At 42.3% G+C, this 144179-nt stretch overlaps 2 protein-coding genes across 2 annotated transcripts; both read left to right on the forward strand.

The window, feature by feature from the left end:
- The first annotated feature begins 6436 nt into the window (after window positions 1-6436).
- clmna (calmin a) lies at window positions 6437-49906 on the forward strand. The gene is made up of 13 exons (XM_085767206.1): window positions 6437-6565; window positions 33686-33747; window positions 36810-36905; window positions 37023-37106; window positions 37851-37943; window positions 38977-39173; window positions 39750-39943; window positions 40463-40545; window positions 40636-42795; window positions 44970-45148; window positions 46961-47054; window positions 47168-47229; window positions 47974-49906. The coding sequence occupies exons 1-13, from the start codon at window positions 6481-6483 to the stop codon at window positions 48095-48097; spliced, it is 3513 nt and encodes a 1170-aa protein (XP_085623332.1). The 5' UTR covers window positions 6437-6480; the 3' UTR covers window positions 48098-49906.
- Window positions 49907-54798: 4892 nt separating this feature from the next.
- dicer1 (dicer 1, ribonuclease type III) lies at window positions 54799-83957 on the forward strand. The gene is made up of 30 exons (XM_085768336.1): window positions 54799-55011; window positions 59724-59771; window positions 59923-60030; window positions 60899-61101; window positions 61213-61375; window positions 61473-61603; window positions 62084-62218; window positions 62335-62495; window positions 63292-63460; window positions 64625-65097; window positions 65191-65323; window positions 65423-65665; window positions 66582-66736; window positions 66837-66969; window positions 67132-67207; window positions 67299-67438; window positions 67980-68159; window positions 68260-68473; window positions 69026-69179; window positions 69282-69464; window positions 69778-69883; window positions 70237-70412; window positions 72140-72908; window positions 73855-74007; window positions 75845-76486; window positions 78012-78273; window positions 79965-80233; window positions 81386-81548; window positions 81718-81793; window positions 83281-83957. Exons 4-30 carry the CDS (start codon window positions 60988-60990, stop codon window positions 83444-83446), a joined length of 5739 nt encoding a protein of 1912 aa, XP_085624462.1. The 5' UTR covers window positions 54799-55011; window positions 59724-59771; window positions 59923-60030; window positions 60899-60987; the 3' UTR covers window positions 83447-83957.
- Window positions 83958-144179: the final 60222 nt, after the last annotated feature.

Consider the following 144179-nt stretch of genomic DNA (forward strand, 5'->3'; position numbering starts at 1 on the left):
GGCCGATGCACTTAACAGATAAAAGCCACACACACACCAACTGACTGACATGTGTATGAGATTACACATTAACCACATAAGCATCCACATCACAGACATGCAGAACCATCTTTAGCGCTGTCACCGGTTGAGATATGTGGTGTGGTAACCGTCTGACAGTAATTATAAGAAATAGATTGTTGTGATGGAAGTATTTTGCTTGTGTGATTTGATTATTTGTTGAGGACAGCTGGGGGCTGTGAGATGTGCCAGATGGCTTTTAAACAGATTACTCCAGATGATGTGCGCCGGCCGTTTGCTGATTTTAGCTCAGCCAAGATCAGGATCAACTTTAAAGTTGATACATTCACTTTAGGAAAAAAAAAAGGATCCTGTTTATGTCAGGAGGAGGAGGAGGAGGAGGATCACTTTGGTTATATAACATTTGCTTCTGGTTTGTACTGTGTGGGCTGGGGTACATGGACTCTGTTTAAACGACAGCATCCGACAGGGAGAAAATAACCTGGGTTGCATGTGGGTCAGTATGCAAATGTCTCTCTCTCTCTCTCTCTTTCGCTCATCTGTGTTTATTTATAGAAATCCCACTTTGTGTTAGCTTGTGTGGGCTTCACCACAAGAGATTAAATATACAGTATGTGCTGTAGGAAGTGGAACCGGACTTCAGTTCTTAGCCCCATTCAAAGGTATAAATGGTAATTTTAGAAGTAGCTACACATTCTCTTTTCCAGGTTGAGGCAAGAAGATCACATCAGTGGTTAGCTTAAATAGTATAGAGCATGAAAACAGACATGAATTACCATTTCTGTGTAGGTGTGAAGAAAAGTATAGACACAACATGTCAATCAGCATCTTCAGATGTGTTGATATGGATGTAACTGATTGGACACAGCTCCAGTAGCCCATGTATGCTAATCTACAGCCCATCATTAACACAGACTGACTTATATCATTCATCTCTTAAATTACACATTTCTTTTGTATGTGTTCCTACTATTCTCCATTTAGCAATCTGTATCAGCAGATTTTTGAGGCCTGTAAAGGCACACAGACCTCCATGAAAACTATGTGGCAACTGTAAACCTCAGATAAAATTGTTATATTGGCTAACAGAAAAATGATGATCATTAGTATTTTACTTTAAAGCCCCAGTATGTAACTTATTTGGCTTTTTATTAGCAAAAATCAAATATTGCTTTCATAAATACGTATTTCACTGAAGTCAAATCACACCCGCATACAAATGAAAGCTTTCTCGTACCTTAGAATGAGCTGTTACAAATATACAAGGGGATGGGGGTGGGGGCACCGAACCAAGGCTGCCATGTTGCATCGCCATTTTTTACGTTCAGTGGCAGCGTGACCATAGGTAACCATAGAAACTCACTGTCGGCTCGGGGAGAAAGTTTTCCAGGTAGCGCCTGTTAAAACTGTCACCACTGTGTAGTGTGAGTTTGCCAGCTGGATGTCATTTTACTCGATGAGAGAAAGACGTTAAAACATGGGTCAGGTAAACAATGCATCACCATGACAACATATTGTCACGCCTGTATTGTTTTGCCTTGTGCTGGCGGACCACTTGTTTACATAGACGCTTGTTAATCCTGTTCCATGCAGCGTCTGTTGTCTGTCTGACTTCTGCCCGATTTTACGTGAACGCAACATCAAGAATACGTTCCGATACGCAACCGCACCGCTAGATGGGGGGAATTTCTTCATACTGGGGCTTTAATGCAGGAAAAATGTGGCAGAGTATATAAGTTAAATTTTCACCACTGGACAGAACTGCATCTTGCATTAGAAAAGATGATACCAAAATTAGATTGAGATATGAGCCACAGACAGAGACACTGAGGCTGGAAACAAGGAGTAAAAGAAAAAAGGAAAATACAGTAGGTATGTGATACTGATGGTTTGAAGACATGTCTTGAACATGTATATCGTACTCATCAGGTAGCCTACAGCTGCCTCTGACAAGTCTGATCTTGGTGGTGCGTTTAACCCTCTGACATATTTTTTGAGTCCAGCACCTGCCTTACTGGATGTGCGCGGCTGCTCTGCCTTTAACCATCTGACATAATATAATGAAATTAATAATGAGTAATTGTAGCCTTCACTGTATGTATAGGAGACAAGCTTGAACTGGTTTTGTATCGCCTTTTGAGGATCTATCAAAAAAAAAAGGAATTTGAAATTGACATGAAAAGGTTTTCAGTTCAGTGTCGGTCCGTCTCCACCTGCAGCTCTGAAGCCTTGTAGCTCAACTGTGAACTGAAATATGACTGTGTGCCTGAGGGGTATAAACACACTGCACTAATATGATCCTCATTTCCTGTGGTGACAGTGTACAGAGAGCAGACACAGCTTCAGCCTGGACCTAATGATCACAGCACAGACAGAAACACATTTATTCACTGTGAAGCCTCAAAAGCTCAGCTCAAAGTACAAATTCAATGAGAAGAAATACTAAAACAGTGTGTTACACAAAATAATGACTCACTTTCACAACACAACTCACATGAAAAACACAGAACTCATTTATCTTACATAAACAAGATACTAAAACTTAAAATGAAGTTTTTTGGTGTTATTTTTTACCCCTCTTTTCTTCATTACAGACTGTGACAACTGTGTGAAAGGCTGATATTACAGCAGTACATTATAAGTATTAATCAGTGAGCAAAAAAACAAAAACAAAAAAAAGTTGAATACATAATACATCTGATCTGGCAGTTCAGAGAGACACTAACACCACAGCCACTGCCAGTTACAAAAAACTAAATAAATAAAAGATGCTAACTGTTAATTGTTCTGATGTGTCTACTAGTCTCTGGTTCTGGTCTCAGAAGACTCCTCCTCTGAGTCTGAATCTGAGACTCTGATGTTTCCTCTGACCATCTTGATGCTCTGCTCTCTCATCTGGAGGTGGTGTTGGGCGCCGGCTGGGCCACAAAGTCCTGATCCAGGTGTCTCAACCAGGATCAGGCCTTCAGGTTTACACACATACAGTAAGACTTTCATTTTCTGTGTATAAATCATTTTAAACAACATAATCCTTTCAGATGATGTTAACTGTGTGACATGTTTTCTAGTCTTTGTTCCTATGTCTTGCAGTCACTTCCTCTTTTATTTTGTAGTCATGACCCTTATGTAATTTGTCTAAAGTTACTTCCTGTTGGTTCCCGCCAGTTTTGTTCCCACACACCTGTACCTTGTTACTTGATTAGTCTTGACCTATTTATTCCATGTGTTCTCTGCCGGATTCTCACCGGTGCCCTTGTGTGTACATGCTCGCTTTATTTTTGCACTTTTTCCCTGATTGGATTTAGTTGCTTTCTTTGCCTGTCTACCTGTGTATGCCTTCGGACTGGACAAGTACAAACCATTTTAGTGTTTCCTGTGTTTTTTTTCTCTGCATCAGAGTCTAAGTTTTATGCACAAGTGTTACGAACTGTATAGTTAGAGAGGAGCATGAATCCTTATGCAGATGTACGGTCACAAATCAGCTGGTTGAAAAACACAAGATAAAGGTGGAATTTTAGTGACTTGAATAGATGCTGTGCAGGTGGAGGACCATCCATTTTGCAGTGCACCACTGAATCTGCATGACCAAACTTTCCTCTGCACCTCTTCTCTTCTCTCCTGTTCTCCAGTAGCCTCGCATCACCAGGCTCTTCAGACAAGCGAAGAGCCTGGTGTCCGTTACCTCGAATTTCGTCTGCATTCTGGTTCCTGTCTGTAGCGGAAACCAAAATCACCAAATTCACCAAAATAAAAGTGTTCACCAACATAAAACTTATAAAATAAACATTAACTTGTGATAGAATAAAAGCAAAATGTTAACTTGGTGGCTCGGGGACTTTCTTGTAAATTATATTCCTTAAATTAAAGAGTTTTACCGCATTTTATTAGCTCGGTGCTTTTATTTTGACGGAAAGGCCTGTCTCTCTCACCCTGGATCTGTTTCCTACCAAAACAGCGAGTCAACGGCCCCAGACTAGTTCTCCAGCACTCACTACAAATGACTGCACTTGATTTTAAGTAGGTTGTCTTTCTTTTTTTTTAAATTCTATTTTGTTTTTATCCTAACAAATGCCAGCAGCAATAGGTTAGATTCCAACCTACTGCTGCTGGCATGTGTTATTTCTTGTCCACTTGTCTGTGTGTACTGTAGTTCTATGTGGGGGAGCCAAACACAAATTTCCACTTAGGTGGACAATAAAGATAAACTTAACTCGACTCCCACATTATGTAAAGCCACCAAGATTCCCGACAGACACGGTTAATGGGAGAATCACAGTTCTGTGCAGGAAATCTCCAGCTCCCTGGGGAACTGCTGCATTTCACAGCAGTCACATCTGCGCTTCCTGATTTGAATAAACCTCCCACCTGTTTCCTCTCCTCTCCCACCTGTGCACCGTGTGTCAGGCGCCACCACACAGATGGACCGAGTGAGTTTCAAGGTCAGGAAAACACCAAACTGTGAGAGAGCTAGGTTGCCCTGGTTGCTGTGCCCCGACACTAACAGCACTCTTGATGCCCTGCTGAGTATCTGGGCCAGTAAGAACATACAGTACATGTGGGACCGAGCCACATGAACCATGTAAACATGTGTGTTCATGCTTCTGAAGGAATAAGTCTGTGAAGATTCCCAGTCATCCGGGTCATGGTTGAATCATGAGGGACTGGATTCACCCTGTGCCATAGTGTGACTTATAAACTCAAAGTTTCCTGAGCTTTTGCCTATATCTTCATCAGTGGATGTTATCACTGACTGTTTCATTCTGCAGGTTCAATACTTCACCATTGTGGAGTTTCAGAAACGGCATCAGCAAAGGCAGGGCTTATCATCTCCCCATTCATAAAACTGTCTCTTGTCCCATGACAGAAGATCACATGTGATAAGAAATGAGCTATCTCCATGACAACTAACAGACTCCATCCGTTAGAGGCTGTCGACACTCCAGAAAAGTCATTAGTTTTTTGTCAGTCTACAGTTTCCAAGGCCAAGAACTGATATCCACTCTCCCCTGCAGTAACATGCAAGTCCACGTTCTTTCATTCAACACAGTTCAGTTGTAGTTGGGTCAGTGCAGTTTTTGTGTATCCACTTCAGGCACGCCATCTCATCACAGACATGCACGGTGGAGGAGCTGAGGACGTGGGCTGACAGTGTGGATGGGGCTCAGACCTCTGCATCTATAATGAATGACTGTTACATAATCTGCTGAAGACAGGAACAAACCAAACAGACCTCTACCACCTCCAGCTAACACTGGAAATCTTTTAATCTGCCTTTACATCAGCGCCTGGTTCACAGGTTTGACAGCAGAAGCAATGATGAACCAAGTGATATCAGTGGCCTTGATAAATGAAGATGTGACCTGTTTCCTGTTGGTGTGGTTCAGCTCATCAATCCAGATAAAAATCAATACGCTCTATGCAGAAGGCTATTTCTTAATGATGTTGTTCAACCTACTCAGACAGGTCTATTGCCCAAAATCCATGGCCGATATAGCCTATCAACATCTGGGTACAGTCCAGCTGTTATCCTTCACTATACTGACTGATAGCCAGAAAAATGTGTGCATAGCTACACCAGAACTGGTCCAGCAGATGTGGAACCAGACTGGACAAAAACCAGCAGTGGTCAAACCATAGACTGTAGTATATAAAAAGGGTCAAGCATAGGCTATTTTTATTCTGGCTGCAAGAGAGCAGAGGTTTAACTTGTTTGATGTCTCTGGTTTAATGAAATGGGCTACATGTAGATATTTTGTAGAAAATGGAGCTGCAACTGACTATTAAATTATTCCAGACACAACCACAACTCAAAGATAATCAGTGTAGGCTACAATGTAAAACAGAGAAAATATTAACTTTGAAGCTGCAGAAAAGCTCCTCACTCTATAGCCTATTTATGGCGGAAAAGATTTAAATGAAACTGATAAACGTTTGCAAGTAATTTACAAAAAATGTGAGGTTCATGGGAAAATAACATTGCTGGTGACTGGTGGTGTGTTTTTTCTCTGCTGTTTACTAGTGTTGTCCGTGTGTGTGTTTGTGTGTGTGTGTGTGAGTGAGCGAGGAAGAGAGAGAGAGGTGGGCGGGCTCTGGATCAGCTCCATCCCACCTCGGAAATACCAACCAGGTGCTGCGGCTCCTTCCTCCCCTGCTCTCCACTCATCTCTCCGGGCTTCAGTCACAGAGCTGCTCCGGGAAGAAGAAAGCCGCCGCAGTGAAACATCAGCGATGTCCGGTCACTGACTCCCAAAACCCACTCCCGTTCTTCTCACCCTGAGTTGCCCCGGCTTGCATGGCCCCTGGTCGGCCGCCCGGACAATAGGCAGCCCGCTGCAGCAGCAGCAGCAGCAGCAGCAGCAGCAGCTTCTCCCCTGCAGCCGGGGGAGCAGCTCTCCTCTCCTCTCCTCTCCTCTCCGTGCTCCTGCCCAGGATCCTGCAGCAGTTCTCCCGCGGCTCCAGATGGCCGGACACGAGTGGGAGGACTGGTTCGAGCGGGAGGAATTTATCGGACAGATCAGTGACATCCGAGTGCAGAACCTGCAAGGTAAGAGCAGCATCCCGACCACATTGTTGCTTATTAGTGTTTAGTGACACAGTGAGTGGGACTGTGCGGGGCTCGCCGTGGCCTGGCCACGCATGCACAACTTCACTGCAAACTGTGTGCGCGCTGCGGCGGACTTTCACAGTAGATGTTTTGGTTTTTGGGGAACTTTTGATAGTGTTTTTTTCTTTCTTTCTGCGCCCCAGCCTCCGGGGCTGCTGCACATTGAGGCTCTGAGGGTCTTTGTTGAAGTCAGAGCTGCAGATCTCAAGTGTAGTAAAATCCATGAAGCGCACAGACTGTGAGGAACAGAGAGGGGCTCTCCCCGGAGGGAACTCTCTGTAAGGTGCCGTTTCAACACAGCAGCTCAAAGTTAATGTGGAAACACAAAACTCCCAGTCTGTGCTCAACATGTTCTCTGTGGAGCTGATAACCAGTTTTCTGTTTGATTGGTGAACTGAGCAAATTTACAACTATTAACTTTAACGATGTTGATTGCTGATTAGCCTGCTTCTCTGAGTGAAAGACTCGGTGTGATCCCTGAGGAGCTGCTGCTGCTGCTGCTGCTTTGTTTTCTCATGATGGTGAAGAGAGCCTGCAGCTCTCTGTCAGTCTCTCGCCTCCTCTCTTTGATTCTGGGCTGATGATCCATGGATTTCTAATGCTCCTCAACACCTCTGTCACAAACACTATGAGTCAGTGTTATGTCTACAGGTTTTCAATTGCTTCTGTTATGTAGCCTATCATTGTCATCCTGTGCTTTGAAAACAACTTTAATGGCCTTGCTGACTGTGCAATAGGCTACTTCTGTTCAGATGATGATTGGAACCAAAGTAATTTTTCAGCATCATTGGCACTGATAGGTGATCAGTCTCAGATATCTGACTGAACATCATTGGTTTATATGTCGGTATTATAATAACTTTATTTATATAGCACCTTCCAAAAAAGGTATTGGCTATCTACAGCTAAGTGTAGCCTCAGTTCCCAGAATTCCTCTTGAGAAATCCCAGGCTGATTTGGGGGTGATCCTTTTGCTTGTACTTACAAGTGGATCAAAGCAGGAAGTGTGAGAGAACCGAGTCAGTTGGTGATCCAACATCCAGGTCCAGCTCCTGTGGGTGTAGATGTCGTTCTGATTCTCCTCCACTGAATTGATTCCTGTGTGACTTTAAGAGCAGGTTAAACTTTTTTAAATTCCATGGACTAACTCCAGGATTCTGCTCAGTGTTGTGACATGGTTTCAGATATCAAACTCCTGTAGCCCCTGGACACGTTTCCTCTTGTTTTCACCAATAAGAGCCAAGCATGACAGCATGAACCCTGAGAAGCAAGTTACTTCATCTGAGCATGGGGTGTTGTGGGGGTGCGGGGTATACGAGATCAAGAACCACAAATCTGTGATAACATACCCTGAACTTTGAAATGTGTAGAGTTCACAGTGGACTTTAAGCCTGCATGAACTCTTTTGGAAAAGATTTGCAGCTCTTATCACATAAACTGCACAATCTTGCAATCTTAAATCCATCCATCCATCCATCCATCCATCCATCCATCCATCCATCCATCCATCTCCTTGGGCTAATCCAGGCATCTTTTTCCAGCTCCTCCAGATGTTCCCAGCCCAGATGAGGTGTGTTGTTCAGCAGGTTCTGGGTGGAGACTCCTACCAGTTTCAACTTAAAGGACAATTCCAGGCGAATTCAACTCGGGGGTGTATTTTCCTATCATTTTAGGTCTAAAAGAATGAATCTGAAGATTTTCAGTTTAATCGCTCCTGTTTTGCGGTAGTTGCGTCTGTCCCCGCCCCACGAGACTCCGGGAGACTTTGAATTAGATCTAGTTTTACAAACATGTCGGCTTGCTTGAAGTAAGTAAACTTCTCGGTGCATGTTTGAGTAGCCATCTGACGCTGTCTCTGGAAAAAAATTGCGGCTTTGAGGGCTGTAAACAGCCTAAACAGCGGAATTTACATCCACTCCCATTCATTGCTGCCGTGGCGATGCGGGGACAGACGCAACTACCGCAAAACAGGAGCGATTAAACTGAAAATCTTCAGATTCATTCATTTAGACCTAAAATGATAGGAAAATACACCCCCGAGTTGAATTCGCCTGGAATTGTCCTTTAAGTGCCTGTAAAGCTACTTGTAATGAACACCCCCCAGGAATCGCTCTGATCCAACCTCTGCGGCTGACACCTTTTGACCAGAAGGAGCTGTGACTCAGGCCACTCCCTTAGAAATAAAGTAGTATAGTCAAAAGCTACATTATGAGAGACACTGCAGAGCACGCCGAAGCACACAACCCTTAACTTATACGGGTCAACGACACAGTAATTACATCACATATACTGTAAGATACAATGCAGATTGTCCCAGTGTACCATGCTTTTTAATTGGTCTGGTGTTATTGCGTATCGACAGCACTCTCTGCTCTGCTTTTTGAACTGCGGTGAACCTGTGGGAACATCTAATACACTGTAAGAATTGCCAGTTGCCAAACAGGGCTTTACAAAGATTAGAGGGACAGACCAACAACAATTGCTCTTTAAAGTGGAAGTAATTGATTTAATGAGTGTGGTGAGAAAGGGGGCTTTGTTGAGCTCTAACCCAATTCATCCCACAGACTGTAACAGGCAAGAATAGACATATCCTTATGCATTCAGAGCATCACTGTATATAATATGTTGGCACAGAACACTAAGACTAGTCTGTTTAACAGCATAGAGAGGACACATTCATGTCTCAGCCATCCTCAGTATCAGTAATCCAGCATCAGTTTCAGTAAGAAAAATATTAGTTTGCACTTTTCACACTGAAGTAACATCAGGAGTATTTGTTGTTTTTGGACCTTGCGCAACTCTAAATGGATTGTGTAAAACCGTGGCACTGGTGTTTGATTATTCAGTAGTTGTTACTGTAAAGCTGCATTATTCAGAAACCCTATGACAAATTCAAAGATCACACACATGATGAGCAACACTGTGAGTAACTGCTGCTGCAAAAACACAACTGTGACTGTCAGAATGTGTTGGAGTCACAGCTGCTAATGACAAACTTTCACTGTTTCTGAGATTAAAGCAAAGAACAAATGAGCAATGATTTTAAAACAGGGAATCATGGGCAGCTCTTTATCTCATCCAGCAGCTGAACTCACTGATTTTCTATAGTGGAAATTGAATATGGAGAACCTCAGGATCTTCTGTCCAATCCAGCTGGTCTTCATTGTGTGTCTGGTTCTGTCTTCATGTTCTGTCTGCTGCTGTAGGATGAAGCCTTAAGCGTTCAGACTGTCCTCCTCTCTAACTCCTCTCTTTCCCTCCACCCTGACAGCAGAACTCACTCAGTCCTGTCCTGGACCATTGATGATGTATCAGAAGGTGTAGAGAGACAGTTTGTACAGACAGAGAATTTAACCTTCTGCTTAGAAAGTGTAAGCCGCGAGGCTGTTGTTTGATGCCTGAACATTTTATAAAGCTGAAATTCACATTACCTTCATCTTTATATTGTGTTAGGTGGTAATTGCATAACTTTGTGTCACGGACATTTGTTCAATAGACCGTTGGAATTTCAATCAGATCTTTGGGTGTTGTAAAAGTCACAGTAGTAATTTAGTTTGCTCTTTTTCTGTACAAATCCAGGGTTTGATTGAACTGAGGAGGTTATAGAGAGGAAAAACTGAATGGGATAATTCTCTGTTGTAACAATTATTTTCATAGATAACTCTTTTTCTCTCGGCACATGAGTTTCTCACAGGACAGTGTTGTCAAAATCAATAATATTAATACATTAGAATGACTCATAATTATTAAAGTTGTTACATTATGTTTTTTCATGTGTGTCATTTTCAGATTCAGTCTAGACAGAGACAGTTATTATAAGAGGTGTCAGTTTTATGTTGCTATGATGTCATTGTGACATCAGCAGGTATCTCATGCAGCCAGTTTTTCCGCTCCAACCGGTTAACGCATTAGTCAAAATGAAAATCAGGATGTTCCACAGCTGCCACACACGCACATCCAGTTTGTTTTAGGCCCTATACATTTACTAAGATGCCTTTATCCAAAATATAATGTACAAGTGAGGGACGTCAACTCTTCTTCTTCAGTGCAGAAGGAGACTTTGGAGAAAGTGCTCATTACTAGACATGGAAGACATGCACCAAGAGATGTTGGAAAAGGAGATGCTATCTGAAGACTTCAACAGATTCTTAACTCATTGAGTGCCAGCCCTTTTATAAAATGGTCAGTGCCATGTGCCAGCGTTTCGGGGCATTTTGAGTAATATTTCAAGACCCATAGAATATTTTGTACTATGACTCTAAAAACACCAAACAGCTCAAAGGAAAGAGGAGACTCTCTATTTAACTAGGGGAAAAACCATTTGTTTGTACCTTGTTCCATTCTTGATATATCTTAAGTTGAATAGAGCCTGGTTGCACCAAAAAGACCACTTTTTTTCTAGAAAGCTGAGAAAAATGCATTTTTGTGAATGAGAGTCTCTCAAGAAAAACAGTGATTTATCAGTTTTAATTTTGGCTTCAAAAACATGTAAGACATCTGAAAATTTCATTTCACATGTTTTTTCATTGTACAAAAAAAACTACTAAAATACAACAAGTAGGAGTCCTACTCTGCAGAGTGATGCCTGCTATCCTACTTCAGTTGCTGCCCCCTCAGCCTCTCCTACCCAGGAGCCACAGGGCAGAACAGTCTGGACTGCGATTGCCTTGTGCAGGTTGTGATGGGTGATGGTGATGGTGATGGCAGACCACCTTCACTGGAGGAACAGCACTGGAGCTCAAACAGACCCAGAAGTCTCTCATGGCAGCATTACTGCATCTGATTTGGGTGGCCAGTGTAGGTCAGCGAGTAGCCGAGGGACATGCTCTTTTGTGCTGATCAAAGACAAGACGGGCCGCTGCATTCTTTAATGAAACTGTAGACCCATGAAAGTATTTCTACAGGATGCACTGGACTGGACAAAGGCAGGGTGATATGCATCTAAAAAGAATGTGCTAATCATCCCACCTCAGCCCCACAACCTGCTCTTATGTGCACTAATGAGCAGGTTGCATGTTCTTAAGCGCACGTCAGCCGCGTCAGGGTTTTCAGCTTCACCGGACTAAAACCAGAGCTTCTCCTGTGAACTTGGACTTTTTCCAGCCTCCTTGAAGCAAATCCGAAGTTCAGCGTCTTTTGTCCGTTTTTCTCACAAATGAGTCGGAGCCATCTGATGAGTGGCTGCGATTCTCCGCATGAAAGCTGGAAGAGCTTTGAAACAACGGCCTGGAGGCTGTTACATAACACACGATGAGACGAGGAAGGAGGGAGAGCGGTTCCCTCTGCTGCACAGAGTCCCTGAACATTCCCACATCCCACACAGCTCTCTCTCTCTCTCTCTCTCTCTTTCTCTCTCTATCTCTCTCTCACTCCCTCATACCCACACAACCACATGCTGCCACCCACCTCTTTGTTATGCAGGTTTCTCTCTGAGTGCAGTTAAGATAACTGGTATGAGATCAATCCCAGCACTGGTACGGCTTGTTTAAATAGCTGTTATATCACAGTATAAAACTGGATTCTGATTGGGTTGAATAACGTTTTATTTTCAGATAACAACGCAGATGACATCATCCGAATTATGTCAGTTTAAGATTTTATACTTCAGAGGTCTAACAGAAAGTCTGCGTTAGGCTACAAACAACAGGCAGAGCTGTAGAGGTGTGTAAAAAACACATTAGAATTGCAATTCTGTTTCCAACACTTTTCTCCAGTACAGCTTCACAAGTAATAAAATGAATTCAAAGCACAAACTACCTGTTCCTTCACCTGCTGCTTAAAACTGATTACAACCTGATGAAACAGTTTGTAACATCAGCCTAACTCCTGATCATGTGATCACAGCCGACCAGTCAAACTTGTCACCATAGGAACAGTGGTTACATAACCTTAGAAAATGAGCCACAAATAGTGCCTTGGACCTGTCATAGGTGAGCTCCAGCAGTATGACCACTGTATGAAATAAATGCTGTCTTATACTGAATTGTCTATTAAAGGGGACATATGATGGAAATATCACTTTTTGAAGGCTCTTTAACATACATTTGGGTGTTTGTCTTGCCTTCCGGCCCCCAAAATGCGAGAATTGACAAAAAAATCTGTAATGTGCAGACTCCTTAGGTTGAAATCCATGTGGTTTTACGAGCTGTTCCCTTAGATGTCTTCCAGTGATGTAACTAGCTTTTGAATTTGCATAACCCCACCCCTACCTGGTACCAGTAGAAGGGGTGGGGCGAGCAGTGGCTGATTTGCGTTTAAAGGGATAGGCACTGAAAACAGTCATTCTGAACAGGGCTGTTTCGAGAGGATAAAAAGAGCTGTGATGTTTGATCCTTGGGGCATTTTAACCAAAGCATATCACAGACATGTCTTTAAGACACATGGGAACTATTTAAATTGGTGGAAAAGTGGCATCATATGTCTCCTTTAAGTTCATTTTAAAATTGGGCATTGATTTTTTTTGGGGGTGCAAGCAAGACCCTGTATCCGAATGGGTCATCCCCCCTCACAAACCCCCCCCCCCCCGCCAAAAAAACAACCAGAATTCTGTAGTTCAGTGTTGGGTTCTGCTTCTGCGTTGAGAAAAGCAGCAGGTCAGTTGCAGAGTGAGAAGCTCCAGCCGCTGTGAGGAGCAGTTTGGAGTTAGAGTGACCTGATAACGATGGTAAGAAAGTGGAGGAGGAAACTACGACTGTGCAAACACTGAGCCTTGTTGTTCATGCTGTAACAACACGTCTCTATGTTGGCTCATCTACAGAGTGAAGAACATGCACCAAGGTTCCTATAGCTGCAGGGTTCCTGTGTGTGATGCCCTGTGCCATGAAGTAAAACAATAGCCCGAGGATCGTAATTACAGAGTTGGTGCAATAAAACCTTTGCACATAAAAATCCCAAACTTCATGAAAAACCTGTTCAACCTGCAGAGATTTGAACGTACAGAAGGAACTACCTTTAATGATGACAGATCACAGAGATGCTGCTGCTTCATCCCTCTCAATGCAGGGTTTAACTAGTCTAATATTACAGAGATGCATGACCATCTTTATCTTAAATAGAATGAAATAAATAGAAGGACAGCCTAGCAACATATATCTATCTGGATTTATTTAAACCTAATGCTGTATTTCTGGAAAAAAAGTCCTTAAAGTCTGAAATATAGCAAAATATAGCAAAAACTAACTCCTGTGTGCTTCTTTAAATTCAGCCTTTATTGGAGACATTAAATACACAAGGATGTGGAATCAGAAGAAGAAAAGACAGAAAATGAATCCTCATAAAAGTGAACAGGACCTGAGAGCAGCAGAGATGTGAAACTGTGTAGGATCGTCTGTTGTGGTTGTTACCAAGCTGCAGCCTCTCGCAGTGAAGTAACATTAGTGCATTTGATGAAAACGCTGCCGACGCAAAGTTACTATTTAAAGAGGGTTCTGGCTCTGATATGAGGCAAAGCTCCTCTAATCTGTGGAAAGTAGTCAGGTGTTCATTTCTGTCTGTCCCGGCCTTGACCTCTTCCTCCAGATGCCTCTGGTGAACACGGCGTACGTAACTGAAAACGCACATTCAGGTGTTTTTCTGCCCACAGTGTCCACCTGCCTCCTCCCTCTGTGATATGAAACAGATATTATCAACCTGCTCTTTAAGGCAGAGTCATGTGTTTTTGCCCCTGGCCACACAGTGTGTTTATGTCAATGTACTGTTCACTCTGTTATGGGGAAGTTTTCTAAATGTAAACTGTCCTGACAACTTATTTGTCAGTCTGTTACAGTGGCTGGCAGTGTGACAACAACTGTAGTATGTGGTTTGGAAAAACACCTTATTTTTTTCTAATCAATACGATCTCAATAAGCCATAATTAGCCTTTCAGTGCTTTCTACAAACTCTTCTGGCAGCAGTTTCAGTTTCAAGTCTTCGCAAGTCTTCACAAGCTACAAACACCTGGAATTGGGACAGCATTCTTCCTGGCCGATCCTCTCAGTGTGTGTAAAGTAGGTTTTCTTCAAGGTCTTTGTATTTCTGACCATTCTCCTCCCTGACCAAAGACCCTTCTTACCTGGTCACCCACTTTGTTCTGTCGACCAACTCTACAGGAGTCCTGGTGTTTCTACCCCAGTTTCACAGTAATCGAGGCCACTGCTCTTCAGGGAACACTCAGAGCATAAGAAATGGTTTTGTACCTTTGACACAATTTCCTCTTGGCGATGGTCAAGGAGTTTCCTGGACTTCATGGTTTTGTACTGATGTGCAGTATGAATGATGAATTATACATATGTGACAACTGTATCAATGTAAAATGAATTCTAGCTCAGTAAGGTGACCAGAAAGTTTCTGAAGTCGAGCAGATATAACAATATTACTGAGAGTGGATGGTTATTTGTCTTTATGTATCAGACCTGTCCAGGGTGGACGCCCACCCTCAGCCAATGTCAAGTGGGTGGCATGGTGATACAGCTGGGACCTCTCTGTGTGCAGTTTGCATGTTCTTATGGGGAAAAGCTGGAAAACAAGTAGTAATAAAGTAGAATTATCCCATTATAAAACCTCCAGTTTAACCCAATTAGATCCTGGGTTTGGATATAAAAAGAATTTACTACGACTATTACAAGTTTTTTATTGAAGTACAAAGAAAAATACAAAGCAATGAAACAAGCTGCTCAGTGTACAAAATGAAGAATAATGTCAATTTCAGTTTAAAAAAAAAACTTCAGGCATTCAACAACCTACAACAGTGAATAGATGACTCTGTTTGCTTGTTTGACTGTCAGCTTTGTGATGGACCAGTGACCTCTCCGGGATTTATCCTGCCCCTGCCCTAATGTCAGCAGGGATTGCTCCAGCTGCCATGACCCTAAACTGGATAAACAACCGACACAAATGTTGCCTGACAAGTAACAAATCTGCACAACGTGAACACAAAAACATCTTTACACTAATTTAGATATATTATTTGTCGCAAAAACTGTCACAAGATGTGTTGCTATGTTTCTGATAATATCATAATGATAGAAAATCTGGTGAGGTGTTGACTGCAGCATTTGTGTTTGTGTGTCTGTGTGTTGCACACAAATAAGTGTGTGTTTTCAGTCTTCTCTTTGTCTTGTCACCTAAATGATTCTGAACTTTAAAAAACCTGCTCTGTGATTATAGTTATTTGCATATTTGCACCTCTTATAGCGCACACATACATGACATACCCATCATACCTGCGGAGCCTCTCTAGTCACGTGTGTGTGTGTGTGTGTGCTCTCTTAGACGGTCTCTGTACGTGTGCAGTCTCGCTCAGTGGAGATGTAGGACATAGGACCCCAGCCCCCCCCCTCCTCCTTCTCCCACAACCCAATAAGCCAGTGAGTCAGTAAGAGTTCACACAGGCCAAACAAAGCTCTGCGCTCTGTTGACTCTCCTCTGTCTGCAAACAGCAGTGAGAACACAGCTCACACTGGACTGTCCCCCCTCCAACCCCGGGGTGGGGGTGGGGGGTGGGGGCAACAAAGGTCCCCTCTCTTCCGTGCATCCCCTCATTCTTTGTGAATCTTCTTGCAGCAGGGCTTTTATAAACTGTCTCAGATGTTTGTTTCACTGCAAATCAGCTTTTCTGTGCGCAGCCCCCGGGCCGATCTCTGGCGAGGAGCAGCGGCAGCATGACAGTCGACCGGAACACCTGCATTGTGCTGCAAATTTAAATAGCATTGCTCATGCTCCCAGATTGCTCTCGAATACAGCGCTGTGGGACCTCTGGTACCCGGTCTGTGCTCACAGAACATCCTAATTATTAAAGGAGCTCCCACCTGCCTCGCTAACACTCCTACGTCTTGTAATTCAAAGTGTTTCAGAGCTCAGACTTGAAGTTAGAGGATGTGAGTCACTGTGACCAGCAGCACCATCAGTGATACGCCGCAGGTAATCAGCACCATGATGCTTGTGTGATGGAAAAATATAAAAATGAACATTAAAGAGACCCCGAGGAGTTTGCCTTTTGGTTACAAAATAGTCTCATATTAATGTGGATGAATCTACATTACACACACTACATCGTTTTGTCTTTATAGTTATTTTGTTATTATTATTTAGTGGTCGACTCTCCCGGCATTTCCTGGTTTCAGTTTCCCGGATGCTGCCCGGCGGGTCGTGGGAATAACGCCGCCTGACCGCTAGTCGGCAACGTTTATGGTTACCTTACGTTTACGAAGGTATCTGATCGTCTTTGAACCTCCAACTTTTGTTCTTGATTAATGAAAACATTCTCGGCAAATGCTTTAGTTTTTGTCCGTCTTGCGCCAGTCCAAGAATTTCACCATTTCATGGGAAATGTAGTGTGAAAACACTTTGCTTTCCAAAAGTCCTCGTAGTCCCTTTAAGATGTGAATTGGAGTTTACATCCACACACTTTTCCAAAGCTCTCTGTTATGCACCTGTTGTCCTTTATTCTCAAACATTTAATTATTCCGCTACAGTACCCAGACTCCTCTACCTCCACTTCTTTGGTGGCCCACAATGTTTCTGGCTTAATTACACTGATGATATAATAAACTAATTGGCTGATGACAACAACCTATTTAGAATTCTGATTAGGTAACAAACCCATTACATCATCATTTTGAAATATGCTGCCACCCCCACCTCTTAAAAAGTGCACTGTCATTTCTTCCTCCACAGAGAAAAAAATCAGATGGTTTCATGCAAAACACAGTTTTCCTTTCACTTTCACGATTTGCATGTTGTCCTCATTTGTGTAGATAAAGCAGCTGCGGTATCTCTCTGGGTTTGTGTCTGTGATGCTGATCTCTATAGCTCAGTCAGTAGACAACTGAGGTCAAAACAACAGAGGATCCAGCTCCTGGACTCATTTTATACCAGTGGTTTTTAATTCATTAAGCAACTTTGAAGATGTAACTTTCATGTAATGACTAAAGGCTACAGTATAATCCTTTCTCAGAGACACTCTCTCATTCCCACAGGCTTTAATTCATTAATCTGGAGTACCAGGGTGAAATAGGCAAAAGAGTAAGCAACGGATAAGAAGGAGGTCTAGAGTTGTGCCAAAAATGATATCTGTAATTAATGATTATCAGAACAATGACTGATAGTTCATGACAGTCTCCATTGTCTTGGTCAGAGGGTAATGTTATGTTACCTAACCCCCAGGTTTATTTGGCCCCGCCCCCATCTCCACTCATTGACAGGACTGGTTCCTTAGGTTTGTGACATACGAAACTCTGTCTGAATCAGGGTTTATGAGTCTGTCATTGGTTCACTGCAGTTCGAGGTGGAAAATCTCAGTCATGGTGCTGATGATTATTTCCCCACTTTTACTAAAGGCTGACACTACTCACTTCTCATTGGAGGGGCCTTTTGATATTTTAAAAACAGCGAGTGATGAAACAGAAACAGGGACAGTGTGAGATACTTCACTGTTTCTGAGTGTAGGTGTGTTGAAGTGTGGGCTGATGGGCCTGGTGATGAGCAGCAGAGCAGATGATGAGTAAGCACCTGGCTTCTGTAGAGGAGGTGATGAGAGATCAGTGATGTCACCCACCTGGAGGAGACGGCTCTGAAGTCAGAGAAACCTGATCTTCCAACAGATCTTTAGCTCAGTGTGCCTCTGTCTGACTGACTGAGCAGTGACTGGATGGATGAATGACACGCACGTGAGCTTGTGTTGATAAGATGTTGACAAAGGACAGAGAGGCCGTGTCAGTGTCCTGCAGGTGTCCTCCCTCTAAGAGGATGCAGAGCAGGGAGCACATCTGTCAGATTACATAACTTCAGCAAACAACTGGAAGCTCTTTGTGGCTTCCTCAGTGACTGGTTTTCATTTATGTCACAACTGAATACAGAGAGTGACAGGGTGGGACAGTGTATGTATATCAAACGTACACAGACTCCACAACCTAAGTGATGTTTGATCAAGGAGAGCTGCACTGAGCTGGAGAAGGTCCAAATTATATTCTCCCAACAGCTGCAGCCTGAATATGAAGCAAATCCAGCACTGAGCTGGTCAACATCTGGATCACTTAACTCTGGGCTGTCCTGTCCAAGCTTTTGATTATAGTTGGAATAAAGGAGAATACTAGATAAGAGAAGAAAAATTCTATAGATCAATACACTGTTAACAAATACATGCATTATTATTAAAGCAGAAGTAAGCGATCCGGTCGTTTGGGCTAATGCTGCGTTCCAGGCAGGCTTTTGAAACCGTAAGTTACAGCTTCAAGTCACGACTTTGTAGCGTTCCAGGCAACCTGCAACTCTTGTTTTTCCGACCTGTTGCACCTGTTTTACCTGTGAAAGTGCACTACTGTATAACGGCCACTCGTAACTTCCGACCCGTGAACTCGTACCAGATCGAACTGGTACGACTTCACAAGTCGGAAAAACACGAGTTACAGGTTGCCTTGAACGCACCATAACTTCTTGTCAGCCGATGGAGTTAGCAGCCCCCGCCCTCGTCATGGATCTATTGGTCCTTGTCCCTACGTCACCACATTCACGCGCATCCCTTGGCTGCACACACAGCCCTTTATGCCGTTCTCTCTCCTCATTGGATAAAACTTGTAGGATACAAGAAAAGTTTTCTCCTTGGCTTAAAGCAGAGCAGAGTGACTGACAGACCCGTGTTTCAGACCAAACACTCTATGTAAGTGATTGCTGTCGGAAGATATAACTATTTAAGACTTATATTAACACAAAAATATTGCTTACTTCTGCTTGAAGGGAATATTCATGCATATATTTTTGCATGTGATTTGATTGGTTAGAAATTTGACTGTTGGATCATCTCTGATCTTCTGAGGTGAGTTACAGCATCAGTTACCAAAACAAATAAACCACTGTCACTCAGATTTGTGGAGGAACGCGCTTGGTGCATTTCAGGTACTGAATGGTTAAAATTGGTCACACTTTGTCATTTTTCAAAGGAATATTTTTGGGTGTAACAAACAACAAGCAAACACCAGTGCAATGTTCATGGATACTAGTGATGTCACGTCGATGAGACCGCTGCCATATTTGTGTCCGATTTGACAGTTTCCTCAAATGCCAGCATGCAAACCGCAGGATGGAAGTGACAGTTCTTGACAAATGACAGGGTTTCATACATCCTGAAGGGGTTTATTTCTCCATAACAACAGACTAACTCTACATTATCCCGCTTATTACACGGCTAACGAGTGAAATAATTAATTTAAAGACGTAATGTAGATAAAATCCGAAATCCGGTCACTTTTCCGCTGTTTTGCTAACCCTCCTCCCAGTCGTGTGCATTTGTTTTCAACGAAGCCTTTGATAATCAATCAGTAGAGTGATGGATTAGGCTACATGTTACGATGCATGTATTTGTGTAGTCTTATCTGTCATAAACAAGAGATTACGGTTCTCGTTAGGGGTGCAGACTCGAGTCGCGGTGCCACAGAGATGAGAGCTGTGACAGTGGGTCAGAGGCTCTGATCAGCAGGTTTGGTTTCCAGCCACAATGTGGAAGGAGCCTCCACTCTCCCTGTAACAAGTTTCAAGTCATTTATCTACAATACCATCACAAAAATTAAACATGGTAAACAATATCCTGCATAGTTCTTCTGCTCTGTGTCCCCTGATCAGAGCGACAGATAGACGGCCTGTTGCAAGTCGGTCCTAAAGATGGCGCCGCGACTGCTGGCTATTCATAGATATCTTGTGTGACACTGACATCACAAGGTATCCATGAATAGGGTGTAAGAAAGGGAAAGCAGGTGGCCAACAGTGCAGTGCATGGTTAAATAGTATGAATTAAATAATAAATGCCAAGTGCACGGCCCAAACCTAGCCTACAGCACACCTGGACCTTTCATCCACCTTTGCAGGATTTGGTTTGTGTTTGCCTGAAATCTGTTTTCTGCAACAGTCAGCCAATAGGAGAAGAAGAAACATTCATTCATATGCAATGATGTGCTCAGTGTGTGTGTGTGTGTGTATTTATATCATAGAGTACATATGATATGTATTAAAGTGTAATTGGGAGAATGTGACTCTAAAAATGAACCCAATGTCACACTCAATCTTTGGCCGAGCACAGATTTGATTACAGATAAATTAAATTTCCTTCTGTCATTGAGTTACTCACCATTCGGCGCCATTTGTCATTTCAAACAGTGGAAGTGATAGATAAAAATGTGCTGCCACCACTTAAGTGTTTAGTTTTGTAGACTCATGTTTGCTCATATGAAGGAGACGAAGACAAAGAGTCAGGATGCAGCAGGTTTGTCAGGGTCGGAGCAGCTTTCTCATTCAGTCGCTGATTTTTTTTCTGTTCGATTCAGTGGATTCAAACAGAAATTCCTCTGACTCGCTCCCTTGGCTAAACATTCACCTGTTAACCCACTGCATCAGTAAGAAAAAGGTCTGGAAAGTGCTTCTCTTGTAAAAAAAAAAACAACCCAATTCCCCCTCTAAAAATACCTCTGTTCTTTTTAAAAGGTCACTGGTTATATTGTGAGATAAACCTCCACGGCGAGGTGACGTAATTCTGGGTCGGCTCGCTCTTTGTCTCCAGTCTGTGTTTGGTCTGGTGGAAGGCTTGGTTTTTTTTACGAGGCACACCGGCAGAAATGGTCTGGAACTAATGTAGACGCTGAAGCAGAGCTGCTGCTTTCAAAGGGTTAACAGCAGCGATGACAGAGCGGCGTGCCTCGCCACAGCGTTTCTAAGAGACGAGCTCTCAGGTTGACCCTGTGGCCCTCGGGGGTGTTCACTGTGCAGGTATCAGCACTCCAAAAAAAGAAAAAAAAAAAAAACACACCCACCCACCAGGGATGGCTTTTCAGTTTACCAGTGATTCAGCCTCCTGTATGTCCTGATGTTTCCCCTCGCAGACAGAAAAGTTGAAAACAATTAAGTGAAAGCCTGTTTTTTTATGAATGTATGTATTTAGCTTTGATTTCTGGTTAAAAAACTGAAGCATCTCTGGGTTGCGTTTATCTCTGAACTCGTTTGTAATGTGCTGGTATGTGGAAGACGTTTGGTACAAAGTGTATTGTTCCCATTTGAGTCACTGAAATAATTCAGACAGGAGCCCTGTCAAAAGGAAATCACCTTGATTGTATCTGAAGATCAAAAAGCCACTATGGCTGTGTTGTCTGTTGCTGAGTCTTGAGTCAGGTAGAAGAAGCTCCAGGGAAACGTATCAAGGTTGTATCACTCCTCAAGTTTTCTTTTATTTGCTTTCAACTATAGATGAGTAAATCCTGATAAAGAGTTTCCTCTCTTCTTAAGTAGCTACCTGATGATTCGGCGTCTGTCTGCACCAGAGGTCTTATCTCTGATGAGGGAATGTAACGTGTGATGATTTGCTTGTGTTTGTTTTTCCCATTTTACTGAAGAGGATGAAACAGTTTTTGGACACACTGACTGGACACAAACAGCTTCTAATCCTTCAGCTTCTGAGTGGGTGTTTCCCACGGCATCTGATGAGTCACAGTTAAGTGCTGGTGTTGCTAGGAGATGTGCTGTCAGCTCTTGTGGCGCACTGACTAAAGAATATCCAACTGTACATTATTCGACAAAGACGTTTTTCTTTCCCCGCCTTTATATTAGTGATTTGAATAAATCCAACCCATATTTGGGCTATTGGCCTGTTTTGTACCCCCCCCGGTCCACAGCCCAAATCTAGCTTATATACAGAGTGATTGTCAGATGCTGCTGCCTCCACATCTGGACCAATTCTGGCGCTCTGGAAAATCTCCCAGCTGTTCAGATGCAGGCCGGGGACCCAGGCACATGTGGGGCCAGAAGTCTCATTTTGCCATCTGTCCCTTTACAACAATTTGGACGACCGTCCAGTTTAAATTGTGTTTCACTCAGAAAATAGAATTTAATTAACCTAGCTTGCTAATGTTAAGCTATCACTTGTTACTAGGCATTTCCATAGTGGAAACTGCAGTGTTTCATGGCTGATGAATATAAGGAAGGATTAAACCTTAAATCCTCTCTTCCCAGGGTTGTTACTCTGATACACTTGAGCTAAACATTTATTCTCTCGGAGCAGGACACCGTCTTTGTATCATAAGGCTACAACAAATCCTCCACCCTAAAAAAAATGGACAAAGACGGTGGTGTGTGGAGTTGGGACTGATTTATGCCGATTTAATAACTGTGGCCAGCATACATTCTCTTTAATTAGCATCATTAGCACACTTCAAGACTAATTTGCTGACAAATTCACTAGTGAACAAGCTAATTTTTGATGAGCACAAATATTGCTATCTGCTAATTAGTGCTAACGTCAAGTACGACTAGAATCACGCCTTTCTTTATGTTTTGCACGAGTCAAATTTGTGGTATTTGTCGAAGAAAAACCTTCAGGAGGCAAAAACATGTGGAGTCGGTGTTCAGTGACTCGAATGAACTGAGGTGACACTGCACACAGCTGGTGCTTGGTCACCGAGTGGCTAACTAAATGTGACAGCACCCACCTGCCACTCTTAAGTGGCCCCACCTACCATCAATTATGTATAACTGTAAGCCTTAATAAGATGTACAGGTGAGTTACATAAGAACTCACCCCTGTACAGTCATCATGAAGGAAGACACTTCAATTGTGATTTCTCTAGTTTGGCCATTAATTGAACTGCAGTTTTTGCAACTCAAATGTTGATGATGTTGGTTTCATTTTTTGCTATAGTGCTTGGTGCCAAATCACTCAGCTGTGTACCTGCTTTGTGTAGCTAGAAAATGACTTGGCCTCATGGGGCATTGACTACTGCAATGGCAACATCCTTAAATACCTTGTAGCTAAAGTAAAGCATTAGAAAGTATGATAGTGTTTCTGTAGGGGATGATCTTATCAGTATTACATTACTGTCTCATCAAACCTAATGTGTCACTCTGCCATAACTGTAGCATTTACCTCATGTTAAACCATTCGTTGTGCAGATAGGCTATCATCAGACATTTGGTCAAGGTAATAACATGTAAGCGAATGAACACTTGGTTTGAAGAATTTTAATTGAATCATTTATCATCCTGCTCCAGGACACTGCAGACATCACTTTGCCTCGCTAATGCTTTTTAAATGGTGACTGAAGAGAACATGACAGTGGTGAAAGTGTGCTGAGAATGCAGCGTGCAGTCAAGGGACAGTGACAGAATGAGAAGCATGCACCTCCCCCCCGAACGTGCCGAGTGGATTACAGGGACGGATCATGTTTCTGTTGTGCAGTGGTAAAGAGATGATTCGGATGAAGGAAGGTTGTGATTACGCTGTGGTATTCTACCTTTTCTGAGACATAACTGATACTCACTGGTCCAGCTCCAGAGGACACAGACTAAAAACAGCTCACTGTGCAAGAAACACAAGCTGCTACATCGATGTTTAAGGTATCACAAGGCGAGGAGGAAAGCTCCAGAGTCCAGTTTGACTAATAGGTCCACTCTTCTTACAGTGAAAGGGAACAGCAATGGGCACTTACTGTACATAGCGTTATTACAGGGGTCAACGAGTATGTTTTCTTTGTAATCCATTAGACAGCGGCCAGAGCATAATTAAAAGCCAATTTATTAATAAAAATGAAACTCTGATTTACTCTGTTATGATTTAATCATAGAAAATAAATCATTCTTGCACAGACCTGTTACTGCCAAGACTCTGAGTATCTGTACCTGATATGGAAACTAAAAGCAAGAAATGAAAAAGATTGTTCCTTTAACACAGTTACCACTGTAATCCAGGAGGGTAGTGTTGATCCAGTGTGTATTATCACTGCAGCACTCTGGAAGTGTGATACCTGCTCATTATCCAGCACCAAAGTAACACAGAGCAAAAAAAACCTCCACAGTCTGTGTTTCTGTCGTCTGTGTTTGGTTTTCTTTCCCCATGACTGATTAACCCTTTCCAACTTTGTCAGTAACTTTGCACAGATCCTGATTGGTTCCTGTCTTGTTTTTCAGTTCCATCCAATCATTCGTTACTTTGTCTACTTCTTTATTAGTTAACGGATGTCAGGTGACCATGGTGTTAGTCAGGTGACAACTGTCGTGATCACTGTGCTAACAATGACACTGAGACAGTAAAACACCAGTGATTTGAATACAGTTTTGTGAGATTCAATTTCCATGTTATTATCTACTCTTATTTTGATGGTCATATTGCTACTTATAGGCTACATTCATGTCACATCACTACAGCATTTTCATAGTTCAGCTTGTTCTGAAAAATATTAACTTACCTCTGGTTATACAAGAATTATTACATAAAGAGCAAAAAAGGAAAAGATAATTTAGACCTGAGCAGGTTAATAATTAATATACAGTGTTGTAAAGAGTGGTTCAATAAATAAGTATAGATAAATGAATAGGAATCGAATAGAGCCAGTGATCAGTGATTCATATACAATACTATTTCCAGTCATTCCAAAGCACCTTGTTGGTCACAGACAAAATAACCTGATCAAACTATGAAAGGTGGGTATATAGGTGAACACTGATGAGTGAGGGAGACATGGGGACTGTGTGTGTGAGTGCAAGTGACTGATTAACTCCCCAGAGTCACTGCCACAGCCTCATTGTTTCTGCCTCCTGGCTTGCTCTCGCTCTTCTTCCTGAGTTTGATTACGTAATAACGCTCTGTCACATCAACCATCTGTTCTCGACATGTTGCTCGGTCGCTCCGTCTGCTCCGCATCTAGAGGAACACTGCTGACAACTGTTGATCAAAGAGTTGGTATATAGACAGCTGCTGTCTCCAAGAGGATATTATTGACTATGACTGTGTTAGTGTTTATACTTAAGTAAATTAAACAACAGTTTCATCAGTTTGGGTAGTTTGAGTTGAATGATCTCAGTTTGAGGATGCTTAAAGGGATAGTTCAACATTTTGGCAAATTGGCCCATTGCCATAATCCCTATAGTCATAGCAGTAGGTTTGTTACCTTTATTTGTCGGTGTAAGCTATTTTTTGAACGGCGGAGCAGAGCCGCGAGCTGCTCAGCTAAGATATGGAGGCTAATGGGATTTCTTGGTTTCCCTCATCAAACTCATCAAATACACAATCCAACAACTCCAAAACACTCTGGTGGAGAAGTTGTGACCTGCACATTCACCACGCTATGAGATAATAACGGAACGTTACGAGACAGAGTTGTTTTCTAGGCAAATACAGAGACTGCTTGCCGAAAAACTGCCCCTGAAGGGAACGCGCATCAGCTGTTTTACATGAATTTACCTTGAAAACAACTCTGTCTCGTAACATTCTGTTATTATCTCATAGCATGGTGAATGTGCAGGTCACAACTTGTCCACAAAAGCGTTTTGGAGTTGTTGGATTGTGTATTTGATGAGTTTGATGAGGAAAACCAATAAATCCCATTAGCCTCCGTAACGTAGGTCGTTCTAAAAATACCTCGCACTGACAATTAAAGGTAACGAACCTACTGCTATGACTATAGGGATTATGGAAATGGGCCAATTTGCCAAAATGTTGAACTGTCCCTTTAATCTGTTTCTTTAAAATAGTGAGGGTGATACACAAATGTGAGGTGTACAGGTGAGAGATAGAGACACACAGGAGTGACAGTGACATACACAGATCTGAAATATACAGGAGTGACATATGTAGGTATATACACCACAGTAGGCGTGAAGCAGTGACATTAAACAGGTAGGAGCGAGAGCTGAGGGGGAGGAGGGGGAGCCTCTCTATGAACTCAGTTATGTAACATCTGGATGGTGCTGCACTGCAGTCTGAAGGGAAGCCCCTGTGAGAGCTGTGAGATGAATATTTCAATAGAAGAGACCTCCTTTAGGTTTTTTTCTTCATTTTTTCATAGCACTGAGGCTACAGTCAGACATGAAGTGAGCACAGTGATATTCAGTTTATTGTGATATTCGGTAGCAAACACCAGGGCTCAGACACACATCAAACCCTGACTCATTAGACTCTCCCAGGGAACATCATCCTCACGGCGTCTTGTCTGTCGTCTCCTGCCTCTGCGTTCAAAGTGAATGTGGGATTTTTTTGCGGAGGTGGTTCCAGAACATCTGCCGTTTTTATCAGAGGGAGAAGAAGAAGTCGTCTCTGTGGCTCTAACTCGGAGCTGCTCGCCCTCATCTCATCTTAACACTGTGCTATGAAAAGAGTGTCCTCCTGCTGCCAGTCATTATATTTAAACAGAGCACTGAAAGCAGAAATAAAAAAAATAAAAAAAACCTTTTCACATGGAATTCAGGCTCCTACGATGAAAGATTTTGTCACGACTCTAAACTGACTCAGATTATACCCACCCATCTGGTAAAACCTGTGCTGTGAGACGTTTAATACAGAAAGTATTGTGTTTAAATACAGAGAAGGATGGATCTCTGGGTCCTCCATGATTAACGTTTTTTTATACCAAAGCCACAGCACAGTACTGCAATACACTGTCATAAATATGATATCTCATAACTGCCTTGAAAAAAGAAAACCTTTCAAATTTGGCATAATCATTAACAAGGGTCAAAGGTCAATATCTTGTCAATATATCTGGTTTTGGTGAATGCAACATATTGGCAACACCAGAGAAAATTTCCCATTTTTACATCCATCACACTGTGACCTCACCAAATATAATTTTTTGCTGTAAATTGACAAACTAATTATGACAGAATTTAAATTGAATGTCTGTAGTGGTTGATATTATCCAAACAGTTATAGATCAACTTCAATGTTCTGCAAAAACACTTGTGGTCATTATTCAGTGCTGTAACTCAGGGAGAGAGTTCACTCTGACCGCACTTCCTGCAGCTTGACTGGAAACGACCACGAGGTGCTGATTATACTTTTATATGAGCTGTGAATTTGGCAGACATCCATTAACTTTTTACAGAGTCTAGTCTTGTGAGGTTGTTACAGACTGTCTCTTTTGTTTGTTTGTTTTTTTTGTCTCTCAGTCGCTTGAAAATAACCGTAAAAAAAACTTTACACTGAGGCCTGTGGGTCCTGTCTTCCTCCATTCATGCACCTTTGTTAAAATGTCTGTCTGTTAATAAACTCATCCATCTATCCATTAGCTGCACCGCTTATCCATGCAGGAATGTGGGGGTCCCAGAGCCTATCACAGCAGGCGTATAGGGTCAGGGTGGGTTACTGTACACCTGGACAGGTCTACTCTGAACTGATCCAGGAGCAGAGAAATGACTGCTTTAAAGAGCCGGGGTGGTGAAAACATCTCAGTCATTATTGTGCCGGTAAACGTCTGTCCTGAACTCTTGTACAGTGGGTGGTGACTCTGGCAGACCACTGGCTGGTGTAATATTTACATGGTGTGTAGTGGTTACCATAGCTGCCATTGTATTTATTCCCCATGCAGTCATCTGGCTGTGTGTATGTATGTGTGTGTGTGTGTGTGTGTGTGTTTCTGAATGGTTTTGATACAGCAGGCGAGCTCAGGTGTCCAGGCTCCTCACCTGCTGGTTTGTGCACACGCCGTGAGACATGAACGACTCTTTGTTTCACCGGCACTGATGTTAAAAGAGCTGCGGTGGATAAGATGCATGCTGCGTAATAACCACCATCTCTGTGAAAGGTTGATGTATTTATCCATTAATCCTCCCCTCTGACAGTGAAGTTGAGACATAAAGCAAAGAGAGAGACTGACGCCACAGACGTCAACGGGGAAAAATCCCTCTTTGCCTGTCAAGCTAATTGCCACTTAATTATATTTGCCTGCCTCTGTACCCTCCCCTCCACCTCCTAAGCTGAGAGAAATGCAGCGAGGCACAACATTCAGGTTTCAGTCAAAAGGCGGCTGCACTCAGCTGGAGCTCTTGTGTTTGCATGGCAAGCAAATGAAACCACGCCGAGCCCTCAGAAGTTTTATCTTTAGTCAAACTCAAACGTGAAGGAAAGGCAGGTAAAGAAAAACACCCATGTTTGGTAACAAGCTTAAATCACTCTTTACACAAGTGTTACATTACCCAGATTTGTTTAGGCTCAGGAAATGTGTGTTACAGTACACATGCTCAGGACACACAGCGGCCTGGATGATGTGCACCTGTTCCTCGAGTGTGTCATTTGAGAAGCTCAGAGCAAACTGTGGAGCTTGTGAAACCATGATGTGCATTGTGTTGACAAGCACATGCAGGGGGTTGTACAGTACAAATAGTGTACAAATGTTGTACAAAAGACAGCACTGGAGTCAGCTCTTTGCCTGTCGAGACCTAAACCCTGGAGAACTGAAGATGGCAGTTCACAGGCACTTCTTATACTCTTTGACCGAGCCTCAGAGGAGCTGTCAGGAGGGAAAAGATAAACTGGCTGAATCCAGATGTGCAAGAGGCTGAAGCCTGCAGCTCAGGCCATAGGGGCTTCACAAAGACCTGAACTAAAGGTCTAATAAATAAAGGTATGCTTATGTTAAAGCTTCATACTGTCTAAAGGTAGATGTCCATTATAAAGCAGCTTTATTAATTTTCTTTATTAATACTGTGAAATTATCAAAGCCTCAGTTCACAGAGCAATGCACACAGCCTGTATTCAGAAACTGAGCTTTAAAACAAGCGGTCAGGACTTCTGTGACTTTGTGATGTCACAACCAAGCAGTCACCAACCCAACCTGCTATCCACTGTCAAATTTAGCAGAATTTGGAGTGTTTTACATTTTTATTGGATCACTCTGGATACAGGCTCAGAGCCTCCTCTCTTCTGATTGGCTGACACCGACCTGAGAGAAGCTGAGAGAGGAGATGTAAAAATTCCACTGAGGTTGTTATTGGTTCTTCTCATCGAGACTTCAAATGAAACACAGGGAAAGTGTTAAATATGGAATTTGAAAGGGTAGAGTTTTTAAATTTTTAATAATTTCAAACAAAAAAAATCATATTGCAGTATTTTTTTGACAGATGTGAGCCACGGTAATTGTTGGATTGGTCATTTGTGCATCTCACTGTAACTGGAAAAAACCCCACAAAGGATGAAGTGATTTTTATTCAGTCTTGTACCAAACAAAACCAAATGATTATGTCTAAAGGATGATTTAAAGACCAGAGGGCATGGCCACTAAAACACTTCATTTATTTTACCGTCATCAGAAAATTGCAGCTCTTGTAATGCAGCTCTAATGGATATGGGACTTGGGCCACATTGAGTCTTATATTTTGATTTATTGCTCAGTTCTAATTTTACCCATTAACAATTGAATTTAAAGCCGGGGAGGAAGTGAGCCCGTTGTAAACAAAGCATCTAACTAATGAGGTTGAGGTGGTACATACAGAGGTCTCATTAGGACTCTCTCCTTCATGTTGCTGTGCCACAAATGAATGCATCTTCTTTAACTGCAGTGTTGATCACAGATTCATGTGAGCACTTTTTATGTGTTTTTGCAAAGCCGTCTTTTTTCCGTATTCAATGAATGTCCACATTTAGTTGCATAATTAGTCACAGTGGGGAAACATGCAGTAAGATAATAAAACCAGCAGTGACTTTAAAAGAAGCCCATTATGTGCAGTGAGAGCAGTGTGTCCTCAGCTGATGTAATGTTTCCAGGTGTGTTATCCACAGCAGAGCTCTGAGGACAAACAGCAGCTTCGGTCTATTTGACGTTTTTATGACGGATGAGGTCACAGTATCCGTAAGAGCTCACGTACCTCAGCGTCTCTTTATGAATGGACTGCATTATAAACTGTGCTGATTTATTTCATGCAAGTTGGCTGAGAGTGCGGTCCTCTCACGTAGTCACTTGTTGGCTGCTCCGGGTCTCACAGAGTCTCTCTTCACACTGTGCCGTTGGTTTTTAAAATCAGGTTCGATTTCTCAGGTTTGAAATGATGAAAGACGCAGCAACGCGTGATGATCTTCACCATCCTGCTGTTTTCATTGTGTGGTTGTTTTTCTAAGGTGGGAGGAAAGGCCAGTGTTGTTGCAATGTTTTCTGCATAGGGAGAGACATTTTGGATGAAACAGGCTCCAGAACCAGCCTGAATATGGGAGATCATGCACCTCACTCACTCAGCCTGAGTCTACAGTTTGTGTCATCATTCAGAAAGTCTGAAGCTTGTACTAATGGAACTGAGGCCAGGAGGATCCCCCCCCCCCTTTTTTCATTTTGGTGCAGTGTTTGTTTCATCATTGTTCTTTTTCATGTCTTCCTCCTCTCTCCCCTCAGGCTCCGTCTCTCACTCCCGCTCCATCATCTCCTCTTCTTGTCATCCTCTTTCTCTCTGCTTCCTTCCTTTCTTCCTTCTCTGCCACCTCCCTGTGTCTGCTCTGACAAAGATTCATGCATTAAAGCCTCAGCTACGCCTCCTGAATACCAACTCCAGCATTCTCTGCGAACAGAGGGCAAATTCTCTGTGTTTGAGGCGTTTCCCCGTGACTCAGGACGGATGGAGCTCGGTGACAATGAGTGGCTCACGGCTCCACCCTGATGGAGAGAGATAATTCCTCCTCCTGTACCTGTGTCTATTTCTTTCCAAGTCTTTCCCATCAGGCCTCAGTGACGTGGTTGTGTGTGGTCCCACTGGAGGAGGAAACGATCAATATCACTACAGCAGCCAGCGCTGGCCCCTTCGCCTCCAGTGAGCCATACTGGACATAAAGATGAATAACAGCTGACTTTGCTACCATGGCAACCCCTCCAGAGCTCCTCCCACCCTCTCTCTGTGGTTAACCATTCCCCCCCATATGTGTGCCTTGTGTACTGTGGTGCAGCAGAACCAATCTGAGAAGAGCAAGACCTCAGCTCCTTCAGGGAGAAGAGATCCACTGAATGTCAACAGGCTGCAGCTCCTCCTTTATTCCTACCTGCCCTTGTAAAAACTGACAACAACATACGATATAAACTTTGTTGATAAGTTATTTGCTAAGTATCCAGGGTCACTTCATATCATATCAGCATCTTGGAAAAACACGCCATAGTTGATACCATGGCATGGTGGAAAATTACAAAAATAAATAAATAAAGGGGACTAGGGATGTAAACAAGTAGGCTAATCGACTATCGATTGATTGTCGGTAAGAATTTAATCGATTAAATTAAATTAATTGCAGTTAATCAATCCTTTTCAATGGGAGTTTTTCTGTGAAATGTAACATCAGTGACAACACTGTGTCTCAGTTCAGGGTCCACATCTGCAGTGGCTGCATTTGAAGATGAATGTGGCACAGCAATGGGACCAAGCCATCCCATTTTGAGTGCTAGGTAGCCTACTTCAGTGCAGCCAAGAGTCTAGCCCAACTAGAGTTATATGGCGCTGTGATGGTGCCGGTGGAGAAAATGTAAATTAAAATAATTCTCATAACATTTTCTATCTCCTTGTCCCTTGTGTTTTATTTCAAATGGTCTGTAAATGCGTTGGGCTAGTCAGCAAAGAGTTCCCATTGAACAATCAGCTGAATGAGCTGCAGCTGTTAACGTTGCTAAGTAACACGAGCCACGCTTTGGGTAGGCCCCGGCAACACAGCAGGAGCTCCTCTCCAGGCTGGACCATCTCTTTTACCAGTGATCTGTTCCAGTCCATGTGGTCCATGGGGGACAAAGTCTTCATAGACCACGTCCATGTCCATTACCATGATTGAGACACTGCTTTTCTCTGGTCGTTGGCCTCGTTTGAAAAATAGAAAAATCACTTTGGAGTCGAACTCTTCACAAAGACCCTTCAGCAGCAGCAGCAGCAAAGTAAAGTTAGTTAGATGCGGCTCAGTGTCATGAACGTCAACGAGTGTTAGCTACATGTGTTTAACTGCTACCAAGCAGAGGGGCTGTGTGAAGCTGTCTGTTAACTGGATTAAGTGAAGATGATGATGTTTGTATCAATATTGTTGCAAATTATTATCAAATCTAAAACTATTTTTTAGTCTTGATTCCTTAATTAGTTGTGATTTTTGTTTTAACGTGTAACACTGCAGTACCACAAACTGCAGTTCCTCTATTGGCCACTAGAGTAGCTATGTCTCCAACAGTGAGTCAGTCTCCACAGCCTCCCATGTCAAAATGTCTTTACAGTTGAAATTAACGTGTGTACAGCCTCATACCAAAGCAGTTGTGGTTTTTTCAACTAATTCACTCCTTTATTACAAAACCTACCTATTTAAAATGTATTAAAGCTTAACATTTGGGTGGGTGGGGCCTCTTTTGATCAGTGTGGGAGGTGGGGGAGCGCGTGCTTTGCCACAAACCAGCATGCACTGAAGTCTCGGCTCCACCTCTGACCATGTGTTGATTATCTGGGAGTTGGGCAGAGTCAGAGCCTGAACAGATGGCGATGGTGTAGTAGCAGATCACTGTGAGCTTCAGTGCACCTGTGGGTGACGTCACAGAGGTTATGTCCAGGTTACATTTGTTTACAGTCTGTGGTCCAGCTCCTCTGTCATCTTGAGGAATCTGAATATAGCCTACATATAAATGAGTGGAATTGCGTTAAATTAACACCATTGTCATCAACATCCAATTCAACATTCTTTCTAAATATGTCAATGGAAATCAGTGTTGAGATATTGATGAGAAGTATTTTTACAGAAAGCTGTCATACCATTTTTGTTAGTGTGGTGTTATTTGCCAGCTTCAAAGTTGGATTTGGATTTGCACCCACCATGCTGGACTGACGTCTTCCTCATGGCACTGTCAGGTGGAAATTTACTTCCACCTCACAGAGCAGGAATAATATTTGCTCTTCTCCTTCCTGTAGAGACAATGCACTCTGACACCTGACCTTTGTTATCGATCTTATTTCAAACTAGAAATGAGCAGAACCTTTACTGCTCCCCTGCTTTTGGCCACACCATGAGTGAATTTAGCCAAGTGGATTCAGCTTCAGTGTGCGCACTGTAGTGTAAGAGGAGTAAGTGGAAACACCTGTGAGGGTGTACAGGGTGTACTTTTGCTAAAAATACCAAAGCACAGTGTTGAGATTTGCTCTTTTTTTGCTTTAATTATCCTAAAACCTGATCATTTATGTGTGAGACTGTGAGACTGCATCATTCTGTCACAATGTTTAATCTCAGATGGAGTCTGTGTGTGTTTGTGTGTATATGTGTGTGTGTTTTATACTGTATGTCCTCAGGCCCTGGCTCAGTTTCCTGTTGACTACAGCCTTTCTTCTTCTTTTCTCTCTGTGTTGCAGTTGAAAGAGAAGTTGTCCAGAAGAGGACCTTCACACGATGGATGAACCTACATCTAGAGAAGGTTTGTTGATGCCTTCATGAAACACACAGTCACTCAGGAGAAACAGTAATCATGGTCTCCACACTCAGTTATTACAGAGCTGCTTCCTGAGCCTCCATTCTCTGAGCCGGCCGGGTGGAACAAAACAATTTCTTTTATCGGCCTCTCCTCCTCAAAGCACAAAGTAGCTCCATTATGAACCCCCCTCCCCTCCCCTCCCCTCCTCTCTGTTGGGGTTCTACTCAGCTGCTCACATGTGATGTAAGCTACATAACAACAGTCGCAGCCTCTCTAAATTATACATGTGGTTGTGTGGTGCTGCATTAAAGTTTCATACACTGTAAAGAGTTCATCTGAGAGAACAGTGGTGATGTTACGTGTCCACACCACCCAGCTAGCTGCTGCCATGTGGAAACCATGACAACCCTGTCAGTGAATGGGACGGGTATGGAGGCCCAAGGGGGACACACAGAGGGATAAATAAATATATAAATGTGACTTTGTTGTCAACTACAGTACACAGCTGTAGAGCTGCTCACAAGGAGAAAACAATCCAGCACAGTGCAGGCGTTTGCTTCAAGTGTTACTGTCCATGCAGCATCTTAACTGTTCAACTGAGATTTTAAATAAATGGAGTTCAGGGTTTCTGGTCAGCGCTTGTCCTGTTAGGTACGGTAGGGTCTTAACAACAAAGTGCTGCCGCCTAAACTAGGACGCATTAATCAGTGGTGGAGGTGGGGCAGACCCCCCCCCCCCACCCCCGTCGGACGATCGGGTGATTCATGTTTGTTCATAGGGGGGAGTAAGAGCGCATGCATAGGGGCGAGACGCGTGGTGAAAGCGAAACTTAATCTGGGGCGAATACCCCCCCCCCCGGGTGAGATCGATCCGCTTGCACCCCCCCCCCCCCCCGTCGACAGGACAGACACCACCTTAACTAACAAATTTTTGGGTCGAATTAGGAGTCCAGTCGGTGGGAGTCTGGATCATTTAGGAGTAGGGGTGGGAGAAAAAATCGATTCACATAAATATTGCGATATCTTTTTTGACGATTTTTAAATCGATTTAAAAAAAAAAATAATAATAATTTTTTAAAATATTGTGCAATGTGCATTTTGTTAGCCTTTTTTTTTTACATACATAGAGTACAGGTTTTGAAAAGGGTTTAAGTTCACTTTATAATGGAGTATGTTAATTTATAGGCTCCTACAGTAGTTGTGTGCAGATAAATGTAAAAAATGCAGACTTAAAATCGAGAGAATCGGCAATATCGTAGAATCGCAATTTAAATCGAATCGCCATCCAAAAAATCGAATCAGGAGAAAAGCATATCGTCCCAGCCCTATTTAGGAGTCTGATCAGGTGGGAGTCATGGTGGGTGGAGTTTGTTTAGGTGGGAGTGAAGTCTAATCTGGGGTGAGACAGGGTGAGTTAGGGCAAGTTAGGAGTCCAATGGGGGAGTCAGGGTGAGTGGAGTTTGTTTAGGGGGGAGACCGGGTGAGCCGGAGTGAGTTGGAGCGAGTTAGGAGTCCGATGGGGGGAGTCAGGGTGAGTGGAGTTTGTTTAAGGGGGAATGAAGTCTGTTTAAGGGGGAGACAGCGTGAGTTGAGGCGAGTTAGGAGTCCGATGGATGAGGAGTCGAGCTGAGTGGAGTCTGTTCAGGGGGGAGACAGGGTGAGTTAGGAGTCTGATCTGGGGGGAGACAGGGTGAGTCGGGGTGAGTGGAGTCTGATAAGGGGTGAGTCAGGGTGGGTGGCGTCTTGTGTTTTCTCTCACACAATGAGCCTCTTCTCTTACACTGACTGGCCCTGCATCAAATCTCTGACCCAGTAACAGACAATCACACATTGTGTTCTGTCATCTTGGAAAGTTACAGTGGCTCTAACCTCGTCTGCAGCTCCTCACCCCCCCTCTCCCCCCTCCTCCTGCCACCATTCAGACAGGCTCACTAATGTCTGTGTTGGTAATGACTTGTTGTCATAACAGGCGTCACACACAGTGGGTGACTGATGGATGTTTAAAGATAAACCGAGTGTTGAGTCTCACTCCAGTTCCACAGGACGAACCAAATGTCATTAGTGTGTAGCAGTTTGTATCTGCTGACGATGCTGCAACGTTTCCTGAGGGAATTTCTCCAGAATGTGATTTTCTAATTGACTGGCAAAGGTCAAAGGCCAAAGGTCAAGATCACTGTAGTCACAAAGATGCACACCATCATTTTGCTGCTCATGATTCAGATTTGGGTTTCAGTCTAACCCATCAATGATGAAGATTTTTTTTGAAATTATATCTCTACTTGCAAGTGTTTTCTCAAGCTGCATCGTGTTGAGCTCTCATGGCTTTTACTCTCAAAGGTCACAGGTCAAAGCCATGGTGACCTCACTGAACACTGTTTGACTTTGTCAGCATGATGGCTCCATAACATCCTGATGGGACTTCATTAAAACTGATAATGAAGGATAAACTGATTAGTTAATTTTGCTGGTCAAAGGTCATGCTGACCTCACACAGCATTTGTAGCCATTGCCTTATTAGACTTCACATAGCAGCAATGACAAAACACTGGGTTTTTATATTTCATATGACTGGATAAACAGCAATGTGAGCTGAGACTAGTCTGAGTGGTGGCAAACAAACAGGGGGAGGAATGGAAGTCAAGTCTGTGGCCTCATTTAAACACACACACATTGTGGGTTTTTCTTGTCTACTCCCCTGAAGCTGTTTGGTTACTGTAAAAAAAAACACTGGAGGAAGAATAACTCGTACACTTTGACTGTTTAGTTGTGACACAGAGAGTTTATCTGAAACACATGCATGTATGGTGTTTGAAGGCTCTGAGCTCTCATAGCTACACAAATCATTCCACCTGATCAGAAATCAGTTTATTACCATCTGGTTTTAATGTAGTTGGACTTGAGTCTGTGTCTGATGTTTCTTATACTCAGCTTGTAATATTCAGTGTGTAAATGGGGTCAAGGACAAAATACATCCCTTTTACAGTATGATATCCTGTTTCCTATTCTTACCTTTCTTCTCTCCTGCCATCCTTCCCTCTCTCTCTCTTTCACTCACTCCATCCTCAGTGTGACCCACCCATCGAGGTCCAGGATCTTTTCCAGGACATCCAGGATGGACGCATCCTCATGGCGCTGCTGGAGGAGCTCTCCGGCTGCAAGCTGGTCAGACTCTTTACACTTTGTTTCCCAGCAGCACCACATACAAAAACCACAACATCTTATTGACAGCAGCAGTAATTTATCTTGATTTCATGATTATATGTTTCATGTATCTTCCAGCTTCATGGATTCAAGAAGTCCTCCCACCGTATCTTCAGACTCAACAACATCGCCAAGGTCCTGTCTTTCCTGGAGGAGAGAAACGTAAGTACCACAGCCAATCGGCAGCTCTGTCCTACAATGGAAGAAAGGGTTAACTCCTCAGAGTGCAGTTCTTAGAAAAATTTGTTTAAAGTATTTTTGTTGTCCAGTCAACTGTATTGAATTTAGGATTCAGAAAATTGGTCAAATCCTTGCTTTTGCGAGTAGTAGTTTAGCTGTGTAAAAAATATTTAACTCAAACTTAAAATTTTACCCTTATTTCAGAGTTACCACCTTTGTGCATTGAGACAAAATGTAAGCTGGCCGTACAACGCAAGAAAGGGGAAACTCCCATTGGTTGGTAGAATGGTAGTAGCCTGTTGTACAGTAGGGCGTGTTGAACATTCTATACACAGGAAGAAAAGGATAACTCATCATAAAAAATAATAAAAAATATAAGTATCAAAAAAAGAAAAGGGTAACTCATGTTACTTTGTTCTCGCGTTGTTTCCCCACAGCTTTGGGTAGTTCTATACACAGAGAGAAAAAGGTAACTCTAGTTACTGTGTTCTCGATCTTGTTTCACCACAGTTTTTGGGAGTTACTGTGAAAACCACCCGCAAATATATCCCAAATAAGAAAACGTTGAGTCAAGATATTTATCCACATGATGTAGCAGACCTTTAATGTCCCAAATATGACAAAATCTCATTTTTGACAAAAAATGAGTCACCCCCTTCTTGAGTTGTAGGCTGTGCGATGACTGGCTGCCCTGTTCACACCAGTTCAACATGTGTGTGTCCTCAGGTGAAGCTGGTCAGTATCGATGCAGCAGATGTTGCCGATGGAAACTCCTCCATCATCCTGGGTCTCATCTGGAACATCATCCTCTTCTTCCAGGTAGTCTAATTTCCTCCTTCATCTTTTAAAAGCCCTTCATATCCCCCTCGCCTGCACTCAGAGTTTCTACCTCCTGTCTTTTCCTTTGCTTCTTTGCACTTAGAATGAGGTCAAGTGTCAGAATAAAGTGTCTGCTTCACAGCCTGTGCACTTTCCATTCATAAAGGCCCTATCAAGGTGCAGCTTGCTGGGTAGTTTATGTAATCCACTCTGTGGTTCACTGCCTTGGACAGGCACCATGTGGAAACGCTGTCCTGTCACTCCGCGGTTTGAAGCTGAAGCTGCGAACGCTGCCAGCTCTCTGCTGGGATGAGTGGTGATGATCGGCGAGATGTACCGAATTTTTACAGAGCCAAGAACCAACCACAGAACCCTGTGTTTTTCTGTCTCGTTATATTGTCTCACTCTTGTCAGACCCGCTGCAGATCTTGCATACAGAACCCACGATCTTGATAAAAAGATATGAATATAAAAAATTCAGAAGCAGCACAAAAAGGCTTAGTATTACATAACATTTTAGCTGCATATCAGATATAATCTTCATACATACAGCAGGCCTCAAAACACATCCAGCTGCACATAAACTGTACTTGTGGTGTAAACAGGAAGCAGACTGTCTGTCCATTGAATAGTTGCAGAACTTAAATGAACAACAAGAGCAAAGACAGCAAAGTCAGTCATGCTTGTAATTCATCATCCATGTTGTATTGACCACTGGTAGTCGAGGCTGATCAGACCCAATCAGGGAGTGGCCGGGGGTGTGTGTGTGGGCATTACAGACATAACTGTGTTGGTCGTCTGCTGAAATGTTTCCATCATGTGTCATGGTTGCTGTGGGAAGCATTATGTAACAAATCTTGTTTTTTTTGTTTGTTGTCCCTTCTCAGATCTGTGAACCAGAGCAAATTTGTTTTTCCACCTTTAATAGTTTCCGAGACAACATTTGCCTTACACTGATCTTTTTTTTATCAATATTCAGCAAATGTTTACTCGTGTGATCCAGAAATCCAATTGTCTGTCTCTCTCTCTCCAGATTAAAGAGCTGACTGGGAACATCAGGAGTCAGTTCCCATCCTGCTCCAGCCTGTCGTCCATCCCCACCAGCTCCGACTCCGACGCATCCCACTGCAGCACGCCATCGGATGAGAGACAGTCGGCCACCACGGCCATGAGAGAACACGGCAAGGCCATTAAGAAGCTGCTGCAGTGGGTGCAGAAGCGAACACGCAAGTGAGTCCCGTCTGACATTTTCAGTTCAATCTAAGAAGTCTGACAAATTGCAGCAATCTCTTCGTAATTGCTTTTTGTTTGTTTTATAATGGAATTGGGCCACAGCCATTTTGTGCCGTAGCATCCAAATGACACTTAAAGGGATAGTTCAACATTTTGTCCTAGGAGTAGGTTTGTTACCTTTAATTGTCGGTGCAAGCTATTTTTAGAACGGCGGAGCAGAGCCGCGAGCTGCTCAGCGCTACGCTACAGAGGCTAATGGGATTTCTTGGTTTCCCTCATCAAATACACAATCCAACAACTCCAAAACGCTCTGGTGGACAAGTTGTGACCTGCACATTCACCACACTATGATATAAGCCTCCATAGCGTAGCTCTGAGCAGCTCGCGGCTCTGTGCCGCCGTTCTAAAAATAGCTTGCATCGACAATTAAAGTTAACAAACCTACTCCTAAAACTATAGGGATTATGGCAATGGGCCAATTTTCCAAAATGTTGAACTATCCCTTTTACTTGCTGACCACACACTTACCAAACAACAGTGTGGGATGTGAACTCACCATACGTCCTGTCATAGGTATGGTGTCGCAGTTCAGGACTTTGGGAAGAGCTGGACAAGTGGTCTGGCCTTCCTGGCTGTCATCAAGTCCATCGACTCCAGCCTGGTAGACATGAGGAAGGCCCTGCTGAGGAACGCCAGGGAGAATCTGGAGGATGCCTTCAGGATAGCTCACTACAGCCTTGGTATCGCACGCCTCTTGGAGCCCGAAGGTAACAAGGAAATAACTCTTTTTAAATATTGACCTTATCTAGTTGCTGTCCACATCAAAGGATAAAACTATTGTAGGGACAACAAATGTTGTTTTCAGTTATTTTCCCCTAAAGTCCTTCAGTTAAAGGGGAGACAAATAACCAAAACTTATTGTTGTGTTGGCCTGTTTGACAACTTCTCAACAAAGGAAAAAGGTAAAAACACAATGTGCAGTTGATATCTGTCTCTGTGCTGATGTAATCCTTCTGTTAATGTCTTCAGATTGGACTTGTGCAATGTTGCAAGTGTTACAGAAATGAGCCATATCCAACCCAGACAGATTACTGTCATGGTTTTGACAGAGGAGAGACTCCTAGTTTCACTCAGACATGAGATGAGCGCTACATGTCATATTGCCAGCATATTAGTCTGATAAAACACAAGCCTGTACAGGTCTTATGACTGTTAGGAGAAAGCTTCCTTAGTGTGGGAGCCTTCATGTAAAACGTCAGTGTGATGATTGTTCTTTATTTGAACAGATGTGACTATCAACCCACCAGATGAACAATCCATCATGACGTACGTGTCACAGTTCTTGGAACACTTCCCTGGCATAGAGGAGGTAAGAGGTTCTTGATGAGCAATTTGTGTCTGACATCAGAATTAGATAAAACATATGCACTCACTGCCAACTTCTTTGTTTCTTACGCAGCCGGAGGAGCCATCCCAGGTGATCGAACGAAGCGTCTCTATGGGTAGACTCAACTTCCGCGACATCGACTCCAACCACATGAGGAACGGCGGCGCTCACCGAAGCAGAGTGAAAGAGCGGTCGTACTTGTTTCAGGGGGATTCTTCTGCCAAACCTGCGCCCAAAATCCTCATTTCCTCCGTGTCTGAGGACAGGAGTGCCACGTCACCCCCATTTAGAAAGGCTGCGGCTCGCTCGTGGTCCATTGAGGAGTTCCTTGCGGATTCCTCCCAGGTGCGAGACTCTGGAAGCGCGGTTAAAGATGCCAAGGACTCTGTCAGTGAGGTCGTAACCAACTCACCCTCTAACTCCCCGCAACTGTCTTACTCTCACTCACCCACTGACTCTTCTGTGCCCGAGTGTGGAAACACCGAGTCAGTGGTCGGCGACTCGGCGATCAGCTCACCGGACTCCTGGGTGGAGAGTGAGTTTGGGGTGACGCCAGAGAGGTTTTGTGAAAGCCGAAGTGACAGTTCTTTGTGTGACAGTGGGACAGCCTGGGAGGTGTACCGGGCCACCCCTGTGGAGGTTACTAATCTTGATGAAGGGTTTGTCCCATCCATAGAGGAGGATAGAGCACCTGATGAGCAATTGATTATTAAGTCATATAAGGATGAAGGGATTTACTCACTGGAGACAACACAGGAACAAACTCAGGAGCATTCTGAGCAAGCACAGAAAGAGAAAGAGGAGAACCTCGAGAGCAACAAACAGGACATGATACCAGAACAGACACTGGATCAGAGCAATGCTGGAGAAGAAGAGAAGAAACAGATGGATACAAATCTGCTTCTAAAAGAGCAAGAGCCTTCCTTTGATGAAGATATCCTGGCTGACTCTGTTGCTAATACTAATCAGGAAACCAATGAAACCAACAAGTCCCTGAGCTCCAACACTGAACCACCTCTCCCTGATCATTCTGAAGAACTTAAGAATCAAACCAGTGGTGCAGAGAGCATTGTAGAGGAATCAAAGGAAACGGTGGATGCACAGGACCACAACGGACAGAGTAATGGTCAAACTGAAAGTCCGTACGAGAGAAGCAATTCTGAGGAGGTTGCAGTGGAAACTCAGCGTCTGAAAACAGATTCTCCTGTAGAGGAGATAAGAGAGGACCCAGGAGATGAATCACTAACTGTGAATGAAAGGGGTGAAGGTGTTAAAGAAACGCACGATGAAACCAATGAAGGAGTTCTAAGAGACTATCCTGATCCTCAAGAAAGCATTAAACCTCCAACCAGCCAAGAGGGAGCACCAAGCATTCCTCTGATCTCTATCTCCAGTGAGCCAGAGGAGCATAATGAAGAGGGAACATATGACCCAGAAAGACAAACTCATGCTGTGGATAAGGAGGTGGACCAGCCAGAGGAAAGTGGATTTAATGGAAATGACAAAAATGTCAATAGCCCACAATATCCAGATGAAACGAGTTGTGACTCCAGTGACATTAATGACAAAAAACCTGCCGAGATTCCTTCCATTGTAATATCAGAGGATGTTAAAGAAGAGATAACAGACATTGAAAATGGGCATTTAGATGAAACGTATGAACAGGACATCAGAAAGTCTTCAGATACAGACACAAGTGATCCACACACAATGGATAACACCGGAATGATGGATAACAAGGAAATGAGTGAAGCCCAACAGGAACATGAGTCTCTTCACAAATCTCAGACAGATAACCCTGATGAGGACTTAATTGCTCAGACCTCTACAGATGATAAATTGCAACCTGTCAAACTGGTTGATGGTGAGATAACCGACACACAGCGGAGCACACTGGATTCAGTCAACTCAGACTTCAATGGTAAGATGGGGATTTCATGTCACGAACCAGCTAGTGCAGACATGGACTTCTTTTCAAACTTTGACCGAAGTTCTCCCACAGAAGATCTCGTTGGTGACCCTGTTGAACCCATGGATCTGTTCTACCCAGACAAAGAGGAGCCAATGTCAACAGACCCACCTGACACTGAAATGCAGAGTTGGCCTTCTGTTCTGAGCGTATCAGCTCTCCAGCCAGCACCAGCCTCAGAGAGTGGACCAGATGACCAACCATTTGACCTGCTGGGTGAGGACTTCAGAAATGGAATTGATTTGATGCAGGAGAATGACAAGGTAAATTTAAATGTATTCAGCAGTGCCTTTGTACAACCTTTGGTAACACTTAAAGCAGAAGTAAGTGATCCGGTCGTTCCTGTCAGCCGATGGAGTTAGCAGTCCCTGCCCTCGTCCCTACGTCACCACATTCACACGCATCCCTTGGCTGCACACACAGAGAGGACCGCCCCTTTATGCCGTTCTCTCTCCTCATTGGATAAAGGTTGTAGGATACAAGGAAAGTTTTCTCCTCGGCTTACAGCAGAGCAGAGTGACTGACAGACCCGTGTTTCAGACCAAACACTCTATGTAAGTGATTGCTGTCGGAAGATATAACTATTTAAGACTTATATTAACACAAACATTCCGCTTACTTCTGCTTTAAGGGTCCCTTAATTAACATTAGTTAGTACATTATTAAGCATTAATAGGCTATACTAAAGGTCTGTGTTAATTAATTCTGAGTAATGCATAATGATAACTAATTACGTTATTCAAATTTTAATTTATTAACTAACTTTGAGTAGTAAACATTAATTAACTGCTTACTAATAGGCTACATTAATTAATGTCTTTCTTAATCCTAAGTAATACATAATAATGATTGTTAATATATCTGGAAACAGTTAATTAATGCTTAATTATGTACTAACTAACGTTAATTAAGGGATCCTTATTGTAAAGTGTTACCCCTTTCACTGTCCATTTAGATTCATGTTTAACTACACTGATATTTCACTTTATTTTTATTGCAGTTATGTGTAGTTTCTGAACTTTGTTTGGTGAGTTTTCATTGGCCAAGCAAGTGACAGGGAGCTGGTCTGTTGGTTGATATACTGTACCATTTTGTAGCAGACTGAAATGGGAATGAGCCTTAAAACCAGCCGTCAGGACTTCTGTAACTTGTCACAAGAAAGCAGTCACCTTACTGGTTTAACCCTATGTTTATCAGAAGATCACTCAGAAAACAGTCGGCCAATCAGACGATGATCTGAGCCTCCTCTCCTCTGATTAGCTGACACTGACCTGTTGTTACTAGAGCTCCAGAGAGGAGATGAATTGCAAAATGTGGGACCTTTAATTCATCTGGGTTTGTTTCAGTAAGTGACATCATAGAAAACATTGCCTTCACTCCGACTGCTTGTGTGTGGGTGCTTGTGTGTGCGTGGGTGATGATCTAACTGTTCAAACAGAAACATGAAGCAAAGTGACACTTCACACCTCCACAATGTCACACCTAACAACCAGATGACCTGCTGATGTTCATTAACCACATTATTCTGTTCCACTGATGGTTCAGGGTGATGGTTCAGGCTGGGGTCAGCGGTTAGAGCCTTGTTGTTGTATTTTATTATAAAACATTTATTTGAAGAACAAGAAAGAGAGAAACAAGAAAGTTAGAGGCAAGTGTGAATACTGGGTGACAACTTCAGGGAACAGGAATAAACTCTTTCGTCTCTGTGTGTATGTGTGTTCAACTAGATTCAGGTCACACAACTGTAATGCGTCAGTGGTATTATAACATTATGCCTTCAATTTGTCTGCCCCATTCTGCTTTTTGTTAATGTGCTATCTCATTAACACCAGCGAAGTTAATCAGATCCAAGATGTTTTAGTCTTTTATTGGACAGATGACTCATCAAAGTCAACATAAAAATAAACAGAAGTATATAGGGCCTAGTTCAATAAAGAGTTTAAACTCCACCCGCTTTAATACCCCCTCAGTCAGGAGTGTGGTTGTCTGCCTGTGCCTCCTGTGCCAATGCTGGAGGAAAGGTTAAGAGTAGCAAAAGGATTCATGGCTTTTAATGAGATAGTTATTGAAAGGGTTTATCCTCATGAATCTGCTCTGAAAATTATGGTAAATGGCAATTTTCTCATGAAAATGAGGTTTCAGACAATGAAGTTTTGGTCTGACGGTGGTGCCAGGGGAAAAGCTAATGAGAATATTGGGATTTATCCCCAGGGGACCATGAGTATTTCATCAACTTCCTGGAATGAGTTTAAGAGATGTGTAATTATTCAGTGGTTGATGAAATGGCCAATGACCCATGATACCCATTAGGCTACCATAGTTCCAAATCCTGCAAATGGTACAAAATCATACAAAAGATGCTTCTAACTTTAAATACTTATATTTTTCCATTATAAATCTAAATGTTTTCTCTCTCACTGTTTCCTGCTCGTGTTAGATGATCACTAAGACCAACCAGGATACAGACACAGCATCCGAACCCCAGGGACAGTCTTTGTTGCCCGGGGAGAAGACAGGAGGACTCTGGGGTGATGCCGATCCAGCAGATGGCAGTAGTATCAGTGAGGCTGAACAACAGAGCCAGGGCTCTGCCAGGAAAAACACAGAGCCTGTGAGGTAGGTTTTCTATTCTTAGCCAGCTCCCTGGTACACTGAGAAACACGCTTTACCCAGGGGGAAATCAGTGTTATGGCAATGGATGGGACTGCTCTGACCCGGCCTCTCTCCGTTTGCTCATATATTTCCTTAAAAGTACTGAACACAATCTTTGTAGGTCCGTGATGGAAATGAAGACGGGCCTTATTAGGGGTTGAAAGACTTCGGCTTAAAGAAAAGGAGGAGGATTACAGAAATTAATGTTGCAGGATTAATTAATACCAGAGAGCTTGATTCTGTTCATGTACAACAGTGGAATTAAAATCATAATCCCAAAGACTTATATCAAACCCACTTTTGATGCTTTGTATTTTTCAGCCACTCACATGTTCTGTTACTTCCTCTTCATAAAGTTTTCATTGTTGAGTTGTTTTTCATGTGTGATTTTGAGGAAATGGTAAGACAAAGCTCAAACACTTTACTTGATGGGGTCATTAAGCCATTTTAACCTAATTTTTCTACAAGAAATGTTTCACCATGCTCTCAATTTTCACCACGTTTTTAATTTGTTCCACACAAAAATATATTTCACGAGGCTTTACACCTAATAAAATCAACGAAAAACAAATTTATAGCACATTTTGCTGTCCAAGAACATGTATTTTTACTAAATGGGAGCCAAAATCCTACTGAAATATTGGAGCATGTAACCTCCAGGTGTATCTCCCCCTCCCCGCTCTCATGGGTTTTGAAGCAGCACAGAGGTTCAGACCTAAAATGACCAAGAGGTACTGACACATTAATCCTTAAAGTGATTTGTAGTGAGTTCCTGGTGGATGACAAAAGCCATCCTCCAAGCTCAGTATGGACTTGAGGGACATGGAGCATGAGCCAGTGAATTGTCCCGGTGTAATGAGGTCCAGTGGACCAGACTTACATGGATGTAGATGATATAAAGGCAGTTTTTCCAGTAAGTAAACAAATACATAGTAACTCTCACCTCCCAGAGAGAGAGAGGACCATCCAGAGTGAGCTGCCTGACTGTGTGAAGCTCTCTGTGGGACAGTTTGAAATGCTCTGGGGGGACATCTGGTGGCCACTGGGGCCCTGAGCAGGTGTCTTGCTTGCAGTGTGTTCCTGTTTCTCTCAGGTTTCTCCCAATACAAATGTCAAACTGATAGCAGTTAGTTTCCAGTTATAGTGCTTTGCTTTGCTTTTGCCCCAGTTTATTCCTTTTTATAGCAGCTTCTTTGTTTTATTATTACTGACAGGTAGAAAATCTAAATCCCTCAGGAGGAAGTAATTGGTTCACTAACGCATGTCTTGTCTGGTACAGCAGTGTGATGGCTTGTTGTGCACTGTGGACACAAACATCAGTCAGTGTCTTTCTGTTGTTTCTCGGATTGTGTTTATTACCAATATGTCAACTTGTATGGAAGTATTGGGATCAAGCTCTGAAAGCTCTGATGAACCCACTTTCCACTACAGTACCTGCCCAGACAGCAGACACACACACACACGCATACACACATGCGCGCACACAGCGACCAGCTGGTGAACGCATCGAAGCATTTAGCTGAAGAGACAGTTATTACTCTGAGAAATACCAACCTCAAGGCCACAGTATGTCAAACGTGTCACTTTCGACTTATGGACTTCTATGGTCAAAGTAGACAAAGAAACATTAAACTCCTGTTGTGGTGAAAGAGACAGGGATGCTTTTTTTACATTTGGGTTGTGATCTGAAGATCCAGTCTAAATATAATGACTTTTCCCTCTGTGTTTCCTGCACTCTGCTGTTGAGATTCCAACTTATGGATTTTGTCCTTTCAGGAGTGACACTGAAAGTCCCAGCAGACCAGATGAAAGTGAGATCGCTCCGGTCCTCCGTCACAGAAAGGGTGCACACATCACGGACACGTCTGTGGTTAGTCTGAAACCGTGTTTCTTCTCCATGGAGATCTCACTATCCGTGCATAAATCATCTGTGCTGATGCGGCGCACTGAAGAATGACTGTCTGGTATTTTCTCCACTCACAGGACAAACGGAGAGCTGAGGCTGAGGTGACCAGGAAAGCTCAGTGTGACACTGGAGACTTCTGGTAAGGACATAAAAATACTAGACCTGTGTTCTATATGTTATTGACTTGTGCTCAAAATAAAAGAAACCTGTTTTATTTTTAATCACAGTAACTATACATTTCATTGGTCACTTAAAAACAATGTCATATCCTCTTTGATCATGTTAGTTTTGAGTTTGACTGACAGAAGCTCAATGTTTGTCAAATAAATTTTAAGCCTCATTATATTATATTATATTATATTATATTATATTATATTATATTATATTATATTATATTATATTATATTATATTATATTATATTATATTATATTATATTATATTATATTATATCTGTTCGATTCAGCATATAAAACTTTAATGCACTTTTTCTAGATAACCGTGGAGGATACTGGTGTTGGCCACATGACAAACACTGTTTAAAAATTAAAGGAAATTAATTGTGGTATAACTAAATTATTCAGAGGCACTCCTGCTGTGTTGTTAGAATAAAAGATCACACGTTGACCGGCCAAAACAGAGCATCAAACAGGTGATCAGTCTGCAGTGCACTTTGGGACATTGAAGCCCAGATTTGGACAGCAGAGAGAAATTCTGTCGACCTGATTGAGTCTGTGCTGAAGGTCAAACAACCGAGTACACAGCAGCTGGGGAACTGTATCCTGAATATTAGACTATACACTAAAAATGTTGATGTGTGTTAAAGATGAGAATCAATCCAAAAAAGTTGGAGGCTGATGGCGTCTTATCTTTGTGTCTCTGTAGGAGGACTGAGAACTGGGAGCTCTATCTGCTGCTGCTGCTGTGGCTGCTGCTCTACTGCGCCTGGCTGCTGCCACAACTGGACCTGAAGACGCTGCCCAGTCTGCTGCTGAACCTCGACCACTGAACACACACACTCTCTCACACACACACACACACACTTATAGACACACTTACAAAAAAGAGAATACACACACATAGCTCAACTGCCACTCATCTCTGATGTATATTTCAAACTACTACAGCTTTTCATGAGGTTTTGCTTTTTAGCTTTTGATGTGTCTTGAAGTGATCAGAGGGGATGAGGAGCAGCAGAGGCCACGTTTGGGGGGAAAAAAGTCATAATGAAGCCATGAAAGTGAAGTCAGAATTTCAAAAGTGTCACAAGATTAAAGTCATCATTTTACAACATGAAAGTCAGGGTAGACAAATTTCCAGGCTGAAGTTGTAATATTTTGAGAACAAACTCACAAAAGTGATGTAATCAGAAGTGAAAGACTTAGGCTTTTTAAAAAAATCTAATTTAGTTGTTAAATTTCATGAAAGTGAAAATAAAAAATTTAATTTTATGAGGAAAAATAACATTTTAGGATAATGTAATTTTACTTTTTTTTTTCTTTTTTGTTAAATAATCATACTACAACAAGACTACTTGTAATTGCCTGGACTGCCTATTGTTAAATCTTGACTCTTTAACTTCAATGTTGTCTGACAAAATCACTCAGCACTTTGCTGATCATTGGTGGAAATATGATCAGTCACTCAGTCAGTCATTGTAGGACTGTCCCTTTTGTTGATCTGCCAAAAAAACAATGCACAATATTGTGAAAATTCATTTGTAATAAAAATGTTAACAATAATTATGTAACATATTGTCAATCAAAATTATACCTTTTCCGTTTTCAAAGAAACAACTTTATTCTCAAATTACTTTTATCTGCTCGTGACCTTGTCTTTTGCAACATTTTCTCAAAGTTCTTCTCATAATTTTACCTGTTTATCAAAATATTACAATTTTATACTTCAAAATGTCCAGTGGCTCTGACAACTCCACTGCAGACCTGCTCCTGTTTTAAAGACACTGTAGAAGTTTTGTACTTTATTGCTGTGCGAAGCAGAATGAGCTGTGGGACGATAAGACTGTACAGGACACTCTGATTTGTAGATAGAGATAAATTCTATGGATGTACGTATGTATGCAAAGTTGCCTGAATCTGAATAGCCATTTAATCCAGATGAAGAGTTTAAAAGTTAAACTGACGATTTAAAAAGTGAAGTTAGTGGAGCTGAAGAAGGAAAATGGAAAAGAGAATATGTTTAATTACATAACTGGTCAAACTTTTAAGAACACCATCATTTTTCCAGCTGTTATTTAAATTTACACATTCAATGTCTCTGTTTCTGAGGAAATAAACAACTGGAGATTTAAAAAGAATGAATCATGAAGTAAATTTATCTCAAATTTAAATAAGAACTGGAAAAATGGCTCATTTAAACCTTTTGACCAGTGTTGTAAACACTTGCGTTATAAAGCCATTTGTACAAGAGATCACATGAGTCTGAATGAAGGAGGGAGTGTATTAAAGAAAGAGAATGTCAACTGCCAAAGATAGTTTTGGAAGTGCTCATACAGAAAGTCCACAACTCACCACAAGTCCAGTAATGTTGTTTTTAACACATAGGAAATCTATTAACTCTTGTACTAAAGCTTCACCCCAGCTCTCTGTTGTATAATAGCTGAGGCAGAATATGTATTTGTAATATTTTATGGGTCATAAGATGTATGAATGGATTTTTAAAAAAAGGTTTTATGATCAAGAAGTGTTTTATGTGACTGAGCTATGCTCAAGCTTGCCGATGGAAAGAGAATGCTTTACAATGAAATATCTTTCTATGTTATTTTTGAACAATGTCTGTAATGAAGGGTTATGACAAAGTGATAGTAAAAACTGTATTTCTCACCTCCACATGTCCTCCATCAACAAGCACAAATCTGCGCCTTCCACACCAGCTGAACACTGGGTGAAGTCTGTTTACTCAAGGCCATTCGCTCATTTATTCATTCTTTCATTTGTTCATGTACAAAGTGGGTCGGCCCTGCAGCACAGCGCATCATGATCATGTCTCATGTGTGTGATTAGATGTGTTCTTGCACTTTTATCCTTACGAGAACTAGAGCTGTGTCCCAGTTCTACTTGCTGACAGCCTGCAGTGTGGACAGTGTGATAATCATCGCACTGTGCTGTTTGTGTGTGTCGTTCACATCTGGGCTTCATCGTTTTGTACCGACAGGAAACTTGTGAGAGCCACTGCCAACTAAACTTTACAGAAAGGTTTCCTTCGGATTTAGGAGTTTTATTTGAAGCAGGGAATACATTTTTTTCCACTATAAGTTGGTTTGAAAAGACAATCCCGTCTAAAGCTCCACCTGCTACCACCACCCACCGTTAAATTTCCAACTGTCACGTAGTGGGAAATGGGCTTTTTGAAGCTTCCATCGTCCTTCCTCACATTTAAGGTCCTCTTACTGAAACAAGGATGAGGACTTAACTAACACTTTGAGTTACCACAGAGACGGTCAGTGGTCAATGATGAGCAGAGGTTGGATTAGTCAGAAATGCAGCTCTCAAGTTAATGTGGGCAAGTCATGTTATTGCTAAGGATAGGCAAGTTTACAAGTTGGATCCTTCAAGTCTTATGTTGTGAGATTCAAGTCAACTTTACTAAAATTGTGGTGTTCATCGTCATTTTCCACTATAAAAACAGCTAAAAATGGAGGCCATGAAAAATGTAGTTTACTATTAATGAAATCTGCTGCAGCCTGATGAACCTGACTGATTGATTTGACATTGTGTCTGATCCGTGACTGCAACTGCTCACTGCCAAAACTACTCTCGTTATTATCATTACGACCTTCACCAAGGAGATTATGTCATGATCTAACTGTTAATTCCAACAGGATTGCACAGAAAATGATTTGCACCAAATTTGGGGGAGGGGCCAGGGAAGGTGTGTGGATCTAGTTAAAGGGCCAGCTCCAGGAATTTCTTTTTATGCCTTTAGTTTATATATGTAATAAGTATAGAACTCCACTGAGTGTCGTAGTACTAACCATATTACTATGACTATACAATACAGTCAAGTCCATTTGAGTCCTTTGTCCCATGTCAAAGTCAAGTTTCAAGTCATGAAGCCTAAGTTAAGTCTTTCGGCAGCATTGGTCAAGTCTACAAAGTCCTGTCCTGTGCTAATTAGTGAATAGAAGAACTAGTAAAACAGTCATATAAAAGTGTCTTTTTTGATATAACATCTTAATCTTTTGGCTAACTGGTAAACATGGTAGTGATACAAGTAAGTAGACGATTATGCCTCAACACTGTGCAGTGACCTACTTTGTTATTTTCCTTAACTGGACATCGGTGAACAAATGAAGTGACAGTCTTATTAGATTAGATTGTGATGATAGATTCACTCTTTGAAATGTGTTCATGACAGTGTTTCCTCATTACGGTGACAAAAGAACGTAATAATGGCAGCATTACATTTCACAGCGTGTTAAGTGTCCTGAATTAGTATGTAAATGATTTCCTAAGACACAAGCTTACAACAGTCAAGTGGGTTTAGTCTTATAATGACTTATTTGAACATACTAAATGTTTTTCATTTTTACAGTGTGAACAGACTACACACACTCCTGCTGGTGTTTAGTATGGAAATGGGACACGGCTCAGTTTTGCAGAATAAATCATCAGTCCTCACTTCAGCCAAGGGCTCCTTTAGATTTTGCATTTGCCTGAAGGTTTGTACAGAAGATCAGTAGAATGAATTACTATCATCTCATTGTTGTTTCATTTGTCAAGTGCATATATTTCCTCTTATGATCATAAGATAAAAATGTGTGTTATGACTATGATTAGACACAGAATAATATAATATTTACCATGCTGTTTACCCCCCTAATATTTCGAATTTTTATTATATACACAGTAAATCACAGAAACAAATCTAGGATTTTAAATCTTCCAGGCATTTGCAATCAGCAGTATAATTATACTGTAATATGTTCAGGAACACTCTCAGTCCCAGTCCCAGTAGTCATAATAGAGGAATAGTACACCACTTCACAACGTTATTGCAATAACATCTTAATCATTCTGTGATTCTGCTAAACAAGCTAGAAAGAAATGACCATGTGCTTGACAACTTTATTTTATACAACCAGCAATCAAAGCAGAGGAAACATCACCCACTGAATCATTTTAATTCAGTTTGCAAATAATTTGTTGGCCCACTCACAATATCAAACTGCCAGGATGGGCAAAATTAGAATGATAAGATTTTCTTAGCAAAACTATTAATAGCAAAAACTATTCATTTAAACCAGATTTACCTTCCACAACAACTTAACATGCTGTATGCAGAGACAGTCTTAACGTTCTGCAGCAGAGTCTGGGACAGGACTTGAGGAGAGAGGGAGGAGAGTAGTTTACAGTCTGTAAGAGGACTCTGTCTGTATGTCTGTTTGTGTCTCCAGTGGCCACAGGACCATATCAGCTCCCCCACCCCCACACACCCACCAACAACAACACCACCGACAAGACTGACCTAGTAAAAGCATATTAGCTTTTGTATTGGAACCTCAATCATTCCCATTGGTTCAATAGCACCGGTCAAGTGCAATAAATGATGTGCTAAACCCTCTGTCTGTAATGCTGTGTGCTCTGTTTCTACTCCCAAGTTATTCATAACATTTGATGTTTGTCACATATGGGTGAGATTTGCAGACTTGTACTTAGATGAAGTACATCAGGGTTACAACAACTGTCTGTCTATAACTGTACCTATAGGCTATAAGCTGTGCCAAAATACACAACACTTGCACATGCTTACTATCAAGCCATATGCATGCATACTTTACACACACACACACACACACACACACACACACACACGAACACACACACACACACACACACACACACACACACACGAACACACACACACACACACACACACACAAAATATACCATTACCATCACCCAGCCAGAATGTTTATTTCAATGAAAAACCACAACACAGAAGATATCAAGGTACAAAACACCTCTAAATTACCAGAGAGAAGAAAGCATGTGTGCTTAATATTAATAATAATGTATAATCTATGAGGTTAGATGTCTGAAAGTCCATTTTAAACATATTGCGCTGCCATCTAGTGTTAATAAATGTTACTACAAAACTATCATGTCGTGACAGTTAAAAGTTGTTGTTAATGCCAGTGTTGTGTGTTGTTAAGCAGCAATGTTAGGCTGATTAAAGAACTTACAATCATATCCATAAAGTTACTTCACATATTTAACTTAATTAGATTAGAAATGGTTTGCATGGTTTGGATAGTGAGTATGGAAATGGTTAATTCTTCGGAAACTTGCATGGGGACCCCGGCAACACTGAAGACCATGCTCATATGTCATCTCATTAAAAGAAAAACTTTTAGGCCTAATTCATAAACATCTACTCATATACAGTATGATACATTGCATCCTAATTCAAAAAGTGCCTAAATTAGAGTAGCTATTGTAGTCAAAGCAGTTCAGCTGGGCCTTGCTGTCTTGAATGCATGGGTAACGGGAGGAACTTCATAGGTGGCTCCAAGGAGCTGGTCTGGTGGGTACAATTTGCACAACAGGTAGCAGAATCTGGTGCTTAGGTGAGTTTTGTTTTCTTCTCCTACTGAGTTTTTCACCCTGGCTTGAACCTTGTTCACAGACCCAGGCTCAGCAGGATGTGTGGAGATGGAACGGTAGTAGCCTACTGGCGGTCCTGTGGATTTTAGGTTCTTTTAAAGGCTGGACTCAGGCTCCACTTATGACTGTTTCTCCAGATTCACTCAATTTGTGTTTTGCACTGTGACTGGAGGACTCACCTGATCAGCCTACGCCACCTCTGCCAACAAGGCAACAAGGTCTATATTTGACCTAGTATCCATATAGCCCCTTATTAACGCCCGCCTCCATCTCCTGCTCTACCATAACCGTCCTGTTTCATTTGAATGAATGGACAGAGGAATAGGTCAGCTTTAACCTGTGATGTTGCTGCTAGCTATGTGAATATGACATCAACTGGTCTATATAGGAGCCACATTCATGAGAAATGGCAAGCAACGTGCATGTCATCAGTCCTCTAATCCATTACTAACATGTGCACCACAATAAAGACAGTCATTTCGTCAATGATCAGCTGCCGATCTTGCACCACCTCAAATCCAGTGTTCCTGTCCAAACAGTAGAATGTGGGCTCATTATTTGGCAAACAGGCCTATGCACCTTTTATTCAACTAATGTGCTCTAATTTATTGTTTTAGTGTTAACAATTAGGGGTAGCTCACCCTAACTCAATTTTTGTTATTTTCTGTCAAAAATAATTAGACTACTAGACAATAATAATAAAGGTTTGCACACAGGGTCTAACAGGTTGTTTATCAGTGTATTCTTTGGGCAGGCAGGAGATAATTAACCCCCCGTTTTTCTACAGATGATATCAATGAGCATTTTGGTTTTTATTAACCTAGTAGGCTATTCATGGGAGTGCAGGGCATACTTAGGCAAATGTCTCTGGTGTTAGTTTTAGCAGTTTGTTTTCGGCTTATAACGACAGATGGGAAGATTAGAAATACTGTCCCGTTCAGCATATTTCAGCATTTGCACTGAGACATTTTAATGTGCAGCTTTAATCTGCCAACCCTGTCTTCTGGGTCCTCCTTCCGACGAGGCCAGTGACAGTCTCCAGACTTCCTGCACGGTACGTGAGACCCGGGATTCTCGGACACGTAACTACGCTGGCGTGCCAGGGTAGCGACCGGCAGTTACGTAGTTTACGTTTTTTTCGGCGTAGCAGAGGCCCAGGTGAAAGGAAGTGGTCCCACCGTGGACGAATAGCCACCAAATTCGGGACAGCAAGGGTGAATGGCAGTGAGGATATTCAACGAATGATTTCAAGTCTATTTTAGCCAAGACGATCAATCGAAAAAAACACACGCATCGGGTGAGATTACGCGCCGAGTTGTACGATTTGTTTTCCTGGAATATACTGTTTTTGGATGTTTTTGGCCTTGCTAACAGTTAGCGGAGCTAGCTTTCTAGCATTGGCTGACATGGTGATGGTGCATGGTGGCAACAGTTACTGTTCACACATTGTGTTGCATTAGACGCCATGAATGAAGTTTGTGTTTAGCTCTTTATATCGCCGAGTCGGGACCGGCCCGGCACAGCTCGGCACGCTGCGGTAGCCTCGCCGTTAGCTGGGTCCGGACAGGCGCGATGCCTTTGGTTTAACACTAACGTTAGCTAACCATGCTAGGTCTGTGTACCCTGTTGAACGCTGGAGGAGGTTTTCCATTGCAGTTTCGAGACTATTTCCCCAGTCGATAACGATGTTTACGAAGCCAATAGCCTATCAAATACATCACTTACTTAATTTGTTTCAAGTCTTTCTTCACACCATAATACCAGCTAAGCTAACGCACCCCAAATAATATGATTTGTCATTAACTGGTTTGTTACTGTTAGCCAACGTCACGACTCACACTTTTCCATCAGTTATTAGGCCCGTGACTATGAAAGGCTTAACAGTTTGAGTTATTTTAAAGAGGGTATGTCTAATTCTAGTCCACAAATCCAAAACAAGACGGTTAAGTGTCTGTCTAGTATCTGTAAAAGTGTGGCACAGTTTGAGCTGCTTAGTTGCTAACTAGCCCGCTAATGTTAGTCAGCATGGTCCCTGCTAGAGACTAAAGCTGAATGATCCAGTGTCCTGCTGCCCAGCTACTAATTACCACAGACGAGTCTATGCTTGTATTTAAGTGGATTGTAATGATACTATTATACTGGCACCGTGTCCAGGCAGGTTATAGATTGCAACTGGCTATGATGAATTGAAAATGTATTATTGTGGCTGATGATCTGGACATTGTGTTCAGCTGCCTCACTTGATGCAGCTGTCAGAGACACTTCCTCGTCTTCATGGACAGAAAGCCTTGTATAAACCTGAGACAATGGCAGATAGTGGGGGTCTGTTTTGTTGTGAGCACCCCCCCCCCCCAGGTGTGAAAAAAAACTGGGCATTTAAGGCCAGTGTTGGGGGTCAAAGTTCTTGCAGCCTCTGCCAGACCAGCACTTGTTTGTTTGTTAATGTTATATAATGTTGTCATGTCTGTTATGGAGTAAACCTGCAGAGAACCTGGGCAGATACAGTGTGCATTGTGGTCAGAGCTGACACGGAAAAGTGTGTATCAAGTTATTGATTCTCATGCTATCTGCATATGGTGGAAGAACAGATGTTACTACACTAGGTTCAGGTGACAGAGATTGATTGGCTTATTGTTTGCAACTGCTGTTTAAGTTGAGTTAATTCTCTGTGTTTGGTTGATTCCCCTGTTGCTTCACATGGAAACCCTGATGTTTCACGGCATGTCACTTGTGTTCCCTTGACTGATGGCACTTGTTACCGTCATATGAATGCGGTGCGCCTATAGTCTGTTTTATTGTCAAATGCCTAAATGCAATAATGCACTGGCTGAACTGGTGATATAACACTGTCTGATTGTTACTGGCAGTCTTTGGCATACAGCTGCTCTGGTACTGGTGCGCCAAATGCAAGAATATCCAGCTGCAGCTGCAGCTCAAAAATGAAGGAAGATGAGCTGCCAGCGTGTGGTCGGGGTTTGGGCTGCTATGCTATCAGCCGCAGTCTGAAGGTGTGATTTCTAGGGTCTGCAGTGCTGCAGCTGGACCATTCCAGTTAGATGCACAATATGCAAACGTTTCCATTGATGTGCACAATTTATTAAATGAAAGTAGGATATTGTTAGGGGGAGTGTTAATGGATAAACTTCCGCTAGTGCTTGCCATACAGGGAGATTGTGTAGCAGGAGCCCTGCTGGTTTAGATGCCAGAGAAATACAGTAGTCATCAAATGAGTGAGAGTGGAAGTAGCTGTCCTCCAGTGGTTCACTGGTTCTGTTAACTGATTTCACAGGTGCAGGGTCACAGGGTAACACCACTGTGTACTTGAGAACATAATATTTAAACAGGGTGCACATTAATGCTGCCTGCTAAACTAAATACTGAAACTGTTTCCTTTTTGCAGCTGAGCTGTCTGTGTTGTCATGGTCTTTTCAAGGGGAGACAGTGGGGGACAAAAGCAGTTATTGTGACTAAAATGCGTTGTGTAATTCATGTTTTGACTGACTGAGCTGTCTGGACTGCCAACATGTAATGTGCTTTTTTTTTTTTGTATTGGCTGATCAATCGTCTGTCGGCTTTTTCTTCATCCAAACTGTCATCATTATTATATCGACCTTTAAAAAGTCCATTATCAGTTGACCTCTAACTCCAGACTACTTACTGTTTGTACAAAAAGCCAAAAAGGTTTGAAACCACTGGTTTAATCTTTGTATTCTAAAAGCGTATCATTATAATCCATCCTTCAATTTAAAGGTAACTGAATGAAAAGGTCTGGTGCACTAGTGCAATCAGAATAAAGAGTGAATACTCTTCTACACCAAATAAAGCAAGTCAAAGCAAGATTTGTAAATACAGAGATTGATTCTTCATACACTGCCAGACCAGTCTGTCTTTCACAGACACACAGCTGCAGGGACCAACGTCATCACACACAGTGCTGTGGGTCGGCCTCTCCATGCCAGACGCTTCAGTTGGTGACGGAGTGTTTTTAAAACTTATTGTGAGGCTGCTGCAGCTCGAACGTTGGTGTGGTTGATAAACCGTCACAGCTCGGAAAAAAGGCACAAAGATGAGCAGGATAATGTGGATGTTCTGTTTACATCACTGCTGATAAATACCTATAACGCCAGTGAATGCATCTAGATCCGTTTCACATTGAGTACAGAAGCTGGATGTTATCATGTCTGAGGTCCCGTTGGACATAGATGTGTTGGTGGGTGTGTTATTGTTTGAATGCAGGTATTATTTACATGGTTAAATGATTTCAGGTTGAACAATTTCAGTTTGTTTAAACGACACAGTGATAATCCTGATAACCATGATCAGTTTGGTCACTATGATTGTGATACTAAATTTCTATATCGTTTCATACCTGGATATAAACTGAACTTGCTAATTTTGACCTGTGCAACCAGAAACGCTGTAGCTGCACTGCACTTGGGGATGAAAGTGAGCTGTGATGTGTAAGATTTAAAAACACACCATCACTTCTATGGAGGTTCAAACTGTTTTAGACCCATTTGACCAGTCTGCATGTAGGAAAGCAGTTTTCCCTACCCTGTGTCTGTGTGTGCTCTCCATAAGTGGATGTGATGCCATCACTCCTTCCAGTTGCATGTCCTCATTCTGAACAGGAAGACAAAGTTGACTGGCAGGGGAAACCAGTGTTTCCGCTAGGATTTTTTGATGTATTGGCGGTAACTGTGTGGCAATCCTCCCCTGCCTTATAACAACGTTATATCTATATACTGTATTATGTTGATAAACAGGGCGGGTTATTATTTATGGTCCTTTTCCACTAACACTCAAGCGTGATGTCCGACAAGAATCAAAGTAGACGAGTGAGTTTGGAGCTGAGGAGAGGAGAGAAAAAAGAGAGCGAGGCGCCGCGACTGTAGCCGCTGTGATATCGACCCCGCCCCCGCTGAGGAGGAACTGTGAAGGACTCAGCTGTGATGAAAAAGGACCTAAACCGAGTCGAGTAGAGCTGTAACTGTGTAGTGGAAAGGCCATGCAACGTAATGGTAACTGGCAGTGGAAACCCTGATTTACATTGTTTTAGCATCTAAAAGAAAAGGAGTTATCTTTAGCTAAGAAGTCTACCTTTTCTCCGGTAAGTTTCTGCCCTATTTTCCACACTCTTGGGTGCTTGACGTGATGTCACTTTCAAGGCCGCACTCTCAAGCCCCCCCCCCCCCCCCCCGCAAAAGAGTAGATAGTACTGAGCAAGATAATCTGTAGTTTACCTTAGGACTCGACCCAGTGCAGGACTCTGCTGTGAAGGTGGAGATATGTTGCGGTGGTGTATTTGCGACTAAAGAAAAACATTTTTTGAAGGAGCGGCGGCTAGGATTTAAGAATGGCGGCCTGCCACTCCTAAATGAATGTAGAGGAAACACTGGGGGAAACAGGGCCCAGTTGAGTTCTATCGAATGCTTTTACCCACGTTGAAAACTGTCTGTTAATCACTTCTAATTTGGTATGAAAGTGGTTCACGAGGTTTCAGGTCCATGGGACCACAGACAGCCTCCCTGGTGTGTCCCCAACAGGAAAACTGACCCACATTGAACAGAAGGACAAAACGAACGGTAGAAAAGGAACCGAGGGAAATGTCGCCCTGCATATGAGATGTACTGAAAGTAGTGGACTAATCTGTTTCTGGTTTGAAACACCTCTTAATATCAGAGAGCTGTTGACCCCTTTGGCACAGATCAACATGTAATTGTGGATTTGAATAACTTGTTTGCTTGGATGAAACTCCCCAGATCATCGGCGCATCAGATTGTTGCTCTGTTTCCAATCAGCTGCTCCATTAACATGAAGACTCTGGCCTGCTTTTAACAGGCTGACTGCTGAGATTGGTTACAGCTGTGGGGTCTTCACAGTAGAGCTGTGTGAAATGGTGGTGATTGTGGGATGAAAAGCCTGTCTTACTCCAAGGGTGGACCTCTCCTCCCTCCCTCTGCTCTGTGTGACTCCCAACATCAAATGTGTCTGTTTTTTGTTTTGCAGGGCCGGACGATCCAGCCACTGTTCCTGCCACTTCCCATCTGCGCAGAGGTACGAAGCCTTACTGTAACATTATCGTCACTGTGTCATAATCGGCACAGTAGTCTCTCTGGCAAACAAGCTCACTAGAGTGTTGTTGCCAAACATATGATGACTAAAGCGATCCTGGTTCTAATTCTCTGCCTTGTTCTCGGTTTGACAGGTCTATTCCCACTTCAATGTGGGGGAGCATCAGGGGTTGATTAAGAGATATTTTATCATGAAGCCCAGATTAAGTGTCTGCTTATTCAAAAAGTCACATGTACTACCTGTAAGTATACAGTATCTATACATCTCTTCTCACAAATGACACAAATTTAACAAGTTCCCAGAGAGCTGCACAGGAGCTGTGTCACCTCTGGTCTAACTCATAACTTGGCAAAAAACTAAACTTATACAAAGCTCTGTGCTCAGACTCCAAACTCCTAGCCCTATTCTTCAACACTGTAACTCACAAGGGGGAAAGTGTAACCACATTTCCAGGAATTTTAGCTGGATTGTGGAAGAAATAATTGGGAGGTAGTGAGTCCAGTGTTTTGTTGTTTGTTTGTTTTACTCCAATTCTGAGCTCTCTCTTTTGTTTTCATGATATATATTATTGTATCTTGCGTTAAGCAGCGGTTTTATTTGTCATTTGCCAGAAACGATGTGTAACAAGCAAAGCAGTAAAACGAGGGTCAGACTCTCGCAGCTCTGCAGTTCTCAAACCTGTATAACTCGGGCTGGGAATCGCTACTGATTTAGTGAATCGATTAAATTACGATTCACAAGGTCCTAATTCAATTCAACATGATTCATTTCAGGATATTTCAGTTTTAATACCAATTTTGATTGGTAATGAAAGTGATATGAGCAAGATCTCGTCCTGTTAGTCTCCCGTGATTATACAGATCTTGGCAGGATAGGAAACAGGAAATGGCATACATTAAAAGATCAATATAAGGATTTCTATGAATCGATATAGGATCTTTCAAAAGAAGATTAATATGAATTGGGAAACTTATTTTTTTAAACCCAGCCCATTTTCCATTCTCCAATTATGAAAACTATCACATTGTAAGGAAATGTGAGGCTAATGTCCATCATAGCATCTGCTCTATATTGTACATTAACGCTGCATCCTCCTCTCCTTCCTCCAGTGAACTTCTGAAAGGAAGAGGATAATGAAATGAGATAAAGTGGACGACTGGAGGAGCCCAGCCCCCCCTCACCTCCACCTCTTTGAAGCATGGCAGGCTTACAGCTTGTCACCCCTGCTACGTCACCCATGGGGCCTTTCTTCGGTCTGCCATGGCAGCAGGAGGCTATACATGACAACATCTATACACCTAGGAAATATCAGGCAAGGAGGCGTCCTCCATGTGTTCACAAGTTGTCTACAAATGTTCAGTTTTTTTTTTTTTGTCTCTGTCCATCAGTCCACCGTCTCTAAACCTGAATCCCCTCTCCACAGGTAGAACTTCTTGAAGCAGCTCTTGAACATAATACTATCGTCTGCTTGAATTCTGGCTCAGGGAAGACCTTTATTGCAGTACTTCTAACAAAAGAGCTCTCCCACCAAATCCGTGGACATTACCAAGAAAATGCGAAGAGGACTGTTTTTCTGGTGAACACAGGTACATGCCATGCCGCAGAGGTTCCCACCAGGTGGTTTATTCTTCGTACTCTATAAAAAATTAAAGAATTTAACCTGAACTTTCCCACTTTGTCCAGCGTTGTCTGTGATTCAGCAAGCAGCTGCAGTCAGGACTCATTCTGACCTCCAGGTGGGAGAGTACACAGATTTGGGGGAAACCTCAGCATGGACTGACCAAAAGTGGAGTGAAGAGATAATCGAGAATCAGGTACGACTTTTATCACCCGTGGTTCTGTGCCTCTGTCCTGTGACAATACACATTTTATCCCTGGTTTAACGGGAGGATGAGATGATGCTTCAACACAGGTGGCTGTTTACAGTTGACAGCAGCCAGGTGCACCATGATATAACATCTACCACAGCCTGTGCATTGAAACCTCTAGCTTATTGAGTGTCTCCTTTCATCAACATGTCACTTCCTCAATATCCTTGATGCAGAAACATCTCAGGTTCCATCACTGAGGGGTGTGCAAAAAAATCGATTGCATTAGAATTGCGATTCTCTCTCTAGAGATTCAAAATCGATTTAATATTTTTTCTCTTGTAACAGTGCTTGTTCAGTTTATTTATTTATTTATTTACAATTTAGCCCACCAGTCATTTGGTAGGTCAGACAGTCAGTTCTACATGTTCACTGACCTTCTTCATAATCACACTGTAAAATGTGTTATTGTCTTCTCTCGTACAGGTGCTGGTCATGACCTGCCACATATTCCTGCACGTTCTGAGGAATAAAATCTTACCGTTATCTAAAATCAACCTGGTGGTCTTTGATGATTGTCACCTGGCCATCACAGACCACCCCTACTGTGAGATAATGAAGGTGAGGATCTGGTCTAGAAGCTTAACTCGTCTTTTCTCATCCTCCAGACACTCATATAATCATGTAATGGACGGGTGAATGAAGCAGCTCTCCTCTCTCTCTCTCCCTCTCTGCAGCTGTTTGAAGGCTGTTCATCCGGTCCTCGTATCTTGGGACTCACTGCCTCCATCCTCAATGGAAAATGTGACCCGTCAGAACTGGAGCAGAAAATCCAGAATCTGGAGAGAATCCTGAACAGCAATGCTGAAACTGCCACTGACCTCGTGGTCCTGGACAGGTACTACGAGCCAATTTATTCACACTGGGTGAACAGTACACTCTGTTAGAAACACCAGACTAACACTGCGTAGCTCTCCTGTCAAACCATTGTCGATTGGTAATGGTATTAAAGCCAGAAGTGAGTCAAAAAACATGTCCTGGACTGCTGACACAGAGGAGGTTGGCTCAGTGGATTCAGACTGTGACTCTGCATCTGCTGGATCCAGATCCATCAGAGCAGGTCTTCATCTATCCACTCCTGGTGAATCTGTATCCACTCACTGCAGTCTCAGGTTTCTGGTTTCAGAGATAGGAGGTGGAACCTGATGTGGTTTCCACTCCATCCATCCAAGAGTTGTTCACTCTGAAGCTTTTAAAGGGATAGTTCAACATTTTGGCAAATTGATCCATTGCCATAATCCCTATAGTTTTAGCAGTAGGTTCGTTACCTTTAATTGTCGGTGCAAGCTATTTCTTAGAGCGGCGGAGCAGAGCTGCGAGCTGCTCAGAGCTACTTGTCCACAAGAGTGTTTTTGGAGTTGTTGGATTGTGTATTTGATGAGTTTGATGAGGGAAACCAAGAAATTCCATGTGCCTACTATAAGGATTATGGCAATGGGCCAATTTGCCAAAATGTTAAACTGTCCCTTTTAAGCTCCTCACTGGATGTACAGCAGTTTATACACTGCTGGTTGAATAATACACAAATATGTAGGTGTACAGGTGTTCTTAATAAAGTGATTGATGATGACTGAAACACAGTCTAGGTCTGTGCTGAGAACTAACCCGTGTTGGGTGTGTCCCCCTCGTTTCAGATACGCCTCTCAGCCCAGAGAGGTGGTGTTGGACTGTGGCCCATACTCGGATAAGAGCGGCCTCTCCTCGCGCCTGCAGGTGGAGCTGGACGAAGCTCTCCACTTCCTGAACGACTGCAACATATCCGTTGCCAGAGAGGATCGCGATCCCACATTCATCTCCAAACAGGTCAGAGCAATACGATATTCTGCTCGGTTTGATCAGTGGCTCCGTTTTAGCAAAACTTTAACTTGAAGCAGAAATGGCCACAGATGACAGGCAATGGTCAATATCAGTTTTTTAATAGCTGTTGCTGTGATTTAGAGAGCAGACATTAGCCTATATCCTTTATTTTTTCAGTTTCTAATCTGATAAAATACAAGAATGACATTGTTTCTTAAGAGGAATACACAACAAAGATTAAAGTAAATGAACACTGATTGACCTCTGTTGTTTGCAGTAAATTCCCTCAGCTACAAATAATGTGTCTGAGCTGAGTGATTCAGGCTCATTCTTGGCAGTCAGATGTTTGTATATGCAAATTAAATGAGAGTAAAACTGTTACGATCTGAACTCATAGAGATGAGTTGGTCTGTGTTAATTGTAGTGACAGGAACAGACAGCAGTGCCAATGACAATATTCTCAGTGATGTCTTGATAGGAAAAAAGCTTAGGTTAAAAAAAACAACTGCCCTGAGAGCTGTGGTTCCCGAAATGTGAGCTGCTGCCTCCTGGTGGGCTGTGAAGGTACTGCAGGTCGGCTGCAAAGAGTTTACAATGTTCAGTTTGTGAGTTTGAAACTACTCAAAATGATCATCACATATTTATATTAAAAAGTAATCAGAGCTGATAAAATAGGCTGATACAATTCCATGTCACCATTCTTCCTTAATCTGTTTTTTCATGTTGATATTGAGTGATAAATTCCTGTGTTTTATAAATATGGAGTATTATCAGAAACCCCCAGTGGGTCAACAACAGGCCAAATGTTCTGCTTTTTTTAAGTGGGAATGGCAGCCCTAGAATAAGGACTCAGTCGTGCAACATATCACCATAACACCAGCACCTACTAATGCAGTATTCTGCACTACGGCACTTTATCTCATGACCTGCTACGTTTGTTATTATTTTTTTTAACCTTTTTTTTAATCTTGTGCAGTGTTGTGCCGAAACACCACTGTGATTGGCAATTGCAATTTCATTGTGTTTTAAACACAGTGACAATAAAGGCATCTTATCTCTTATCTTAATGGGCAGGGTCAAAATGAGTATTTATTAAAACAAGTTAGTTTTAGGGTTAAATTGAGGGAAAAGTTATCAAGCTTCTGTTTCCACTGTTTGTGTCCCCTCCAGGTCCTGAGTGACTGCCGGGCCGTGCTGCTGGTGCTGGGGCCCTGGTGTGCAGATAAGGCAGCGGGCATCATGGTCCGGGAGCTCCAGAAGTACATCAAACACGAGCAGGAAGAGCTCAACCGCAAGTTCCTGCTCTTCACCGACACCATCCTGCGTAAAGTGCACGCCCTCTGCGAGGAGCACTTCTCCCCCGCCTCGCTGGACCTCAAGTTCGTCACCCCCAAGGTGCTGCGGCTGCTGGAGATCCTGCATGAGTACAAGCCCTTTGAGCGGCAGCAGTTTGAGAGCGTGGAGTGGTACAACAACCGCAACCAGGACAACTACGTGTCCTGGAGCGACTCGGAGGATGAAGATGAAGACGAGGAGGTGGAGGCCAAGGAGAGGCCGGAGGCCAACTTCCCCTCACCGTTCACCAACATCCTGTGTGGGATCATCTTTGTGGAGAGGCGTTACACCGCTGTTGTCCTCAATCGGTACGGCCACGTCTTCATCTTATTCAGATGGACTTTTTTGTGATTTCCAATATGTAATCGTTGACACACACTCACCTTGTGTTTATTCGTCAGTCTCATCAAAGAGGCAGGGAAGCAGGACCCAGAGCTGGCTTACATCAGCAGCAACTTCATCACCGGCCACAGCATCGGCAAAAACCAGCCACGGAACAAACAGATGGAGGTGGAGTTCAGAAAACAAGAGGAGGTACTGACATCCTTGTTCATGATGTGGGACTTTTTTTTTTTTTTTTAATAATTGAGGCGGTTCAATCTAAACAAGCCTCTCTTCTTCTTCCTCACGCAGGTTCTCCGCAAATTCCGGGCTCATGAAACCAACCTGCTCATCGCCACCAGCATCGTGGAGGAGGGTGTGGATATTCCAAAGTGTAACCTGGTGGTGCGGTTCGACCTGCCCACAGAGTACAGGTCCTACGTCCAGTCCAAAGGCAGAGCCCGGGCGCCCGTCTCCAACTACATCATGCTGGCCGACAGCGAGAGGACCAAAGCCTTCGAGGAAGATCTCACCACCTACAAGGCCATAGAGAAGGTGACGCATTCTCTTTGTACGCTGTGAGTTAGTGAGCGCTGGGGATTTACAGTTATATATTTCATGGTAAATCAATGTAAAAATGCTGAACAGTCAGTATTGCTGTTTAAACAGACTCCCAGTCACATGCTGTTTACTTGATCACAGAGTTGCAACAGGTAAACCCAGCACTGCTACTCTGTGACACAGATGTGTTGGCAGTGTTAATATTTAAATGCAGACAAAAATGCATCTAATTATTTATGTTTGGTTTACATGGTAAAACTTGAATGACAATTATTTTTAAGGGATAGTTCAACATTTTAGCAAACTGGCCCATTGCAGTAATCCCTATAGTTTTAGGAGTAGGTTCGTTACCTTTAATTGTCGGTGCACTCTCTTGGACAAGTTGTGACCTGCACATTCACCACGCTATGAGATAATAACGGAACGTTACGAAACAGAAATGTTTTTGAGGCAAATGCAGAGACTGCTTGCCAAAAAACTGCCCCCAACGGAAAGCACATCTGTGGCTTTGCATGAATTTGCATGAAAGCGTTGTTGGATTGTGTATTTGATGAGTTTGATGAGGGAAACCAAGAATTCCTATTAGCCTCCATACTGTAGCTCTGAGCAGCTTACGGCTCTGCTCCGCCGTTCTAAAAATAGCTTGCACCGACAATTAAAGGTAACGAACCTACTCCTAAAACTATGGGATTATGGCAAAAGGCCAATTTGCCAAAATGTTGAACTATCCCTTTAACAGTGCTGTGTTAATACAGATAACCATGATCATTTTGGACACTTCTAATCATGAGATTAAATTGTTATAGCAATTCTTCTTTGGTCAGGAGTAATTTATAATCAAGGTTATGTGAGTAGATGAATAGTGGAAAGGGAATGAATTATTGATAATAATCCTTTATCTCTTGAGCAGATCTTAAGGAACAAGTGTTCAAAGTCGGTGGAAGTGAGTGAGTTTGAAGTGGAGCAGGTCCTGGACGACGACAACATCCTCCCACCCTACGTGCTCCGTTCTGAGGATGGAGGTCCACGGGTCACCATCAACACAGCCATTGGACACATCAACAGGTGCGAATATGATTCTTCAAAGTCATTGGTTCGCCTAAAACATAAAGAAATATCAAACAGACGTTTTAATTTCACATCTTTTTCCTCCTCTGGTGCTCAGGTATTGTGCTCGGCTGCCCAGCGACCCGTTCACCCACTTAGCGCCCAAATGTAAAAATATGGAGACGAGAGATGGACGCTCCCAGTCCACACTCTACCTACCCATCAACTCCCCTCTGCGAGCGCCTGTTAAGGTGAGGGCGTGAATATTTTAATTTATATTTTAATGCTTTGACTCAGTGTCCTGAATGTGTACGATTAATGTGATTGATTTCATCAGCCTCCACTTGGATGTAAATCATAAAACTGTAAATGTTGATGTCATTTATTTGATGGATGTGTGTCTGTCCTCACAGGGCCCCATTATGGCCTGTGCCAGACTGGCAGAGAAAGCAGTTGCACTAGTATGCTGTGAGAAACTCCACAAAATAGGTAAAAACCAACTAATATTTACCGTCAGCATCTACAGAGCTTTTGCCTGCGTAGATTTTTAGCTTGTTTGTCTCACTTTGTTTCCTCCCAGGTGAGCTGGATGATCACCTGATGCCAGTGGGGAAGGAGACGGTTAAGTACGAGGAGGAGCTGGACCTTCACGATGAAGAGGAGACCAGCGTCCCAGGCCGGCCCGGCTCTACCAAGAGGAGGCAGTGCTACCCTAAAGCCGTAAGAAAGCCGCTCTGCTGGGGTCGTATCTATTACAATTAGAGTCAACTGCCTCATTGGATGCTGACAATGAGGTAGTGAGGAACTCCTTTAGTGGAATATCAAACCAAAGCCAACATTCAGACGACTTCTCCCTGAAATACCTCAGGCTGTTGGACTTACTTCAACTTAACTTTAAAAGACCTTTATTGTCTGTCACAGAAAGTTGTTCAACTCCACAATCCTCACAATTTTCTCTCAACATAACTCAAGACACTTGTGTAAAAAAAGAGAATTTAATTTACAACAAATAGATACAAATAACAGTAACTGTCAAGCCTGACTCTGTGAATGCTGATTTGATTTTACATGTCCACTCTCATTCAAACAATGTCAGAGGTAGAATTGCTATCATTTATATAATCATAGTATTCAGTAAAGTCACAGAGAATCCTCTTGTCTCACAGAGAACCACACAGAAATTATGACACATTTTTTTCTGTTACATACATACGCTACAACTGTTTACAGATGTTTGAGATCTCCTCTTCCTCCTCTCCAGATACCAGAGTGTCTGCGGGACAGCTACGCTGTGCCAGAACAGACTTACTATCTCTATGTGATTGGGATGGTCCTCACCACCCCTCTCCCTGATGAACTCAACTTCCGCAGAAGGAAGCTCTACCCACCGGAGGACACCACCAGGTGCTTCGGCATCCTGACTGCCAAACCCATACCTCGAGTACGTCACTCGGCTTCAGACCTTCCTCTATTCACTCTGGATGTTTTTGATTATTTTCAGGTGGTCACTGATGATTAACGATGCTTTCCTCCTGATTCAGATCCCCCATTTCCCGGTGTACACCCGCTCGGGTGAGGTGACCATCTCCATTGAGCTGCAGAAGTCCGGCTTCACGCTCACTGGCGCCCAGCTCGACCTCATCACCCGCCTGCACCAGTACATCTTTTCCCACATCCTCCGTCTGGAGAAACCTGCACTGGAGTTCAAGCCCATGCTGGCTGACTCGGCTTACTTCGTTCTACCTCTGAATGTTGGTGAGTACACCAGCAGCTGGGCAGGCTGTATGTTACCATGTTTACCACAGACTGTGGACACTTTTAAAGGGATAGTTCAACATTTTGGCAAATTGGCCCATTGCCATAATCCTTATAGTTTTAGGAGTAGGTTCGTTACCTTTAATTGTCGGTGCAAGCTATTTTTAGAAGCCGTGAGCTGATCAGAGCTACGCTACGGAGGCTCATGGAATTTCTTGATTTCCCTCATCAAATAGACAATCCAACAACTCCAAAACACTCTCATGGACAAGTTGTGACCTGCACATTCACCACGCTATGAGATAATAATGGAACGTTACGAGACAGAGTTGTTTTCTAGGCAAATGCAGAGACGCGTATCACCGGTTTTGCATGAATTAACCTCGAAAACAACTCCGTCTCGTAACGTTCTGTTATTATCTCATAGCGAGGTGAATGAAATGTTGAACTATCCCTTTAAATGTGGCCTGAAAACCCACCTTTTTGAAAGAGCATATTACTGCTGATTTTAACTAATTACGTTCTTCCCATTTTTCCCATCACTTTGATCAGTTGGAGACTCTAACACACTCGACATGGACTTTATGTTCATGGAGGACATTGAGAAATCTGAGGCCCGCACTGGCATTCCTACCACTCAGTATACCAAGCAGAACCCCTTCACCTTCAAGCTGGAGGACTACCAGGATGCTGTCATCATTCCAAGGTACCGCCGCACCACATGACAATACTGGACTTACCTTTGCTAAGAAATCAATCTGCAAGATCTTCTGTATGATGTAATAACCTTCACTGGTCCTCTTCCCAGGTATCGTAACTTCGACCAGCCTCATCGCTTCTATGTAGCTGACGTGTACACAGACCTGACGCCACTCAGCAAGTTTCCTTCCCCGGAATACGAGACGTTCGCTGAGTACTACAAAACCAAGTACAACCTGGACCTGTCCAACCTGAACCAGCCGCTCCTGGATGTAGACCACACCTCCTCCAGGTCAGCAGCTCAGGAGTCATTGCAGTCGAACGTAGCTGTAAACTAATCAGGTGTTAACAAGAAAGAAGTTATGGAATAATTATGTACTGGTCCTGTCGTTTCAATATTAGAAAATTTGAGTAAATTTTTTTGAGGGGTTTTTGGTTTTGTGTCGAAAATTCACTGGCACTCTGGCATTAGAGAAACAGATTGAGCACCAACCAAACTTCACGGCACTGTATCATGAAGTCACAGTGTACATAGTCAGTATTTCTCAGTATTTCTATATACAGTCTTTAGACATGGATTAAGTTGGGGCTCCTCTTGTTTCCAGATTGAACCTGTTGACCCCTCGGCACCTGAACCAGAAGGGCAAAGCTCTGCCCCTCAGCAGTGCAGAGAAGAGGAAGGCCAAGTGGGAGAGTCTGCAGAACAAACAGGTAAAGCTCAGGTCAACACCCCATTCTGCCCTGCTGACCATGTGTGTATCCCCAGATCTGATTTAGATGCAGTTTCTTCAGTCTTTGTATGACTGTGTGTTTATTCATTCACTTCATTATTTCACCTATCTGAGGTGTTTTTGCTACAGCTGTAGAGATCATTCAGATGCATCGGACTGTTCACTGCTGTTAGGTTATGTTTTCCCCTCACACCCAGGAGAAGATTTTGATGCTTGACACCTGATCTAACCAAAATGTCTTATAAATGAAAAAAGATATTAGTTAAGCCCAGATCATGTTGTTGTCTCTGGACTGTAACAGCCCCAGTCTCACAGGAGTGTTGTGTTTGTCAGATCCTGGTTCCAGAGCTGTGTGCCATCCACCCTATACCCGCCTCCCTGTGGAGGAAAGCAGTGTGTCTACCCAGCATCCTCTACCGCCTCCACTGCCTCCTGACGGCCGAGGAGCTCCGATCCCAGACGGCCACTGAAGCTGGAGTCGGAACCCAGACCCTCCCCCCCGACTTCAGGTTCCTGCTCCACGTACACCACATAAAACACTGAATCATTCACAGCGAACTAATAAGAACATTACAGTTATTACAACTCCTGAATCTGGAAGCAACAACAGCTGACCTTTTAAAATCTGTCAACCTTATCAGTTGATGAATCTCCTACCCACGGTCCAGGCAGCTCCATGGCACAAAACCCACAAGTACTTGAGATGTTTTTTCCCATAATGCTCACTTTAAAAGTACACAAACTAAGATGGCTGGATTCATTTCCATGTGGCAGCAGTAAACGTTTGACTTAATTGTGACCTGTGTTGATAGTTGTGTGTAAAACAAGTTGCCAGGTCAACACAGAGGTTGGTTTGATTTGACAGAAATGTCTTGCTGTTCATGATCCTCCATCGCTGACTTCACAGGGCTGCAACTAATGATTCTTTTCATTAATGGATTCATCTACTGACCTCAGTTTCTGGCTCGTCCATTTTCCATGGGCACAAGGTGATGTTTTCACAGCATGTTGTCTGGAGAAACTTAAGACTTTGAATTCCAAGTCAGAGATATAATTAATATGCCGTGAACTGACAGACACATGGACAGAGTTTCAGCAAAATGGCTGTAAATGCACCACCATTACATCAGAATATAATCCAGTATTAGCACACAAATGCAATTTAGAAAATCTCACAGGAGCTAGACGCCGTTTATTTGTATCTAGTTTTACGAACTACACATTTTTAATGACAAAAGTAGCTGTTAATCTGGTGTGACTTCTCCCCGGTCTGCCAACATCATGCGAAAGCAGCTTTGACCTCAGCCCTCATGTTTCGCTGTTTGCACTTTGACAAGCTGACACTGTTGGCGAGGGTGCCAAGTTAGCTATTAGCAGTTACCATTTTACATTGTAGCCATGATTGTCCCGACAGCTCTCACTGATCACTGTGATATTGACACATTCACACATCCTTGGAAAGTCAGATTTGACTTTGTTGTCTTTTATTTTTAATTAACTAAATCACTACAATGCACAATCCAACAACTCCAAAACGCTCTCGTGGACAAGTTGTGACCTGCACATTCACCACGCTATGAGATAACAACAGAAGTTGTTTTCGAGGTAAATTCATGAAAAAACGCTGATGCGCGTTCCTGTCGAGGGAAGATTTTCTGCAAGCAGTCTCTGCATTTTATAGTTAATTTGATATTATTTAGTGGTTGACTTGCCCAGCATTTCCTTGTTTCCTGGTTTCTCAGACACTGCCCGGCGGGTCATGGGAATAACACTGCCGGATCGCAAATACTTTAACTTTCATCCGTCTTGCGCTGGTCCAAGAATTTCACTGCGTGCTGAGGCTCATGGGAAATGTAGTTAGAAATCACTTTGCTTTCTGAAACTTCTCATCGTCCCTTTAACGGGCACAATTCAGTTTCAGTGTCCGACGGGCCGACAGTGGTCAGCTGTTGTTACGTTACGTCCATAAACTGTATACCGTAGCAGTGTGGCTCACCATTTCACAAAAGTTATCAGATTTTCCCACTCTGGGACCCGTTTCCGAAAAATTCTGTTTTCACCCCCCCAAAAACGCTGTTGCGTAGTCTGCATGCCCTCTAGATGTGATTTACATTACAGTGAAGAGAGAAGTTTTCTATGTGGCTGTCGCATTAATTTAAATATACCTCAGCATGAAGCTCAACCAAACAAGCCTCTCAACTGTCTAAAGTGTGGATGGTCTGTTTGTGTGCTGCAGGTATCCAAACCTGGACTTTGGCTGGAAGAGATCTATCGACAGCAAAACCTTCATCTCCTGTCCCGAGTCCTGCAGCGAGGATGGGGGCGGTCACTGTAAGCACCAACAGACTGTAACCCCCGACCACAGTCCCCCGACACAACCCAGCAGTCACCACTCTGCCCCGCCGGAGCAGGGGCCCGCCGCGGCCCCCGCGTCCGGAGACGCCGCCACCCGCACCAGGAACCTAATTAACGGCACCGCCCTTGTCGCCGACTGCGACGACAGCAGCCACCGAGACGAGCACCTTCACCAACATGACAATTGCCAATGCTCCCAGCCCAGCTCTCCTGGGCCGCAGAGCTCTGAATCAAAACAAACCACTACCTCAGTTCCTGTGCAGCCCTCTCACAGCTTGAAGAAGCCCAGCTCCAGTCCTCCTCAACCTAGTGACGAATGTACACCTGGGAGGACCTCAGACCACACAAATAAAGCTACCTCAGTCTGCATATGGGCAGCCACGGGTCCCAACGCTCCCACAGCACCTTCTCTTGATCTCGCCACTGGCCCCCAGCACAGAGCCCAGACGGGAGACTCCCCCAAAAGCCTGGGGCCCAACCCGGGCCTCATCCTCCAGGCCCTGACCCTATCCAACGCAAGCGACGGCTTCAACCTGGAGCGGCTGGAGATGCTCGGCGACTCCTTCCTGAAGCACGCCATCACCACATACCTGTTCTGTACTTACCCCGACGCTCACGAGGGACGACTCAGCTACATGCGTAGCAAGAAGGTGAGACGACGATTGATAAGAAATAAAGGAAGTTACATTGGACGGTTTGAACACATTTTGGGTGAATTCCTTAAGCTCAACCCTTAATCTTAGTAGCCCTCTAAACAAAGTGTTAAGGGCTATTAGCCCGGTCATCTTATAACATTATCGGCGCAAACATTTTACATAGGCTGTATCTTGATAAAACAACAACTATATTACAACCGAGAAAAATGACCGTTTTGTAACTAAACGATAGCAACATGGCTTGTCCCCACTGGCCGGCTATTGACAAAAGATCGTAAAATAAAAAATAAATGTTATGCAACAATGAGGTAAATAATCCATAAAATGGGCCTAAACTAAGATAATACAGTGGTTTTGGTAATATTTATATCTCTATTAACAAAGAAAATACTTACCGGGTAGCCTTTGCTCCTAAGTAAAGGGTGGTGTCGGAGAATCTCAATATTGAGGGCTACAGCTCTTAAACTTGTCCCTCAACTTAACATCCTGAGGATCGGGACAGCACTAGCACTTAGCGAGAGTGCACGTAGTGAAGTATATAATCATCACCTTTATTTATGATCAGTTACATTTAGTAGTTATTTTTGGAGCTTTCACTGATATTGCCTGATCATCATCACATCCGTCCTGGGTATGTGGACGTGTGTTTTGTTTTCTCTCTGAACACTTTGACGTCTTATAGATGTTTGTTCAAAGAAAGTCTGAAGAACTCTATTCAATTCAATTTAATTCAATCACTCTAACTCTATCATGTGTCAGTGATTACAAAGACAAAACATGAAATAATGACAACTCAGGGCCCATCGCACCGTCACAGTAATTATGTGTGTAAAGTTAAAGACAACAGACTTGCAGTGTAAAACTAAATCAAATCAGCGCAGGTAAAATATAAGACATGCTCTCCTGTCCTACACCGACAGTGTTGTGCCTTGTCCTCCAGGTGAGCAACTGTAACCTGTACCGTCTGGGGAAGAAGAAGGGGCTCCCCAGCAGGATGGTGGTGTCCATCTTCGACCCCCCCGTTAACTGGCTGCCTCCTGGCTACGTGGTCAACCAGGACAAGAGCAGCTCGGACAAACTGGATTCAGGGGAGGTGAGTGAGACCACCTGCTGAGCTCTGACTTCACATTCACTTCACACACTCCTCCACCTCAGGGCTCACCAGCTCCTGATGTGAGACTGACCGCAGGTGCTGAAGTTTCACATACAGTATATGTTTAGGGGTTAGACCAAAGATATAAAGTGTGTTAACACTTGTCGAGTACTGTATAGTTTTGTTTCTGTTCATTTATGGAGTGATTTGATGTTATAAGGCCACTAGAGGGCAGGCTTCCACTTTGTCTGGCAACACATTTTCCTCCACAGCCCCACACAAAACTCCTACATATAACATTATTACTGTTCTAAGTGAAAAATAATATAAATAAAGAAATAGGCAAGGCAGATGATCATGATGGTGTCCTTTGCTCTTGCAGTAGTTACAGTTCAAGAAAGGCAGCTCAGTGTATTAATGTGGACAACACAATGACAGGTTTAGACGAAAAGGAATAGAATAGAGAACGCAGCAGGGAACAGGATTAGTCGGCTCTGCCCACACACTCACTCACTTTTATACAATAATATATACAGCGTGTGACGGGGTCTCTCACCTGCTGCTGGTTTTCTCTCAGATTCTCAACTATTCAGCTCATTCAGAAAATAAGGTTGAATATTAATATCAAAATATTGATATATAATGATTATCATTTATGATGGACTCATATTTTTGATTAATCAGTTTGATATTTTAATCTTAAATAAGTAAAAAGCCCAAGAATAAATAATATATAAATAATTTCCTGCAGATTGATTTTCTATCATGAGTTATTGATTATTTTTAGTTTTAGCTGCAGACATTCCTCAGCGACGAAGCTGCATGATCCTTCTCCTTGAATTTTTTCATGAAACTGCAACAATTGTTCTTGACTTCAGGGTTACTCATTAATGCATCAAGGTGACCACGATCCCATCATCAGGCATCTTTATCATCCCAACTCCTTTTCTCCACCTCCGTCCTGCCATGAATACTGCTGTCCACATCTGACTCATTCAGATAATACTCAGCACTTTGGCTTCATTGAAGGTTCATACTCGGCATTTGATTCTAGGTCAAACTTGCACAGAATTAAAGGAGGTTTTTCTTCTTTTAACTGTAACACTATTGTGCAGTCGACCCTCGGCTGACTGTCTGTTGTCGTGCCGTTTCTGTTAATCCTTTGTTAGTTGTTTGTGTCGTCTGTCTTCTGCCAGCTGCTTCTCGTCCTCAGGTCTCTCTTGGAAAAAACAGATTTTAATCCCGATAAAGACTACTTGATGAAATGAAACAAAAAAAAATGCAACAAACACAGAGACACAGGTTAAATCGCAACCACAGAGTCAGAATTCACTCTCGTACCTTTACCAAGAACAAAATGTTTTGACAGCAGAGGCAGCTGTGGTAAAGGAGAGCGAGGCAACACTGGCAGTTGAGGTAAACATTACATTAGAGTATTTGATCCGTTTGGTTCTAACTCAGATGTCTCCATCAACTGTAACTGTGACCCTCAGGACAAAACACCGTGGAATATCCTGTTTCAAGCACGGACAATCACTATTGTTGTTAGGTTAGATGATATAACACTTGTGGGTTGCAGTTTTCTTTGTTCAGTGCTCTGTTTATTTATTTTGTCACCTGACTTATAGATAATAAATGAAGGTTTTCCTTAATGACCTCATTGTAACTGACACTGTTAACCGCTGTGGAATAGTAGCTCTGAGTCATGGCGGCGGTTTGGCAGCTTGTCCTCTCACAAACATAGAAAACTCAGCTTCACATGAAACTCCTGTTGTTTCCTGTGCAACAGAAAGGTTCACTTTCCTCTAATTCTGCTTTTAATTCCTCCGTCGTCCAGGCCAAAGAGGAGCTTCTAGCCAACGGGCGGTCTGAGAACGACTACGACGAGGACGAAGAGGTGGACGAGGAGGTGGACGACGACGACGACGCCGAGGTGATGCTGAAGGACGAGCCAAAGGACGAGGTCAACATGGAGGACGATCTGGAGTACTACAAGGAGCACATCAAGTTCATCGACAACATGTTGCTGGGGTCCGGCGCGTTCGCGAAGAAGATCTCTCTAGGCGTCTTCCCTCCCTCCCCCACGCCGACCGCCGGGCCTTCCCCCGCCATGGAGTCTCCGTACGAGTGGAAGGCCCCCAAGAAGCCCCTCCACCCCACCACGGCCCACTTCTCGCCGGAGCCGGCGCACACGGGGCCGTCGGCCGAGGAGTTCGACTACAGCTCGTGGGACGCCATGTGCTACCTGGACCCCAGCAAGGCCGGAGAGGAGGACGACTTCGTGGTGGGCTTCTGGAACCCCTCGGAGGAGAACTGCGGCGTGGAGCTGGGCAAACAGTCCATCTCCTACGACCTGCACACGGAGCAGTGCATCGCGGACAAGAGCATCGCCGACTGCGTGGAGGCTCTGCTGGGCTGCTACCTGACCAGCTGTGGAGAGAGGGCGGCCCAGATGTTCCTCTGTTCACTGGGCCTCAAGGTGAGTTACAACCTTCCTCAGTATATTAATACTGCAGTGTTTCAGTGATGTTATGAATTGGTGCCAAATGCAAACCTGGAATAAACAAATGAAGGATTTGTAATGTGTTGATTAGCAAAGCTACTGTTCATTTGGGTCCACACAGACATAATCATTACAATCTTTTAATAGATTTACTCACAAAACAGTATAAAACTAATTAAAACCAAGAGAGACACTTATTAACATGCAAGTAAAAAGCAGAATTTGCAAAACAGTTTGAAACAGTTAAAAAAAGTGAGAATCCATTCCTGGATTCCCTCCCTCAGTTTCCACTTTCTTCTTTCCAGCTGCTTTTCCTTTTCCTATGAACTAATCCGTTCGCTTAGTCCTTTAGCTTCTTTAACCTCCGTGACTCTCACTCTGAGATCTTATTACATCCAGTTACACCCATTTAGGATTGTTAATCCTGCTTTTACCAGCACTGAAATCACTTTTATTGTAATTATTTATTTATGAATTATTTTCCACCTCTGTTTTTATTGACTTATAAAAATGCTAAGGGTTTAAATAGTTTCACAGTCCAAAGACAATGCACTGTGGTGCAATGATAATAAAACAAAAATACAGAGCCCCAAAAAAGGCCTAAAGGGATAGTTCAACATTTTGGCAAACTGGCCCATAGTCATAGCAGTAGGTTTGTTACCTTAAGCTGTTTTTAGAACGGCGGAGCAGAGCGGCGAGCTGCTCAGAGCTACGCTACGGAGGATAATGAGATTTCTTGGTTTCCCTCATCAAACTCATCAAATTCATCAAATACACAATCCAACAACTCCGAAACGCTCTGGTGGACAAGTTGTGACCTGCACATTCACCACGCTATGAGATAATAACAGATCTTTGGGAGACAGAGTTGTTTTCGAGGCAAATTCATGCAAAACCGATGATGTCACGTTTCCGTTCGGGGCAGTTGTTGGATTGTGTATTTGATGAGTTTGATGAGGGAAACCAAGAAATCCCATTATGCTCCATAGCGTAGCTCTGCTCCGCTGTTCTAAAAATAACTTGCACCGACAATTAAAGGTAACGAACCTACTCCTAAAACTATAGGGATTATGGCAATTGCACAATTTGCCAAAATGTTGAACTATCCCTTTAAGGTCTTAGGTCAGTAAGTTTTACAGGAGTCTGACACAGCACTGTTGTGAGTGGAGAGGAAATTGTTCAGTCAGATGTCTTCAACCTTGCTCATTGGAAAAAGTTGTGGACACACTGAGGCTGGTGTTGGGACAGATGACGGTACTGACTAAAGGGGCAGTTTGAGGTTTTTTGACATGGGCTGTGTGAAGTCATCATATGAAGTCGGTACATTACCAGCTGTAGATTCTAATCACTGTGATGACAGCCGAACCACAGCTAACGAGAAAGTCAAGAAGAATGTTTTTGCAACATCACCATGCATGCCTCTCCATATCTTTATCTGAACCTGGGTAACCACAGTTCCCTGCAGTCCTGAAGTAATGATTTCTTTTTCTTTTGGTGACAGGTGTTACCATTGGAGAGAGGGGCCCTGACAGGAGCGTTGGTGCAGAGCCGTCAGACCACCATCACGACTGTCGACCAGTGCTACGGCTGGCTGAAGATCCCGCCCCGCTGCATGTTGGACCATCCGGAAGCGGAGAAGACGCTCAACCACCTCATCTCCGGCTTCAAGAACTTTGAAAGAAAGATCAACTACACCTTTCAAAACAAGGCTTACCTCCTGCAAGCCTTCACCCACGCTTCCTACCATTACAACACCATCACAGGTGAGACCTCCCCACACAGCTGATGTCAGCTCAACTCACACTGCAGTCCAGATAAGTTTGGTAGTCGTCCTAGCAGATGCTTTTGATAGAAATTAGGAGCCAGATTGGTTTTCATCACTCAAACTAGTTACTTATTGGATTTACACCTATACCAACTAACAAATATGTAGTAGCTGTGCCTTCAAGATTAAATCTCTAGTATTATACTGAGCCTTTTACCTTCTTACTATGGAAACAAACAGTGACCCTTGACCAGTATCACACAGAAACAAGAAACAGGCGTACATTGCTCATAATTCGTTTGCATGATAACAATAATATGGAGAGAGCTGTAAGAAGGGAAAGAGTTTTTAGAGACAGCAGCCATGTTTTTCCCAGATCAGATGTTTCTTTTTATTTCTGTCCCCCTTTGCGTACACTCTTGAAACTATTAAATTCTTTTTAAGGACAAACATTTTCAGCTGGAGTAACCGGAACCTGTCGGCCATTTGATCTTTATTTTGGAAGAAGTCTTCATTTACCCAGAATCCATTGCACCACAGTCCAACTTAAGATGGACTTCACAGATGAATTCTAACATCCGGCTGAAGTCTGGCCGTTATATCTACATGTCTTTGTGAAACATTGGACCTAACACCAGATCAGATGTTGCTTGATAATTTCTAAAACTCCCACCTGTTACCAGGCGGAGTTGAATGGGATGTGAACCTGATCCTGGTGTTAGTAGCTGTCGTTTGTTTCTCCAGTTTTGCCCAAACCAACATCAACAGTGGTGGCAATGGCTGTGTGGGAAAAAAAACTTTAAAACACTTTCAAATAGATAAGACCAATTAATGAATCGATATTATAGATGTTATAGAAACAGGATCTTTGAGGCTGATGGATCGTCTAAAATTGTGATCAATGTTATTTTGATCTCCTAAAGTCATGTTCAGATCATTAAACTAGTTGGAAACCAATTGAAATAAATCTGCAGGAGAAATTTGCATTTTCACATGGGTAAAAAAAAATGTGTTTGTGAAAATGTGAGTTTCTCCTAAAAAATAAAATGAAAAATTGATCACACACCAAAAAAACAGCATGTGAATCTGCACACACTGTATCAGCACAGAGGTTACACCACAGGCTCCAAGCTGTTTTATTCTGAGAGCTCCCTTGATAAAATCAGAGGGGCTGGGAGCATGGTTTGTACAGACTATATTCTCTGAACCTTTGGCTGAGCTCCTCTGAAACTTGGTGAGCTACTGGTAGCTCTCCAGCCGCCTCATTTTCTATAATGACACCGTTACATATGCTCTTTTTATGAACAGTGCTCAGATCTCTGTAAAGATACAAAGTTACTTCTGAAAACTGATCAGACTCTTTATGGCAATCAAGCTTTGTGTGGTGGTGAGTTTACATAAAAACGTTCCTTTTTTTGGAAACTACAATTAGAGATTTTGACCCTGACTGCCGTCCACAGATCTTCTTAGACAATAGGATTGTGTTTTATTTCATTTTGTTACAAGTAGAAAATGAGACAGGTGAACAGCGAGGTGTGTTTAGTTATGAGAGCAGTGGAGATCAGTTAGAGTTTAGCTGCTCTAGCTTGTTTCTATAAAGGACCTTATTATTTTATCATGTTGCTTTCCCACAAAGTAAATGATTAATGTGAAACCCGCTCTGTGTTTTCCGCTGTGCCTCCTCCTCAGATTGTTACCAGCGGCTGGAGTTCCTTGGCGATGCAATCCTAGACTACCTCATAACGAAGCACCTTTATGAAGACCCGCGGCAGCACTCCCCCGGCGTGCTGACGGACCTGCGCTCAGCGCTCGTCAACAACACCATCTTTGCCTCTCTGGCCGTCAAGTACGACTACCACAAATACTTCAAGGCCATCTCACCCGAGCTTTTCCACGTCATCGACGACTTCGTGCAGTTCCAGCTGGAGAAGAACGAGATGCAAGGCATGGACTCCGAGGTGAGTCCTGTTCCTGGGAACAGATCTCAGCATCAGTGCTGGACGACAGAGCCCTGCAGGGAGAAACATAATCTTTGCTGTTGTTTTTTCCAGGATTCAAAAAAAAAAAGATCTGCCTGAACAACAAGGCCGTCAGCTTTTATGAATTTGTTTCAATGATTTCAGTCCTGAAGAGAAAATGCAGTTGGCTTTAATTTGTCTGGAAATGGCTATCTTGGCACCAGATCTCCTCTCTCTGCTTGAGAGGTACTTTTCTGCCTTTAGGACGACAGGCACACACACACACACTGCAGAACACAGCTGAAGGAAAAGAAGAGATGTGTTGCAGTAACCTGGTCCAGCTCACTATTCATCAAATAAAAACAACAATAACAAGATGAAGCTGTAAACGCAGCAGCCTGTAGAGTCTCTAATTGAACACAATGACCCTGGATCAGACCAACAAGGCTGGAATGGCAGCAAAGGTTTGAGCAAACGGAGAGAGAGAGAGGATAGAGAGTCACACAGTGACGTGTTGCTGTGGTGCAACAAGGCGGAGGATTTCTATTGATACTGATCTATTAAACTAAACCAGGGCCTTTCCAGACTGCACACTTAATCTACTGAGATCTAATTATCGTTTAGCTTTTGCCTCAAATGTTTAAATTTTATTAAGCCTTACCACTTTAATGAGTTTTATGCCTCCAATCCCGAGGCATATTGTTTGCAGATGTCTGTCCATCTGTCCCATTCCTTTGGACAGAGTTTGTTGGTCAAAGGTCAAACTTCACATTACAATTATGATTAAATTTTACACAGTGGGTTAGGTTCATATTCTAAACAACTGAATAAACAGGAAAGGAACCTGAATATAATATAGTCTTAAGTAGAGGAGGCAAACCACTATGAAGTGGTGAGTCTAGTTTTCCATATTATGCAGCTGACACCTGTGTGTTTGTGTTTGTGAAGTGTACTAAAATATGTACACGTGTAAACTGTGCAATGTTTTCCATTTAAACGTGTACACGGTAGCGTCCAACCCAAAAATATATGTACTCACTCACAAAAAAACAAAAAAATGTGTGTATCGGTTAAGGATTTTTATTAAACGTCTCATTCCGTGTAAACGTTTACACATGTACACTGACACACCCCTTCTGTGTGCACTTGCAGCTGCGACGCTCTGAAGAAGACGAGGAGAAGGAGGAGGACATCGAGGTCCCTAAGGCCATGGGGGATATCTTTGAGTCACTAGCCGGAGCTATTTACATGGACAGCAGGATGTCGTTGGAGACGGTGTGGCAGGTGTATTATCCAATGATGAGGCCGCTCATAGGTGAGGAGGAGGGAGAGCACGTCTCTCAGTGTATATATCTTTTTTTTTCCACACTGTGTTTCCAGACGTTCGGGATTTTTCCCACTGTGTTGACCTGTTGTGCTGAAGTCATGAATGTTTATGATGTGCTGTGACCCGCTGACCCCTCTGTCCGTACCCCACCTCACAGAGAAGTTCTCAGCCAACGTGCCACGCTCTCCTGTGAGGGAGCTGCTGGAGATGGAGCCAGAAACTGCCAAGTTCAGGTATCGGATCAGCAGATTTCTCATGTCTTTATCATGTCCGAATGACAGAGGCTGAGTTTCTCTCCTACTTTTAAAAAGAGTCAGGCCAATCCTAACAGACTAAACTGGTGGTAATAAGTACAGCCAATTCTGCCAGGTCCTCTATGGTTCAGTTTGATGTGATGCACTTGCAATCTTGGGTGTTTAAAAGTTGTCATGAAGACTTATGAGTCGTGGCTGGTCTGAAATCAGCCACAGTCAGAGTTTATCTTGTTTTTTTTTCAGTGAAATGACTTCCTGCACGTTTTATACACCCAGCCAGCTGAGTGTCTTTTAATGTGAAAAATTTCTGTGCAGGAAGTGTTGAGTTACTTTCCATCAATTTAGCAGCAATTCAAAAACGGTTCGGTGGAAGTGACTGAACTCTAAGCCAACTGAAGTGTGGGCTGGTGTGTAAATATAATTTCGGCCACAAATGGCACTATGGTCAGAAGTATTAGAAGAAACCATTTTTCCAGTTTTTATTGAAATTTCCCAGCCCAGTTAATGAAGTAGAGTCTGTGCAGGTACAAAACTACACAAGCTAAAAGAAACTCAAAACTTCAATGCAATGTACCCTGCAACAGTGGAGGTGAATGAATCTTAAAGGGATAGTTCAACATTTGGGCAAACTGGCCCATTGCCTCCCTATAGCTTTAGGAGTAGGTTTGTCGCCTTTAATTGTCGGTGCAAGCTATTTTTAGAACGGCGGAGCAGAACCGCAAGCTGCTCAGAGCTACGCAGTGGAGGATAATGGGATTTCTTGGTTTCCCAACAACTTCAAAACGCTCTCGTGGACAAGTTGTGACCTGCACATTCACCACACCATGAGGTAATAACGGAACGTCATGAGACAGAGTTGTTTTAGAGGTAAATACAGAGACTGCTTGCTGAAAAACTGCCCCGACGGCATCAGCGGTTTTGCATGAATTTACCTCTAAAACAACTCTGTCTCGTAACGTTCCGTTATTATCTCATAGCATGGTGAATGTGCAGGTCACAACTTGTCCACAAGAACGTTTTGGAGTTGTTGGTTTGATGAGGGAAACCAACAAATCCCATTAGCCTCTGTAGTGTAGCTCTGAGCAGCTCGTGGCTCTGCTCCGCCGTTCTAAAAATAGCTTGCACCGACAATTAAAGGTAACGAACCTACTCAAAATACTATAGGGATTATGGCAATGGGCCAATTTGCCAAAATGTTGAACTACCCCTTTAATGAAACCCTTCCTCCATGTTGATGAAGGACAAAATATCTGTCCGTCAAAGTCGACAAAGGACAACACTGAAAGGAGGTGGTAAGGCTGTTATAGAGCTGTTACCCTTAGTTTCGTGTTTAACTGACCTAAATGATCCTTCATAAGATCAATTGTGCAACAGGTTCATATTTTAATGAAACCTGAACTTGGACCTTTAGAGAAATGTACAGTTTGTGTGGTCCACAGTCTGACCGTGGTCTTCTCCGCTTGCAGCCCTGCAGAGAGAACCTACGACGGGAAGGTGCGGGTGACAGTGGAGGTCGTCGGTAAGGGCAAGTTCAAAGGAGTCGGCCGCAGCTACAGGATTGCCAAGTCGGCGGCGGCACGGCGAGCCCTGCGCAGCCTCAAAGCCAATCAACCTCAGGTCCAAAACAACTGAGCTCCTCCTCCGAGCTCTCAGCATATTAGCACCGAAGCTACAGACGCTAACGGAGAGAAAAGAAAAAAAAAAAAAAAAGCAACGTCGGCTTCCCAACACAGCAACACGATGCTAGCCCTGTATCTTCAGCCTGCGATGGCACAACCGAGGCAGCCAGGAACACTGTGTGGAGATGCAACAGAAGAAGCAGACTGATCTCACAACGGATTTCACATCGGATTTTTTTTTTTCTTTTTTTTTTTTTTGCGCAAACACAATCTTTACTTTCCTTCTCTGCTTTGTGTAATCACATGAGTGCTTTATTAACGTTTAGTTAAGTGTTTAAAAAAAAAAAAAAGGTCAGGTCGCTGTGTCTGCTCCTCAGTGTTTTTTTTTTTTTTTTTTGTTAACTTCTATGACAGTGAGATGAGGCTTATGCTTATTGTGTAGTATTAGATTGTACATAGTTCAATCAAAGGTGTAAATCAAAGTATGTAGGAAGAAAAAATAAATAAAAACAAAAAACGCTAAACTCCTCAGCCTGTGCACTAGTGCCAGTCAGTTTTAAAGCGGTTTTTAAAACGCTAACGGCAGACGTGGCTAACAGATACCACTGGAACAAACAGCTGGTGGCACCTCTGTCTGAAATCTGTCTTGAAATGGTATTCTTAATAATTTTTTGCACTTATTCCATTAGGGTCTGTTATTTTGAGAATTGTGTGGTCACATTGACACCAAAATCATATTTGTAGCAAAGTATATAGATATATATAATTAAAAAAAATATAAAAGACATGAATGAAATTCTCGGCCTTCGATGCTAAGGCTCACCCTCGTATCCTGCAAGACGGATAGGAATTTCAACATTCCCAGTTACTGTAATTTAAACTAGTTTTTAAACCGCACTTGAGGTTGCATGTTATTGTAGCTTACGTATAAACCACGACAGCTGAACGGCTTCTCTAAATGTTCTATATGGATATATCCAGAGCGACGTTAAGATGTTTATGGCATTATCCTGGTGATTCATACGTTTTGATACCAAGAGCTGAATGGAATTGAATCAAGTCATTCTCTCGCACTAGATGTCTTTCCACGGAGTGGCTCATCCAGTTTTGATATAAAGAAGAGGAAGACATATCACACGTACAATATGCTGCAGACTTTTCTACTAATTGGATAGAACCAGAACCTTTTCAGATACAAGTCTTTGTGAAAAAAGGCCAATTCATTTCAACACACTAGTGTTCCTCACATCCCGTACCTACCAAAGCTATAGCAGATGTGACACTATGAGGTTGAAGTCAATTCCTAGGGATAAGGATACCAGCCTTTTTTTTGGTTTCTTTCCTGACAAAATTTTTTTTTTTTGCTTCTTGCTAAATGTCTTTTTGTTTCTCATCAATAAGCCCTTTTTTCACTTGAATACCTCAGTTAATTGCATGCATTTTCTTTTATTATTTTTTTTCTTTATTTTTTGTTTGGTGCTATGTTTTTTGTATTAAGCTTGAATTTCTCATCTTTTTTGCACTGTAACTATAATACCTCTTTATTTGACTTTTTTTTTTTTGAGAAATCTGTTTGATGTGGTTGTCCTGTTCGTCAGCCATCAAGCTGTAGAGGAGAGCTGCGTTGTCGTCCCTTCCCCTTCCCATACTTGAGGTGATGATTTCTTTTCTTTTTGTTTTGTTTTTGTTAGTTTTCGTTTTTGTTTTATTTTTGGGGGGGTGGGAGGGGGCATAGGAAGTGTATTATCTGCACATAACTCATTTTATTTAGTCATTCAGTAGCTCGTAGTTTCATCAGTTGAGAATCAGTTTGAATTCTGGGTAAAGACAAGACGGACGGGGATCAGAGGGTCGGAGCCTGGAGAGGTTTTATCAGATTGCACTCGACTTCAACTTGAAATCTGACACCAGGCAGAGGGTAAAACTACAGAATCAAACTGTTTTCACTTGAGGAAAACAAACTGCTATTTTTTTTTTCCTTTTTCTGAATTTATGACATGAGTATTTCACAATTGGCAAGATTATTCTGGGATAATTATCTTTAGAAAAACAGGAATTTCTTATAAAGAAAACTCTTAAAATTCAGAACAATGTCATTAATTCAGAAAAGGGGCAGGATTTTTTTCAGAAAACTCATCACATGCTGAATATTGAAGAAAAAAATGGAAAAAAGCAGATGTTTTCTCAAGTGGATGCATCCCTGTGGTAGAAAACACCTCATCCATCAGAGGATGGATGTTTCTACCTCAGAGGACGGAGCACTCAGTGTTTGTCAGTGTGTTGCAGTTAAAATACAGTCACACACAGACACACACACTGTGGTCACTGTGACAACCTGCTGGAACTTGGAGCTCTCTCTCTCTCTCTGTGTGGGAGGATCGGATCATACTGACCGGTCTCACCAAGCAAAGGCCTAAGTCCAAGTCTCTGCGCCCCCATGTGGTCATTGTTTGCAGTTGTTTGGACTTGAGTGTAATATTATAACTAAGGTGATCGGGGACCTTAAAGCTGCATTTTTTTCACTTTTTTTTTTTTTATGAATTAATTTATCACCAGCAGCTCCAATGTGATCCCCACCCTCACTCGGACCTTAACTCTGTTAGTGTTTGTGCAGTGGACACAGCTGAGACGCTGGTGTGTGAATCCTGTCATGGAGTATTTATTGATGCAGCTTTAAGGTGAAACATGACTCAGGGTTTATGTTGGGATGAGTTAGAGGAAATCCTGATGTTTGGAGGTCAGCTAACGACTTGCATTCACCTTCATGTTGTAGCTTTGAGATGTCTGACTTGTATCTGGGTTCAGGTTTGTCCTCTAACCAGTGCGTCCTGGTCTCTGGGTGCCAAACACTTCATGTGTGAATTAGTGAAATCATTTGCGTTGAGTTCAGAGTGCAATCTGTCATCACCTCATCCAGCACACACACACACATAGAGAGAGCCCTTTAGACTTCTTCTCTGGCTCAACACACTAATTATCGGTGAGACGCTGGGGAGGGGAGGGTGGGGGGTGGTGGGGGGGGTGTTACAAGAAGAAGAATGTGAAATCACTCATACGGTGCCACGCCCACTCTGGTTTTATTAGTGACTGACGAATCACAGGATCAGAAATAACCTCGTCAGACACAAGTGGCATCAGGATCCAACCACCTTGTTGTTTTTTCTTTTTTTTAATTTATTTTCTTTTAAGTGAGGAGGGAGGGAGTGTGTTGGGGGGAGGGGGGAGGGTCCTGTATTATTCAGAGCGGCCTACGTTTTCTCGTACTGGTAGTTATTTTTTTTTCTCTCTTTTCTTTTTTTTTTGTACATGTAGCACAATTGAGCATTGCACTTGGGCGCCATACTTTACCTCATGTCAGAGTGTGAAAGGGAGTGAAAAAGGTGGAGGACAAACAGAAGAAGTGTATATATGATGCCGTAATGTTAAAGAGGACTAACTTGTGGTTCAGTCTTTGCTGCTGTTTCAATCGCTGGTATTACACAAACTTATTTAAGAAGAGAATAAGGGGCTTTGGGAGGGGGAGACAAAATGTGCCTGCGACTTATCATCTGATAAATACACTGTAAAAAAAACTAAAAAAAAAAAAACTTTGCAATTTGGGGCTAAAACATGTGGACGTGGCGTGTCCTGACGTCCTGCCTTAAACAGCTGTTGTGAGTCAAACTTCCAGTCACTTGAATGATGAAATGATCTTGATTTGATTCTCCTCTGACTACTCTGATGTTCCCAGCCTCTTTTCTACTCCTGTCGTCTGTCAGTTTGGACTTTGAGACAAACCTCCCCCAGCCCTTTATTTAGGACTTTAAGGAAAAATCCACTCAAACCTGCTCCTGGAGAAATCACACGCCATGCATGATGACGTGTTGTTGTTACATGCTCACACTGAATGATTCCTGTGAACTGGGGCTGTCACTTCACTTTTCTCTTCCTTTTTTTTTATTTTTTTGTATTTGACAAATTAAATATTCAATCTGTTATTAGTCGAAATTCTCAGTGGACAAGTTTCAAATTGTTCTTTTCGTTAATGTGAAATACCGTAGACTGAACAGCTAGTGACGTATTATAAAACACACATTTGAAAGAAGTTTCGCTGCCTTCTGAAGATGCACCTGCCTTACAGTCGTGAATGTAAATCTTTTAAACACATTACAAAAGTTTGGTTTGCGTGCTGTGACAGCCCTGATGTTTGTTTCTTTTTGATCACATCTGTACATGGAAAAAAGGAGCTTCCAGCTGTGGCCGAGGTCTGTCTTCTGGAAGCTTCAGGTGGAGGCGACAGACAAACGGCTCAGACTTTTGTTCTTGAACATGGGAAACTGAATATGGATGTAGATGTTTGCTTTTTAATGGTTTACATTGTTTAACTCAGCATCTCACCACTGTACAGTCGCATTGGTACAACATGAATCACTGTGGATGTAATCGGGTCTTTTTGACAGTCACGAGTACGAGTTGTCATCAGTTACAGTCTGGATGTGGATCAGTGTGTAGATACAGGCTGTGTGCATCCCTCTTTGGACTGATTCTGTGATGCTTTCACAGTTTTCATTTACAACCTGTTTTATAATCAAACAACTCATGGACATCTACGTTTGTACCATATGGGCGGCACTCTGTTTGGAATATTTTTTACTAAGTCTTATCTTTACCTGCATCACCATCTCCTGAACTGTCACCAAGCAAACTCCCCAGAGGATGTATCTGGGTTGGTTAGGTAAAGGAATCAATGTCTCAAAAAGTAAAAAACAAAAAAACTTCAGTAAAAATGTTTAATTTAACAGCTGCATTTACAGTTGGGTTTAGTCCATTGTTTTCTAACCTGGGGGTTGGAGCCCCTTAGGAGGGACACATGAGACATCTGTGTGGTTGTCATGTCAAGAAAAAACAGTCATTATTCACAAATTCTTGGAGACTTTTCTTTTTATCTGTGGTATTTATGTTAAGTTTTGAGAACATGTCTCTTTAGTACAACTGTTAAATGTCTGAAATCATGGCAAATGGTTCCAGATCCATAAAAACTGACTCATTTCTGTTTTGCTGACACGAGACAAAAAGACTGTGAATAGTTAGCATTTTATGAGCTCATCTGTTTTATTATAAATAGTTTCAATCTGAAAAGTACCTGCAGCCACCAGCTAAATGTCGTGAGTGGGGAATATAATAACAGTATGTCATATAAAACAGAAAAAATTAAGTAAATGTACTTAGTTTCCTCTCACCTGCAGCTTCAGTGTTTTATCTGTGAAACATCTCTTCTGGTAAAAAAAAAAAAGTCGACACAACATGAAATCAAAAATGGTGCAGGATGTCGTCTGTGCTCATTGCTGCCCCTGGTGGCCACAGGCTGCCACACTGCCCTCGAACATCTGTTACAGAGTTTTTTCATTGGCTTTGTTCAGGGAGATGCTGATGCAGGTTTTCACAAGACCATGGTGCTGGTCCTGAGTCAGGCCAAGGCTTCTAAACCCAGGAGTGACATACTCTCACTCAGAGTTTACAGTGCAGGTTGTGTCGACAAACCCTGTTTACATCCACTCTGATTCAGACGTGCATGTATCTGTGATGATGTCTCTGTGTTTTCCAGCAGTAGTGTGTGCGTTTGGGTGGATTTTTCCTTTGCGTTCAGACAGTGAAGCTGAAAGCCTCTAACAGACAGTGGAGGCGGCTGAGATAAGGAACTCTTTTGGCAGCAGATGTCGGTCTCATGAAGCCAGCATGGAGCACGGGCGGAGACTGTTCGCCAAGCAGCAGAACACCAGCAGGGCGGAGCTAAACGGAGCAAGCGATGAACTGTTTTCAGTATGAGGAATTATGGGCCATTACAACCTGCAGCAAATGTTAAAGGGACATAGAATATGGAATAGAAATTGAACTCCTCACTCATACTGTAATACCGTGCTGCAGTGGTTTGCGGTCTGCACCTTATGGATCACAAATACCTTTAATTTTTTTTTTGTTTTGTTTGAATTTTGTTTTGTTTTTTCTTTTCTCTTTTTTTTTTTATAATTGTAGCCCAGTATATCTACAATAAAAGTAATGGTATGGTCATTCACTGTGGCTCCTGTGGGTTTATTAACAAGATGATGATGACCTCTAATACACAGATGAATGGAATTGTGTCACAACGACTGGCCAACAATTTGTGTTGTAATAGCTTCTACACTACTGCAGCTGAGTGTCTGTTTTGTGCAGCATCTGTAAACTATGTAAAGAAAGATGGGCGTAACCACTAAAGCTCATAGTGAGCTACTTCACTGTCATCATCTTGTTTGACTCCGCCCCCCAAATTCCAGCTAATCAAAACACGGGGAAAAAAGGAGGGGTTTGTGTGTGAGAAAATTATCTTTGTAGGTCAAAACTGTTTTTGTACCAGGCTGAAAACATGTTTATTTCTGGAGTCCATGGAGACTGACTCACTGTAGGAGACACACTCTAGTGGTCAGTAGAGGAACTGTAGTTTTTGTCACTTTGGTGTTGGCTTCATGTTTCCTTCAAGAAGTTGTTTGTTCTTAAAGCAGATAACAGCGGCACGGCCGTTTCGGCTAATGCTGCGTTCAAGGCAGGCTTTTGAAACCGTAAGTTACAGCTTCAAGTCACAACTACGACTTGGTAGCGTTCCAGGTAACCCGTAGCTCGTGTTTTTACCGTCCTGTTGTCTGTGAAAGTTCCCTATAACGGCCACTCGTAACTTCCGACCCGTGAACTCGTACCAGATCGAACTGGTATGACTTCACAGGAAGGAAAAACACAAAGTACGAGTTTCCTTGAACGCACCATGAGTTAGCAGCCCCCGCCCTTGTCAGGCATCAATTGGTCCTCGTGCTACGTCACCACATTCACGCGCATCCCTTGGCTGCACACACAGCCCTTCATGCCGTTCTCTCCCCTCATTGGATAACACTTGTATCCCACAAGGAAAATTTTCTCCTCGGGTTACAGCAGAGCAGAGTGACGGAGAGACTCGTGTTTAGGCTGAAATACTTCATGTAAGTGATTGCTGACGGAAAATAGGACTATTTAGGACTTATATTAACAAAAACATTCCACTGATATCTGCTTTAAAGGGACAACGAGGAGTTTCTATTTGGTTATAAAAAAAAGTCTCACGTTAATGTGGATGAATCTCCGCTACCCACACTTGTTAATGGGCCCATTTTCGATAAATATATCGTTCTGTCTCTATCGTTATTTTGTTATTATTAGTGGTGGTGGAAATGCTGGTCAAGCCGACCAGCGTTTTCTTACTTTCGGTTTTGCGGCGAGTCATGAGAATAACGCAGCCGAATCGCCGTTTATGGTCGGAACTACGACGGTATGTGATCGCCTTCCAACCTCTGACTTTAATTATTGATGAATGAAAACATGAGTCTGTCTTGCGCCGGTCAAAGAATTTTACGGTGCGTGCGGAGGCTCATAAATGTAGTGTGAAAACGCTTCGCTTTTCCAAAACTCCTCGTTGTCCCTTTAAAGGTGTTAGCTACAAGTTTAATTCCTCCCAGCCAGTAGGTGTCGCACTCACACTTGCCCGCTTTTGTGCCAACCTTAACCATATTTAACAAGCAGCAGCTCCGGTGTTGACAGCAGACTGGAAACACATCTGAATCATTTCACACTAACTCGTCTGCAGACGAACCCGACAAACCCGCAGCATCACACCTGCACCGGAAAAGTTACAGTTAGCATTAGCATTAGCACAATGCCATTTCCTCCACAGAGCTATCAGGATCTGGCCCCCCCTGAGCTCCGCCAGCAACGTACTAATGCTTTTGGCGCAGAGATCAATACAGTAAAATGAATAGCCTACTTTTATTCTGCACCCCTCTAAACGTTCTGTGGATGTATTATTTTTGAAAAATTAATTAATTTTGATGAAAAAGTTGTAGCTATAACCTTTAAGTTTGATGTCACACTCAGGTCAACAAGTCCAACCAAAACCATCATCTAACTGTGCAGATTCGGCAGAAGTCAAAAATAGTTCTATAAGACTTTAATTGTTCGACTTTTACATGTAAGATCAGTTTACATATTCAACAAATGAGCTAGGCCTACATTTCAACAAACAGTATCCAGGTAAACATCCCAGTTTTGTGCAACACGAGCGATTTTAAAGAAAAGTAAATTGTTTCAGGCTGGGTTATCTCCTCTCATGATATTGTTGCTGTTGAAGAAGCCTCTGCCTTCTGTTTAGCTGGGCCTGATGCAGCAGGGCCACGTCTTCGATGAGGAAAAAAAACTAAAATTCCATGTCAATTGGTTGAATAGTCTGAAAATCACCCCGTGTGTGTGTATATGTTTTTGATGACATGAGAGATTCATGTGTTTCCACTACTCTTTTCATTTTCCCTGACTCATAAAATTGCAATTTCAAATTGTGCAGATGAACTGATTTATGGTTAATTTAACCATAGGCTACATGCCTCTGACTTGATCGGCGAATGGTGTGATTGGGTCCAGCCTTCACTCCAACACACTTCTTCCTTCTGTTAAACAACTTCCATGCTTTAAAATGAAGTTCTACCCCATCGAGGACGCTCAAACATCCTCTCTTATTTCGTGTTTCACTGCTCGAATCTACAAAACGATGCATTAATCTTCACTCTGGGCCCACAATTTGTGGAGAACTCAATCTGCCAATTTACAAATGTGTGAATTAAAGCCAGAGTGACAGTTCTGTACAGTCTATCTGAAAAATAAACAATGGACATAATCATTTTGGAGCAGCTTTTTCTCCCTGCTCAGGGTGTTGAGTGTAGACTGATGAGGGAAATGGATTTAAACTGTTTCAGGCTGCAACATAACAAAGAGAAGGGCTCTGAAGACTTTCTGAACGTCCTTTGTGTGCTTTGTGGGTATTCTTTGTTAGTGGGTTCTGAGCAGTTTTATGAGGAAAAGGGTCCAAGTGAAAACTCTCTGCAGGATGTGTGAAGGTCCAGACGTGTGTGCATCATCTATGACACTTCAAAACCATCTGACTCTGAGTGGTCCAGCTCTAAATGAGCACAGTGTGTCTTCATCTTCTGGTTCTGAGCCTCGTCAGCATCACCCACTATATTGGCTCTGCCTCACGCCCTGGGGACCAACCAGCCAGGACCAGTCAGAGAGAAGGTTCACCGTTCACAAATAGGATCGGGTTCAGGATCATTTATTAGCAGAAGTGTCCTGATGCTGCTGCCCTGTATTATTACTATCAGGCGTTTATTCACACTTATTGATGAGTATTATGTGTACGGACTGGCAGGTGCTGAAGTGGACTGCATGTCCTGCGTCGATCACTGAGCTGAGACCTGGTTCAGTCCAGCAGCTGTTTGCAGACCAGATCAGATCGGCCTGTTCCCTGAGAGTGGAGTGTGTGTTTGAATTCGAATTAGCAGATTGAGCTAATAGCTACAGTACATACCTGCTTCAGCTACAGTGGCCCAGAGAGCTCAACATGATGCAGCTTACCGTAAGAGAGCACAATGCAAAAAGACAAAACACAAACCACAACACTGTAGCACACCACTTCCTGATTCACTCAGCTGACCATGGGTTGGACTTGAACCTGGGGCCCTGCAGCAGATGGATGGATGGACGGACGGACGGACGGACGGACGGACGGACGGACGGACGGACGGACGGACGGACGGACAGACAGACAGACAGACAGACAGACAGACAGACAGACAGACAGACAGACAGACAGACAGACAGACAGACAGACAGACAGACAGACAGACAGATTGATTGATTGATTGAAAAAAAACTTTATTGATCCCTTGGGGAAATCCCTTCAGAATGGTTCCAGTTGCAGCGCGATTTGTTGAAAGATAAAAGGGAAAGAAGAATATGCACAAACAAAAAAGCACAAACACAATTCTAACAAGAAATAGAGCCAATATCGATATCAATATGGTCTAGCAAAAAAAAATAAAAAATGAAGTGTGCAACTAACAGATAAAAAGGTCTTTATAGTAGCCTTGTAGTACCAGCTCACATTTCCATTCTGTTGTATTTGCTGTGTACCACATGTTGAACTCTCGGGGCCACTGTATTCAGTAATAGGAGTTCATGCCTCATCTCTGGACAATGTCCTGCATTCAAAATTTGACTTATGGATTATAATGGACACATACACAGCTTTTTACAACATGGGACCTTGACGGATTAAAGGTATGTTGAATGTATTTAAGTGAATTATCAGCCCAGTTTTCCCTGAGCCGATCTGTCCCGGTGTCAAACACAGCGAGCTGTTATCTGTATCACATCGGTGTGTTTTTAATTTCATACTGTGTCTGGATCCAACATGTCAGAGTCTCAGTGGAGCTGCGAGTGGTAAGGGGAGGGGGGGAGGGAGGGGGTTACTGTGTGGGAATGAGCAGGCTTAATGGTGACTTATGGCCTGTGTTGATAGTGAGCAGACTGGTGCTGTGTCACATGAACCATTTATTCTGTGCTGTAAAAACAAGAGAGAGGGGTGTGTGTGTGTGTGTGTGTGTGTGTGTGTGTGTGTGTTGGGGGTGGGGGGTCTGTTGTGTGCCGTGACCTCAGTTAAAGTGTGTGTGTCACTCAGCACACACAGCTGGCAGCAGGACAGTGTTGCTGTATCTTAGTTCCTCTGTGATGAACTGTTAGTTCGGAGGGTCACTGATGGACCTGGTCCCTTTCCAGTCCAGACCTCATCCAGCTGTGTGTATTCATGTGTGTGTGTGTGTGTGTGTGTGTGTGTGTGTGTGTGTGTGTGTGTGTGTGTGTGTGTGCGTATGCGTGTAATCCCTCTGCTGCAATCCCCCTCTGTCTCATTCAGCTGAGTCACAGTGTCACATAAATTTACCCAATCAGTGCACTGAAGAGGGAGCACAGCTTGATTGATTATAGAAGTGCTTTCAGTAGAGAGCTGCTCTACAGAGGAGGACTTGGACTCCACGGTGTCATCAGGACTGCAGAGAGTAGAGGGAGCTGGAGCTAGAGGAGTAAAACCTTGCAGGTCCTGGATTTCCATAAGGTCCTGAGAGTCCACCTTCAGACTAGATTCACCTCCTGCTGGTTGTTTCCTCCAGCAGCTAGAAACATGGTCACAGTCTGTCCTTCCTGAGTTACAAGTGTCTCTGCAGAGATTATAGACAGTTCAATTAAATTATGTCATAGTGGGTGAAACGTTTTGTCAGTCACGTTTTGAATTGCATTTAGATTATTAAAATCTCACATGTATTTTAATTATTTTTGTGATAGCCTACTGTAACACACATCTCTGTTGTGTTGCAGCCATACCTAACACATGATTCTGTTATGATACTGCTATTAACTTTTAAATTCTCTCATCTGCTTTTATCCATTTTTTTTAGGTGTTTACCTGGACAGACAGGTGTGTATGAAGCTGCACAGCAACACAACAAAGTGATAATAATATTCTATTCTATTCTATTCTGAAAGTGTTTCATTGTGGTTATTTTAGTAAGATTTTTCATTTAATTTCATTTAATAGTGAAAACAAATTACAGGATTTATATATATATATAATATATATATATATAAATCCTGTAATTTGTTTGAGAGAGCTGGTGAAACGCTAGCATTGTTATTTAAAACACCATCTCTGATCTCTGCCTGCACAGATAGACACGGCGCACGCTAAGGGCCGGATTTACTAAAGGTTTGCGTGTATTAAAACGTGTGCAAACGTGATTACACGCGCAAACAAATGTGGAACCTGATCTACTAACCGGACGCACCGAGGATTGCGTCCCTCACACGGGCAGAATAGCACGTGCGATCCATTTAGCGTGTTTGCCTTGATGAATATGTAAATATGGGCGTTTCAGCCAGAACGTGCTAAATACTGGGAGGAGTAGATGCAAATCGATTTATTTAGCGCGTGCAATGTGATTTACCAAACCAGGAAGAGATTGCGGTGGCTGTTTTTGCGTCTTTAAGCCGTGGGTCCGAAGACAATTTCATTATCTTGAATAATGACAATAAAGATACTCTGACTCTGACTGACTCTGACTCTTTATTCACCACGTCTGAAAACCATGTACTAACTGATACAACTTTGCCAAAACGTATGTGTTTATTGATTTGATACCTGTCAGAGCCCCGTGATCGTACATCTCTGCATTTCCTCACGTCTGGGTAATTCTGTAATAGTTTTTCAGCCGTGTTAAAAGTCTTTTACGCGCCGTTACGCACGGGGCACGTCTGTCCTGCAGTGCGCTCCTCTCCTCTCCTCTCCTCTCCTTTCCTCTCCAGTACCTGGCTGCTCAGCTCCGTCTCTCAGTCCCGGTCCCGGACTGAGACACGTCACCACTGCCTTTGCCCGTCGTTGATCCCTCTGGTCAGTGGTCAGAGCGTTTAGATCCGTGTGTCCCACCTGAGCTATCTATTAATCCACTCGATCATGGGCGGCACACACACACACACACACACATATTACAGGTGTGTGACTGTCGCTGCAGCTGCTGCCTGTTCGTCACTATATGACGAGTTGGGCCCTGTAGCGATTTGTGTTTATTTATCTAAACAGAGCGCGAGAGAGATGAACACACGTGCTGTCATTGTATGCATCGGATCAAATGTCATTCCGTCCAGCTCTCTGTCCACACTCTCTATGGCGGAAACGATTACAAGCGCAAAACCCTCATTTACATATTGCGGTTTGCACGTGTTTTCATTTAGCGGGTTACTCTTAGTAGATCAGCTGTTTTGCGTGCACTAACCAAACTCGCAATATTCTAGCGGGCGCAAACAATATAGCGTCCGCTATCTGAGATCTTAGTAAATCCAGCCCTAAATGCATTATATAGCGCTAATTGCTCAGCTGCAGTGTTATATCTATGACCTGTCACTGTCACAGGTGCATCTCATCTCATTATGATAGGACTTCACCCTCAGAGCTGTCTGTCTTCAGACTGTCCTGACTGTCCCTGAACATCACACAGGGACAACATGGAGCTGCCTGTGTGATTGGTTACTGAGTTTTATTAATGTTTACATCAGGCTGAGTTCAACAAATCAGTTTATGCTACTGTGATTTAAGTAGCCTAGTTAAATACTACAGTAACCATCATAGTGTATTGGAAGGAAAGACCATTTAATCTGTATGTATCAAATATCGATTAATGAATTAATCGATAATTTGCATCCCTAGTCTGTTGGTCTTGGTTAAGTACCACCTTGAATGCTTAAGCTTATGTATTCAGTCATTCAATGGTATACTAAAATCCATGTGGAAAAAAAATGCTTCTCACTGTTCTCAGGTCAAATATTTATATGCGATTAAAATGCGATTAATTGCGATTAATTAATTACAAAGCCTCTAATTAATTCGATTATTTTTTTTAATCGAGTCCCAGCCCTAATATATATATATATATATATATAGCACCCATCGTAGTACACGTACACAGAGTGCTTCACAGTATAGGAGAAAAAAAAAACATTCAATCAACACAAACATTATACATCAATAAAACACATTTGGAACTTATGCACAAGGCATAGGACTGTGCATAGATAAAATGTAGTAGCAATCACGTGGTATTGCAAGGCCACAGGAGGTTAACGCAGACAGTTTAGTGGCATACAATGGTAAATAGGCAAGACTGACCTTTGACCTCTGACTGTTAATGACTTCAGGTGTCTTCAGTTCAATGAACTGCCTGATGCTTCCTTCAACAGCTACACTGATTGTACAGAGCGATCATGTAAGTACATTATTATCAGTAAGCACTATAACAACAACACAGTTTCGTCTGCAGATGTTGATTAATCATCTAAGTGTGTGTTTGGGTGCTGGTGGTGTGTGTCCACCCACTCTGCTTTAACTCTCCTGCTGTTGTCACTGGCTTCGGCTGCTGTTGTCCTCTCCGCATGTTGCAGCAGCTTTAGCTTCCCGTAATGAAAACCAACACAAACCAGAAGTAAATGAGAATCAAGCCGCTGATTGACGCTCTTGAGAGTGTTAGTGAATAGGAAAATGAGCCGGCGGCGCCTGCTTAGGCAGATAATCAATGCAGTGACAACTTTCGGCGACGCTGCGGACACTGCTGTTTTGATTTGTTTGTCTCTGGGAGAGGACGCTCGCTACCCTCCACCCAAACAGCTCTTCCTCCACCACTCAAATCACTCTTCCCCTTCTCCTCCGTCTGATGAGACGCAAATACTGAAATGAGACTCGGGCCCTGACGGCTCGGCGAACAGCATGGGGACGGTGGGAGAACTGCTACATAATTAAAAATATCATTTCAGCTCCTGCTCTTGCCTATTTCCATTCAGCATTACCACGTCTCCACAGGTAAATTGCTCCCTGTACTCCAGCGATGATGGTAATGAGCGGTGGTTAGGTCTGACACCACGTCTCTTTGATTTAACCTAAATGAGAAATATGCCATCAACAGGGGGGACTCAATCATAGCGACTTTAAATATGATATGAGCCCAGCTGAACAGAGGGGGTGAATCACAGGGTAAAAGTATGATATTAGTTTGGCTGATGGAAAGGGATACTCACACCATCAAAGGCGTCTGTGGATGTGTGTGTTATCACTTGGGTCATGTCAACTCTCCCGGAAAAAAACCCTTATTATACAGATAATAATATATCAAAAACATATCACTTTTGGCCCCAGGCTCATGTTAGCAGACGGCGGCTGTCACTGCGTCTCACTCTCACTGTGTCTCAACTAATTGTGCGTTTCATTCCACAAGAAAAAAGAAGATTTGATCTCCTCCCACAGCAAGTGTATTCAGTTGAGGAGACATTTTATGGACTCAGATCTGAAACTCTCTCATGTCAAAACTCTATTAATCAGATATCCATCAGTGATATCAAAAGAATCAAAGTTTTTCTTGCAGGAGCACTCCCAGGCTTTTTGTTTAAAGCCTCAAGCAGTGATCCTTTAATATTGACTTGTTGAGTTTTAACTAAATGTCATTTTTTATTCTAAGTGTTGTTCCATAATAAGGGTTTAACAACCATTAGAACGCGGCTCTCTTGAATACTCGATTCTGATTGGTCAATCACCAATATTCTGCGGTGTTTATTTCTCGATAGACCACCGCTGAGCGGACCGTTGCTAGGGACTCCATAGCAACGGCTGACTCTGCATGTCCGGTCACGGCCGCTGTTTTGCTGAGCCCATAGACTGTAAAAAGAATGGACGTAGCGTCCGTGACGTCACCCATTGGTTTTGGGGAGTCGTTTTTGTGACTCCAATATGGCGGCCTGAACAGCGCCATGTTGGATTGGCCGACCGAGAACCCGCCCACTGGCCCCGAAGCAGCTGTCCACGGAGCTGCTCGGACCTGTCACTCAACGTTTCCGCGCCCTAATTGGCCAGAGTTTTAACCTAATAACAGTAAAACGGTAGAGTTAAAAAAAAATTCACCCCCCTCAGAGTGTGTGCGGGGGTAGAAACTATCGATTGAGACGAAAAAACGTTCTGACACCAGGCTTTTAACATGTTTACTGAGGACGTAAAGTCGGCGATTTTAACATGGGGGTTTATGGGGAATGCTCCCTTCTGACACCAGCCCCCAGAGGAATCCGAGGGGATTGCAGTTTTTTGAACGCGGAAGTGAGCTTCACTTCTCAGACCGACAACTGCCCCCTTGGCTGAGCCTCCTCCCGTTCGTGCATTTGAAGCCTTTGATAATCAATCAGTGGATCGATGGATTACCATACACGTTACGTGTATTTTGTGTAGTCGTACCTGTCATAAACAAGAGACTATGGGGTGCGTTTGTGTCGCGGAGCTACAGAGAGGAGAGGAGCTGTGACACGGTCAGAAGTTCTGATGCAAGTTTACTTTTCAGCCACGATGTGGAAATAAGGAGCCTCCACTCTCCCTGTAACAAGTTACAAGTCGTTTATCTAACATCACTATTAGTCCCAAGCTGTTTAATGACGGTAAAAATGAAACATAAAGTAAATATCCTGCATACTTTCTCTTTTCTGTGCTGCGCTGGTCAGAGCGGCGTCCCGAGCAACGGTCTAATTTTACATGAATAAAATCTCTTTTTATCATTATTTTGTGTTACATTATTGAATGATTTAGTTGTAGGCCGTGTTCTAAGCGGGATAATGTATAGTTGGTCGGTTGTTATGGAGAAATAAACCCCTTCATGTTGTATAAAACCATACAACCTGTCGGGGTTTATTTCTCCATAACAACCTCCGAACTATACATTATCCCTTACATAACCATCTCAGTGTAGTTTTACAAACCTTCTCTCTGGAGCTTAAACAACAACAGATCAGTGTCAGCCAATCAGAAGAAAGGAGGCTCTGAGCTTGACTTCTGACTGGGTGTGATTGAATAGAAATTGAGATTGAGAAATTTTGGGTAAAACGCTTGAAGGAACCAAATCCTAAAAAGCGAGTTGGTGGGTCCATGTGGGCGGGGCTTGATCACTACCTTTTTGTGACATCACAAAGTTACAGAGGTCCTCTTATAACTTTAGTTTAGTTAAGTTTAGTTTTATTTGCACATTATAAAACCTGTATAAACAATGAAAATAGTCAAATTAAACATTGTGCAGGAGAGGTAGAAGCCAAAGAAGGCTTATAAAAAAACCTCCCCTATGAAAAAACAACAACAACAACAGTGGTGGTCTTCAGAGTAGGAAGACAACACAGAAATTCACAACATAAAAAATAGAAAAGAAAGAAAAACAAGGAAAAAAGAATGACAAGTTAACATAGAAAAATGAAAGATACTGAATTAATGAAAAAACAGTTTACAACTTGAGCTCCAGAGACAAGCCTGATGTAAATGTAAAACTACACTGGGATGGGTTTTGGTTCTTCAAACCACGAGTATATCTTTCCAATTAAGATAAAACACAGGAGGAGAGGAAATCATGTGATATGTCATTACAATAGTAATGTAATATCAATTTGGCCTGTGTATTAATTTTCAGTAATGATTTCATCTAATAATAATAACATTATTATTGATGTATTAGCACTAATTGTAATAACAACTTGGGTCTTGGGTTGATATCACATTTTTGTCATTATTGTGATTTTACTTTGTTTTCTACTCAAAACATGTGGTTCTGTTCTGGTGTGTGTGTGTGTGTGTGTGTGTGTGTGTGTGTGTGTGTGTGTGTGTGTGTGTGTGTGTGTGTGTGTGTGTTTGCCCCACCTGCCCACCCACCCTCCTATTCCTTCATGTTTCCCTTAGATAAATAAAAGTTAAAAGGAGATTATTACACTTTTGGTTGCTCTATCTTGAGGTGAAGGGTTGTGTTTTGTCTGACGTTCTCCAGTAAAACAGACAGTTCGTAGTCTCTCCCACACTAAAAGGCACGTACTGCACTTTATTACAGCAACCATCGTGAGCCAAAATGGCCTCCTGCCTCCGCAGAGGGGTGCAGCCCAGCCCGGCTGAGTGGAGCTGAGCTTAATATTTCCACTATGTTAGCCTATGATTATTAGTCATTAGTAACTCAAGACGAAAATATTAGCTTGATTGTGCACGGTACTCTGAAGGCGCAGCACGCTAGCAGCAGACATGCATTATTATAAGAGAAGCTAAGTCGAGTGATTGTTGTGCGCTTTGAGCGTCGGACCACAGCAATTGGTGTGTCGCTTTAAATTAGACAGTGATCACTTAAAGCTGCTCTGCCTGAGTATCATGTTTACACTGCAAATCATGGAGCACCACGGGATAGACGGATTGGCAGTGACATAGCAGGGATTTGATTCTGTGTGTGTGTGTGTGTGTGTGTGCGAGGGTTTGACTGCCGTTACACCGAGTTAACACAATGTCATAGCCTACTTTGAGGAAATTAGGGAATGTTTATGCGATAAAATCATGACTTGGACACAGTTGTTTAATGACCTCGTCTTATAATAAGTGTTTCAGATGTGCACAGACCGTGATATTTGCATGTGAAGAGATTTTACCAAAGAGAATGACAGTGTGGGTGGTGGGAGGGATCTGATTGCTTAGTGGTCTACAACTGGAAAGTCAGACAAACCAACCTCTGACCCAGAAACATATTGCAAACATTTATTAAGTTACCATTTTGCCATTTTTTCTCTGTATTAAAGGTCCAATGTCGTCAGGATCTTTTGCAATTATAAAGCTGGACTGGGCTCTGTATAAACACAGAGAGAGTATCACAGAGAGTATTCTGACTCAGAGTGGCTAGAAAAAGAAGGAATGTAAAGGAAACGCTGCGCAATCAGACACAATATGACCTGTTAGCTGAGCTGCAGAGAGACGCCTCAGGGAGGGTTAGGTTAAGTGAAACTATGCTGAGATAAGTCTTAAAGCCACTAATATATCTTCTTATGGATGAACACTTCAAATAAAACACAGTGGAAGTTTAAATACGGAGCTATAATATCTTATATACTATGAATGTGTGTCATACCATTCTGCATATGAGTATGATCTCATTTTCACAGTGTGAATTAATAAAAAAATCAGTGCCCTAAAGTCCCCAAACACAATTAAAACAGTGTAGAGGTTACAGCTGATATCATGAGTCATATTACCAGAAAACAACCTCTGCAGGTGTGTGTGTGTGCAGTTATGAAATAGCAAAAATATTAAAGGTACAATATCATAGCAAAAATCAATAGTACAAAAGTGGATGAATTACAATACAAGATCATTTAATAATATTTAAAATAAATTGTGGTGATAATGATTACATTTATGCTGACAACTAGCTAACACAGAGGCGCTTTAAAGTCTTGACAAACACTTGGAGCCCACTCACATCCATAGATTTCTGTGATTTTGACGCATGATGACTGGAAGCAGTGAAGCTGTGGACATGAAGAGCTCCTTCTTCACGTTGGCTGAGCTCTGGGCTCTCAGAGACTTGTTAACATGTTGCTTCAAGTGTTAGTGAATCATGAAAAGGAGCATGAAGATGGTATAAAATCTAAAAAAAAAAGAAAAAGAAAAGAAAAAGCTAAGGTAAAGCCCCTGGAATGCGGCCTGTGGTAGCTGCAGCCTGATGAGGATGAGATGGAGTTATCAGTCCAGATGTTTCTGCTGAGCGTCACAGTGACATTGATACGGGCAGAGATAAGCCGCAGCATCTCCCCGCGCAGAGAAACCGCAGCAGTCTGCGTCGAGCTGTTGTGATTGGTAATACGCTGCAGCTGTGACCATGAAATCAGGACTTAGCGTAATTAGCCACTTTGAAGCGGACATTTAATACCAAAATTTTCAACAAAATACCAGGGGTTCTGGTGCTACTTGATGATAATCTGATATCCAAGCCTCTCGTCTCATGTATTTTCCTTCTTAACAACCGTGCCATTCTGGGGCATGGAGATGGGTCGCGGGCTCCATTTGCATCGTCTGTTCGTGAGCCAGACAGAAATGCCGCGGTGCAATACCCTCAATTCCTATTTGTAGCAGGCAGCCCAATGTGACACATGCACTTTCTGAAAGAAAAATAAGGAGCACGAGTATAATATTACAGTGTTATTGGGGTGGTGTAGATACCTCTGTACTGGCCCCATGCAGCTTAAGCATTGAGTTGATTTGTGGTGATGTATTTTGTGTGAAGCCTTTGACAGGCGTGCAGGTTCTGTCAGTGTTCGGTGTGTGTGCTAATATCTATTACTTTCCTTTTGCCCAATATGTTTCCATAGCGAGCTTTACTTCCTGCTTCACCCTTGACCCTTAAGTTCCTGCAGAACTAGGGTGGACTTTGCAAATAAATGCAAATTAATGTTACTTGCGACATTTAAGCTATACCTTCACCTTCACCTCTGAGTTTACCATAGGATAAAGCAGTAAAATGTTAATTATTAATGTACAAGTTATACAAATATCACAAAGATGTAATAATATTGAAAAAGTCATGGTGTCATAAATCTGTATATGCCAGAATGCAAAGATGGATTAATAATAAGAAAAACTTGATGAAAATATATGAATGTATAGGCTACATTCATGAATATATAGTTAATGATAGGTTTCATTAGTAATTTCTACATGTTTTTATTTTACATGTACATATATTTCATGTATGGAATTTAAATATTTCAGGTTACATCCAGCTAAAGTCTGATAGCACAGATGAATGTAGTTATCATTTTCTATAAATGTGCAAATTCTTAAAGAAAAAGATCTTTTAAAAACTTTTTTTTTTCTAATTCACAACATTATTTCTCAGAAACACACGGCCTTGGCGAGTCTCTGCTTATTTGCACTTCTCTGTTTTTGGTGGTTCTCAGGCTGAATTGTTTCAGACAAAGTAATCCCTCTAAACTCGCAACTGCTTGTTTGCGCAATATCCCTAAACTGCATCAAAGCTAATTTGGCCGGGGGTAACCCGCCACCAGTGATGTAAGCTGAGACCCCGACGACTGATGATGAGGCATAAAAGGACCAAATCAAGACTCCACTTTGGCCAGAATTGGCTCGGGCCTCTCAGCTTTCGCCCTCAGCTGTTTAATACCTTCCCAGAGCGGGCCGGGGCAGAGCTGCAGCGCGGGGAGGGGAGGGGAGAGGAGAGGAGAGGGGGCTTAATGAAGTGCTTTCAGATGGAAAGGCTTTTCAGGCCTCGCACTGCTCCTACACCCCTCCATCCCCCCTTTCCCTCTTGTCCAAGTCCAGAATAAGAGAATTAGCTAAGCCTTGTCCAGGCCCTCACCCTCACCACCCCATCCTAAACACCAAACTTACAGGTCCCCACACCACCCTTCTCAAATCCCCCATCCCATGAATTTTTCCCCTCCAGTGTTGTCCATGTTTAATGAAGCTGTGATATATTTATGGCCAGCCAAATCCCGCTCTAATCCCACCCCTGATAATAACGGCTCAGTAACTGTTTTCCTTAAACATGCTTCATGAGCACTGGCTGCAGACCCACGGGCCCCGGCTCTGTGGATATTACTCACTAACCTAATTTGCACTTGCTGTATGTAATGCACACCGATGTGCAGAGGGAGGGGAGGTAGCTGCACAGGTCAGTGGCAGGCTTCTGCATTAGCGGAGGGAGGGGGGCGGCTGTTTGCGTCACGAAATGGGCACCTCGAGGAGGTTGAGGGGGCAAAGGCAACAGCAGGGCCACCTCGGCGAGTAACGAGGTGTTGCTGGACCTGTTTTTTAGAGTCGAATTACATCAGAGCTCATGAGAGCCATTGTAAACACGAATAAACCGCACCGGGCTCCAAAACGGTATTTGAGAGAAAACAATAATATGCCTGTACAAAAATGACGTAAAGACATTAATACTGTGTTTTGAAAAACATTCAGAGATTTCTGTTGGCAGAGATAGAGGTGATTTAACATTTTATTCTCCACTATAAACAAAAATGTAATGGACATAAATATGCTGCTGCTCAGCCAGGGCTCACACCACTGATATGATGCAGGAGAGACCCAGAGTTTCGGGTACGGAGTCTTAATTAAGTAGACAAAATAAGTCATAACTGGTGGCGTATGATCTTTACAGTGTCCAGCGTTGCTCAGATCCACAGAACATTATTCTAATTCTAGTCAAGATCCTGACAGTTACAAAAAAAAGAGTATAAACGTTGCACAGACTTCTGGATCGTCTCACTCTGATAGAAGCAGAAGCCGTGAACGATGGTTTGGCCTTGGGCGCCGTGCACTGTGGCAGATCTCCCACATTTAAACATTGAAATTTAATGGAAAATTTCAGTCTCGAGAGGTTTGATAAAGGAGCCACAGTGGTAACTTTCATTATGCAGATACCACAATATAGCACCATCTAAGATTTAATCATAGAACCATAGTTACATACTGTATTTTCAATCTAATCTGAAGGATCGATTCAAAGTTAAAATCTCAATGAGATAAAAGTGATTTAAAGCTCCACATAGTAAAAAAAAAAAAGATATTTATGTTAAAGCTACATTCAGTATTATATTAAAGCTCCACATAGTATAAAGGTAGATGCTGATCTGTAGTGTGTTTATATATTTGAGTCTCAAAGCCTCAGTCCACAGGGAAATACACACAGCCTGTATTCAGAAATTGATCCTTAAAATTGTAATTCTGGGGTGTCACAACAAAGCAACCATCACCCCCAGCTATGCCCCAAGCCCCACCCACTTGGACCCTTCCCAAAACCACAAATATATCTTATTATGGATCAACACTTCAAATAAAGCACTAGAAAAGTACAACAGTGGAGCTTTAAAGGGAGTATTCATGTGTGTGTTTCTGTCTGAGGTGAACGGACTTAGTTAAATCATATTTAATGAGTAGATCTCTGAAAGGTGTTGACGGTGGATTTACCTCCTTTCTGAACCGACACTTTGAGGTAACCTGGTTTTATTCTTACTGCTGTCAGCTAATACTGTTCATGTAACACACTAAGTATCATGTGTGTGTGTATGCGTTGTAACTTTAACACCAAATTACAGACTCGAAAAGTAAACATTTAGCTCAGTTACAGACATGTGAGTCATAGGTAAACTATAAAACTATACCACAGCAGCTCCACTGAATGAAAGCAGGTTTTACAGTGTGATGAATGACGAACAGTGAGCTCCTCCTCACCATCCCTTTCGTTGTTGGAGTCAAACTCTTTGATTCTGTGAAGGTGAAACTTTCACACCTGAGTGTGTCAGTGTAGGGAGAGAGAGAGAGAGAGAGAGCGCCGGGGGGGCGAGAGAGCTCCGGCTTCCATGCGACGTCAGCGCTGGTAGTCCGGACGCCTGAGAAATCCCAGAGTCCCCCTCTGTGGACTGTTGGTGCCATTTCAGGCATGCTGTTTATTTTCACCATTTCACACAAGAATTTTAATTTATTTCATCGTCCTTTCATTTTTCTCAGCCACGCTGACCGTTGTTTAAGGATACCTCGCCACCGCCCCCACCCAAACTCACCCTCCTCGCCCCCACCTTCCACCCCCCCCCCCCTCCATCGGGGCAATTACTGTGTCAGGAAGAGTGAGCTTAAACATCTGCAGCCACTGAGGGAGATTTAACTGCATCCTGTAAACTCGTCCATATGAAGCAGCTCGGTGCGCGGAGCTGTGTGAGAGCCGCTCATCCCTGTCATCACGTCCACGGTGATGGTGATTTAACCTGCTGCTGAACGAAGACAGGAAAATAGTTCCGCTGCTCTCGATAATATTAAAATAAAAAAAAATTTCTTACCTCCTTCAGCGTTTAACGCCTCCGCTGCAGGCCTTCCATTGGCCACGGCCGGAGACTGAGCGTGGATTAGCATTCTTAGCTGAGAAATACCTCCCTATTACCCTTTTACACTGTGACAATTTCTGGGGCAATGCCTTTGGAGTATTTCTTTGTTTGAGCTCTGTGCCTCTCCTATAGGAGCGACTCAGCCAAACACACATGGGCAGTGTCAGCCGTAATTAGCTTTGACAGGGGCATTTAGTGGTTGTAATTCAAATCTAATTCAGAACATCTTAACCCTGAAGTCTGTCAAGACGCTTGAAATGCACTGGAACGCTCATGGTCCCAATCAGGTCTGCGTTTGTGTGGCAGCACGCTGATGTGTCAACAAGGCCGGTTAGAAAAACAGGCAGAGAAATTCATTTACAGCACAGAGCGGCAGCAGAATGTGCACTGTTTAAATCCTCCGCCGATAAATCTGCTTCACATTTCCTGATTATACATCGAGCCTCCTTTCAGCTTCATGCTCACAACAGCCCTTGACCTCATCTACAATACGACAAAACATCTTCGGTCTTTGGAGGAGGATGAGGACGGTGGGAACACTGTCGACCTTCAGCGGAGGAGAGTCCTGGACCTTGAACAGCGCCGAGCTTTGTAATCCCCTTGAACTACACACAGCACTTAGCCTGCCGCTACGAAAACTACTGCTGTAAAGTCCAGGTCTGAATTAACTAAATAACCTGATGCTGCTGCACTTTCTCAGATCCTCGGCTCCTGCCTCATAGGTACAAGTGTTTACTGTCAAGACTCCCCTGGAAATACACGAGTTTAGGCTTTAAACTCGGCCACAGCGAGGTCACAGAGCGCAGCGCACTTTAACTTCAGAGACACCAACATCATCTGGCAGTGTCCATCGGTGGTTGAGGTTGAATGAACTTTGAATTACATCTGTATGGAGGTTACGAGATGCCACTGTTGCTAAAAAAAAAAAAAACCTCTTTCATTTTTTTTTTTTTTTTGCTGATGATGGAAATCTGACTTTAACGTGTCAAAAAAGTGTCATAAGTAAAACTGAATAATGCAAAGAGAGATTTTAAATGTACATCTCCCAAACTTGACATTAGCTAAAAACTGTATTTCAAAGCTAGAGTCAGAAATTAAAACATTTGGGGATACCTTAAACATTTAACTTTTCTTTTATATTCTTACCTTTGCTTTGGAAATAATGTATGGATAAAAAAACAAAAAAAAAAACGCTAAAATTATTATTATTTCAGTTATATTTTAAGGTGTTTTTTTTTAATGCAGATGAACATTTTTGTTTTAATAAAAGCCAAATGTTTATGACACTGCATCCCAGCTTTGTTCAACAGTTATCTCGAAGTAGATGAAAGCAGGGGTGGTCCATGTTATATAGGCTACCTGAAAATGTTTACTTTCTCTTATTTAGTTGTTCATTTAATTTTAGCTTTAGACTTACTAAACAAAAAACAACTAATCATTCTCAAATGAAGTTTTATTCTGCACAACATTGAAGGAAACTTGTTTGATTTTCTTGTTGTTGGATGTTAAAATAAAGGACGCAGACAGAAGTCATCTTGGTGGCTCATGGTGGTGGAGTTGGATGAGCTCAGGTGTGGAGGATTAACAGGAGGCAGTTGGAAGCTGGAAGTCAAAGCAGACAGACACAAGCAGGTGGGTGAGGCTGGGACAATGAGCTGGAGGACTGAAGGTGGACATGGACAGGTGTACATACCAGGAAGCCATTAGAGACTGAGGAACAGGTGAGTAGGTGGAGGGAGGAGTCAGTTCTTAACCCTTTCTGAATCATAGCCTGCATAACATCTACAACATGTTTATATCTACAAAGGCTTTATCACAACACTTTTTGTTCTTTTTTTATGATAACTGAACATTCAGTGAAAGTTCACAGATTTCTAGACTTCACAGCCACAATAAAGTGAGTTTTTAAACACAACACATTCTGTTTTAAAACATTTAAAAACACTACATACATTTTTTATTTCTTTGACCCACCTGTAAAACCAACTTCACCTTTGACACAGGTTGGGAAGTGCTGGTATTCACGTTAAAAACCCCACAGGTGGTCTGACTCTGTGCAGCAGGTCATTCATTAAAGCAGAAGTAAGCGGAATGTTTGTGTTAATATAAGTCTTAAATAGTTATATCTTCCGACAGCAATCACTTACATAGAGTGTTTGGTCTGAAACACGGGTCTGTCAGTCACTCTGCTCTGCTGTAAGCCGAGGAGAAAACTTTCCTTGTATCCTACAACCTTTATCCAATGAGGAGAGAGAACGGCATAAAGGGGCGGTCCTCTCTGTGTGTGCAGCCAAGGGATGCGCGTGAATGTGGTGACGTAGGGATGAGGGCGGGGACTGCTAACTCCATCGGCTGACAGGAAGTTAGCCAAAACCACCGGATCGCTTACTTCTGCTTTAATTTAGTTAGTTTTGTTTTTTTGCTAAGCAACATCTAGTGGTCAAAGTCCACATCAGGAGGTTGTGATGGATTAATGAATTGATTCCCATGATTTATGTTGCTCCTACTAACCATGATCATTTGACAAAGTTAACCCCGTTATTATTATTATAGCAACCATGGCAACAAAGACCGTCAAATGATGAGGAAATAGTTATTTCAACCCAAATCACGATCACAACCCAATCATGGCTGTTATTACAGAAACCATGGCGATGAAGGTGGGGTGCGCTTATTGTAACCATGACAACCAGGGTCCTACACCTGCTGCCATCGGGGTGCTACTTCAGGAGACACTGCTACAGGTGGTATCAGAGACTTCAAATGCATGAGTGTGTTGATGGCGTTCATTCGTGACCCCCTGACCCCGGTCTGAACTGAACCAGTCCCTCCAGTGGTCTGACCTGGACGACCTCTGCCTGTGAGCCACATGTCTGGATCCATAGTTCTGCTTGGCCGAAAAAAAAAAAAAAAGAATAAAGTTCAATATCCAAAATTATAGCGAGTTTATTAGACCAAATCCTTATCATCGATATTTTCCTTACGTTTCCCTGACGTTCTGTAACACCCATAACTCAGATATTTGATTCCCAGAGCGGAGCACATGCCCTTCACGGGGTCTGTCCTGTTTAATTACAGCCTGCTCCGAGGCGGCGACGTGCCTGCTGCCAATCCTGTCCCTCTTTCAGCGGAGACAAATCCTCTGCCAGATGACTACTTGTAATTTTCTTTACAGTGAAAACAGTAAGCAGAGATTCAAAGGAGCCGGGAAAAGCCAGCTGTCAGGGAGCATGCATTTAAGCCGGCATATTTGCATTTCTCCCATAATATAACACTTCTGTTAAGTGACACATGATTGATGATGGGGAGCGAGGTGGCTTTTCTAACCCCTGTAAGTGCTCTAAAAACAAATTAAAGCTTTCATCATTGTAACATGTCTATTACAAGATGTGGTAATAGCCCCTCGTTGTATCAAATTATTTGTGTGTCTAAATAATTTTGAAAAATTAAACTATTAATCATCCCGGAGAGCGTCTGACAAAAGATCATGGTGAGCTCCCAATGGAACGTGCTGGGCCCATTCACAATACACTTAGAGGTGTTTATGGCTTACTTTGTGAAATGGGTGTAATTGCTTAATTGCTCATCTGTTGGTGGCTCTGGTGTTTTTGGAGTAAAAGTTACCGTCTGACTCGAGTTTCAGTGGAATTATCCAAAGTAAAACCAAATGTTCTCTTTGAGGTTTTTTCGCTGCTAATTTGAAAATGTGAACGTGTTTGTAGGGTTTTTTTTTTTTCCCTCCCTCAGAATATCGCTCACGCTCCGCAAATAAATCCTCAAACCGAACGGAACAATGCATCAAAGTAGGAGTAAAAGAAATTCACAATTATCTTTCCTGAGCCTCATTTAGAGAACATGATTTATCCCAGCAACAGTGTGTGTTGTGGTACAGTAGGTTGTAGCTGAAGTCCGAAGAAGAGAAAGAGAGGGAGAGAGCTGGGGGGGAGGGGAGAAGGAGAGAAAGTTCACACATGGCGGTAAGTGGAGGTGTCAGCTCTTCATGCTCCACCAGCTCTCGGAGACGTCCGCGGGCTGAGCGACCGCCCGTCCCCACACTCTTTGTTATTAAGCAGGTCCAAGCAAAACACAAAGGGATCCTGTGTTTTTTATATGAGTAATGCATTAACCTGCTGAGGAAAAGTTCATGTTAAACGTATGGGCTCGGACAGCACAAGATTTATGGCGATGGCTACAGAAATTATGCTTTTCTTCCCCCCAAAGGCACTTTAATTGTGTAATTATTGCCAGCTGCTTTTCATTTGCGGTCGCCGTTAATTAGAGCCCGGGGTCCACAGTTCAAGTGCTGGGTCTCTCTCCCTCTCCCTCTCTCTCTCTGATAAGTCCAGTTGTCCTGGGGCGGCGGCGGCGGCTGTGGCGGCCTGAGATGATTAGCCAAATCCTCAGAAAAACTCATTTGTTATTCAGGCTTTACCCAGCAGCCTCCCACCGGGCGCAGGGACACCCCCCCCCAGCCCCATTTCCTCCACATCCTCCGCTGCTTATCCCTCCAACTCATCAGCAACAATTGTCCTCAAATAAGAAACAGTGATATCTGTGTTTGCTTTCCTCATTAGGCCCCAAATGCAGGGAAAACATAACAGAAGTGGGGGGCCGAGGAGAGGAGAGGAGAGGAGAGGAGGGGGGGGGGGGGGCCCGGCACCTGATAATTTGAATTAATCTCCTCCATCACGTTTTACAGTGGATTCCTTCAAGCGAACAGCAGGGGGTGCAGAGGTGGATGGAGGGACAGGACAGGAGGGAGGCGGAGGCCTAGACGGCAGCTAATGGCTGGATTGATATTCAAGTCAAACTCGTCTGAGGCCGCGAATGAAGCTCGAGCCTCCGGGTCTGAGTGTCGTCCTGCTGCCACTTTGTTTCTGTCTCTGTCACAACCGGGATTTAAGCTCACGGATCAGGTCTCTACTCAGACTCCAGTCTCCACGTCTCTCCGTGTCTGCAGCGTCACAGTGTCAGGGCCTATTTTGCTTCGGTATTAAATCTTGCGGACACCACCTTTAAAAATGAAGGTAGACAATACAAATATAATGTAGAATTATTCAAGGTTCATTTTTCACCTTGAATCTTGTAATTCACACACACATCCACACACATATAGATACATATAGGCTGCATATTTATTATAAGTGTCTCCTGGACACATTAGCATCAATAACAATTCAATCAATAAAAATGTTTAACTTTTTTTGGTGGTGCTACTGAAAGGACTTTAAATATAGGGTTATTTATCGAAATAAATGAATAGAAAATATGAAATTTCTTTGAACAGAACACTGGTAATAATATAAGGTTTGTCTTTAAATATTTTTTTTGTTTTACTTTTACTGAATGATGATTGAAAAAATAACAATGAAAGCAGATTATTTTTTGTCTTTTTTTCTCTCTCTATTAAATTTGTTTTACATTATAAATGTCAACAGCTATAATAGCAGGATGATCGGGGTCCAAAAAAAAAAAGAGATGATTCATGTGGCAAATGGAGGCTTAGAGTCAATGAGTATCATAGTCTGGAGTTTTATATTTTAATTCACCTCCCTCTGAGACGTGAGATCAGATGATCAGCAAAGTGGAGAACAGAATTAAAATGAGAAGGAAAACAGGATCGTGGTCTCGCTCGGAGCTCAATTTCATTTGAGGTTTATAGCATTTTTTTTTTTTTTTTTTTTTAACAATAAAACACACTTTAAAACTTTGTTTGGCTTTTTAAACTCAGTATATATTTTATCTTGACTGTGTTCTGAGAGCAATGGATTATTACACCAGATATGGCTAAAAAGCTTTTTAGTTTCCATAAATAAATGGGTAAATAAATAAAAGATTGTTGGCAGTGTGGGGACAAGGAGACACAGCTCTGGTTTGTTTTACATGTCTGTAATTTCCTCGAAAGTTTCTTGAAACAATCCACAGTGTAATCTGCTACTAAATCATGTGACGGTTATTCCACCTCCAGATTAGTTGATGTTTAAAAGGGATTTTTATGTTTATGTGCGTGAACGCTCAATTTAGCTGAAACGTCCAACAAATACAAGGGAATGAATCAAAACAGAACCGATCCAAATCATAAAAAATGTTGAGGCTGATTTGAGGAAGTGGGTGGGACGAAACCAGTGAGTTCAGAATTTATCTGATATCTTAGAATATCACGTTTCTATATCCAGTTTATGAGCTCCAGTCGGTGTGTAAACACACTCTCTCAGGATGCTTGATTACCGTTCGCACGCTGGCAGCAGCCAGTGGCGGCCCGGCGATTTGAGCTCGTTAAGAAACATATAAATTATGACGTGTGGTCTGCACCCGACTGTTTCGAATCTGAATAATCACAGCGGCAGAAAAAATAAACAACTTTGGAGAAATAGTCGGCGTTAATGAAAGAAAACAGACAAAGCCCTGACTTTTTTTTTTCTTTCCCTTCTTTGTGTTTAAACGGCACCAACAGAAAACAAAATGGCTGGTGTTGAGGTGGCGGGTTGGGGGTTTGGGGGTGGGGGCTAAGTGCTGGCATCTCTCCGCTCTGGGCTCCGGACAAATGGCGAAGCACCTGACAGTGAGCGAGGAGCAGCATCCCCCTCTGTGTCACATGTGAATACGAATGCTTTCATGAGCCATTTGGTGCACAAAAAGGAAAAGTCAAGAATGAAAAAAAAGAAGAAGACGACGACGAAGAGGAAGAAGAAAAAAAAAAACACATATCTGGGGACGCGGCCGTTGCTCAGGCTTCCCAGCATGCTTTGAGTCTGTGTATGTGTGTTTGGGTGATTGTGTGTGGAGGGGTTGACAGGTCTGACAGGGGCTTGATATTTTACTCATGGAAATGATGCCCTCACCCAGCCATCAGTGTCACACTCTCCCTGGGTGTCCATCACAGGCTTTGGAGGAAGAAAAAAAAACCCAAAAGGAGGGAAGAAGCATGTTGTAAAAAGGATGTTTTTAATGTTCGGAGTGCCCGGCCGATTGGCCTGTCAGCGGGGGGAAGTGGCGGGGACTGACACACATGTGATTACCTATGCATTAGGGGAGATGATAAGGGCCTTACAGCTCAGGGAAAGCTTCAAAAGAGCTGTGAAACATTAAGGCAACCTAGCATCGAATGCATTATAGTATAGGCCTGTTTATCTGAAGCTTATGTATTCCAGCTTTCATAATGCTGGATGGGATGTCTGTGGTTTGCAGTTGTTGAATAATGCACCAACACAAGTGGTGAATTGTGAGGCTTTCTGCTCAGTCTGCTCTCTCTGCTCCAACAGTCTGCAAAATGTTTGTTGTGGTTAAAGCAGCTCAAAAGAAAAAAAGCAGCTTTTTGTTGCTGTCATTACAAACCTATGAAAATGATGCAGAGAGAATCTAGCGTGATTTATTTGTGGCAAATTGGTAAATCAGTAGGATATGTGATATTTTTCATTTTAAATAAATTGTAAATGCTTTTTTTTCTGGCTGAATTAACACTAAATGTGGAACAAGGTTCATAACGTTAATTCCTTTGCACGCAAACCACATATCTTCTAATGATAAGTGCATGACTCTGCAGGTCCACTCAGTGGTTTCAGTTTTTCTGCCCCTCACCTGGAACCAGCAGAGATCTACAGTATTCAGCTCATATGAAGCTGGGCCAGGTTGAACAGATAAATCAGACTGGTCTGTTTGGTTGGCTCAGTCCGAGTCTCACTCATCAGACTGATGTCGGTCACACTGACTCCAGGCCAAAAAACATTAGACGCCTCACCCCCACACTAAAACCAATGTTACTAAGGTAACACTCAGTGACACCTACGCTGACCAGTAAGAACAAACAGGAAAACCTGGCTCATAATTAGTGGTTTGCAAACTGGAGTAAGCAGAGAGGAGAGGAAGAGCTTTTATAGAGAACACAGTCATTTTCTTTTTATTGTTTCACTTAAATGTTGCAAAATTTCCATAGGGAACTGTTGAATTGTGGTGAATTGTTTATATTATCGCATTATGGTCCAGTAGCACCACCTAGAAAATTTTAACAAAATAACTCTCGCCCTGTGTTTCACCTATCCTACCCCACCTATGCTTGAAATTTTATAATGATATATCTGGTGGTCATATATACTCTGCCTGGGCCTACAAAAAACCTGAAACTGACCTTGACGCTAAACCCAAACAGGAAGCAGGCCAAGTTGATTTATTTCTTTTAATTATGTGAGAGTTAACATGCAAAATTCTATTTTATTTGTTGGCACAGTTTTTGTGATTCATGTATATGACCTATATATATTACTTTAACCTTGCCTAACTGTCCTTCAGGCTGATCATTTCAGCATCATATTTGGTGATTCTCATTTTTTTGAGTTTTTGTCGCATGGTCGTGCTCGTGAGGCCGTGGTGAATTTCCCTGAAACAGGACATTGTTCCAACTCAATTATACACTGTCCAGCCTGATTTAGACATGTTTGATGGAGGACACAATTGGAGTTAACGCGATAAATGATGCGTCCATGCACATTCCTTCAATATTTGTCATTCTTTATGATCAATATTTAATAAAGTTACATTTGCATAAAGCAGCATATTTGTCCATTGAATGATTGGAAAAAAACACACTAAATAAAATGACAATAGACACTCATGCAATCCCATTAAATATCTTAATCAATTGGTAGCCCAAATACAAACACATACACACATATGCACACACTTATATGCTTTAACTTCATAATGGAAAAAAAGGGATTAAGTGTTGTATGAAGAGAGGCGAGATCTGGTTTCCAGCAGATATACGATAGCTCTCACTGGAATTTTTCTATCCACTTAACCAAAGCTTTTCAACAAGCAGAGTTATCAGTACAAGTCCACAGATCACATTCATACACAGTTGGACTGTGAACGTAGTGGGAGAAGGTCATTTAAAGGGAGCATTCATCAAATGGAGGCTGACTTGTGCCTGATGGCCATTTTCAAATACCTCATTAAGAGTCCTCAGTCTTTGGGACATTTTGACTGGTTCACATATGTTTTAGGAATCAGCCTCAGGTTCACTTTTCCCTTCAAGCCGCTGCTTTTAAAAGCTGATTGTCTCCAAATCAGCAAACAGGCAGAGCGTGTTAATACACGGACGTAGTGGCTCAAGGACTGGATGAAGCCAAGTCTGGGATATTTTCTGACACTTACATAACAGAGTCAGGAGAGAAAAAGGCCTGCGGCTGTAGCAGTACGGGCAAAGATATTTCCCTACCAGCGAACATCCATTAGTCAGGTCATCTTTGGATCCCGCTCAGAAAAAATACTTAAGTTTGAGCTGCTCTCACTCCTCACCATGTGCTGAGAGAGCCTTGCCTTGCTCCGCTCTCACTATGAAAAGTACCATTGTTGGGAATTAATGTTTAAAAAAATGGACCAAAAAAAAAAAAAAAAGACAGGGGGTGGGAAAAAAAAGTATATACAGAGATGAGGGAGGGGGGATCTTGATTTTTACAAACTCCAGGCCTCCAGAGCTAAAAGTTGGGAGAAATACCCTTGATAGTTCTTTTTATGAGGGGTTTGAAGTTCTCCTCTTGTAATAATATATAATGCCTGTCTGGGTCATCTGCAGTGAAGCGGCGGCCGTGACCTGGGGCAATTACAGACAGGCATCAGCGAAGCCTCCCTTTAAGTCCCGCCGCGTCTGAATTCTCCTGACAGTGCATATTACTCTGCTGTCAGGGCACAGTCGCTACGCGCCGCGCTGTTCGGGGCCAAAAGCCTGCAACTTGCTAATGTTTGGCTCTGTCTGAAACTGCAGAACATTATAAATCTAATAGGGAGAAACACCTCTGCATTTAAAAAAAAGAAGAAGAAAGGGGGGCATATGTCACAAACCGCCGTCCAACAGCCGACTGTTAGAGTTTGGGCTGATGGAGGGGTTGACAAGGTCTGCTGGAAATCTGACAAACAAATCTTGTTGTTTTTACTTGCAGGCATGTTTCTCATTTGCGTTGCAATTTGTTAATTCAGCTAACACTCTCATAAAGCATGGCTCTTTCACTGTGAAGGTGTTTGCCAAGTGGATGGTGGTATTTGGATTGGATTGCTCAGATAAGTGCTGCTTTTTTATATATATAGCTATATATCCACTTTTTTCCCCCTTTAGCCTGCGACAAAGGTCAAAAGGGCGTTTTTTTTTTTTTGAATATCCACATGCAGCTGTCTACATCTGTGTGGCTGGCCTGCACAATTTACACCATCTCTGTCCAGCCACCCAGCGAGTATAACAGAAGACACGGCCGACTCGTTCTGACAGTAAACGTATGATCCCTGTTTTCAATCCTAATCCTCGCAGATTTATCGGTGCCTTCCTCTGCGTCCGTCCTGTGTTTTCACCCTACGCTCAGGAACCTATAACAGGGTTCAGCAGCTGTTTATTAGCTCCAGCTGCCTGACTCCATATACTTTTATGGGATAGCAAGGATCCTCATCCTCTGGTCGCTGTGTTACAGCAGCAAAGGTGAACCCCCGGGCTGAATTATGTAACAAATACTACCTGGCTCAATCCATCACTCAGAAGAAGTAGAACAGTCTGTGTTTCTATCTATAATGATGACTATATTCTCATTCATTTTTATGATGTCTATTTTGGACCCTACTGGTTAGTTTCTAAAAGGAAAATATAGAAATTGAGTTTATACTATATAAACATAGACAGCTGCCCATAAGGTTGAAATCATTTTATTTTCAGACACATTACCCTTTTTATTCAAATTATAAAGGTTAATTGTGGTTTAATTTTCACAGTATGTTTGAAAGAGATTGATCAATTGAGTTTTGAGATACACTTTACCTATCAAGAATAAATCCCATTGTCACAAATCATTTTATGAGAGGAGGTCAAATTTTGTTCCAACTTTATGGGCAACTGTGCATATTGGTTGATGTCTATATATTCATGTAAGCACTATATAAATGTAAGCCATTGTTATTATAATTATTAACATAATGTCAATTTATTAAATTGTTCCAATTTCTAAAAGCTTTCATGTATATTTTTTTTACATAATTATCTTATGTGTACATAGATGATACATTGAGCTGTAGTTGTTCCAATAAAGACTGATCATGTGTGTAACACATCTAGAAATAGTGTTAGAGATAGAGTTTTTCAAACAGCATTCATCCACTGTTCACTGTCCTCATGGCAGTATATCTGCCCATTCATCCAAATGTAGCTCTACAGAGTTACATGAGGATGCATGAGCAGCCATGTCTGTTAAGAATTCAATTAAAACCCTTAGTTGTTTAGTTTAAATGTATTGTCCTTGTTGCCTATCGAAGAACAATATAAAACATTTCTTAATTTAGGAGGATGTCAACATTAAACATGGAGTGTACAGGCCTAACTAGAACCACAGCGCTTGTCTCCCCCACGCCATTCAGACTATAGTTTCACGTCAGGTCTGTGATAATCAAATAAAGACATAGTTTAAGAGTGTTTTGTGCAGTCACTCTGACCTTGACCTTTGACCTTTGATGACCAGAGGAAAATCCCTCCACATGTCCACAAGAATAGGATGAACAGACAGTTGGCACAAAAAACTAAAAAGTAGCAGTAGTTCTAATAAGTAGTAGTTTGTAATAGTTGGCTTAGCTGTGTATAAGCTGCTTAATAACTTTATTTTGAATGAGGAAAATATTGTATGTGGTTTTGTTCAATATTCAAAATACCAGGGCTTGCCATTTTATGGTGTTGCCTTTTTCAGAAATCCAGTCAAAGTAACCCAGGCTGCTTTCCTTCCTTTCCTGAATATATTTTTTGCGGTGGTGTTTTAGTTGTGTATAAATGTATGGGTTGGCTCAGAGAGAAGGAGCCTATCCAGGCTTGGAGAAAATAGAGCTTTGCTATGAATATGTTGGAGTAAATGATCAACTTGTGAGTTCAGGTTGGGGAACAGAACCACACATGATGTTCATAATCACATTAATGTAGTGTGACAGCTCCAAAAGGATCTCAGTGCTCTTCAAATAAAGTGTCTGTCACATCATCTTACATCGTCTGAGTCTCAGTTTCGATGACGGAACTGGGTGGGAAGCCAGTGAGGGATCAAACAAGGCCGCCTGTACTTCCTGTCTGTATTTTTTTATTTTTTTTGCTGCGGTGGTTTAGTTGGAGTGAATGTTTGGGTTGGTTTCACACAGTGACTGGTCAACACGCTGGTGTGTGTAAGTTATCATGGTTAGCAAGGTTAGCAGGTTTTCAACTTGTTTGCACCAGTCAACTCATTTCTCTGAATCTTAATTTTTTTCATGATCATGGCAAAGTCAATGACGGTGTGTGCTGTTATCTGCATTTATGCAATTGACTGTCAAGAGAAGAAAATACACAGACTTTTTGGAGAGAATTCAGAGAGTTGTTGAGGCTGAGGAAATGACTGCAGGCCATTTTACCCGACTTCCAGTGTGTCAGCCATAAACACTGTTTGGCTGCGGACAGGCATAGATGACACATTATACAAATTACTTCATCTGAAACATACAAGAGTTTTATACCTCAGGGCTTCCTCACTCAAAATTTGTTTGTGGCCAAATAATAAATTCTCTGGACACGTTTTTTTATTTGAAGCGTTCTGCGCGACTGAGTCCTAAATCCCGGAAATTAGTCTGTAGTTTATTGAATGGGTTTGCGATTAGATGACTGAAATGAGGTCTGTGTTGATGCAAATTCAAGACATTTTCATGTTTTATCCTACAGCATAAAACACATCACAAAATAACCCACACCCGATCTTTTCTTTTTCATCTGTTCTTCTTCATTTCAATGACTGGTTGCTAATAAGGATGAGATCACAGAGGTTCTCTGGTTTATTGAAAGTCATCACAGTGAACTATAAAAAAAATTCACCCTTGTGCAGTCGTCATGAAGGAGGAAATTGGCTGTAGAGACCGAAACTGTTTTGGTACCAGGCTGTAAACATGTTTATTTCTGCTGGAAAGTTGGGCATTTTAATATGGGAGTCTATGGGGAGTGACTCATAGACTCCAGTGGTCAGGAGAGGAACTGCACCTCTCGGCCCTGGAGGTCACCGCTTGCTCAAGAGCTGAAAATTCCCCTTAATACTTACAGAAGAATATGTTGATAATATGTTAAGCTGTCTAGAGGAGGCAGATGTGAGTTGACACAAACATAAACTTTGATTCTGATGTTTCACATGGAAGTTGTGGATAAAACAAATGGCTGCAGCTCCAAACAGGTCACGGTGGTTCGCACGATTGACATCCTCTGAAGCTCGGATTTGTTTGATCACCGACAAATCTAACTCGACAAGCCCTCTTCTGCCCACAGGTTCACCATGTTCATGATTATGTTTTTCAGTTTACCCTGCTCCTGGTATGTGATGATTGTATATTTATGTGTGTACTTGACTGTAATCTGGCGGCGGATTACATCACACCCCTGTGGTTTTCCAATTATCCCAGTAACAGACCACGCAGCGGTAATGACCTGTGAGAGCTTGGGTTCTGCTTTCTGGCTCCGCCGACCCTCCGTAAACCAGTTTGACTTTGGGTGTCTGTCAGAGCCTGCTTGTATTTACACATAACTCAAACAAGTGGGGGTCTGCTCCCTGTGTGAGGTACTCTGGATCTCACTGACAACACCAAGGTTGCTGAGCCTCCCTGAGCCCAGACATGCTAATACCAGGAGGCTACGCTGATGGAAAAGGATAATAAAGCAATTTCTTTGTCAACAGTCAGACGCGGATGATGTTGAGCTGCTGCGTTTGGAGAAGGAATGCAAATTTCTTAAGAGCTGTTGGTCTTTTTTTTTTTTTTTTCCTCAGGCCCGATCAATAACGCCCCCAAGCCCAGTGCCCTAGAAAATAATTCAGATGAAGTGGTCCCATTTTGAGCCTATTCATCCCCTCCCATCCTCATCCTACTGATTTGTAGGTAAATCATGGCTGTCAGTATAGTAGCAACCCTGATTAAAGTTCAGGGGTTTAATAGATCATTTTAAATAACCCCCAAATTACTCCCCTCTCCCCAGCCGATCCACCTGGACCCTTGCCCTGGGTGCATGGCAGTTTTCAGCCGTCGCGGGGCGAGCCAAGTCCAACCTCGTGGTTCCTGCTTATTCCCCCAGGATGCAGCGCTGCAGGCCTAGACCAACATTCTCAGCTGTGTTCAATCTGCTCTGAGACAAGCTGGCTATGAGAAAATGCAAAGGGTAAAGGCACTTGTGCGCGCACACACACACGCATACACATACATACATACACACATATACAGGAGGAGAGACATGGAAAATCTGGACAGTTAGCACGCTTTGTTCACTTGGTTCAGCTGGAATCTGTCCAGAAACACCCTGACACACACACACACACACACACACACACACACACACACACACACACACACACATACATATACACACACACACACACACCGCTCCACCACCACCATCACCTCCTCCTCCTCCCAGCTCCCCGGGTGACTGGAGTCCGCTCCAATTAATCGTGTTTAACCATTCTAATCACACTTTAGCACATTAATCCTATTTTCAATCCAAAACACATCTGAAACGACCGGCATGTGGCCCGCTGATATTTTCTTTTTTTTTTTTTTTATTGCCACCGCAAATCAGATGAAACCCAGAGACGGCTGCAGGCCCCGGCTTCAGCCTGCACTCTCACTGAACTTGGACTTCTCAATCTCTTTTTTCCCCTCCTCAACTCATAGGTAGAATTTATAGCATGATGCTGATGCTTTCACTCAAAATATGCCCCTGCAGAATTTAACAATTACCCTGGATGAGGTAATAAGTAAAAGCCTTGGTATGAGGAAGTCCAGCCCACCACCGCCCCCCCCACTCCTCCTGCTTTGCTTGATTATGTTGTATTATTGTGTGTTGTGTGGATACAGTCACAGTATCTTATCAGTTTGACATCCTAAGTCACCAAGACAGCCAGATAATTTGAGCCCAATCCATCTGCTATCGGAGTACCCCTGGAGGCAGGTCATGATACTGTATTTACACTCTCATTTAATGCTCTTGGAAAACATCTGAGCTGTATAATTTCACTATGGATCATCTAGAGGCTAACAGTTATCAAGAAGAGGGAGGTTGTTGTTCTGTGAAATTACGTCTTTGGGGTCCTAAAAGAGAAAAAAAAGAGGGGTTTTCTGCCTTTTTTTGGTGTGTGTGTATGCTTTCACATTGGCAGCAGTAAAGGTGTTTAGCGCCCCCAAAGGTTCCTCCTTGGAAAGCTCTTGAAAAATCACAGATGTAACGTCTCCTGGAGCTCTTAAAACCTCACAGCCCAGGGTCCTGTAAAAGGTGCTGGTGCATTGATAATTGAGCCTTGCAAAGCAAACAAAGCATCAGAGATGGCGTTTTAATGGGCACTTTTCGGGGAGTCTATAACGGCAGCGGCACCGGTAGAAAACGCACGAGACATTAAGCTAATTGAGTTTTAGAGTTGATATAAAACTGGCAGAGTGATATTCAAAATTATGAAAATAAACAAAAGGGCTACTCATAGGAAAACAAATGGCTTGGACGCTGAGTAAACCAGGTGACATCACCGAGCCCTCGCTCAGCATGTGGGTAGAATGATGTAATGGGAGCTGGAGCCGCTCGCCTGCCATTGACTCCTCTAACCTTGAAGCCCCCCACCCCCTCCGCCCCCTCTCCTCGCTCCCCCTCCTTATAACCCTGCCACAGATGTACTTTAATTAATCATAGGTTCATTAGTGCACAGAGACAAGCTTTTAACTTCACATATTAGACACAGGAAAAAACAGTTGTGATGGGGAGACAAGTTCTCCTCTGATTAACATAATGCTGAGAAAACAGGCATTAATCCAGGAGGAAGTGGGAGCAGCACATCTGCGCAAGACGTCTGCACGTGTCTCCGTTAGTTACAAACACACAGGGGTTAAACTCACAGTCAACATCTGTCCTCAGGATGAAATGTACAGCAGACAGATCCTCCGTTCTCGTAGTTTTTTTTTCCATTTTGATAACTTTAGTCTGCAGAGTTTGTGCCTTTTTATATAAAAAAAAGAAAAGATTCAGAGATCTTTATATTTAAATACATTAAAACAAATGTGAAAACACAGTTTCCTTTAATCCAAACAGAAGGAGCGTATACGATTAGCTTCAATTTAGTTTAATTCCATTCTATGTCAGATTATCTGAGATACAACACAGTTCTTAATGCCTTATTTATTTATTCCAGTCGTACTTGACTTGTAATGGTCTCAGCTCAGTGGGCTGCCAAGCTGCCAGATCAAATGATTCAACCCACACGACTCAGCAGCGCTGTAGGCATCGCACCTCCGCGCAGACCCCGCAGCTCCCTGTACTCAGTACCCGTGAACTCGACTGGATTTTCTCATGCTGTCTGTCCCGGGGCGATGCGATCGGAGTGCTTCCTCATGACATAATGCCCACTGGAGTGGTGCTGCTGGTGCACGTGGTCAGACACAGTGGTATTGGATCCCGGCCCCCTTGGAACAGACTTCCTCTCCTAAATTGCACGCTGCGGAGAGACGTCCAAATAGAAACAGATCCAGTTACCTTTGTTTGGTCACTGAACGGTCAGCAGGACTCACAGTGGGAATGAAAAACAAGAACTCACTACTTGTGGTTTGTTTAACCATGGCCATATAAAACAATTGGGGCCGGGGCTCTGAGGCAAGTCATCCAACCTCCCCTGAACATCTAAAAGCTCAGTGATGATCATGAGTGATACGAAACATCTAAGATACGGACAATCGCTTAGTGTGTGAGCCTTGAAAGAAGAAACACACAGTCCCTCTCTCGCATATGAAAAGCTGAATTTATAAGCAATAAAACACACACTTGCTCAGTTTAATAGACTCAGGGGTTTTGCTGCTCCAGTCTCTGGTGTGGTATGACCAGTAGCTAATAACTGGCAAACCTCAGGAAGAGATTTCTGAGGAGCTGAGTGAGTTTATGACTCTGCTCTATTTCAATGCGTTCAGCCTGTCACACTTGACATGCTTTGCTATCTTCCTGTGGTCGCCCAGCGATGATGATGTTGATGATGATTTCACAGCAGCTGACTCAAGAGAATCTTGGCAAATAACTTTAACATAAATTCACTGTGACACAGTCTAATTAAATCGTGTCTTTGACATTTCTACATTGAAAATACAATGTTGAAATGTACACAGCAACCATCAGGCACAATTAGAAGAGATACAATTATAAAATCACATTAATGAACAAAACAAAATAATAATAACTCTTGTCATTTGTTTATGTGGGTGCACACAGGAAGAGCAGTGAACTGAGACACTGGGAGCTTCCGCTACAAACAAGCTTAAAATATAGACTTATTTAATTTTTTTCGGAACAATTTCTCATGTCGGGGCTTCAATACAAGAGGGACATTACAGACGAGCACTATGGAGGTATTTGGATGTTTTTTGGACGAAGAAAAGTGAGCACCATTCACAACCATTATATGGAAAAAATTCTGCTGCGCGGACCCTCCGTAACTCCAAGAAGGCACAGAGGAGTGAAATTTGAATTTTGGGTGAACTATCCCTTTAACATACACAGTTCCCTAAATTAAAAAAAATGGTTACAAAAAAACAATGTAAACTAAATCAGATTAAATAAAAACTATTTTAATTTGCTAATGAAGGGGCACAGTCTGGTGAGGCTTAAAGCCAACTTTGTATTTATTTGCCTCTGTACTAATTATTTAACCATACAAATTTGGTTATTTAAGTCAAGTTAAGTTAAATTAAGTATGTCCACATAATATGTTTCAAAAGTGTGTAAGAATATAAAATTGTTAATGAGTAAAACATGTGAATGTGAAATCATCAAATACTTTTGTAAAGTAGAAATAACAACACTCCAATGGGACAAATCAGACAGTTTGTCAGGTCTGCTTGTTGTTGTCACTTTATATTTATACCAAGTGCAATTTCTTTGCACTCACGCAGCTGCACTGTGTGAAGAACCACAGGCAGAGGTGAGACATCCATGTTCAGCTCCAAATACTGAGTTTATGGCCATGATAATACCCAAAAACGATATAACAAACAACTCATAAATTATTTTTAACAATACCAGAATAATCACGTATTTGCAACTATTTATTCACCAGAGATGACACCTCTCACAAAGAGCTGGGCCTGGAGAGAAGGATGACGGACCCTCCCATTTATTTGTCTCATTTTGAACACTCTGGGCCTCCGTACCCTGTAAGGTCATATTTATTACATACCAAACCTGTGGTGGTAAAGTGACAGCATTTCAACACAACAGTCACTGATTGGCTCTTAAAAGGAAACAGCGCTCAGTCTCTCCAAGTCTCACAGTTTCAATGAGATTCATCCAAAACATTAGTGACGGCTTCAACGTGACTCAGTCATTTAAATGGATGATGTTAAACGCTCTGCAGTTTCTCAACTCTGACTCTTTGAAATATTCGTGAGCTGAAAAAAAAACAAAAAAAACGCGGGGCTTAGAGCAGGCTACATTTTCCCACTCAGCAGTGGAACACCATGAAAAAAACAGATCTATATTAACTTTACACATGGTCTGAGAATGACTCTTTGTTTCCTCCCTTTTCCACAGCCACCACTTAAAGCTGTGCAGAATAAATAAGCTGGCAACACAAGGAAACACTGGAGAGACAGAGTGTGTTCTCTGGAGTCGTGCCACCGCTCAGTTGTCAATGTGAATGTAAGTAGGCCGCAAGTGTGAGCAATCACTGGAAATTATATGCTTTTAGAGGGATTTGATATAAAGGTATTAAGCCGGTCTGAGATGTTTGGCAGCCCAAATCGATGGGAATTATATTCATGGACATGATATGCACCACAACTGTGGCTTCTTGTCAATTCCATCGTACTGCATATTTTCCGACTGTTTGTGAGTGTATGAAGTGGATCCCAGCAGATTGGTGTAATAGGATAAATGCGTCTATGGAGTGGGCTCAGGCCCGGTGAGGGCACCACATGGTAGGTGGGATGGAAACTCTACCCCTCAGCCCGTCTGCCTTTCCCAGTGCCTGTGCTCGGCGCGTAGCATCTCTGGAAACTTAAGAAAGCCTCTAACAGGCTGCTGAAGGGCGGATGGTTAGGATGAGCCGGGCTCGTATCCACTTAGACTCCACTTTTCTTCTTCGCTTTCACCAGCCTTTCTTTAGACTTCAAATGCTAAAAGGCCTCTACAGTATACGACGAGGGCGGACAACAAGTTAAAAATGAGGTCTGCTGCATTTAGCATGTGGGACGCCATGGTTCAGTCTACCATCAACTCCCAGTGTGGCCAATTGCAGTCGGCACGCAGCCATGCAATCAGATCCAAATTTCAAGCTCGGTTTAGCTCAGCGTCCGACGTGGTTTCTTGCGAGCACGCGATACAGGGGTGTTATGACAGCGGCCGTCCTGGTTATCAGCTCGTGAAACGGCTGAGATGGAACTGATGAGATCAATCACTGGTGTCCATGTGTGTGAGATCACCGTGCAGCTGGGGAGGCGATCTGCACCCGCTGTACCTCAGGTTTGATTGTAAACGGTCGATGCCGAGGCTCAGGAGGCCTCTGCACCGCGGCGTCCGCTGACGAACACACACTCGACAAATGAAAAGTTGCTTTCTGGTGTCTTCGCTCTCCTCCTCTTTTTAGAAAGTGAGGCTACAAGTAAGCTGGAGCAGGAAAAGCACAGTCAGTAACTCTGATTGTGCCCAGGAAAACCTCATGAACCATATTTTATTTTCTGAAAATGTAACAGTGAAATATTTTGGTTCTGCTCAGGCTGAGATTTATAGTTGGATTTGATGGGTAAAATATCGCAATATTTTCATAGATAGGCCAATATTTTTTCATGTAATTTAGATTTTACTTTCCTTGCTAATTACAACAGTAGCTTCAGTTAATCTAATACATTTTAAATTCACATAACTTTATGCCAGCCTATTACTTGAAGACTTTTTAAGCACTGAAAATCTGACAACCCTCTCACATCGAAAGACATCTCAGAGATTGTAAAATTTAGTCATTATTTGCAAGCCTTGCAGACTTCCTTAATTTCTCTTTCTCTTTCTTTACAATTCTGCATTATTATTGTTTTTTCTCTAGTGAGTTGTCTTGTTCAGGACCTCATCAAACTTAGCTACTCATGAAGTTTTACAGACATGTCACAGTGATGCAACCTAGACCAATAAGGTAGTAGCATCGACTCAGTGTTTGTGTGTTGTGTTCAGGTGTTGTGCTATAACAAACTGCCAAGGTTATTAAGTCAACGCTAAAACGAGTGTTTAGACTTTGTATTTCCTATTTTATTTTGAAAATATTTCCTTGCCTCCCTCATTTAGAGGATTTAATGCCAAACCAGTCGCAGTTCTCCTGCTCACTCCCATACGTTCACAATCAACTCATCAGTTTATTGTTGCATAATCAATAATGGCATTATAAATTAATATGTGACGTTTGCTGTCAGGTTGTTTGATGAGTGTCTGGCTCCTTTAGCTGAACACACAGGTTTCTCTGGGGCTCTGCTGGCTGAGGGAGACTAGCAGAAAATGTCTAAGGTGATATTTGGAGCTAACCTCTGTACTCTTTGGGTGAAAAAACACAAGTTGAGGGAAAAAATTGCTTCACGTTGAAGCACCTTTAAATGTCTAGAGTCAGACCCAGGAATGTACCACGGCTGCCGCAGGGGGGGTCGAAGGAGACAACACTTTCAATTTGCATATTTTTAATTTAGCTTTTCAAGTCATATAAAAGTTGTTTTGTTGTTATTTATGTGCTTAATATGAAACTAATTGAAGTTTACTTATGCTCTGTCGACAACCCCCCCCCACCCCCAAACCCTCCAATGTGTTATAATGGTTTGGCCAGACATTATATGTTCCCCTTGTGTGTCATTTAGTTAGTGTATGTCAGTTTGTTCCACTCTGCTGCAGGTCAGCGTCTCTCTGTTCAGTGTTCAGCTCAGTTCAGTCCAGTTTATGATACTGATACTCTATACAAAAGGAAAGGACAGTGAAAATCAAGAATAAAACTAAAACCTTATATAAATATTCTGTAAGTCCAGTTCTATTTATTTTGGAGGAAGGTGAAGTGTTGGGTTAAAAGAGTCAATTCTTTGTGTATGTGTTTTCAGTTTGAATTAAAGGGAGCAGCGTCGTTTGTGCAGAAAGCTTCTTTATCAGGTCCTTAATTCCACAATATCTGCAGCTGCCATGATCGCATTTCCTCTCTCTTCAAATGGACGACCTCAATATTAAAAAAAAAAGAGAAAAGAAAGGAAAATGAAAAAACATCTTATGCGACTAAATAAAAGTCTGCCGCAAGGAAAAATAACAGCAAATTGAGTAACTCAGACCACATGTAATGAATAGAAAGCAAATGAAGCATTATGGCAGGAGGTATGCTCCTTTAATTCTCTATCTCCAATACATCTCTATCAATACAATCGAATCCAGCCGAGCCGGAGGCCGAGGGCGACTCTCGCTGGGAGTGGGGAGGTGCACGTTTGTGCTGCTGGTGGACTCGTGAGGTAAAGTTGACAAATGAATAGGTTTTTTTTATTTTTTTTTATTCCTCGCTGACATGCTGTTATTAAATTCTTATGTTTGCTACGTGAAGCTGACATGATGCAAAAGCTAAAATGCATTTGTGGAATTACAGCAGACGGGGCTGAGCCATTACTCTGGATAACAGATAGCCTGCGCCTGATATGCATCTCCAACTTTCATTTCTCGCTCAGAGACTAGAGATTTCCCAAGCCTCATGTAGGGATAAGAAACTTTCATATTGCTTGTTCTGACTTGTGGGTGTGTTAAGATTGCCTGCCATTGAAAAGCTGTTCACCTTGTCAGAGATCTTGTAGCTGCGGGAAAATGTATTTACTGTTGTGTTATGGATCCTGTGACTTTTCATCTCCAGGGGGACGTCATGGAGTGAACGGTTCCAGGTGTTTCCAGGTCGTCTTTTACCTTTTGCACATGTGGAAGCACCGGGCGACACTTTAATCACTCACTAATGCTTCTCCCAATGTGGGTCTGTGACAACAATAAATAATGATTAAAAAGGATAGTTATAATGATCTGATAGACAGATATAAAGGCATCCAAAAATAAAAGTTATTATTATTTTTTTGAGAGAGAGGATGATGTAGCAAAGGGCCTAGATCCAGACTAACACAGGCTGTTGTGGTGACGACATAGCTTTAATGTGTTCTATCAAATGAGACACCAGGACAAGCCACCAAAAGATCATCATTTGTCCATAGCTGAAATGAGATGTGTTAAAATAAATATAATCCAAGTAGGTATCAACACAGTCCAAAGCTCCTGAGCCATTTGCACCTGCCAGCCTGTTAAGGTGTGGTGCCCCCAGTGTCCACTTGGTGCCACCTTCAGAGTGGTATGAGGAACTACTATCCTAAATTTAGAGATAAATAATCTTCCACCCAAAACATCCAGCTTCCCATTTTCCACGTGAGGTTTGTATTAGTCACTTTTGCTGATAGGAAGAATAGAAACATTTAAAACAATTAGCACATTTTGACAGCACAACAGTTTCTTACTCTTGAACTCAAGGAAACTGAGAATTTCCTCACTGCAACGATGCTGATGTCCACAATCTATAAAAAATGATAATAAGATATTAAATTCAATTCATGTCAGTTGGGTTAGTTTCACAAATTCAAAGCATTAAGGAGACTGCTGCACTGTGACACCTTTTAGCGTCCTGGGAGGAGGCCACTGCCATCATGCATTATGTTATTATGCATCAAGTGTAAAAAAAAAATCATGAAAATGTAATGGAAATCTAATGATTGAATGAAATGATGATTGTTACTCTTACGTCCTGTTAGATTCTTTATTGTGGCTGCAATAACAACAACACAACAAAGGTTATATAGCAATCCTCTTTCAGGATATAGTAAATAAAGTACATAGTATAAGTAGTAGTTATAATAGTAGAAGTATAGTAAGTAAATAAATAAAGCTATAAAAGCAACAGGTCCTGAAGCAACGTAACAGTCATTCATAACAGTGGAGAGAGTGGAGGCGGGGCTTAGATATGATGAGTAAATACACTGGCCATGACTGAGGTGCACAAGATTTAAAAGAATAGATATTATTTCTGCGAGTTTAGGGGCTGTGTTGATGAAACCATTAGTGTAGTAAAGAATATGAATGTCATATAATGAAACTTCACCGAATGGTCCTTGATTTCAGTCTGAAGAAAAAGACAATCTCGTGAAACTATGAATGTTAATGTTTGTATTGATTATGTATTAGCTCTCTGCCCTCAGACCTCCTCCCCCCTCATCAAAGCCTCGTCTCATGCTCCATAATTATTTTCACATGGACGAACCTCTGAGAAAAAAAAAAAAAAGCTGGTTTCATCAGCCACTCTCATCTTTCACCTAAAGCAGGAGAAATGTGGGAGTCGTTCATATGCATGTAAAATTTCTGATACATAAGCCAGCTGGGTTCACTGCAGAGGCGAGAGCTGGTTTCCTGAGATCAGATCCATGTCGGTGCGCCAGCTGCCGGGGCCGGCGTCAGGACGGCTTCGCTCCCCTGCAGTGGAAACGTGATGGACGTTAGAGCTCAGTTAACGTGGACACTTCAGATGGAAATTAAAAAGACTGTTTTTACCTGTGACCCTAAAGATCTAGTCAGATACAGATAGTAAGATGTAGATGTACCCAGAGATGAATGAAAAGGAAGAAGTGAAGGGACAGGGAAATTAAAATTAAGAAATGATCTAAAGTAAAGACAGAAAATAGATGAGACTTTTAATCTAATTTATTTCTAAGAAACACTAAAGACCATAAATAGACACATTTAGTTTGAAGTTAACAGGGGAGAAGACATGAAACTTCAGACTTCTGACCACGTGTTTATTTTCAAATCGTAGAAGAAATGCATTTCTACACAATGAAGGAGAAGTAGAAACAAATAGAGATTTAAGATAAAATTGTACTCAAATGTCCTTCTTAAAGAAAAAAGGATGAATGAAGTTCTCAGAGACTAACATGGACATATGTAACATAAAACTGTCTAGAACAAGAACTGTCTGAACCTCAATGTAAAGGTAAAAAAAAATGAATGGTGAGCTCAGGGAGCAAACAAGAGCCAATCAGTGGTGATGAAATGGAAAAGCAAGTGAAGAAAAGAAGGGGAAATTTAAGAAGAAAAGTTAAATAAAATATGAACAGATGATTATTCCTTAATAAATGTGACATGAGACATCATCTTTGCCCCTTATTTTATTAGTTTTCTAAATGAGCCTGTCTGGAAAATGCATCAGCTTACAGAACATAATATACTGTGAATGGAAAGATATGAAAAATGAAGAACAAATGATGAGAACATCATATCAGAAAACCATATACCCATACCCACTGGGCTCCCTTTGGGTAATTTCAAATAATGCAACTGTCTTTTAAAAGTTGTTTTGGTCAAACTATGATAATGTTATTCATGACATGTTTTATTCAATTAATCTAAATTCAATTTTGCTGTGAAAGTATAAAAACATTCAGTTCAAATGAGTGAATCACTGAATAACTGACATAAATAGTAAAGTTCAGGGTCAACCTTGATGGTTGGACAGAAGTTCAGTCCGGAGAGGGGATACTGTTTGTGACAGTACAATAACACAGTCTGACAGAATGTGTTCCCCTGTAACTTCAAAGAAAGAAAAAAAGTTTTCAACATTACTCTGACTGAAGCTTCACCCTTGCGCTTCTGCAGACAGAGGCACTTTCAGGAAAACTGCTTGAGCACAACATTGGAATGCTTTCAATGAGGCTCAAAGGTCAATTTCAGAAAATTCATGCATTATTTCGACAGCCCTAATATAGGCAAGGCAAGGCAATTTTATTTGTATAGCCCGTATAGCCCCTTTTAATTCCTATATGTTAAAAACATTTATCTCTGTGCCATATTTAGCAGCATCACTCTTGTTGTATTATTCAGTTGCTGCAGTTTAATACATATTTGTAATGACCTTGATAAAATCAAGGAGGTTGATGAAGTGGGTGAGTTTTCTTCATGAAATAATTCAATCAAAATGTAATTAAAGAGATAAATAATCAATAATATTTCAGATATTACCACAGTCTTTTGTTAGCTTCCTTGGAGGTGTTGCTTCTCTCATGACCCTGACTGTAAAGTGTGAGGTAAATCCTGTAAGGTTGGATGGTGGTCCAAGGGGGCGGGGCTTGGGGCGTGGCCGAGGGTGGTGACTAATCAGTTTTGACATCACAAAGTTACAAGAGTCCTGACAGCTGTTTTTTAACGCTCGGCTTCTGAATACAGGCTGTGTGTATTCATATGGAACCTAGTGCTGCTGTATAACCAAAGATCACATGGACATCTACCTTTATACTGGATGGAGCTTTAACCTCACGTCCTCCTCTCCTGGGTTTTAAGTCTAAGAAACTGAATTATCCTTTAAAACCAGCTCATAATCCTCTGCAGTTATTGTTAACATTCACCGCCAAAGAAAAACTCCTGACATTTCATGTTTTGTGTTATCCTTTAGAAAAAAACACCCTCATGTCCAAATCAAGCAAATAGAAAACAGCAGCATTTAAAAGACACACAAGTCCGGCTCCCAGTCCACAACCACATCTATTTCCCTTCCCTCCCTTCTGGATCATTCCGATCGTTCCTGCAGCCTCGGTACGAATCCGCACACCGAGCCGAGAACACGTCTAGATCTGCGAGGTTTAGACTCCAACATGGCACCACTTCTCGGACCACCCGTAAGGATCAGATAAGTGTATGTGGCAAGCCTGGCCCAGATCAGCATGGCACATGGAATTACACTGATGTTGAAGTGCTGCCCCCCCCTCTCTCCCTCCAAACCCCCAGTCCGTATAACCACACTGTTCCCTTGTAATAGATTTCAGCAGGTTTTTTGCTCTCCTCGGCGGTTGTTTATTATTGTTCCAAATGACAGAGTGCAGAGTTGAAGGGTGGAGGAGTCGGGGCTGATGGTGGCGGTGGTGCGTTCGAGTGTGTGCCTGCCTTGGTTTCCCTACACTTATGAGAACCAAATGTCACAATGTCAGGGATCACGAGGAGGGGAAATCATCCAAGGTGTGGATGGCTGAGTTGAAGCCAAGGCCTTCAAGTACAGTAACACAAATCTGTGTGTGTGTGTATGTGTGTGTTCTGCTAAAGAAAAAAAACAATCATGGTGAGACCAGAACACACAGACTGTCAAGTCCACACTGAGAGCTGAGCTTTAGCCCCACAGCTCAGGAGGGTTATGGCTTTTTTAAAAGCCACATATCATGGAGGTGCCATCCATCGGCTCGTCACAGCGTCCTCAGCCTGACGGGCAATTTCCTACTGACAGTGACAACAGATGACCACCACCTCTTTCCCGTTAAACACACACAAACACACACTCTAGCGTAGGTATAGACGGGGCTAACAGTCACACTGTGAGTGTTGCTCCAGCTACGCAACAATAACCGAGGACACTTTGGCTAGGCTGTTGTAAAGGCATCACATTCGTCACAAATAAATATTTATTCTGTTATTTTCTTAAAGGGATAGTTCACCCAAAATTCAAATTTCACTCATTATCTACTCACTCTCATGTTGACAAAGAGCTGTGAGAATTTTCTGAGTCCTCCGTGCCTTCTCTGAGTTACGGGGGGGTCCGCGTAGCAGTATTTGTCCATATAATGGTTGTCAATGGATACCATGATTTAGTTACACCTGTACACAGGTTACCAAATAGCCTGACTGTGTAAACAGCAGCACAGTGAAGGGAGCTGGTTGTCTGGCTGAGAAGGCGATGTGGCTGTAGCAGACTTGTTGCCATGTGTTTTGTAGAGATGTTTGATGAGTTCACTGACAAACACATTGCATTTCATGTATAAATGTGAAACTGCAGCAATGTGTTCAGTTGCATTAGCAGCCACTTAATGCACTGTCTTTTTTGGTAATGTTGCCCCTGACACCCACTTCAAAATAGTGCACTGCAAATACAGTGGAGTAGTACGTTCTGCTGCTTTCATTAGTGGGCTATTATAGGCTCAATTAGGGAGCATGTGTGTGTTACCTAATTCAGTGATAGATAGTCTCTTTACAGAAATGTATGTAATCTCTGATATCGGCACCAGCTTTGTTTCATCATTTTTATTACATTTCTACACAAAAGAAAGCTTGTTTTCCAGAACATCTGATAAAACACATTTGTGAATGGTTTGTGCTTGTTTACGGAATAAAGAAATGATAAGGGTATTAAGGGTTTGTTGAGTATAATAGTGCGCAGTGTGCTTGGATATCATGTGACTACTCAAGACAACTCACTGTAATGCATGGGTGTCTCCAGAGACAGAGAGTTTCACAAACCAGAGGAACCAACAGGATTGGAGATGGGGGCAGGGTAATACCTTGAGTTAGCACAATCACTAACACTATCAGCCACTAACAGTTACAAGCTTATAAACAACATAAGGAGTGAAAATGCTAAGTCTGCTAACAGTTCTGATGCATCTGCTGTAGATTCAGGTCTCAACAAACACCATCTCTGACTCTGTAACTGAATGAGGTTCAGTCATGTGGCTATACGTCTCTTTGATGTTTCCCCCTCTGACCACCATGATGCTCTCTGCCCTCTCACCTGGGGTAAGAAGGAGGTGGGCGGGGCATAAGGTCTGATCCAGATTTGTTAACCAGGAAGTAAGATGACGCACATCCATTTTTTTATGAGTGGAAAACATGTTTAAACATATCATAGAATGGGATTTTTACAAACTGGTTCTATAGTTTGTTACATTTATTTGGTCCCAACAAAAAAAAAGGACATTAAGGAGAAAAAAATCAAGAAAAAAATCTGTAGAAATGCTCAAGAAAGAAAAGCTAAAGTGACTGACCGTACTTATTATACTTATAAGTATATTTAGTCTACTTGAGTATTCTATTTTTCTATACTTTACACTATAAATTATTCATATTTAATAATTGAATGTGACTTATCGTGTACATCCTAGTATTCTTAAAATCCAAATTGCAATCAAATTCTGCATATGCACTATTGCTCCCTAAGTAAAATGAAATAAAAATGGAAATTACATGACAAATTATTCCCTGGAGTAGTGCTGTCATTAAGTCTTCATGACAGCATAACACATCCATCAGTAAAAAGTAATGGTCATTTTCAAATTGTACCCTAAACTTTAAGTGTAATTGACATCACGAATTAGACATTTGTGAAGATGAATTATGTTGTTATTTTAGCTTTTTTTCAAATACAATTGTTCATCATGGAAGAATTGTTCAAGGCCTATTTGGTAAAATCAGCTTAATTGGCCATTATGGAAATGACCATGAAAAGGTCTGTTTCCATTTCAGCTGAAGTGATCTGAAATCAGTTCAATTCAAATGAAAAAGTTGAGATGCAGTTTGATTTTGACAGCAGGTCTGATCATTATCTCCTAAAACCTGAAAATGAAAAGTTTTATTTTAGAAGTTTTACTTACACTTGTCAACCGTCATTCAATAATGTGAATAAATTATTTCATTTTGCCCTGATTTGTTTTCCATCAACCATGACCAAATATACGACTCTTCAGCTATACTCATTATTTAGTTTAGGCTACTTCCTGTCTCATTTGTGGTTCAGGTTTTTTTTCTTTTTCCAGGAAAAGCTGCTACAGAAAAAAAAAGTGGCTGGACTTTAAAGTTATAATCTTATTATCTGTACATTTTCCACATTAAAACGTCAAGAAACATCCACCTACATTCTAAATGTTGTTGACTTGTTTTCTTATTTTATCCAAAGAGTTTCCAGTAATTTTTAAACCAGGGAAATATGTTATTTTAATTGTGGCCATGGTCCCTTTCATTTGGTCGCCTGTCAGTGACATCATATCCCCTATCCATGTAGACATCCTGTGTTGACTGAACAGCATCAGGAAAACACTCAGCTGGTCTGTTTGGAGGAGGAGGAGGACACCTCTGTGAAGAACTCAGTTCCAGGTCAAAACCATTGCGATTCACACTGAAGGAATCCAGACTGCGAGGAGCTGGGTAGACAATAGTGAGGACCACAACTCCCATGATTGAATGTTCATGTCATGACACTGTTGTCATAGTTTTGATGGAGAGACCTCTTTAGCATCAGTGACATACCTTGTGTTTTTAAACAGTTTTAGGGCCTGATTCTCTGTGGGCGTTATCCTGTCTGTAGTCAAGGGGCACAGGGGCCAAAACGGAAGCGAGACAGGAAATGAATTTCAATAATATATAAAGGAATTTGATTTAGAACAGAGACTTAATGAAAACTGACAGCCACATGCTGAGCAACAAAAATCAATTACAGTGACAGCCAAAACAACCAAATAGAAGAATATGACGAACCACACGTTACCACGATGGCACTGAGCAGCTCTCTCTCTCTCTCAACCAGTCAGCTGACCAGCTCTGGCTCCATCCAGCCTCCACCTCCAGCATTTATACCTTGGGTCAAATGGGTAGGTGTGTTAGGTCACCTGCTGGAAGAGAGAGGGGAGCACAACAGGGCATACCACCCACACCCACACACAAATAAAATGTGTAACAGCAGGTTCCTCACCTCATTTTTCAAGCAATCATTGTCAACCACTGTTAATAAAAAAAGTATTGATTCTCTGCTGTCAACACCACCACCACCACACACACACACAAAGCTGTAGGTCTAATGGATTTAGCGCTTTAAGATGTTTGTTCCCCGGTCTCCTCTATTGTCAGATTAATTACTGGGCTACTTATTAGTTCATTCTAATTGAGATGGGATTAGGAGACTCCATGGGGTTTAAGTCAATTGACTCGTCTCTGTGTTTCTCAATGGGCTCCACTGAGGAGGCAGCTGTTTGCATTTGTATTGACACTACACCTACTCAGTGCAGCGTCGTTTGTGACTGCAGCTCCTACGAACCACAGAGGAACATTGTAGTGAGTGAAAACCTGCTATTATTCACCGGCCCAACAGGGATAACTATGAAAAGCAACTGCCAATTACAGTAAAAGAGAAAAATGGCTGGTTCCTGAAATATGTCTTATTTATCCCAAACACTGCGTGGACCCAGGCGTAATTAAATTAGCCTGAATCCGAGGGAGAATTAAAGTGCAACCTGATATGGAAACTTCAGCAACAATTGAATTTTCAAAATATCATCGTTCACCACCAGAAATTGGCCTGAGTCTGTTTAGCAACTTGAGGAAACTTTAGCCCATGTCCACCCCCCCATGCCTCGGCTGGACAGGACGCTTGGATTTCACTGCTGATTTAATAGAAATGAAACAGGATGGATTTCGGGATATTTCATTAATCTTCCTTCTCTTTCATTGCGGAGGAAATGAAGGCGAGTAGAGTCCAGAACAGACTTTTTTCCTCTTCCGTCCTCTCTCAGTCTGAAGCCTGCCAGGGACTATTCTCTATCTCTCTCTGGAAAGTTAAGACCCAATTAGCCGGCCAAATTCCTGGCTGATCCCTCCGACTGAGTGGATGTGTATTCCGCTGCAGGTGTAAACACAAGCTGAGGGGTTAAACTACCAGAGTTTACATCCACTCCCTCTATTGACTAGAAACAAGGCATCTGAAACATACCCTTTAACATACTGTTGTTGCTGTTAATAAATGCTCATATGTCATACACATGGTAGTCTTTTGTTTTGTTTGATTGTTTCCCATAGAGGAAAATGTATTTGATTCCTCATGTTACGGTCATTTTTTTCTTCACGTGTGGGTTTTATTATTTTTTGTGTATTTGTGTGTGTTTTTAAGAGAGGGTAATTAGCCTATAGAGTGATGGCTGGCCTTATTCAGAATAACAGAGTGGATGAGAGATATTCCAGGACTTGTGCTTGTGTCAATGTGATTTACACATGTTTCTTTTAGTAGTAAGTGTTTCATTACGGTCATTATCTATCTCAGATCTATCTCAAACTTTGCTCTCCAAAGCTGAAAATAAAATGGAATTATAAACAAAGGAGCTGTTTGTCCTGCAGGCCTATAAGCGCGCTAAAAGTTACTTGCTACTCAAATGTCCAGAGCACACTGTTCCAACAAGCTGTTAACCACCATGTGATGCCAAAGCCACTGTGACCAGTGTCTTATTGTGCTATTTTCATAACATACTGATACAACACAGACAGTATCTGACCTCAGGTAACATTGACAATGTAGCAGTTACTCAGGTCAGGGAAATTGATAAGCAACAGTCCAGCAACATCCCCTAACCTGTAATCTGTTATTTATTCGTTTTAGATCAATATATAGTGTAATAACTTCCTGAACTCGTATCACATTGTCAGTGTGATTGTGAAACACATCTGTGCTGATCCAGTACTACACCCCCCCTTATGTGATATTGCTCAAATGTATTATGTTATTGCACCAATGGAGTATGGCCTACTGGTTGTTTTGGCACAATGTTGTAAACAATTTATTTTTATTTTTTGTCCTTTGTTTTTTAAAATACTCATATCATTGTTCAGGAAGTTTAACCAATAGATTAACAAGATTTAGTCTTCACAATAGTCATATCTGACCGTTTTGTACAACTCAGAAAAGCCATTTTAACCTTTCATTGTGATCAAGTGTGATAAAATAAAGCTAAAGTAGTCTTACACTGTCCATAATCTTGTACTGTGCTCTTACCCGTCAGTTATAATGCTGGGTATTTTATTGTTTTGTCCAAGTTCCAATTCACTGACCTCACTGAAATGTTTTAGTGATACAGTACCACACCTGTAAAATGATACTGCAATGAATCGTTTTTAGAGCAAATACAGTTTATAGGCTTCAGTACGTGAGGCGACAATTACCCACAAACATCTGTTCTGTCAGCAACATCTGCTGGCCAAAAATGCCACAATCAATAAGCAAACTGACCCAAACACTGTTCCACCAGTTTCATTTGGCTTGGTCTCCACCTCTGTCTCCGGCTTGTCTTGTTGTGTTGGACAAGTTTTAATGAAACCAGGCACTGTTCATTTGATTTGCTTGTGTTGTCATATTTATGGCTTGACCACAACAACAGGGACAGACCTACAATCTGGGATGCCCCTGACTGACTGACTGACTGACTGACTGACTGACTGACTGACTGACTGACTGACTGGCTGGCTGATGATATTTCCACCACTGGTTAGTGTTGCTGCTGAGCCACAGTCTACTAAGCTGCTCTGGTTTCCTGGCTGCTAAGGCTCTGCGGGTAAGTGGAGGAGCACTTCCAGTACACTAAGCTTCAATTCCTGTAGTTTCTTTCATCATACATGTATGTGTTGGACATAGGGGAGGTAGAGAAAGAAGTCATCTGTAATGAGGCCCCATCAGATAATGTTGCAGTTATAAAATCAGGATTTGACTAAAGTTGGTTTGCCCTAGGTTTGATTTAACCCTAATCCTCAGCTCAATTTTTAAGGGGAACTGTGCAAGCCTGGTCACTTTTCTGCTGTTTTGCTGACCCTCCTCCTGGGCATGTGCATTTGTTTTCAGTAAAGCTTGTGTGACAGTTGAGGTTCCTGTCACTATGCCCCCAATTGATCATGCACCCTGGCTACTTGGCCAAGGGGATGTCCCTTTGGCCAAGTGGCAAGAGCGCATGACTTTTACCCGGGAGGTGTGGGTTCAATCCCCGCCCGGGCCCTCTTCACCTTGCCACACTTGCAAGAAAGCAAACAATGGAATGGTGGATAACATTATTTAAGATTTGTGTATTTGTGTAGTCTTATCTACCATAATCTTATCCGTCATCTTTCTGTCACGGCTACTAAATGGAAGGCAGAGAGCCTTCATTCTCCATCTTCAAGTTACAAGTAATGTATTTATTAAACCATCATAATTACTCCAAATTTGTTCAATTAAGGTAAAAATGTAGCATAGTTAAGGTAAAAAATCCCGCATAGTTCCTCATCTCAGTTTGATGAAACAAACAGGAGATCTGCTGAGCAGAACAGTGCCCCCCTCAGTGTGGCTGAAAACTGCAGCCATTTCTTTGGCTTTACATATTGGACTAAGCCTTGAACAGAAACAAGCAGCTTCATTGTTATTTGAACCCTGTGTAAGTGACACATGCCCATGATCTACATTTCTGCCAGTGGTTTAACACTGTCCTGCTGAGTCACAGGTGGTGGTTGGCAATGCACCAACAAATACGAGAAAATGGGTGTGGGTGTAAACAACTTGAATTATATCAACCATGAAAACAAACTTCCAACCTGAATGTTTATCATCTGCAGTTGCATGAATCTTAGCACTGATGTATCAAAGCTTTAGAAAGTGACTGATGAGACAATCACTGTTATCTCATCAGCTCACTGGGTGTTTGTGATTTACAAATGCTGCACATCATTTGTGTCTTCACAGAAAGAAAGAAAAAAATATTTGTTTTCTCAAAGCTCTGCTGTTTATTCCCAGTTGCATTATCTGCATATCTCCCAGATTTTTCCCATAAATGCATATTAAACCTGTATTACATTAACCATAACACAACCCAGCCGATTGGTTGGGGGCTATGGCCGGAGTGCCCTCCTGCTTATTGAATTACCCAACCTGCGATAGAAATCTGCAGTAGTTACGTGCCAATAACAACAGACTGAGAGGGGTCTAATTTGAGAGGGTGCAGTTTAAGGTTGAGTAAAGGTTTTAAAGCATTACCAGGCATCGCTCGGTGCAACAGATGTGCTCGCCGTAATGAAATGTTCTGTTGATTTCAGGCATGAGGTGTTTTAAATGGGAAGATGTAGCAGGCGATTTCCATCCGTTGGACGCGGACAAGCGCGGTCCCGCTAATGGGATCTGCTAAATGAATATGCTGTATCTGCTCAGTGTTTTCTCTTCTTAAAACAACATCTGTCTGCGTGATTAAAATGCATTATTTGAATTACCCCAAAAACCAACTTAGTAATTGAATTTTACACAGATTCTTGCAGTGAAAGGCTCTCTCTTCCTCCCGGAGAGCGGGCTTGGAAAGGAAAAAGGGGGGAAATGTGGAAGTTGACCTTGTAAACTCCTGGGAGTGAGCGCAGATCCAGAGAGCTGCGGGGCAGAGCTCTGACAGTTTTCAGCTGCAGGGGAACGTTAATATGTATTTCCAGGATTACTGAATTATGTATGACAAATGTCTTTGGGAACGTGCAGCATTAGCTTCAGGTTTATGGGCAGAGCCTGGTCATCTCCATGCTCCAGTTACCCCTAATGATGGTAATTATTACATGGCTTAACTGTAATACTGGATTGATTCTCAGGCTCCTAAATAACCCTTCATACTGGCATGCTGCCCCCCACCCACCCCCCCCACCCCCTCATACCCTGACTCTTCTAAGCTGCCCAACAAAGGCCACGTTCAGGCTGGCGAACAAATGCACCTCGCCCCGTAACGGGGTCCCCCCCGAGCGGGCTGGCAACCTGTGTGTGAGTGTGTTTGACGGGGGTTAATACTCCGGCCATATAAAGATGGGATTAGGGACCACGCTTACACAACGAGGAGGAAAATTGAAAGTGTGGAGGGAAATATGCAGCTAATTCCTCTCTGTCATCAGTGGATATTAAAGATTTTTAGCTGCTCCGTCAAATTATTGGTAAACCACAATGGTGGCACTGTTAAAATCGGCTTTGATTTCCAGGGGCAAGAAGTGAGCGGGGAGTTTAATCGGGGTATTGTCTCGTTTCAATCCCTCATAAGACCTCAAGGTTTTTAAGGGATTTGCATCATTGTGTCGAAGAGAATCGACTTCCTGTTGTCTTATTGTCAATCATTTGAAATGTTTCCTTCATATGAAAAAAAGCTGTATATGCAACAAAATGCAGAAGATGATAAACAATATCTCCCCAAACTCTTTTAAAAGTGTCTTCTCCCCCCGTTGGTGCGTAGACCACGTTGTTTGGCACCTGTATGGGATTAATGGGGGACCTCTGCCAGTAGCTTGACAGAGTTAAGCTTTCAGATTGAGTTACACAGAGGGGTGGGACCCATGCAGGCCAGGTGCTGGCTGGGTAATACCTCCCAGATCTTCAACAATCTGGTTCTGTTTCAGGGCTGCACTGTGCTCCCCTTCCCCTCCTGCCCTGGGTCTTGGTGCTGTGCCATCACACTTGGTATTTATCAGGCAAGCCGCAAACTGCTGCAGGGTGGAGCAGTTAGAACCGTGTAGAGTGGGTGAATTACTCTCCATCAGAATAAGGATCATAACTTTCATAATGTAAATGAAACAAATGATGGTCTCCGTGTGGCCAACTTATGGAGGACCAGAAATGTCACAGGAAAAGTCATGATTCATGTTTTATGACAATATGTCAACACTGGTGAACTATGGAAGTGATGAATTGAAGTCAAAATAATTGTCACTTTCTGCTCAAGACATCCCTGTCTCCAGAGTCACTATCATCAGGAACATTAACTCACCTTTGGACTCCTAGGAACTTTCATTAGGTCAAGTTGAATTGCAAGATACTTTTAGACACTTAAAGGGATAGTTCACCCAAAATTGAAATTTCATTTTTCAATCATCTCATTATCTACTCACCCTCATGTCGACTAAGGGCTGGGAGAAGTTTCAGAGTCCTCCGTGGCTTCTCTGAGTTACAGGGGGTCTCGGCGTAGCAGTGCATGTCCATATAACGGTTGCAAATGGATACCAACTGTCTTCGTAACAAAAAGACACACCAAAAAAAAATCCAAGTACCTCCATGCTGCTCGTATGTAATGCCCGTCTTGTATTGAAGCCCCGAAATATGACATTGTCCCGAAAAAAAATTAAATAAGTCTATATTTCAAGCTTGTTTGTAGCGGAAGCTCCTCTTCCTGGTTCGTCAAATTTGGACGAACCAGGGTCTGTCCTCTTCCTAGTTCGTCCAAATTTGACGAACCGGGAAGAGGGGCTTCGAGAAGCTTCCGCTACAAAACAAGCTTGAAATATAGGCTTATTTAATTTTTTTTCGGGACAATTTCGCATTTCAGGGCTTCAATACAAGACGGACATTACATACGAGCAGCATGGAGGTATTTGGATGTTTTTTGGTGTGTCTTTTTGTTACGAAGACAGTTGGTATCCATTTGCAACCATGCACTGCTATGCCGAGACCCCCTGTAACTCAGAGAAGCCACGGATAACTCTGAAACTTCTCCCAGCCCTTAGTCGACATGAGGGTGAGTAGATAATGAGATTTCAATTTTGGGTGAACTATCCCTTTAACCTGACAATATATTCAGCTTCTCTTTTCCTGTGTTTTGCACCCAGGTCAGTTTCGAAACAGGAATACAGGATACTGATAAACATAGATGATCTGTGTCTCCACGGTGCAAGGGGCCGTGCACCAGAGCTACTGGAGGCAGCAACCTGAGGTGGAACGTAGCTGCTTCATGTCATCGTGTCACTTCTCTCCCTCCTCATTGGCTCTCTGAGCCTGTGACGGCCAATGTACAACGCTGCTTCAGATCATGTTTTACTTTTCCATGTTCAACATCATAAATCACTTGTAGAAATGAAATAATGGAGTTACTTGAAATTGTATGGAAAGAACTCTAACCTGCAGAGACTTGATGACTCAGGCTTTTATCATATCAACTGTATCAACTGATGATTGTGATATCCTGTGTCAGGTCAAGGTTGTCTGAAACGTTGGTTTTTGATCAAATATACCTGAAAGACCAATTACATTCCCATCAGCATCAGCGGCAGCATATTAATGTTCAGTGCTCATTACTGTATACACAGGTCACCACTATGATCTTGACCTTTGAAATGCTAACATGTTAACAGAGTAAACTCAGTCAGTTAGCATTGTAATCATGCTAGCGTACCGATGACAGCATTTAGAGAAGGTCAATAGGTCAAATACTGTAAATGTTAGCCATTTTTATTCAAAATCTTCTATCTCTTCTGAAAACATACTATTATTATGAGATTATAAATGATCCATGTAAATTCCTTTCCTATGTGGTTTATACTCTGCAGTGTAGGTGAACTGCAGCGGTGTAGGTGAACAGCCAGCTACAAACACACAACCTCAGAATGATGATGGTCTCTACTCTTTTGTGGCTGATTTTCTATTTCTTTTTTTGCACATATTTCTGCCCTCTATTTTTTAAGTTTTTTTTTTTTCATGTCTGACCTTTTCTTTTTAATACAGAAATTGAGAGACATTATTCACCCAACATTAAACTGTACTGTACACATCAAACCTGGTCTGGTGTAGCTCATTATGATGTAGTCACACAGTTCAGCTGATAAACATCTGAAGCGGCCTTAAGGTATTTCTGCCTTATCGTAGGGATTTATGACTGAGGTGATGATGATGTTTAACAGCTCTGTGGAGAGTCTCGCTGCTGTGGGCGCCCTCCTATGGTGTTTCACATGATTTAAATTTTGTAGCACATTTCATAGACTTTGTGACAGACAAAACAAAAAACACATCTGAAACCTGAAGCATCTCATGTTTGATTAGACATAGACTGGAGCAGTCTTATTTTATATATGGATTTTTTTCCCCTTTTTTTTTCTTTACACATACTGTCATGACGGTCCTGTGTGGACATATAAAAGACATTTTAAAGTGCAGTGTTGTGTTAAGAAGGGGCCAGAGTTTAAATTCTAATGTGTTCAATCCATCCCGGCTGTGTGTGTGTCGGCTTGTTTTGATAGA

This window comes from Trachurus japonicus, chromosome 22 (genome assembly GCF_045865225.1).
Source record: "Trachurus japonicus isolate A0001 chromosome 22, Traja_1.0".
NCBI classification, from domain to species: Eukaryota; Metazoa; Chordata; class Actinopteri; order Carangiformes; family Carangidae; genus Trachurus; species Trachurus japonicus.

Bases quoted from the DNA above. Each gene is read 5' to 3' on its own strand.
- dicer1 (XM_085768336.1), top strand. From the start codon at position 60,988: ATGGCAGGCTTACAGCTTGTCACCCCTGCTACGTCACCCATGGGGCCT. The intron at 62,496-63,291 runs GTACTACGAGCC...CCCTCGTTTCAG, and splicing joins GACCTCGTGGTCCTGGACAG to ATACGCCTCTCAGCCCAGAG. The intron at 74,008-75,844 runs GTGAGTGAGACC...TCCGTCGTCCAG, and splicing joins ACAAACTGGATTCAGGGGAG to GCCAAAGAGGAGCTTCTAGC.
- clmna (XM_085767206.1), top strand. From the start codon at position 6,481: ATGGCCGGACACGAGTGGGAGGACTGGTTCGAGCGGGAGGAATTTATC. The intron at 40,546-40,635 runs GTAAGAGGTTCT...TTTCTTACGCAG, and splicing joins ACTTCCCTGGCATAGAGGAG to CCGGAGGAGCCATCCCAGGT. The intron at 47,230-47,973 runs GTAAGGACATAA...GTGTCTCTGTAG, and splicing joins TGTGACACTGGAGACTTCTG to GAGGACTGAGAACTGGGAGC.